At 39.7% G+C, this 144,179-nt stretch overlaps 6 protein-coding genes across 10 annotated transcripts in view; 2 read left to right on the forward strand and 4 right to left on the reverse strand.

The window, feature by feature from the left end:
* Window positions 1-4,836: 4,836 nt before the first annotated feature.
* On the reverse strand, window positions 4,837-13,741 carry ATPAF1 (ATP synthase mitochondrial F1 complex assembly factor 1). Its single transcript, XM_063297894.1, has 9 exons — window positions 13,474-13,741; window positions 12,855-12,963; window positions 11,828-11,872; window positions 10,474-10,536; window positions 9,331-9,381; window positions 9,012-9,059; window positions 8,451-8,546; window positions 7,027-7,134; window positions 4,837-6,335 (listed from the first exon to the last, which is right to left on the reverse strand). The coding sequence occupies exons 1-9, from the start codon at window positions 13,692-13,694 to the stop codon at window positions 6,135-6,137; spliced, it is 942 nt and encodes a 313-aa protein (XP_063153964.1). The 5' UTR covers window positions 13,695-13,741; the 3' UTR covers window positions 4,837-6,134.
* Window positions 13,742-17,412: 3,671 nt separating this feature from the next.
* TEX38 (testis expressed 38) lies at window positions 17,413-19,634 on the forward strand. Its single transcript, XM_063297180.1, has 2 exons — window positions 17,413-17,428; window positions 19,066-19,634. The coding sequence occupies exons 1-2, from the start codon at window positions 17,413-17,415 to the stop codon at window positions 19,560-19,562; spliced, it is 513 nt and encodes a 170-aa protein (XP_063153250.1). The 3' UTR covers window positions 19,563-19,634.
* Window positions 19,635-23,346: 3,712 nt separating this feature from the next.
* On the reverse strand, window positions 23,347-50,929 carry EFCAB14 (EF-hand calcium binding domain 14). Of its 2 annotated transcripts, none has more exons than XM_063297890.1 (11): window positions 50,404-50,929; window positions 47,920-48,068; window positions 45,838-45,983; window positions 44,290-44,388; window positions 43,003-43,113; window positions 42,298-42,399; window positions 41,382-41,573; window positions 38,479-38,559; window positions 36,432-36,537; window positions 35,480-35,611; window positions 23,347-25,012 (listed from the first exon to the last, which is right to left on the reverse strand). In XM_063297890.1, the coding sequence occupies exons 1-11, from the start codon at window positions 50,634-50,636 to the stop codon at window positions 24,837-24,839; spliced, it is 1,527 nt and encodes a 508-aa protein (XP_063153960.1). In that variant the 5' UTR covers window positions 50,637-50,929; the 3' UTR covers window positions 23,347-24,836. The 2 variants fall into 2 exon arrangements, with proteins under 2 accessions (XP_063153960.1, XP_063153961.1); XM_063297891.1 differs by having other exon boundaries at window positions 24,269-25,012; window positions 35,480-35,608.
* Window positions 50,930-55,329: 4,400 nt separating this feature from the next.
* LOC134493393 (cytochrome P450 4B1-like) lies at window positions 55,330-99,820 on the forward strand. 2 transcript variants are annotated; one of them, XM_063297892.1, is made up of 13 exons: window positions 55,330-55,746; window positions 62,779-62,923; window positions 64,625-64,669; window positions 66,562-66,689; window positions 67,495-67,619; window positions 69,165-69,316; window positions 74,003-74,109; window positions 78,247-78,437; window positions 80,929-81,062; window positions 83,006-83,070; window positions 83,684-83,766; window positions 84,466-84,633; window positions 99,392-99,820. In XM_063297892.1, the coding sequence occupies exons 1-13, from the start codon at window positions 55,588-55,590 to the stop codon at window positions 99,405-99,407; spliced, it is 1,518 nt and encodes a 505-aa protein (XP_063153962.1). In that variant the 5' UTR covers window positions 55,330-55,587; the 3' UTR covers window positions 99,408-99,820. The 2 variants fall into 2 exon arrangements, with proteins under 2 accessions (XP_063153962.1, XP_063153963.1); XM_063297893.1 differs by lacking the exon at window positions 99,392-99,820 and having other exon boundaries at window positions 55,331-55,746; window positions 84,466-84,790.
* A 434-nt stretch (window positions 99,821-100,254) lies between these two features.
* On the reverse strand, window positions 100,255-113,780 carry LOC134493390 (cytochrome P450 4A4-like). 2 transcript variants are annotated; one of them, XM_063297888.1, is made up of 12 exons: window positions 113,568-113,780; window positions 112,944-113,088; window positions 111,875-111,919; window positions 110,972-111,099; window positions 109,810-109,940; window positions 109,545-109,699; window positions 108,651-108,757; window positions 106,385-106,575; window positions 104,514-104,647; window positions 101,857-101,921; window positions 101,500-101,582; window positions 100,255-100,814 (listed from the first exon to the last, which is right to left on the reverse strand). In XM_063297888.1, the coding sequence occupies exons 1-12, from the start codon at window positions 113,748-113,750 to the stop codon at window positions 100,646-100,648; spliced, it is 1,536 nt and encodes a 511-aa protein (XP_063153958.1). In that variant the 5' UTR covers window positions 113,751-113,780; the 3' UTR covers window positions 100,255-100,645. The 2 variants fall into 2 exon arrangements, with proteins under 2 accessions (XP_063153958.1, XP_063153959.1); XM_063297889.1 differs by lacking the exons at window positions 111,875-111,919; window positions 112,944-113,088; window positions 113,568-113,780 and adding an exon at window positions 111,399-111,494 and having other exon boundaries at window positions 100,259-100,814.
* Window positions 113,781-135,436: 21,656 nt separating this feature from the next.
* PDZK1IP1 (PDZK1 interacting protein 1) overlaps window positions 135,437-144,179 on the reverse strand; it is a 12,994-nt gene continuing 4,251 nt past the window's right edge. For both annotated transcript variants that reach the window (XM_063300121.1, XM_063300120.1), the window contains 3 exons: window positions 139,664-139,772; window positions 137,782-137,892; window positions 135,437-136,382 (listed from right to left, as the gene is read on the reverse strand). In XM_063300121.1, coding sequence (XP_063156191.1) covers window positions 136,274-136,382; window positions 137,782-137,892; window positions 139,664-139,772 — 329 coding nt within the window. In that variant the 3' untranslated portion in view covers window positions 135,437-136,273. The remainder of the gene's footprint in view (window positions 136,383-137,781; window positions 137,893-139,663; window positions 139,773-144,179) is intronic.

The raw sequence follows: 144,179 nt of genomic DNA on the forward strand, positions 1-144,179 counted from the left end.
TTAAACCGCTGAGCTGCCGATCGGAAGGTCAGCGGTTCGAAACCGCGCGGCGGGGTGAGCTCCCGTGGCTCGTCCCAGCTCCTGCACACCAAGCAGTTCGAAAACATGCAAATGTGAGTAGATTAATTGGTACCGCTTCGGCGGGAAGGTAACGGCGTTCCGTGAGTCATGCCGGCCACATGACCACGGATGGGTCCTTAGGGACGCCGGCTCCAAGGCTTAGAAACGGAGATGAGCACCGCCCCCTAGAGTCGGACACGACTGGACTTTACGTCAAGGGAAACCTTTACCTTTTACCTTACTGCCTGCTTAGGGCAGGCCCGCAACTAGGGTCTCTGTCACCCGGGGCGAACATGGATTCCATGCCCATTTTGGCACCTCCCCAGTGCGGCGCCCAAGGCACATACCCCGCTTCCCCCCCCCCCCCCGTTGCGGCCCTGGCTTAGGGTTGAATTTTGAAGAGAATTGTGGTCTCATTATGAGAACAAAAGACAGAGGAGACCACAATTCTCTTCAAAATCCATCCCTAAGCAGGAGGTGCAGATACAAGACTTACTCTACAAAGGATGGCTGGAGGATGCCTTGCCAATTTATAACAACTATGGCCACAAGAGGCCTGGAACCTCAGGAACTGCATCGCTGCTGTAGGAGAACCAAATGCAACATTGGGATGATTTCCTTGAAATAGCAGGTCCAGAGGAGAGATTTTTCTCCCCTCCTCCCCCATCAAAATCACAAGATTATTCAGACTTCTCTATATTCTGTTTATTGCATAATTCCTGATACAATTCTGACTACAAAATAATGCAATTAAAAGTGATTTCAACCAAGTGTAACAATGTTCCATATGTAGCATATTTTCCCTCAATCTCTCCCAATATTTGTTAAAAGGTTTAGAAATTTGAGCAAGACAATTCGCTCATCTCTATCCCATCCCTTTTTTATTTATCTTTCAAAAGTCAATATTCAAAGCAACCTGAAGCTCATAAGTCACTTTCATGCCTCTTAGGGGATTTGTGTAAAGACCGTACAAATTATTACACATGTGTACCGATACAATCTTTCAAGAATGCTATAGATCTGCTGCTTTCATAACAAAAATTACTATTAGAGGGAATAATGATTAACACAAGATGTAAGTTTGAAGCAGCACAATATATTTGGATGCAGCAAAGAAAAAAAAATAAATGAACGAACCAGTGAAGCAAAGAGTTTTGCATCACTTTAAAGATGTTATTTTAAGTTTTCATGGACAAATAACACATGCACCATGTTTGTGCCTGAAATTAAACCAATATTGAAAAGCAGCCTTGTAAATTGCTATAAACAGGTTCCTAATCATGAGTTCCAATCTCACCTTGGTCACGAAGCCAGCTGGGTGACCTTGGGCCAGTCACTTTCTCTCAGCCCTAGGAAAGATGTAATGGCAAACCACTTCTGAAAAAACCTTGACAAGAAAACTGCAGGGACTTGTCCAGGCAGTCTCTGAGAATCAGACATGATTGAATGGATTAAAAAAAAAAGACTGAATCCCAAAATGTAACATTTGAGCAGGTAGCAACACTGAATACAATCAACAAGGTATAGCAAGCTGGCAAAAATTGTGAGAAAAGTAGTCCAGGTTTTCAAGGGTAAAATAGCAGGAACAAAATGTATTAAAAAAAAAAAAAGCAAATGCTATCTAGAAGTGTTTCTTAATCTGGGAGACAATAGATGAAATGGAACATCAAGTCTGAGGACATGACTGTAGCTTTATGTTCTTTCCTCTTCTGCACATTGATTCCTTCCCCAAAACCTGTTCGGGATAGTCACTCCCATTGTCTGGAGAACATTCTGAAAATGTGCAGGGGGGTGATATGTGAAATCCACCAAAGACATTTCATCATTGAGAAAAAAACACCTCCTCACTGGATTTCCCCCCAATTAGTAGGTTGATTTTGCTTGTTTTAGTAAAGTATAATCGTAATGGGCAGCTAATTATACTTCATATAAGTATATCCTGTCCAAAGTAGCCTGTAGGATCAATTAGCACAATTTAATGATTATCCATTTACTAAATACAACAGAAAAGGCAGCTAAAAGGCTTAGGAGAAAATGGCAGAGTGTGAGCTCATGCCAAATGAATGAGAACAATTTTGAGACTTTTTTTTTTCTGAAAAGGAAAATGGAGCAGAATTTCTGAAGCTGGATTTACTACTGTATTTAGCGCAGTATCACAATGAAAACTATTACTATTATTCAGCTGGGTAGAGTAAATGTGTCTTTATGTGATGCTTTGTTCTTTCTCCCAAAGGATTAAATGGGTGAGTCTGCATTTATCTTCTCTATTTGGAGTCTTTGTGACTCCTGCTCTTCCTGTGGCTGATCAAACCCCATTCGGTCTTTCTTCCTTTCCTGTAATTGTCATGTCCCAAAGAAGAAAAAAAGCTAATCTCCTTCCCAACTTGGGCAACTGAAGACCAATTTTACAGAGATAGGTGCAAGGATGTAACTGCACCATTTTTTTTTAAAAAGGGAGAAAATATTCATGCTATAGATGATACTGTATAAACCAATCACATTGTGCATCACCCCCACACTTTTAAGTCTGTTCCCCTGCCCTGTGTGTTTTTCACATGGTTGTTTAGTAGGCACATCTCAGAAGACAGCAACGATATCCTTTTGTAGAAAGGCATTAATTGCTCCACAGTGTTTCTTGTGACGGCAGGTAGCAGGTAGAGGCTGTATCTTTTGAGGGTCTTGCAAAGAAAGGACCTACATGCTGTGTCCTTCATTGTGTGTCCTGGTCTCTTTTCATTAGCGGTGACACTTGTACATTTCCAGAGTAAAACCAACAGCAATAGAGGAAAATAAGGGATGGCGTCTGCACTTAGACACATGAGTAATAGGCAATGGGCAAGACTGTCCTCTAGTGGCTGTTTCCATGCTATGCCTTTATTCTGCTTGCAGAGTCAAGTAGAAGTGCTTGAGAAGTCCTTATTCTTTAATGAACAACTCTATTGTGAAAAACTGTTGCCATCAGACTTTAAACAAGTCTTGAGCGCAGTTAAATCATTATGCAAGCAGAAATGGAGGATCCTGTCCCTTATTTTTCTATAATGTTGTCCCTCAAGAATATATTTTGAAGCTGATCAGGATATAGTGTTAAACAAGCACAAATCAGAGCTTTAAACGATTTAAAATCTTAAATAGAGTACAAGCTACATAACCTTAGCCACTTACTTTTTGCAGATTTTGTAAGTAGAATAACTAGCTAGCATGGTCCAAGGACAAAGGTTATTTTTATTTCTCATTTTAGTAGTTTGCTTCCTCAATGTAACACTCAAAATAATTTAAAGTATTTATAATATAAGCTAACAACTCAAACTGCTAAGACGAAGTGAGTACAAAAAAGTTCATATAGCATTTTTCTAAAAAAAAAAAAGTAAATATTTTGGAAAATAGAGGGTTTCAACTGGCACAGAAAAGGTGTTGGACTTGGGATGAAGTGCTTGAGAATTATAAAACCAAACAGGTTTTTTTCTTGATCATCGCTCATCTCACCTTTGAAGGTAGTTAAGTATCAGAGAATACTAGTAGAAGGTATCAACATAATTGCCAGGCCCATCTGGAAGACCATTAACTCAGAAAACTATTCAGGAGCACAAATGCTGAAAAATACTATCATGTAGTGGCGAAGAAATGACCTTTTTCAAATCAGTCATGAACTCAATTTTTAGTTTGAGCTATATGCCTACGTAGGAATGAATCTAAAGTTTACTGAACCCTAATCAGCATACACAAGAACCTTTTTATATCCTGAATATGGTGATATTTAAAAGATGGAAATCAAAGTAGTATCATCATTGGTGAGTTTCTACCAAGCTATACAAAGGGCCCTTTTAAATTTAAGATTGTTTTTAAATGCTGCAAGAATGACCAAGACTCTTTGACCATCAAGTTTTAAGAGTTGCACTTCTCATGATCTACCCAACACAACTCTTTGTAACTAGCTGCTGACCCACAATCAACCACTAATGCCTGTCTCTAAAGCACTTCGATTCATTGCTCCTAAGATGACAAGTAAATCAACAAGACAGGGAAAGAGAAACAGGTGTCGAAAAGAAGTTCTAACACTTGTCCTCACAAGTCCCTGATCTGCTCGCTCCTCCAATACAATTAAAACCAGGAAAGAAATAGAAGCACATTCTGATCTGGGTCCACATAATTCTAAGCAACAACATCCTAATGACTGATCTAACAGAGCACACAGCACCATGAGATTTGAATTCTATGTCTACGTGTGTGGCAGAGATTTTGGCTCTTACAATGTCAGTACAGTACCCAAAAAGTGTATACTTATGGAGGCTTAGAAACAGGACGCCTTAGACTTTCCCTTGAGTCTTCACTTCCTCTGGTGCTAGTGGGAGGCTCCTGCTGACAAGAGGACTTACCGGGATATTTTTGTAATTTCCCTTTCTCACGACACCTTCTGGCACTCCAAAATCTGAGTCTCTCTCTGGAACCAAGCATGAGTGTAGGTGTGTCCCTGAGGCTGCAGGAGGAAGGGGACACTTTTGTCTTTCTGTTCCACAGCAGGCACAGGTAAAACGGAGTCTCTTGCATTCATGCAATACGTCACAAGGGCCTCTTGGAATCCAACACTCGTCTCTAGAACTATAATGCTTCCTCATTTAGTTTAATTCTTTTCAATATATGAAAAGATCTGCAGTTTAAATAAAAAGGTTATATCTAAATATTTGTTTTGATTTGCCACTGAGAAAAAGTGTCTCCTCCTCTCCGCTTAGAAGGGAATGCCTCAAAGTTGTGCCTGCTATGACCTGAAGATTCACCAGCTGAACACAAAGTACGTTTTTTCTGCAGAAGTAGTGTTTTTATTCAGAAGCAAATATATAGAGATTTCATAAATTAATCACCACACATGACCAGCCAATTTCTCTAATTCAGGAAGCAACCTACATGCCTCCCCTACTTTCTTGCTCACTCTCCACCCTAATTTTCATTTAAGTCTTTGCAATACTTTGGTTTTCAGAGAATGAAAATCCCGTATCATGTTTTGAATAATTTGCCTGAGCAATCAATTTATGATTTTGATAGCATGTATTGCTCAGCAGGTGAACACAAATCGGACAAGGAGTGCATAATTAAAACTCACAAGGAAATCTTTAGGAAATATTCTCATAATCTCCAAGTTCCCTGATTTTCCTATTTAACTAAAATAGATGGCAATGCCCCTTTACCGATATTTATTTTTGAAGCAAGCCCAAGAAAAGAAGTCAATCTGGCTCTTACTCTTTTCCTGCTTGCGTTATCAGTGAAGTGACTCATTACAAAGCAGGAAAGGACAGAGAAAGTAAGGTAATAGAAAGTACACTTTAGCTTCATGAATGAGGAGCAAAGGTCAATTTAGATCCAGTTTAGATATTTGCAGGGTTTGTTTCTAAGATGGAAAAAATGGATATTTCCACTTTATGCGATTAAAGGCCTCAGTATTTTCTCCCACAACTTCATTATTCCAATATCATCTCTTTACTAAGAATTACCCAGAGATTGCCAGAAACACTTCAGTAAATACTCAACCCTCTTTCATGGAAGACTGTACTCCATTACATTTTTTAAAAAAATCACCACACATTTTTGGTTTGATACATTTTTGGACATGCTTAAGAGTGACTGTAGCACAGGCGTTAGTCCTGCTCTGAATTTCTTTACCTGTTCTGCTCCGTGAGGTGGGAACTTTTTCTCATTCAGGCTATAAATGATAGCATGTCACTGATAGTAAATACTTTTTACCATGTCCCGGAATTTATCATACCCATTAACCGAAGCCCCTCTTGGCCCTTCTTTCTTTTCCAGTCTCATTTTTTGCAGAAAAAGAGATATACGGGAAGTTCATAAATGCTAAAACCCATTTGTGCAACTGGGAAGAGGAAATTTCAAATACTTCATAGTGATCATAAATGCTTATCCATTCTTCTAGCATTCAGAGATAAATGGGGCTGCACAAGTGCCTCTACATTCTCACAGTATGGACATCCTTTTTAATGACACTGTTTCTGGAAGGAACAGCAACACTGTCCCATGGTGGTATCTCTTGCCATGTCAGTTGTCTTTGGTTAAAGCCGCTATACCTCTTAAGCGGTTGGTGATGGCAGGTCCTCCTGAGGCCTCAGTTCTTGCCCAATTCTGTTCTGTTCAAGCTCACTTATTACAGACATATATTTAAATTCATTTGGCTGATGGTTAAATGCTTCCACCAACCAATAGGTCTCTTGACGGTCTGTGGCATAGAAAAGCTGAACCTGGCTGGCCAGGCACTGGGCTTCCTGCACATTCTGTGAAAAGTAACACACAACATATACTTTTAGAAGAATTACAGGGCTTCATCAGTTGAAAGACAAAGAGCATTAAGCCCTGCACTTTGTACCAAAAATTCAATTTCATTTTATCCCTGTGCTCTAAAGCCAGGACAGTTATAAATGCCAATGGCAGCTGCATGAACCAGTAACAGCCACAGCAGTAACAAGAAAACTTGCTATGAAAGTGGAACTGATCGACAGTATTTTAATATTTGGGGTGCTGTTCTTAAATAATTGAGAGCTGATTGGGGAAGAAATGTCTTTCACACTGCAAACATTATGATGCACAATGCTAGTCAGATTAAATAAAAAACAGAGCCAACTGGAATGTAAAAATCTAAAGTGTGGGCCAATTCCTATTACAGTTTTCTTAATCTATAACATTACTAAAGAATGCAAGCTATTACTGAAAACTCACAAGTTTACATATTGTTTTGTAAACTATTTGCTGGCCACCTGAAAGTCTCTTCTATTGGTATCAACATAAGAGTGAAATATATACGAAAATATTTGCATAGTGTACTTAGAAATGTTCATCCATTCTGTGCTTTCAGTAAGCAAGTCTAACAAAATTATACGAAAATAATTTCATCGGTACTATTTGTTTTAAAAACCAAGGAACTGTCTTTCTGTCACAAGAACTTGAGCATTGCTAAGGTTCTCTTACCAAAAATTTTGAATCCATTTCTGCAGTCATCAGTACAATTCCTTTTTCCTCCTGAAGCTCAGGATAATGATACAAAATCAATTGGCTGGGAGAAATATCACCTTGAGTCTGCAGAAAATATTTGTCATTATATAAAGATAGGAGTATTCAACAAACACTTGAATTAATGAATCAAGATTTCAATCAGGACAGAGTTACAGAGGCACCTGCAAATGCAAGAAGAAAGTGCACTATTGAGCACTTTCTGTTCAGAATCCTTTCCTTTTTCCAATGTTTCATGTATGGTATATACAAAAATGTGTGCATATGTATATACACCTAAAACCTTCTGATATTCTAGTATTAGGAAGTCAGCTCAAATGGAGGAATATTTTCAGGGAAAACCTTGTACATTTTGATTTTTGACTAGATCAAGATGTCATTCCAAGCACAAAGTTCAATTACAACTCTCCTAGTTCCCATCTAGCATGTTCACTGACTATAGTAAGCAATGGGTTGAGAAGGACTGATCTAGGGGAACAGGCCTGCTCTGGTCAACCTTACAATTTCTCATTTTGATACCTAGGCCAAGGCATATGTTATCATGGGACACTGTATGAGCACAGTGAAAATACTAATTATTCAGCTCAAGCCCTGAGCTACCTCCATACTGGAAGAGTCCAGGCAAACACGTATTATCTTAACAAGCTGAGTTATGAAGGGACCTGCTGGCCATTCAAGCAGCCACTTTGCTTTTGCTTTGAGGCAAGAGCAATCAAGCTTCTAAGCTATGCAGATTCCATGTCACCTAACCAAGGACTCTCAAAACAAGCAGAATCATTAGCCAGCTTCAAACCACAATTTAATATCCTGGACTCTTCCAAAGCTGGAATCATAGTTTCCAGATGTTACAGTCAAAACAGGAAGATATAGTAAAGTTAAGAATTCTTTTATTTGCTACTACGATGGGTCTAACAAAAAAGTCTGCTCATATCACAGCTTACTAATTGTCCAGACATAATCACCACCTAATCAGCCAGTTTTGACTTGCGTAGGTTCAGTGTCTGGGATGATTAACACAGCAGCTTCCACTAAATAATTTTACTATGAAGAAAACGGTCAAGGCTTAATTGATTTGGAGCACAATGTCCTTCCTAATCAAGCACTGGAGGACCGTCTGTTTTATGCATCTCACAGTAAGGCCAAATAAATGACCCAAGTCTTGAATAAAATTCATCTTCTGTGATTTAGCATTCCTGAATTAGAGATATGTAGCAAAAAGCTTGAAAACAACCTAATTTCTCTTAAAGGCCCAGACATTACTCTCAGTGCCCACATGAAATAATGCTAGTTTTAAGGAATGGTTTTAAAAGGCAGTTACATACACAGAATTTGGGGAAAAAATCCTACACCCTTCAAAATAAATTTTAGAAAAGCTCACCTACCTGAATGTTTATCAGAGAAGTGAAGTGGAGTTCTGTTCCTGACCAATGTCCAACAAAAAATTCATACCCTTCCTTCCTTGGCAGTGCATAAAGAAACTGGATTGAAGATGAGGTGGGAATTAAAACTGGTTTATTGAGATCCAGGTCAATAACATAAGACTCAGGAAGACAAATGAGCAGTCATTCCAGACTATTTCTGGAAAGTTACACTTCCTAGATGTTCATTTCCACACAGTCTTGAGCCTATGAGAAACTTTATCTGCTTCTGATGATCTTCTCTCAGATTGCTCTTTGCAACAATTCAGTATGCAGAACACTGCACAACTTTTCTCTGGAGTTGTTCATTTTTTGGACTAAAATACTTTTACAAGAACTGACTAGTAAATATGGCAGCTATGTATTATTCTATCAGAGCTATAATCTATTATGAGCAGTTGATCCAAACCCATCACAATTTGAACACTAAAGTATCAGTAATAAAGTTTTACATTGAGAACAGTGAAAGAATGTAGACAGACTTTGGCCACAAGAAACCTTTCCAAACACACACATCATACTTACAGATGGACAATCCTGAATTCGCTTCCACATCACATCAAAAGTCTTTCCCTTTGGAAAGAAATGGGGAAACATGGTTAGGTAGTTCTCACCATTGAGAAAGAAAAGACAAAGAACGAGATCTGTTTTTTCTTTTCTTACATCCCACCATCCCATCACTTGTGGTGGTTTCTAAAAATAGCACATTAAAATGGTCAAACTCCTGAATGTTTCAGCCATTTCAGCCGAGCTAGTAATAAACATCTAATTTTAATTTCTGAAGGCCCCACCAAATTAAACAGAACAGATGTTGGGGTGGGGGAGAAATTACTGTTGTACTTACAGGAATAACAGCATAAACTGTGTCTTCTCCAGAAAAGTATTGCTTCCATATCTGGATAAAAGAGATGATGACAGTCACTCCAAAGACAATGAATGGAAATCAAAAGAATCTCAATTCAATACAATAACCATAGTTACACAATATTACCAATATGATCAGTCAATAGGGATACTCGATCCCAGTCTTTATGGTGCTGTTTCCAGTCCAATGGCCAAACTGGAAAGCCGTCCAGTTTTTTTTACCCGTTTTTATTTAGGGTCCAGAGAAGTGTTTCCCAACCTTGGCAACTTTAAGATATGTGGATTTCAACTCCCAGAATTGCTGGCTGGAGAATTCTGGGAGTTGAAGTCCACATATCCTAAAGTTGCCATGGTTGAGAAACACTGGTCCAGATAGTCAAAAATAGAAATAAAAATAAAAACAAAACTAAATGAAACACATAACAAAACGAACTAAAGAGCTCTGTAGAAGGATAACCTGCCAAAGCAGAATTCCAGCTGCCTTCCCCGGGATTTTCATTCGTCTAAAAAGAGTTTTACTCAGTCCAAGAAAGGCATCAGGATGAGCTCTAAGGAACCAGCTTAGGCAAAAACCTCCGCAGCCTGGGTGCCACTTCTAAAAAGTTCTTCATCATCTAACTCATTTCACCATGCACAGGAACCCAAATATTCTTTAAAGAGGAACTCAATACCCAGGAAAAAATATTTGGGAGTCAATTTCTGCCCATTATCCTGCATGGAAATAAGTTCTGGGCTTAAAAACCACAAACATTTATTTATTTAATTTATTCATTGTTCGCGTTTCTATCCCGTTGCAATCAAAAGGCTTAATTATGGGATAAAAGAGGGACTGTGTGTGTGTCTTTTTAAGATTCTGTAAGTTAGGGGAAGTGCGGGACAGCAGCCTGATCGACAGATTTAAAAAAAAAAAAAAGGCAATTCACACACAAGAGAAATTGTGGTATTGTTGTTATTCAAAGCAAGCATCTCTGTGCAAAAAACAGTAACTATGTGCAACAGCCATGAATATAGGTTTTGAATGTTATAAATTTTTGGCTTTCTAAAGTTATCAGTGAACAACAGGTTCCATTAACTTAAAATTGTATAAAAGTTATACAAAATTAAGAATTCTCATTTTTGTCACCTGCTTTATTTCTTCAGGCTTCTTCCTCTTCATCATCTCAACATTAAGTATAGAATCAAGAGTCTGAAACAAATTATAAACAATAAAATTTGCATGCTAAATCATCAATGTAAGAAGAAAAGAAGTTAAGCAAAACATTCACTTCTTGCAGGCCGACACACATACAAAGTAACTGGGAAGAAATTTATCAACTGCTAATAGTTATCTATTTTAATTTATAGCTAGCATGCATGCATGCATGCATGCATATATATATATAATTTATTTACGTACTTACGTACTTACTTACAGTATTTTATATCCTGCCTTTATTATTTGTATAAATAACTCAAGGGGGCGAACATACCTAATACTCCTCCCTCCTCCTATTTTCCCCACAATAACAACCCTGTGAGGTGGGTTGGGCTGAGGGAGAGCGACTGGCCCAAGGTCACCCAGCCGGCTTTTGTGCCAAAGGTAGGACTAGAACTCTCAGTCTCCTGGTTTCTAGCCTGTTGCCTTAACTACTAGTCCAAAGCTTTCATCTGGGAATTCAATGTGGCATGCTTTGGGGTGTAAATTTATCCCACAACAACAACAATCTGGAGTAAAGATGGGCTGAAAGAAAATGTCTAGCTCAAAATCAACCACTGAGATCAGTGGTTGAAAAGGGGCCTTGTATTGGGTCATACCAGTCTAAATCAAACATCTTTTTAAAATTTTGTGTAACATTCTTAAAATACACAATTAACAAAACAATCTTTAAATTTAAATAAAAAATTAATAGAAAACCAAAACAAAAAAATAGAAATGACAACCCCAAACTAAAAATACAAACTAAGAAAGAAAATAGAGAAAGAAAAAATGTACTTTATATTTTATAGATACCAATAGTTCTCGTAATAGTAAATATAGGAGTATATTTAATAATCAGTACATATTGCAAAATACCACAAAATCTCTACCATAGTAATATATATTGCTGCATCCTTTGATTAGCAGAAAATACTGCCTTTTCCAAAACAGATAGTTCACACACTTCCGACAACCATTTCTTAACATCTGGAATATCACATTTCCAGTTTTCCAATATGAGAAATCCAACACTTTGATCAATCTACTATGCTGGCTTAATGGCAAATACCTTTATAACATATCCATCAAATCCAAGGGCCTGGTCCGAGGATGGAAGAAAGCAAATCAGTGATAGCTTATCAGAAGCAGCTAAACTATGCCAATGACAGAACTTTCTATAATAAATCTTACGAAAAATCCATCAGACAGATCTAGTCCAATGCTCAACTAATCCAGTATACCATTAGCAAAATAGGATAAATAAGAGCAGAAAACAGGTTTAATGAAAATATAATCTTACCTTGTTTTTTGTGAATCCTGGGGCTTTTTGTTTTGCTTTTGCAGTCTAAAATGAAATTTAGAGTCACCACAATGAAAGTTGTTATAAAAGTTGTTAACAGTTAAGAAAAACAATTTGTCTTAGGTCTCAGAGAGAACAAATCAAGGAGACACACATAACTGGTTGAACTGCAGAGCCAACAACTGTTTTTAAATTAGAAGTTAGTTTTGTATCAGTAAAAGGTGCGACTTAATTTTGAGATGAAACCTATTAGCTGACATAGTTACTTTTGGAGGATATGTCTGAACTCTAATGTAATACAGGGTGTCCCAAAATCTCAGCACAGTTTTAAGCACTGAGAGTTTTGAAATAACCTGTATAATGCATTCCAATCAATCAGAAAGCATGGGGGAGAGGTTATGCTGCTGGTTATTAATGTATCTTCTACAACTCTGTGCTTCCTTCCTGTATATATGATTACAGTAAACATGAAAACACAAAAAGTATACCATTTTTGTCCAAAAAAGGATTTTTATTTTATGCATTGTACAGGGATATAAGTTTAATGCACACTGGTACACAAGGCAGCAAGAAGCAACCAATCAGAATAAATAACATTTTTGTGTGTGTTTCTATGTACGTATCAAATATGCATACCAAAAGGTAAAGGATAAGATAGATTTGAATATCTTTGTTATTCCTGAATGTCCAAACAAATTTCAGTTTAATTATTGGTCCTCTTTGCAAAAGAAAGCCTCCTTTCTGGAACCACTCTTTTAAAAAGAATGGGACAAAGGATCTAGCTGTGACCATAAAGGCTTCTATTCAATGCAAAGGAATATTTAGTACAAACAGAAAAAAGAGATTACTCTATCTTTGTAAAGTTGAAACACATGCATAATCATAAATACACAGGCACACATGAGTGGAAACAACAGTCAGGATTTTTTTTTCATATATCAAAAGTATTTTCTAATCCTTTTCTGATAGTTAATAAAATATTTATTGGATTAGATACGAAACATGAAATATTTGATATTAGCCTTGCCTGTTCCTCCATGCATCTGACAAACTCTGCCTGTTTTGAGAATCCCACTGGCTGCTTTTTCAAATCATTCTTTTGCTCCATGCGAGATTCAAAAAGATCTGGATTGGATCTGAATCAAAGTTAGAACAGTTTACAACTACTACACACATATCATAATTTATGCCCCACCTTATACCGAAAGTGCATTACCTCCTTATCATTCTTTAACGTGGTAACTCATTAAAGTGGGGCAGGACAAGAGCAATCTGGACATATTTACCCTAAATATCCATGAGTAAACAGCTCCAATAGGAGAAGGCTTGTGGAAGCAAAACTACTTTGTATTTTTAGCAGCTCCCAAACAAGTAGAGCTTGCGTGCATGCAAATAAGGCTTGAGCTGAACCCTCACACGAAGCTGCGGCAAAAGCGGATGTGGGACAGCATGATCCTAGGCCTGTTTACTCGAATACGAGCTCCCCAAATACTTCCTTGGAGGCGTGCACGGACAGGCGGGCAGAGAGCGTCTGGCTAAGGGCGTTCCTAGGGTTGCCACTCCAAGGTTATTCTCAGTTCCCCACTTCTTCCCAAAAAGGATTAAGCGAGAGAAAAGGCGACCCGCTCCTTGGCGCGGCCTCCTACCTGCGAAGTTCCTGGATCTTAGTTCGGTATTTCTCGAAGAAGGGGTTCGCTCCCAGGCCACCCTCGTCTGCAAGCCCGCGGATCCCGATCACTAGCGGCCGAGGTCGCGGTGGGACCAAAAGGCCAAGAGGCCGAAGAGCAGCGAAACGACTCATCAGCACTCCACGGGACAGGCTGAGCCCCGCCGTCCCCCAGAACTGCTGCAGGTGCCCCGCTGCCATGCCGCTCCTGCCCCTCTGCGTCGGCCGCGAGCAACGCGTAACACCCTCCGCCCGTTTATGTAACCCAACGCAAAGGTTCCTCCCAGGGAAAGAAGGGGGGGGAAAGACTCTTAATTTTAAACGTGCAAAGTGCGGACTGAATGCGTTAAAGAGAGCGTCCCTAACGGCTGTAGCTCTACACCCGTTCAGACTATATTTGGGATTTAGGACTAAATCCGATTGAACACGGGTTGATCTGTTTTATTTATTGTGCCTTCGAGTCAGTTTTTGACTCCTGGTAAAGTCCCTCCACTTTTCTTGGCAAGGTTTTTTTAGAAGTGATTTGCCATTGCCTGCTTCCTAGGGCTGAGAAAGTGTGACTGGCCCAAGGTCACCCAGCTGGCTTTGGGCCTACCGCAGAACTAGAACTCCGTCTCTAGCCTGGTACCTTAATCACTACACCAAACCAGCTCTTTTGATTTCTGTTTAGGTGGATATTAATAGCCTCAGACTATTCATTTTGAAACAGTTTGAGGTGGCTAGATTTCCTTGAGTAAAAACGGGGACAAATTAACTTGTGTAAACTTATGTATTTATGAGTATTAATCGGTAGTTCAATTTCCCCAGAGTTCTGGGCAAAAATTACAAAACAACTACAACCTGAGCTACAGTACTGTAGTGATATTTTACTTTCATCTGAGTATAGAGTCACTCCCCCAAAACTTTACAAAATAGTTGAGAACCACTCTAGACTAGTCAGCTGACAAGTACTTTCCTGTAGAAAGATATTTTTGAAGAATATTCTATTGTTTTAAAGAGCATATTGTAGAATTTAGCTTATCAGTTGACCTTGATAAGCTATGTTTTAGAGTTGCCAATTCCATTCAGCTTCTGTCATCTGTCCAGGCATCATGTGAAAACAGCTGCATTTGCACTGTAGGTGCATGGCAATCTGCACTAGAAGGAAAATGTTTCGAAATTAATGATCCTATTTCCAAATTTCTATCCATTCAGCTGCTGAGGATTTTCCCCCTTTTTGCATTCTGCTATCCTGTGCTATGCAGAATATTTCATTACACGTATCAGTTCATAAAATAACTGTTTCATTGAGTTTGCAATTTGCTACTTCTTGTCTACCAAGCTTGATATAATATGTGCAGTTTATTGAAATGTGTCTTCCATTTTCCTGGTAAGCAATACAATTATCATAGAAAGAATGAATATATTTCTGAAACTGAGTTGGTTGTTTCCTTCGTGTCTCTGAGTTTCATAAGAAGTCTTTCACATTGATGTTTTGGTTTTCTATCATTTTTATGGTGTAGTTGTACAGAAAGCATTGTGCAGAAACAGAGCCAGATTTCTTCAAAGGGGTAATCAAAGAATACAATTGCTATTGGGGCCAAGTCTTGTGAGTGGTAAAAATTTGAGAGCTGGAAAAAGCTTCAGCACCCTGTCCGCTACTGGAATCTGAGAAAGCCCTTGAATATTGCTTGTGATGAATTTTGTGGTGAGAAAGTGCTGATATTTCTGATAACAAAATTCACAAAATGATTTAAATTGCATGGCTCTGATAGCAAAAATATTGAAGTATTTGTAAGCTTGGGTAGTAAAGGAGTTGTCTGGGGTTGTCTGTTAGCAACAAGTTGCACTACAGATTGGACACTGTGGGTTGCACACCTCACTCCAGTTAAAAAATTTTGGGGGATTTCTTACCCATCTGCAAAAAAATACTGGGTTTTTTTTCCTGCTTTTAGTTTACCAGTATTTAGCACAAGATCCATTCACTTCTTGTTGTAATATGGGGCCTTCCATATTTCCATGTCTTTCATGATAAGAGGTTGCAACTACATTAGTAACCAGAGCATCTGTCTTTGTTATGTGCACAGTACTTTTGATATACAGGGTTTTAGTTAAAACAGTCTGTTAATTGAAAGCTGTGGTGGTGCGTTACAGCATGGTAAACAAATGTACCATCAGTCGCTGCTCTTCTAAATTCAGTTCCTTGAGCTGCTTTCACAAACATATTTGCCACGCTGCTGAATGCCCATCTTCTTCAGCAGTTGCTTTGATGAACAGCACTGCAGAGATTTTTAACTACTGATTGTTCTGCCTCAAGTACTTGCATATGAATGGTGGGCACAGCAGTTATTTTCTGTGACTATGTGTATGCGTGTGTGCCTCTGCAGGTATGCTTATGCAGGCCTGTATGCAAGCACATGACAAATGCAAGAAATGTAACAGCACCTCCAGAGGGCATCCCTTAAAGGTAAAGGTAAAGGTTTCGCTTGACATTAAGTCCAGTCGTGTCCGACTCTAGGGGGCGGTGCTCATCTCCGTTTCAAAGCCGAAGAGCCGGCATTTGTCTGTAGACACTTCCGTGGTCATGTGGCTGGCATGACTAAACGGAACGCCATTACCTGCCCGCTGGAGCGGTACCTGTTAGTCTACTCACATTTGCATGTTTTCGAACTGCTAGGTTGGCAGGAAGGGCATCCCTTAGGCACACATAACTGTAACAGGTAGTCTGATTTTTGCATAGTACTGCTGTTTGTTAGATCCCCTGTCCCTCTTCTCAAATAAACTGTCCTTCCTAGAAGGTCATGGATTTCTATCAGGCAGGGAGGGAGGGGGATTGTAATATTAACTTACAATTATTTTTGTTCTAATTTACAAATCTAAATATACCATAGGGTCCTCAGCACATCATCTAGAAACTCTCTGCTCTGCCTGATATTGTTGAAAAATGAGTGAAGCTCATGTGCTGCAAAACAAACTCCTGGTTTTCAGCATCGACTTCTTTTCAAAAAAAAGTGCCCCAGGCACCACATGGACCTCATATACTTTCTTAGAGATATAGAGGTGCTTTGTTCAGAAATATGCCCATTTACAAAAAGAACAAAGGTGGACATCCTATGAGGGGGCCTAGGTAGCAGTCACTTTGTAAATAGTTGGGTCCCAATGGCTAGCTTCTCCCGAATGGTAAATCCTCCCCAGCAGGTTAATTGCAAAAGTGCGTCAAACCTGTTCTCTAAATTCCAGATGTGACCTCAGCCCCAGAAGGTTGTGAACCCCTGATCTAAAACAATCATCTGGGCTGTTTGGGAGGTCTTGTATGCAACCACCAGAATTTCCAGTTTATTTATTTTTATTTATTTATTCTTCAAACTTCTATTATTGCCCATCTCCCCCAAGAAAGGGGGACTCTGGGTGGTTTACAATAAAACCACTCTGGGCGGTTTACAATAAAAGTTAAAGGTCATAATATTTCTATAAACCACAGTCTGGAGAAAGGCACTACAAACAGCTCTTTCTCACAGAAAAAATAAAAGGTATACAGAGAGAAGTCACCTTGTAGCTTTTTTGATTGCATAAGAGAGAAGTATGGGCAGTCAAGCCTTTCCTTATCTTGAAAAGGAAGGCAAAGGTTCCTAGAAAACCTCCTTTCCTGTGCAGTATTGTTTTGTTGGCTTAAAAATCCTTTCACCTAGGTATGTTCCTGAAGAGTGGAGATTTCAACTGGGTGTTGAGAGCACTGGATGAGTAGAATGTCTGTTCTTGGGCTCTCAGTATGATGTCCTGGTGCCATTGTCTCATAAGCTCTGGAATGTTACACTCTCTGCCATTCTTTTCCAATGGAATTAATTTCAACTACTCATTTGGTTTTCTCCTGGAGCTGGCAAGAGAGTGGCTTAATCTTCTAAGGATAAAGGCATGATAAAATCCAAACTTAGAGTAAACAATGATTATCCCTAGTGGTAAGTAGCCCAGTGTCTTTTCTGAATTGATAGCAAGTTTATTTTTTATTAATAGAAAGGTAGGTGAATGAGCCAGTAGCAGGCAATAAGAATAGGGTGCACGTACAATGCTGTGCCTGGTTTGTTTTAACTCTGGTCTCTTAACTAAAGTACAGTGGTTCAAACAGACTAAAATACAAGTTACAAACCACAAGTATACACTCCAGTGGTTGGGTCTGTAGGACATACTCAGCCAAAATCAAATAAATCATATATTATGTGACTCAAAGAAATAGTTGGTCAAGGGATAAGCCAATACTGGACTGGGGGGTAGGGGTGGAGCAGGGTTTCTCAACCAGGGTTCCATGGAACCCTGGAGTTCCACAAGAGGGGAGATCACAATTTATTTAAAAAAATATTTCAGATTTGGGCAACTTCACATTAAAGAGGTACATTTCATTCTTTATTCTTAGGTTAAGAACACTGTTAATGCATATACTGTATACAGGCCTACCCATGAAACGAATATCACAATTTTCTAACCTTGGACTATATTTGAGCCTGAATGTGCAGGGGTTCCCTGTGGCCTGAAAAGTATTTCAAGGGCTCCTCCAGAGTCAAAAGGTTGAGAAAGGCTGCCTTAGAGAGTCAGGTGGCTATTTTGGCCTAGAGCTCATTCTGCCGCTTTGGCTGGTGCAAGAACCCTCACCCTTCCTGATATAAAGGCAGCTCAGCCAAGAACCCATAGCTTAATTGCCTTTTGTTCAGATTACTGCAGTGCATATTACATGAAGCTTCTCTAATGTGTGTTTGGATGTACAGTTAATACAAAATAGGACAACTGGAATTCTTCCAAGTGTGCATCGTGACCACTCTCTTGCACAAGCCCTCTAACAATGATTTATTTCTGGGACATCCAGGGCAGTAGTTCTTACTTGTAAAACCCTCAACCATTTAGGAACAGTGTATCCGTAAAAATGCCTTTGTAGACGGCCTTGCTGATAGCTTGATAAAAAGGAAATATAAGACAAGGCCTTTTCCATGGCCCTAATCTAGCTGTGGTTTCGTTTTCTGGCTTAGGCTATTAAGACTTTTGCTCTTTATAGATTTTTAATGATTTTGGTAGAATTCCTTCCACTATTTCAAAGTCTTCATGTCTAAAATTGTTAGAACAATTTATTTTTAAAACATTGTATTATAAATTGCTTTTAGATTCTTTGGGTCAGAAGGCAACTTTTTATTAAATATTACAAAGTTCTTACCATTGTATCTGAACTGGAAGATTTGGGACATAGCACCTACATACTACAAAACTCTAAAAGCTGTAAGCAGGCATCTTTAAGCTATTCTTCCAAATCACAAAGCTTGAATCATTTATTTTCCAGCAATCTAGTCTCCATATCAAATTCTTACCTTGATGAAAATGCTTTACAGAAGAGACAGAGGGAGCCCTGATTCTTTTAACATGGTAACATATTCCAAGTTAAAATGTGGGTGAATCCTTTCACCAAAGCAGAACTCCATAAATATTTTGGGGATTTTTTTTTCAAAGCTTGAATTTAGTTTCACAACTTCCTCCTCATGCAATAGTAGTTAAAGCTCAAATGAATTATGTAACCAAATTCTCTTCTGAAGTTTACTTTATGGCCTAATTACAGGTTTGCTGCCCGTGTATTTTGGAAGTCTAGCTTTTTGCTACATCTTGGTATTCAGTTGTATGTTGTTCCTTCAGTGGCGAAAACGAGTCCTTCAGAAGCGCCGTGCAAAAGTCTGGGTGAAACACTTGAAAGCAGAGTCTTACTTTCAACATGCGTTGGCTCACAGGGCTGATGAGGAAGCCCAGCCTAGGACAAAGGTAGCCATCTGCAACCCTGATAGCATCCCAGAGCCACAAAGCACTTTCTTATCCAGTGAGAATATGGTGGAGGGCAATGGCAATTCTGTCCCTCCGCTTCCAGATTCAGCTCCATACAAACCGGTGTTTCAGGAAGTTGTATGTGCTTGCGCACTCTCTCACTTGCCGCCGCTGCTTGCGCATTCAGCTTCTTACCCTTGCTCTACCATCCCAACTGGAAGTTCACTATTCAGCTCACCTCTAAAACCAACCATATTGAAAAATGATCCATACAGTATTGGTAGCAGGATTTCTGCTTAGCAATAAATGTCATGGATGGGAATATTCTTAAGTGGTTTTAATTATGCCTTAATTAAAGACCAGTTTCAAACTATTTCTGTTTTCATTCAAGCACTGTTTTAATACTGGGAAGATATTGTGCCTTCTACAGCTAGTGTAGCCATCTTTACAAAGCAATGTGTGTTCACAAATTCTACTTTCATGTATCATGTAACTGAAGCATGTTTTCTCCAAGATTTCTAAATCTGCATTTCATCCTAATTGACCAAAGATCTGAATATTACATGGCCATACTTCTATTTTTAACCTTAGTAACAAATTAATTTTGATATATATTAGTATCCAGACTGCATCAAGAAACAAACTGTATGGAAGTGTTTATAATTAAAATCAGCAGGCATTGTGTAGTCCCGAGTGTCTCACTTTTCATCATATACCCTGTCTCATTGTTTGCTTTATAATAGCCTAAGACTTACCAATAATGTCCAGATTTTAAAAGAAACATTGAAGAAAATGTATATACTAATTCTCTAATTCTAGGATGCAGTGGAGACATTTAAACTTCTGTAATGGACATCCATCAGCTAAAACCAATGGAAACAAGTCAGGTGCATCTAGGCAGCTACATTTTGCCCATAGAGGGCAGGATAGGCCATTTATTACCTAAATCTGGTCTATAATCCTTCCCCCATCAACATGAAAACAGCAGTGAAAAAGTTAGATGAATGACTAGGGTTGCAATGTATATCTACAAAATGAATAGGGCTGCAATGAACATCCCCATTTACATTATTTGCGGGTGGAGTTGTTGAAAATAACTTTTAATATGAAAAATTAGCAGGTAATAATCTTCTCTACAGTGACCACTCCTCTTTACTGCTTTCTGTTGAACTAGACTGAATTACTATTGATTTGGACACCTGCCTCATTTTGAAATTAGCCATGGCTAAAAAATGGTGTTCATAGTGCAGCCTTTTAAAAATGAAAGTAAAATATAGTATCCCATCTCTTATTAGTGAATATTTTGGACCAACTCGCTTCTTCTACTGTAAGAGGAAATTCGGGAATAGCAGCTGTTGTTGCAAATCAGTTTATCATATACTATACTACTCCTGTGGACACAATAGGATTTTTTTAAGTGAACTGCAGTTTGAGCAACAGTAAGAGAAAGCTGGGCACTTCAGTTTATCCTGCAATATATTTTTCTAGCTGAAAAAAAATGTGCCTTGAAATAAAATAGCCATTACACCCAAAACAAACTGTTTTATTTAGATTTGACATTCACAATGAATAATAGGTGCAAAATGCAACAGCTAAATCCAGCTTTAATTCACTCCATAATAGCTTTTGCACATTTGCAAGGCCCAATTTTATAAAGCATTTCAATTATTTTAAGTGGAAGGAAAATGCAAATCAATTACTTTTATACAATGTAAAATCAGTGAACTTTCAGTGCAGTGGATTCCAACACAAATCCTGAAGAATACGTTCCATAGGTGAACACTACAATTCATAGCAGAAAATTCTGTTTTAACGTTTTAAGGATCTAACTGGTTATTCATATTCAAGGGACATAATTTTCACTCTGGAGATATAGAATCAGAGTCACTTCACTTTTCTAACAGGATTTTTTTTTTTTACATTTCTATAGCACAAAAAGCAGTACCACTCTAGGTACAGCCAACACTCCCATTCAAGAAAAACAGGTTTAGATCTTTCAAATCCCTTAAGAATTTTTTCCCTTACAATTTTACGGTTCTCCATACAAAGAAATAAACTACCCTTTTCTATACATTTAAATTTTATTAACTCTTTTCCTGTGATTATCCTAACGAAAAAATCTGCAATCAAGTAATTTTTGCTTTTTAAGTGCCACTAGATTTTCTTGTGCAATCACAAAAGATGCAATACATTCCACTATTGCATGTTACCCTGTCCCAATTCTATCTATTCTGAATGTCCCTAATCTTATCAGGGAATTCTATTGTGAAATACCTGAATAACCCTATTTTTTAGAATATATTCACTGGAAGCATTGCAATAAATCCAACATTCATTTGAAGCCTTCTATTACTATAGTGCTAAAGAGACTACTACATTTCATGGGCACCTGTGGAGATGAATGCTGAAAAAAAAGAGAGCTGTAGCTTAATGTCCATGTGAGCATTCCCAAATCCGATGCTCCTCTGAAGTATAACGTTACAGCTTCCAGCAATCCTACGCAGCATGGCTGCTAGACAAGACATAACTTGTGGCATCAGTTCAGAACAGTAGTCTTCATGTTTTTTGATGGCAGAATGAAATATAATGTTGATGAAGCTAAAATGTGGAAAATGTTAGGATTTCGACCAGTGGTTTAGCCAGTTCCCCTGTTGCTCTTCCATAACCTTCCCTAAAATGGCAGGCTCCAGCTTTGGGAAGAGTGCTGTATATTCAAATCAGTTCTCACTGTATGGCTATTGCACACACTGTTAATTAACCCTTAAATAATTTCTAAGAATGTGCTATTCAGGCCAGTTTATATATCCATAGCAGTCTGATTGCCGCATTTATTTTGCTTTCCTGATAATATACGCAAGTTCACTTCTAAATGCGCAAATACATGTGCAAATTAGAAGAAACACCTCGTAAGAGCAGCAATGTATTTTGAAAGCTGTAATTACATTCAAAAACATTAAGACAGCACAACCTCAAGATTTTACATGGGGTTACCTTTCTGAAAAGCCTGCAAATGGGAAAAGTACACCACTTCAGAGTTAAGACATTTGATCAGTTTGTGTTCCTAAATTTGCCAAATATCAATGTCTTCTTTCTCAAGGATGACACACACACTTGAGGAATTGGGAAATGCTGGTATGGTAAGGCAGCCCAGGTGATACCTTACACCTTCCTGCTCTATAACATACAGTATGAATTAATCTTAGATAAATTTTCTCCAATGGAAGCATTCCTTTAATTTAGGATAGTTTTCAAACAAGTATTTCCCTTATTGAGACATTGAGACTATGACTTCAGCATCTAAATTAGATCAGAAATTTTGGAATGAGATTTTCTGTTATGACAAAAATGTTCTGAAAACAATCCCTAAAAGTGCTCATGGTCATCAGCTTTATACTGAGATTAGAAGTCATTCCTTTCATACTGATCATAACAAGTCACCTTTAAAAATACCTTCAATATTTTGCTATACAATCATATTACATACAAACAAATACTGCTATATTTCATTGTTATTGCTTTATTTGGTCAATGGTTTTTATACAGAAAGCATATAAAACTAATTAACTTTATCCAAAAGAATACTGGTTTTCAGTTATCTTGCAATATGAATTTTGAACTTTTAGTGGGCATAGCTAACATACAAAATTAAGGAAACAAGTTAAATTCTAGATAATCTAGATAAGGGAATCTGGGTTTTCAAAAGCTGATCATTAAATTTTTGGAAGGAGTCTGTTTACATCATATTCTAGTACACTAGTGCTCCGTACTCTGATAGAAACCACTGCTATTATCCTCCCCAAGAAACCTGAATTTTGTTGTGGGCAATGAAGGTTCCTGAGAACTTAAATTTACTAAACTAAAAGCTGTAAAAAAAAAAAAAAAAAAGCGAACAATTCTGATGTTCTAAATAACATGTCATTTTAAAATTAGATTTACAATCATAATGGCACATTAGAAGACCTTGCTGTGTTTTGTTCAGTAGTCTGTACACAGAGAATGTTTATTTGCTGTTATTTACTAAATGAAATCCTACCATTTGTCTGCCTGCCAACACCTGATATTCTTTAATAACAGGAACAACAGCAACAAAAAACACAGCAGCTTAAAATACTTAGAATTTCCAAAGTTACAGCTCAAGCCACATGACCCAAAGTGACTTCACATTCACAAAGATGTCTTTTTTTAATAAGGCAAAAGCTTACTAATCTTGATAGACCACAGTACGTAGGAAGAAGTTGTGCTCCCAGTGAAAATCTTTCTCAAATGCTATCTGCCTTAAGATGCAAACTGCAACTTAAAAGGCAGGAGATTTACCTATAGTATGGAGAAAACTGCAACACCCCATCCACCCCATGTTCACGCCACAATTCTAATCCATCTGAACCTCACACTGGAATTAATGTCAAAACAGCAAACTATTGAGTGAAAATGCAAATATGTACCTAATACAACATGTAATTTGGTCCTGTTCATCTCATTCTGTCGAGAGTATCAGAATTACTGATATTCACTACAATAACCATTAACACCACTTTTAATCTCCACTTTTTATTGGAGATTAATTAAATAAAATATCAACCAATATAATGGGAAAATGCTAAAGTAAATATTTAGTCTACATTGCAGGAAGAATCCCTCTTCCTAAAATGGTTGTAATTGAAAATAACAACTGAATCTGTGGTCAATTTAAAAGCAGAAGAAATCATTATTCTTACAACCTGTTTCTCAGAAGGTCTTTTATCTCAATTTAAAGAACTGAAGTCTTCTTTAGAGTCTGGCGTGACTGTTAGTCCTTGAATAGCAGAAAACTCTCCAGTGATTCACAGGCAACTATAGGAAAGGAGTGGCATACAAGTGTAATTCCTAGGAGGAAGAAATGTTTTCTGTTGCCAACTTCTACTTAATACAAACTGGAATATTGATTACTTTCAATGCCAAGTTGACCCAAATGTGTATAGGTTATTCTACTTTAAATATTTACAAATGGAAAAATTCCATCCTGCAAATCAGATTTTTATGTTTTATTCTAAAGTGCAACTAATTTAAGGCAAATCTGAAATATAAAAGTCATGTTTGTCAATATATACACACATTTCAACTTGAAGACGATCTTCCCTTATAAGGGAAATAAAAACTCTGAGCTAAAATTCTTAGTCATAAGGTGCAAGTACCATTTTCATTACAACTATTCAATACAATGCAATGGAATCCTTGAGCCATGATCCAGGAAAAATAAAATGGGAATTGAAACCAATGCAATAATGTATTTGCTATTAATAGGCCCCATTTGCATAAACAGACTTAGGCATGGCTATTTACCCCTGGATCAGGGCCTCAGAGCTGTGAAAACTTTCAGGGGTCAATATCTCTTATGTTACAACAGATAAAAATATAAAAGCTTTTCACTATTTTTCCAAAGAACAGAAAATTTAAAAAGTGTCAATTGATACACTAAATTAATTTCAAGGATTAGCATATCATTTGGAAAAGTGCTAGAAGTAGCTTTTACTTATCCAATTGGTGTTTTTTTTAATTGCTACTGTAGTTTTTCAATATTGTGTTTATAAGTAGATACTATAGACCCAGTGCCACTTTCAGTTCTGATATAGAGTATTTTTCATCTCCATCTTCATCAAATTCCTTAAAACTCTGTGGAACATGCACTGTAGATCCAACCAAATTTTCCAGGTCCTCATATGATAGCTTGCCATTAGTGCCTTGGCTAGAAGTCCTGAATAAATTCTGAAGATCTGCAAGAACAAAAAAATAATTATAAAAAAAGCATGCATGCTCTCTCCTGAATTCAAACACCCAAAATATTTGTGATCTGCACAACTCAGTTGCAATGTGTTTAGTTTAAGGAATTACTTTATTGTGCCAATAATAGTGTCATATCCCCCCAACTCAGCCTCTTTACTGTCAGCACTGATACTTCTACCATGGATTATTTAACTAGAGTATCTCATTCATCTGCAATTCAGAAAATGTGGTTTAGTACTGTCTTACTAAACAAAAGCTACTTTCATAGTATGTCTAGGAAGTATAAAACTATAGTTTCCCAGTTCAGTTAATCATGGTTGATTAACAAGAAACACCAATGTTGCTTTGTAATGGAAAAAGAAATGGTGTGAGATCAGAATGCAACCTCATTTTCAGTTTGTTTATTTATTTATTTAATTTATTCATTCATTCATTCAAATTTACTTACCGCCCATCTCCCCCAAAAGAGGGACTCTGGGAGGTTTACAATAAAATCAGGCTCCAAATATAAACATTAAAATCTCATAAAAACAACATCAGAATTATTATAAAATACAATAAATAAATATGAAATCCAAGAAGGTATAAAATCCAAGCTGGTGGGAGGGAATCTAGGATGCGAGCAACCCCCAAGAATGGTTATTCACTTTCCCGCCCCAGGCGAGACGGCAGAACCAAGTCTTCAGGGCCTTCCGGAAGGTCAGGAGTGAGGGGGCCTGCCTCACCTCCGGGGGCAAGATGTTCCAGAGGGCGGGGGCCACTGCAGAGAAGGCCCGTTTCTTGGACCCCGCCAGATGAAATTCTCTTACAGACGGGGTCCGCAACATGCCCTCTCTGGATGATCGGGTGGGGCGGGCCGATGTAATGGGGATGAGACGGTCCCTCAGGTAACCTGGTCCCATGCCATGTAGGGTTTTAAAGGTGATAACCAACACCTTGAATTGGACCCAGAAGCAAACTGGCACCCAGTGTAGCTCGCACACCAACGATGTTATATGTGCTGAACCAGGGGCACCAAAAATGGCCCACGCAGCAGCATTCTGGACCAGCTGAAGCTTCCGGATACTCTTCAAGGGTAGCCCCATGTAGAGTGCATTGCAGTAGTCTATATGGGAGATGACCAGGGCGTGAGTGACTGTTCGGAGGGCTTCTCGTTCCAGGAATGGGCGTAACTGGTGCACAACCCAAAGTTGTGCAAAGGCCTTCCTGGCCACGACTGCCGCCTGCTCTTTGAGCAGGAGTTGTGAGTCCAGGAGAACCCCCTGATTATGCACTGAGTCTGTCTGGGGCAGTGCAACCCCATCCAGAACTAAGGATGACAATTTCCCGGAAGATGAAGCGCCATCAATCCACAGCCACTCCGTCTTACCAGAGTTCAGTTGAAGCCTGTTGTTCCCCATCCAGACCCCCACAGCCCCCAGGCACTGAGAAAGGGCAGTCACTGCATAACTTACCTCACCCGGGAGGGAGATGTATAATTGGGTATCATCGGCATACTGATGATACCTCATCCCATGGTGACGGATGATCTCACCCAGTGGTTTCATGTAGATGTTAAATAAGAAAGGAGAGAGAACCCCACAATGGAGGGGTCGAGGGTCGGATCTCTCCTCTCCTATCACCACCGACTGGGACTGGCCCTGGAGGAAGGAGGTGAACCAGTGCAGAACTACGCCACCCACCCCCAACTAACTGAGCCTTCCCAAAAGGATACCATGGTCGATGGTATCAAAAGCCGCAGAGAGGTCAAGGAGAGCAAGGATGGATTCACTGCCTCCATCCCGCTCTCGCCAGAGATCATCCATAAGTGCAACCAATGCAGTTTCTGTCCCATATCCTGGCCTGAAACCTGACTGAAAGGGGTCCAGATAATCCGTTTTATCCAGGACCCTCTGGAGTTGCAACACCACCTTCTCAACCACCTTCCCCAAAAAGGGGAGGTGGGAGACTGGACGAAAATTGTCCAACACAGTTGGGTCCAGCGATGGCTTCTTGAGGAGGGGGTGCACCAGTGCCTCTTTAAAGGCAACCGGGAACACCCCCTCACTCAAGGATGTATTTACCATCGCTTGGACCCAACCACACATCACCTCCCGAGCTGCCTTCACCAGCCAGGAGGGGCATGGGTCTAAATGACAGGTGGTGGCATTCACAATCTGGAGGATCCTGTCCAGTTCCTCGGGTCCAACAGGATCAAACTGCTCCCAGATAACAAGGCTAAAACGTTCCCTCGGCATCTCCTCCAACCCTGCTTCACGCATGGAGTCCAACTTGGACTGGATCTGAGTGATTTTATCCTGCAGGTGCTCAGAAAACTCTTCCGCACAGCCCTGTAGGTAGGTCACTGGGCCCACCTTCCCCAAGTCGCCAGGGGGGGACCAACCGAATGGGTCCTGCCTCCCTGCGGAGGGGGGCGGCATAGGAGAATCTTGTTAAGGTTTCCCTACTAACAGATTAAGCTACTATTATACCTAATCATTTGGCCGGGTGAAAGGTTGCAAGTGATTGTCTCCTCTCACGTGCTTCATGCAAATAGCCTGGGGGAGGGGAGAATCCTGCCCGGACTTGTCTTCTCGCTTCTTCTTTTTCTCTCTGCTGGAAATGTAGCTCAGCAAGGCTTGCTCCAAAAAGGGAGCTAGGTCCTTTAAATGTTTTGCTTTTGTTTTTGTTTTCTGTAAATAAATTATTTTTATAGAAATGCTTGGTGTGTGACTTTTTTGACCTCTCCTGGGCTAAAGGCTTTCCAAGCATTCTGCAACAGGTTATGGGCCCAGTAAACAGCCCAGTAAAACCCAGAGAGAAAAGAGAGATCAACTCCACACCTCATGCACAATTTAAAGGCAGGTAGCAAAGACCTGTGAAGATTTTCTTTGGAGCCACCTGGAGATTTTCCAGCAACTGCCGGTCTGCAGGACTTAGAAGCTAGCTGAGGTGACTTGCAAAAGAAGGAAGAAGCCATGGCTACCTCCCAGTCCTCAGCGATGCCTCTGGAGCGCCTATCAGAGACCAACTATTTGAATTGGGCCCTGAAGATGGAGATGTATCTTCGCAGAGAGAATCTTTGGCTGCCAATTGGTGAGCAAACCCCCCAAAATCCCAATGCTGAATGGCTGAGACAGGATGAGCGGGCTAGAGCCACCATTATCCTGGGAGTTGAGGACAATCAGCTAGTCCACGTGCGAGGCATGCAGTCTGCAAAGCAACTTTGGGACGCTTTGAGAGACTTATATGTAAAGGCAACAGCAGGGAGTAAAGTTACTCTGACGAAAAAGCTGTACAGAGCCTACCTTGCAGAAGGAGAAAGCCTTCCTGAGCACCTGCATTTTATTCAGCAGCTGTTTGTTGAGTTGCAGGAGAGAGGAATGGAATTTACACCTCTCACAAAATCCTACATCCTCCTGTCCTCACTAAATGCAACGTGGGACACGCTGATTTGTACCCTGGAGGCTATGCCTGAAGCAGACCTCACCCCATCGTATGTTACACAGCGCTTACTCGCTGAATGGGAGAAGAGAGAGGAAAGATCCCCCCCCATCTCTTCTGGAAAGCTGCAAGACCAGAAAATGAGGGAAAAGAAGGGAAAGGAAACTGAGGCCACAGCGCTAGCAAGCCAGCGATGCTTCACTTGTGGTTCAGCTGGACATTTGCAAAGAGACTGTGCCATGAGACCCAAGGGTAGAAAGACAGAGCAGAAGAACACAAGGGCAACACAGAAGAAGGCTCTTCAGACAACCCAAATTACACAGGTTGCTGAGAAGGGTAATTCTGATGTATGGGTGTTAGATTCTGGGGCCAGTTGTCATTTATGTAATTGTAAAAGCTCTTTTGTGTCACTGTCTAAAACTGAAAGACAAAGTGTATCTTTGGCTGATGGGTCTGTGACCAAAATTATGGGACAAGGTGACTTGTATTTATCCTGCTTAGGAGAAACTGTAAAAGGTGTGTTGTATGTGCCAAATTTACAATCAAACCTTTTATCTGTGGCACAATTGGCTGCAACAGGGTATATCATAACATTTAAGAAAAATGGTTGTGAGATACGTAAAAATGGGAAATTGTGTGCTACTGGTATGTTAAAAGACTCCTTGTACATTGTGCAAAATGCAAGGAAGCCAAGCTGCAAGGCTGCAGTTGGCAACACACCATATCATGACCAATGTGTACACCTGATGCACAGGAGATTTGGTCATGCTAATATCAAGTATATAGCACAAATGCCACAGCTGTGTGCTGACCTAAAGATAAAACCCTGTGATAAATACTTAGATTGTGTAGTTTGCAAAGAATGCAAAACACTAAAAGCTCCTGTGAGTAAGCACAGTGACAGAGTTACAACTAGACCTTTGGAAATTGTACACTCTGATATTATTGGTCCTTTTGCTCCAAGTCTTGGACAAGCAAGGTATGCAATGACCATCATTGATGATTTCTCAAGATACACATTTATCTACATCTTAAAACATAAAGATGAGGCATTTGAGAAATTTAAAAGTTTTGTGACATGGGCAAATGGAAAATTCCCTAGGCCTGTATCTGCACTCCAATGTGATAGAGGAGGAGAATACCTTTCTCACAAATTCAGAAGGTTCCTAGTGGAAAAAGGGATAGAACAAATTCTTTCTAACCCGTACACCCCTCAGCAAAATGGTGTTGCTGAAAGAAAGGGCAGAACCTTGCAAAATGCGATGGAATGCATGTTAAAAGATTCACGATTATGTTTTAAGTTCTGGGGAGAAGCTTTATCGACTGCTTGTTATGTTCAGAACAGGTTGTATAACTCTATGATTCAGGACACTCCATTCCATTTGTTTTATGGTGTGAAACCAAAGGTAAGCCATCTTAGAGTGTTTGGTAGCACTGCATGGGTTCACATTCCAAAACAGCAGAGAAGGAAAGGAGGCCCCACAACAAAGAAAGCCATCTTTGTTGGCTATGAACAAAGCCAGAGGAGCTACAGGTTCATAATGGGAGAGAAATTAATAATTAGCAAAAGCGCTTCTTTTGCTGAACAAAACTGGGGGAGATTAAATTCTAGCTCTCCAGTTGAACTGACCACCACAAGAGAACAGCAAGGACTTGCTGATGGTGATCTTTTGCCTGATGAGGACATTAAACCAGAAAAGCAAATTGAAGATCTGTCTGATGAGATAGATGCTTCTCAGGAAAGTGATAGGAGTCAAAATTTAAGCCCTGTATTACCTCGCAGATCTCAGAGGAGTAATAAAGGCGTTCCTCCATCACGTTTTCAGGCTGAAACAGTAAAGGCTTTTCACATATTCACAGAACCTGAGTCTTTAGAACAAGTGAATGCTTTACCACCTGAGATTGCACAAAATTGGCATTCTGCCATGCAACAGGAATTAGCATCCTTGAAAGAAAATAAAACATGGAAACTGGTAAATCTACCTCCCAATGAACGCTGTCTGGGTTGTAGGTGGGTTTTCAAACTGAAAAGGGATGCTGATGGCAAAATCCAAAAATATAAAGCAAGGTTGGTTGCAAAAGGGTTCACTCAAAGGAAAGATTTAGACTTTGACAAGACTTTTGCACCAGTTACTAAAGGTGAATCAATTAGATTACTGTTAAAAGTTGCTGCACTCAAAGGAATGTCAGTTAACCACTATGACATTCAAACTGCATTTCTCTATGGTGATTTAGACCACAGATTATACATGCAGCAACCCCCTGGCTATGAAAAAGGGGAGAATCTAGTCTGTGAACTGCAGAAGTCAATCTATGGGTTAAAACAAGCTGCTAGATCCTGGAACCAAAAAGTAGATGAAAAACTGCAGAATTTTGGTTTTGAAAAAGGAAAAGCAGATCCCTGTGTATATATGAAGAAGGACAAACAAGGCTATATGTATCTGTGCATTTATGTTGATGATTTGCTGCTATTCACATCAACAGAAAAACAAAGGCTTGATTTTGAAGCCTGCATGAAAAGCCATTTCATATTAAAAAAGCCTTGGAGTTGTGACCAATTACCTAGGTTTGGAAAAACACAGGAAGAAGAATGGTAGCTTTCTGTTAAACCAAAGGGGAGATAATGGTAATGTGAATGGAAAGACATATAAAGTCAGAGAAGATTGGTTTGCATCTTAATCTGTAGTGTAAAAAGGGGAGTGTTAAGGTTTCCCTACTAACAGATTAAGCTACTATTATACCTAATCATTTGGCCGGGTGAAAGGTTGCAAGTGATTGTCTCCTCTCACGTGCTTCATGCAAATAGCCTGGGGGAGGGGAGAATCCTGCCCGGACTTGTCTTCTCGCTTCTTCTTTTTCTCTCTGCTGGAAATGTAGCTCAGCAAGGCTTGCTCCAAAAAGGGAGCTAGGTCCTTTAAATGTTTTGCTTTTGTTTTTGTTTTCTGTAAATAAATTATTTTTATAGAAATGCTTGGTGTGTGACTTTTTTGACCTCTCCTGGGCTAAAGGCTTTCCAAGCATTCTGCAACAAATCTCAGGGCCACCGGGGCGTGATCTGACCATGACAATGGGGATAGATGCGGCTCTCCCCTCAGATTACGTTGCCACTGCTCCGACAAGAAAACCAAGTCCAGAGTGAGACCATTGTCTCGAGTCGGGTCCCGGATAATCTGGGACAGGCCCATGGCTGCCATGGTAGCCGTGAACACCCGAGCTGCCTCCGAGGCACGCCCCAGGGAAGGCAGATTGAAGTCCCCCAGAACCATAGGTCTGAGGAACTCCACCACCAGACCCGAGACGACCTCCAGCAGCTCAGGCAGGGAGGTTGCTACGCAGCAGGGAGCCTGGTACAGTAGCAGTACTCCCAACTGTTCTCGGGAACCCAACTTGAAGAACAGGGTCTCACACCCGGCCACTTGTGGGGAAGGGCCCCTGAAGGCCATCAGAGACTCTCAGATGACAACAGCCACCCCTCCTCCCCTACCCTGGTATCTCAGCTGGTGCCACACCTGAATCCCAGCTGGGCACATTTCCGAAAGGGCTACCCCACCTTCTGAGCCCAGCCAGGTCTTGGTGATACACGCCAGGTCTGCCCCCTCCTCTGCGATCAAATTGCATATGAGGGGGGCTTTGTTGTAGCAGTAGCAGCCGGAGACCAGGGCCCTCAAGGATCTGCTGTCCAGGGCCTGGGTCTGAACTCGGAGGGCCGGAGCACGCCACCAGTAGCAGACACCGGGGGCGGCTTCCCCGAAGATGGCCTGCCCTCCAGTTCCCGTCATAACATCCCCGACCCGTCACCACCTCAATGGTACACCCCACGCTAAGGCCCCCAGAATTTCCAGGCCTGGTTGCCTCCACTCCCAGACCTCCAGAAACCCTGGATGGGAATAAGGGTCTCCTCCTCCACTCACACATCCTCAAAACTCAATCAACAGCCGGGCAGTGGCCGGCCCCACAGCGCACCAGCTCACACTCTCGGCGCTGCGGGAGTCTAGCCAAAGCTCCTCACACCCTCCCTGTGCCCCCCTCAGCCTCTCTCACTGGTCAATGGGGAGCACCCACCCATTCCTAACCCCCCCGTCTCTCCCACAGGGGGTAAACACTCTCTCACACTCTCATACACAGGCACACAACTCTGGACCACCCCTTGCCAAATCTCTCACCCTCGGAGGGGAGTACCAAACACACACTGGAGGTACCCTCTTAGCTGCCTGCCGTCTCTGGGCAGGTTGGGGGATGACCTGCACCCACACTCTAGACTACTTCCCCATCTAAGGGATTTCCCATCTAAAGGACTTCAGTAAGGGGCCTGGGACTATAAGGCCCGCTGCCTCCCCACCAAAGTTTTCCACCAGGAGGCTCTGGCACGGAATCCACTGCTCTGAAATCTGCCGCTCTACCAAGGCCTGGCTGTCCCATCAAGGGCTCGTCGCTCTGCCAGCCTGCCACTCCACCAGCCACTGCCAGGGCCCAGCCTCGCTGCCCGGGACTAGGGCCCAGGAAAAGCACCAGGCCCACCGCTCCTCACCACAAGCCGCAAAGTCACTGTGACCCCAAGGCTCCTTCACTGTGCTGGCATCCACCAAGTCTCACCAAGCGCCGAGCACAGCCGCCGAGCCTCACCAGGAACCAGGGAGATGCCCAGGCCACACCTCCGCGCTGTCGGGGCTGTCGTGTCGCCCAGCCTGTCCAGCCCGTCGCACCGCCCGGTTCCAGCCCCCCAGGTCACAGAGTCTATCGCTGGACCTGCCGGACCTACTGGGACCTCCTGAGACACACCGCAGCTCACCGCTCAGTCCAAAACGGCGGTCCAAGGTATTAAAAGTCCAGGCTGGGAGACTGCAGATTTTATGCCCAGGCTACTCTCCTCAGCCTCAACCCATTCAATAACAGGGCGGGGGGTTGACAATCAGGCCAAAAGAGCCAAAAAAGCCCCAAAATTCCGCAAATCTGGGAGGTTAGGAGCGGCAGCAGTCAGCGTCTGCTCCCGACCGCCATCTTGGATTTCCATAGTTTACTAAACTATGGAAAATCATTATGTCTGAACTGACCCAAAAACAATAACCATATGCATGCATTAAACTAGGAAAAGCAGCATTAAACATATGGAAATAGTTATCAAATGTTAATTAAAGCATGTCATCTGATTCAATACCGCTGATTATTTGCTTCAAGTATTCAGGGTAGACTGTAGTATATTAGCCCATTTTATATTACTTTTAAACATTTTAGCCATGTTCAGAATATTTCTTTTGTTACTTCAACATTTTCAATTCAATGACCTGTGGCAATAACACAATACAAAATATTTAAGAAAACCAAGGGATAATGAGGACATGGGGATCCTGTTGTTTATTCGTTCAGTCTCTTCAGGCTCTTGTGACTTCATGGACCAGCCCATGCCAGAGCTTCCTGTCGGTCGTCAACACCCCCGGCTCCCCCGGTGACAAGTCTGTCACCTCTAATATATCATCTATCCATCTTGCCCTTGGTCAGCCCCTCTTCCTTTTGCCTTCCACTTTCCCCAGCATCAGCATCTTCTCCAGGGTGTCCTGTCTTCTCATTCTGTGGCCAAAGTATTTCAGTTTTGCCTTTAATATCATTCCCTCAAGTGAGCAGTCTGGCTTTATTTCCTGGAGTATGGACTGGTTTGATCTTCTTGCAGTCCAAGGCACTCTCAGAATTTTCCTCCAACACCACAGTTCCAAAGCATTGATCTTCCTTCTCTCAGCCTTCCTTATGGTCCAGCTCTCACAGCCATATGTTACTACGGGGAATACCATTGCTTTAACTATGCAGACCTTTGTTGTCAGTGTGATGTCTCTGCTCTTAACTATTTTATTGAGATTTGTCATTGCTCTTCTCCCAAGGATTAAACATCTTCTGATTTCCTGACTGGTCAGCATCTGCAGTAATCTTTGCACCTACAAATACAAAGTCTTTCACTGCCTCTACATTTTCTCCCTCTATTTGCCAGTTATCAATCAAACTGGTTGCCATAATCTTGGTTTTTTTCAGGTTTAGCTACAAGCCAGCTTTTGCACTTTCTTCTTTCACCTTCATCATAAGGCTCCTCAGTTCCTCTTCGCTTTCAGCCATCAGAGTGGTATCATCTGCATATCTGAGATTGTTAATGTTTCTTCCAGCGATTTTAACCCCAGCCTTGGATTCCTCAAGCCCAGCACGTCGCATGATGTGTTCTGCGTACAAGTTGAATAGGTAGGGTGAGAGTATACAGCCCTGCCATAGTCCTTTCCCAATCTTAAACCAGTCCGTTGTTCCATGGTCTGTTCTTACTGTTGCTACTTGGTCGTTATACAGATTCCTCAGGAGGCAGACAAGATGACTTGGTATCCCCGTACCGCTAAGAACTTGCCACAATTTGTTATGGTCCACACAGTCAAAGGCTTTAGAATAGTCAATAAAACAGACATAGATGTTTTTCTGAAACTCCCTGGCTTTTTCCATTATCCAGCGGATATTGGCAATTTGGTCCCTAGTTCCTCTGCCTTTTCTAAACCCAGCTTGCACACCTGGCAATTCTCGCTCCATGAATTGCTGAAGTCTACCTTGCAGGATCTTAAGCATTACCTTACTGGCATGTGAAATAAATGCCACTGTTCGATAGTTTGAACATTCTTTAGTGTAAAGCAGGAATTAAACCCTTTTTGCCAACATGATGATCTAAATTAAAGTCTTATTTTTTGAAGCTATTAAGACTACAAGTAACTTCAAAGGCATGTATCAACTATGAGATTAAGTATCTCTCTAACCCCAAGCCTGCTCAACCCACCTGAAACTAGCAGTTATTTGTCCTTTCTGATTTATACACAATCAAGTGAATAATGTTGACCATCATAGATCAATCCTTAAATGTTCATTCATTTTGTCATTTCTAAGTGTAGCCTCCCTACTTACATTTGTAAAGACAACCCTTTGACATCTATTTATCCAAGTACATTAGTTTCTAGGATCCTGTTGTTTGTTGCACACAAAACACTTTTTTTCCCCATGTCCAAAAACCTTAACTTTACCTTCTATGTTGGATATCCCAGGTAAGGACAAGCTCCTTGGGTGTCGACTTCCCTCAAAATTATTGCCAAGTGATCTTGAAGAAATTCTTGGAAGTTTTGTAGGCTCTGATGCGATGCTCTGTGAATTTTCTACTGTCAAGTAATTTTACAGTAGTTATACTTTTTCTTATTTGATAATAGTAAATATTATGCCTCAAGATAGGGGAGAGGGACTATATTTAGATGGTATACAGCAATCACAAACAAGAAATCTTAGCAGATTTCCAGTATATTCCACTTTAGCTAATACAAAAGTAAATAATAAACATGTAGACTGACTGCCTTCTGAAGAAAGTAAGAATCAGATTTTAATCAGATCATCAGAGTAAAAGAGATATAAATGCTTCTGTGCATGTATAAAGCAGTTTTATTTATTTCAAATGATTTTATACTACTTCAATCATGCAGCAGTAACCAGTGTACATCATCATCAGACAATATAGATACTACAGTAAAAATCAATAGATACCATAAATAAGTTCCCTTCTGTTTTATCTCATGACAAATGGGGACTCTGAGCAGGCCCATCTTAGGTGACCCAGACTCCATCTTGCAGATAACCAAGCTCCAAACCATATAGGATTTTAAAGGTGATAACCAGCACCTTGAATTGCATGCAAGTTGCCACATTCTCCAGCTTCTAGATGATTTTCAAGAGTGGTCCCAAGTGGGAACTGACAAATACATAAATTCTGAAAATATGTTCAATTCTATGAAATATGACAACCGCAAGATTTAGTTTGGAAGCTTGAATACAAATGCTAGCCAGTAAACAGATCCTCATGCTTCCAGGTATGGGTTTGGAAACATGTAACAATTCGTTAAAGTATGTTAGTAGTTAAAGCATAATAAAATGAAATTAGTTTGATATTCTAATACAATATGCAATATGACATTTATATAAGACTTTTACCTTTAAGTGCTTCAGATCGGTCACTATCTGACTTGCTTGACAGAGCATTAATCAACTGCAGCTTCTCTCTTAGTTTGGATACCTGAGATTCTCCATTTTCTATTTTCTGTAGATTGCCAATAGGAAAAAAAAACTCTAAAGAAACCCTGTTTGTTCTACTCTGATCTGTAGTTAATACAAATTACACTACGCAGTTTAGATGTTTCTAGCAGATAGTCCCTCTGGTGGGAGGAGACGGGCGGCGACCAATTTGATTGATTGATAGATAAATAAATAAATAAATAAATATTCATGTAATTCTTTTCCTATGAGAATATTGTGACCGCAAACACTTTAATGTATTATGATGGTTTCAGAACTATCTACATTGAAAAAGGAACTGGCAATGTCAAAACCCACCACAACTTAATTTTCTCTTAACTCCTAAGAAACACAACTACTTTTAGGCATCATCATACCAAGTTGTAGTTTTATCTAGGAGTTGAATAGACCGAATTAAAATGATTCTCTGTAGTACTTCTTTTACACATGATTCTATACAGAATTTATCAAACCATGATTGATATGAATACATAGTAATGCCTGATTTGCTGACAAAGGAATTGGCATTCTTTTTTCAAATCTCAAAACTAAAATGTTATTCACTGGTTCTAGCAATCAGCTGTAATATTACTCTACAAATAATTTCTCATAATCTTCAAAACAATTGTGACTAAATTCTAGTTTCATTAATTACTTTAAGTAGTAATTAGCTACAGCATAAAATAACCTGAGTAGTTTTACAGCATGAGAATTATCTTCTTTAGGAACAGAAAGCTGATTTATTGAGAAAGTTTTTGAGAATATTTTGTCTTGTGAATGTATCTTCTTTAAAGGCATGTTTTCCTTTGAAACAAGAGATTGTATCTAAGGCCTCTGAACTAAGATGAAAGTTGAAATGATGTTCTAATGCCCCATAGATTAATGTTTTATTATATTTTAATGTATTTTAGAAAAAAAAGAGTTACAAACTTTCAGCTTTAAATGGTAACAGCCAAACTCAGTTCAATCAATTGCTGAACATATAATTAAAGTTTTGAAATGTTTGAAAAAATGCTTTATTTTCCCAAATAAAAGAGAAGACACAAAAACCTGTTCTCAAGAGTCCTTTACACTTTTAAGTGGGTTAAACAGAACTCAACATGGGTGAATAAATGAAACTGCATACTGTGTTTTGTCACCACTGGGCCAGGTATGCATTTAGTATCAACTACTGTAAAAGCGCCAAGACATAATTTCACTTTCTTCCATTTTATTTCTAATGCAGCAATGGAATTTCTTCTTTGTGGGTAGATTTATAAAGAAGAAACAAAAATTCACCGCAATATAGTTTATCCTTAAGAGCTTTTAATCTGTTAATTTTAATGAGAAGATGATCTGGTGAGAACTAAAGGAATAGAAATATTTTGATATCCTAATAGTTAGTCTTTGATAAGACCTAGTTTTCTGTAATTCCTAATAACCAAATTAAAATACCCTTAGCCAGTTCAAATGCCTGCAGCAACATAAACATGGTCAAACAGCTTAGTTGTTCAATGCAGTGTATCATGTCTTAACGGAAATTTGTGAAAAACAAGATTCTACTTGAATGCAAAAAGTTGGAATAAAAAGTATTTTGTGGATTTTTTAAAAATGTCACTCCCTTTTATCAAGAATCTGTATGCCTTCTACCCTCACAGTATCTTTAACAGATCATTTTCATTAACGATGGCTTTCTCAAATGAAAGTATTATTTTCAAGACCAAACCAATGTAGTCTTCTCAGCATTTCAGTCATATAGGATTTTTGTTTTTACAAAATGCAGATGGAGGAAAATTTATACATTAGGGATAGGAAGCTCAACTGTTCTCTCTTTTCAGCTGAGTTTGTTACCTTGCTCCTCTTATCCTCAAAGTCAGGAAGACTATGTAAAAAATTATGACAGAACCTTCAATGCAGTAATTAAAATGCAGCATATTTCAAGGTAGCTTTAAAAAAATCACCTTCACTATGGTTCTCCAAGACTTACCTCCATATTTTGTACTTTTTCAGCAGTAGTTTCATTTCTTGATTCACTTTCCATATTTACCGAGGTAGTTAGGTTACCCACCTGCAAGAGACAATTTCCTTGTGACTTCTAAAATATAATTTAGTATGTCAAAGGTGGCATAAACCCTATTACAACTGCAGGCTGATCATCCAAAATCTTAAAATGTGGTTGCTCACTCACATACACACACCATCCTGTATACTCTAGGTGTGCTATTCAACCAAATTGCTCTCTAATTTTTCACCAAAGGATCATCAACTTTTCAACTACTAGATGGCAGCATAGCCTTAGAGGTTCCTTTCTCTTTTGCCTGCCACTTAGTGGTCATGCGGCTATCTGCAACCCAGATGCAGTTTGAGAAAGGGATTTTGGTCTGTGTGAATCAGGTGTTAAATGGCAGAGGGCTCTTGGCTATATAAGCAGTGGCCATAGCTTAATATTCCCTTTAAAATACTATTGAATAAAGTGGTTGCCAAAGCCAGGGTTCCAGATCTCCCTCGCAACCAAAACATCACAGAACAGGCAGACCCACAGCAGATCATTGACCATAAATACTGTACATCTTCAAAGGATTCTCCTCCACATACTCCATGCCTGAACACCTCAGACCAACTGCCTCAACAGTGGGTATTAAGATAGAGGCAACGTCATGAAGACATGTCCTTTACAAACGGTTACTGGGGTGGCTTCATATTGCAGCAAGCAGGATTTAGGAGCCCTAAATCACTTGTTGCGTATTACTGCTAAAACAGAAAAGCAGTATCTTAATTAGGACCACTAGGTGATTCCCAGTTCCATATTTGCAGCTGAAAAAGGCAGAATTGCTGATGAATTAATAAGTTACATAGTAGATGCTCAGACTCTATATAGCCACATTTAATTTTTTAAAATATAGCTAATTACCTTGCTACATAGGAACTTGTTCAATTATAGCACATCTCAAAATGCTTACTGATTTATATTTTCTCTAATCCAGCTTTCAACAGCTTGATATCTTCCAGATGTCTTGGGAAACTCACATTGTCTTCAAGAAGTACAGTTATGGTCAGAGCTACAGTACTCATGACAGCTACAATATTTAGGCTGCAAAAATCCAGACAACCACCAGATGGCAGAAACAAAATACAGAAAACTCTACCTCTCCAACATATGGTCACCTGGATTTTTGCAGCCCTGATTTGTCAGACCTAGTCATGTGGCTTGCAATGATGAGAGCATTGCAGGTAGTCCTCACTTAACTACCACAATTGGGACTGGCAACTCTGTTGCTAAGCAACGAGACATCATGTGGCTGCCCCACTTAGCAACAGCAGTTCTGGCAGTCCCTGTTGCCATCGCTAAGCGAAAATGGTTGTTAGGCAAGGACCCACCCCAGTGTAAGCTATTCTCAGCTTGGTCCCTCCCAGCCCTGAGCCACAGTTCTTCCAAGGTAAGAGACTGCCTCCTCTTCAACTCCCCCCCCCCTCACTGCCTATCACCCCCCAATCTCTGCCCTTTCATCCGGCCTGCACAGTGGTACTCCTTGGCGGTGGTGGCAGCGCTGAGGCTGAAGTAGAGGCCTGAGGCCTTCAGCAGTCTTAGCCTGCCCCCACTGCCCTGGATCACTACTTCAGCCCTGGTGCTGCTTGTACCACCGCCGCCACCAAGCACTGCTCAAGCCCTGTGACACGGCCAGCTGCCCCAGCCATAGCCACCCCAGCGCCGCAAAGCCCCAGTTGCAGCTGCCCTAGCATCACAGCATGAAGCCTCAGCCGCCCCAGATGCAGCTGTCTCAGCACTGCAGTGCGAAGCCCCAGCCATCCCAGCTGCAGCCCCTGCCTCCATGACATGCAGTCCCAGCCCTGTGGCGTGAAGCTCCAGCCACTCTAGCACAGCAAGAACAGGATGATCACACCAAGGAAGAAGGCAGAAAGAAAGGTCAGCTGGGGGTGGCGATGGCAGGGTGGCATCATAAACATGGGTGGGCCCGAATTTTTATCATGTGACTACAGGGGCATTGCAACAGTTGTAAGTTCAAGGACTGGACGCAAGTCCATTTTTTACAGTGACGTTGTTGCTTTGAATGGTCACTTAATAAATGGACATTAAGCAAGGACTACCTGTAGTGAAATATATCTTGAGGACATCACGTTGCAATACTTTACTGTAGGCCTTCCTCTCCAGTATTTCAGTTTTAAAACAGGGATAAATTCATTACTCTTCTCTCTGCTGACCAGCCAAATTGTTATATAGGCAAAAATAATGCTTCCCAAATCCCATGCCCAAATATTGCAGAAATTATCAGGAAGGTCATGTCCAGATAATAAAAGGTGACCTTCCTGATAATTTCTGCAATATTTGGGCATGGGATTTGGGAAGCATTATTTTAATAATAAAAGATGGAAGATGTTTGGAGCCAAACTTGTGGAAGTCCCAGCCCCCATTTTAGTTGTTTAATATTTTACTACAGTACAGGATTTTAACTGACAGTCATTACAAGAGATCATTCAAAATTCTTCAGCAAACACTGATTCAAGGAAGAGCTTTCTTTGCAAGAGATGTTACTGTTACCATATAATCTTGCAATTTAATTATTAAAACTGAAGCATAATTTTTATGGATGGTAAAAACATGATGGTCTTTATTGTTATCACAGGCCACAGTAGCTATGCAAGCAAATAGTAGTAATGTCAAGAATGAAGTAGAACATTTCAGTCAAGAAACTCTTCTAAGGGTTAAAATCTATATACCATGAAATATTAATTACACTCAAGCAACAATATATTTAGCACTAGTTTTACCTAATACAGACATTCACTGCTCTTCCTTATGTCAGTTCACTTACTGTATTGCACAATTGACATATTGCAAGTGTTTAATTCTCAAAATTGCTAGACACTTACCATACCAAAGGTAAGGTTCTTTCGATTTTCCAGTTTATTCACAACGAACATATGATTTTCTAATGAAGTAACTCTACGGCTTAAATTGGTGACTGTGGAATCCAGATTGAAAAATTTTAAATCATTCAATTTCTGATGTAACATTATGGTAGAGTTTATCTCCTCTATAGAAATATGTAGATATTGGTTATCCTGTTTGACACAAAAACAATTCTATTACTTGAATGTAAAAGCAGTGCAACATAATCACTGAAAATAAGCAGAACATAATCTTAATTAATCTAGTGCATTGTAAACTGTTCCACATAGCCCTTTCAAGTTCAACAGAACAAACTCCTATCAAAGGAGTGCAGTCTGCCTAAAAAAATATCTTGAGATGTGGAAGTAGAATGATAGTTAGAGGTATATTCCATGTACCCCTTTTCTGACACAGGCCATCTTCAGTGACGGCTATGGATTTTGCACAATCATTAAACATTTAGAATGCCACTGTAATTTTATGAACATATTTTTTCTTGATATTTAAATTAATTATTACTCAATCTAGAAGACAGAAAGACTAATTCAGTAACTGTCAGGTACTTGGGGTGTTTCAACGTTCAGTAATTATTTATAGAAACTGCATCTTTTTTCTATTTAAATTGTGGATGCGATGCCTTGTGGATGTGATGTTCTTGTTGCAACTACTCTTGAAGATTATAGGACAAATGCATGAGAAGCAACAACAGCAGCTTCTTAACTTCTCATTCTATATGCAGTAGATGCACATTCTAGATGCACTATCAACATCAGCGCTTATGCTCCAAAAGTAATACTGACTAAGGAGTATAACAATGCAAAGCTTCCCTGGCTTTATTTTTACATAATAGTTTTGAAATACTGATTTCCAAAGCCTTTAAAAGCGAAAAAGCAGCACCTGTTTACAACTGTCTGTCATATTCTTTTCATTTATCTGAGGGACAGAAGAGGAGGAAAAGGAAGGTAAATGTTTTTGTCCAACATCTTCTGTGTGTTCATTCTGAAATATATTAAAAGACATGTTCAAACCAGTTATCACTATTTGAATATTCATAAGCCATCAGCATAACACTTCTCCATAACAAGCTATTTAAATTCTGCAAATAATTAAAGGAGAAGAAAGCAGTAAGAAGACATAAGTGTTTTAAAAGCAGCCATAAAATACTGGCATTTGCTTTACTTGATGTTAAGTTTGCATATACTTTAATGTATATTATATGAATGAGGATATGTTGCAGAGGTACAGCCAGAAACTTGAAGCATCTGGATAACCAACTGCCTAAAAATGTGATGTTAACATTAAAATGTCTCCCTCTGCAATAAACAGCCAATATCTACAAATCTGATTATAGAGTTTACAAATTTAAAATGGTTTTAAGACCTGATAAAGTTTAACAAACATAAAAGAATATGAAACCCTGTCCATTTAAAATAATAAACTATAAAATCAGTTTTCTTAATAAAACCATTTAGGGTTTTTTTTTTAAATAAGAAAATAGAAAAAAGCTTAGGCCACTTTTATTTTCAAATTGCATACCAAATGTGCAATTTTTACAGGATTTGCTCTACAATGTACTCTTGTGAAATCTGTATACATCCTTACTATTTCTTTCTGGAGAGTTTCTAGAGTTCTCTTGTGCTCTTCAATTGCTGCTTGCATGGTCTCAACATCATGATGAACACTAGTTACCGTGCTACCTATAGTAGCAACACTCTAGAAAAAAAATCAACAGTAAATTTTAGCGTCAGACATCCATTGATAGACTAATTGAAATTCAAATTTGTTTATTCCAATGAAGGATTATTTTAATTTGTTACAGTAAACACAAAGAATGTATGCTAACAAATCTCATGTACTGCCGTATGAATAACAATTTATTTTCTTGGATATAAGTAACTGGGAATTTATACCACATTTGAAGAATATGGAATCAGGTCTGTAGATGCAATAAACTATTTTGTATTGCTCCACCAAAATCACTTCCACATTAAAACATGCATACAATGTATGTGGTAGTATATACGTGCAACCAGAAAACATCATTTGTATTGCCATACACAATGAGAAAGACTGACAATTGCATCATCATTCAACATGCATGGATATGCAAGAAAAGATACATCCTAGGATAAACAGGTTTCCTATTTGGAGAAAAACATACAAACAGATATTTGAAGAAGTGTTTAGAAATCCAACCCCATAGTATTATCAGTTCTACTGGAAACATATGTAAACACTTTGCAGATTAGTTTATAAGTCATCTTTAGAATTTGCATCATTTTCTTCAAAACTAATTAGATGTGTACTCCCCCCAGAAAAGCATGCAACAGGGTATAAACATTTATAGCAATTTTGCCCAATGAAAATATCACCACATACGCTGAAAACTACCTTTCTGAATTATAGGGAAAACGTAAAAAGTGCTGGAAATATAACCTGTCGGTAGTAATGCACTTAGCTTGCATATGGAGAAAGGAGCTTACTTCCGTACAAGCCAGCATAATGTTGGTTGTAATCTTATAGGGACAAACTATTCTGAAGACATTAGTTATGTCCAGTTTTACTACTGGGCCTCAATACTGCAATGACACTTAAATCACCATTACTAACTGCCACCTATATTCTCCCTACAAGTGATTTATATCATTGGTGAAAGATACCATTTTTCATGGTCTAATCACATTAACTGGAAAGCAGGATTTCAATAGATTTACAAATAAGTTTTTATGGGCTTCTTAATACATTTTCAAATAAAGAGAGGGATAAAAACACAGTAAAATAAATACAGTTTACTACTAGGAAGGATTAAATGAAAATACAACTCTATTTGTCAAGCACACATAGCACAAAGAATTCTAAGCATATAAAAGTATTCAATGTAATACATACTTTCTGAAGCTCTTCTACTGTACCAGGAAGATTAATCAAATCAGAAGCAGATTTAATATTTGTTTTGAGATGATTTACTGCCAACATCAACAAAGATATCTGCAACCACAAATGAAAGAATGACTTTATAGTACAAGTTTTCATCCTTTCTCTTGTAAAGATTACAGATAAATCTAAACATAAAGAAGAAAGGAATTCAGATAATGTAAGAATGTGTTATTGTTGAATTCAGACAAAAAGTTCACACATTTTGCTAAGGGATAATGTGGTTTGACTGGTTTTCGCTTTAGTATGTTGTGTGAACAACAAACCAATTGTGATTTATTCAATAAACCAAACAAACCCAGTCTTAGGTGGAAACATGGACCCAGTCACTAAATACCATGCAGTTTCAAATGTTTATATAAGCACAAAGAAAAAGACATGATGGAGAATTACTCCATTTCTTATACATTTACACAGAAGTAGTCCACGACAACAAAACGAACACTATTCCTGAGAAAGTTACCCATTTGTGTGGCAATAAAAATAATGAAAGGGCTCTGTGTACAGACCAGTTTCATCCTGAATTGTCCTTCAAAAAGCCCAGTTCTGTGATGGAAGTACTGAGAAGCAACTTACCAAATATTCTGGTGGATCAAGAACACACTGAAATCTAATACATATGAGATAATCTGAGTTTTTCAGTGTACTGTTGATAATATTATACCTTAAAAATCCAAATAATAAAGCAAGCTAAGAAACTTCATACTCCATACTGTACAGATAAGCCTGCTTTGTTGCTTCTCAAGCAGATTTTATTTAACTGGTGTTTCTCAAACCCTTAATTCCAGTAACTTATATAATTTATCACACACTTGATTCTACAGAAGTGAAATAAATAGGGATTTTCCCAATAACTTTGCTATAGAACAGGGAAACCACAGTTAGGTTGTCCTTAACTCAAGATTTTGTACAATCCTTCCTTCTTCTTTCCCCAACCCTAATGAGAAATCATTTGTCTGCTTCACTGATAATGTTCCCTTCCTTTGTTCATCTTCTCCTCAATACTGCCCTGACCCCTCCTTTCCAGCTATACTTGCTAAAAAATCAAGGTCAGCAGGTGAACTTGCCAATAAGTCATGCTGATGGCTTGTCAGGTTACCTGAGCATGCCCAATTTGGTTGGATGAGAGACAATTTACTGTAGTGGTTAATGCACCAAACTAGAAACTGGAAGACTGCGAGTTCTAGTCCCATTTTAGGGAGAATGACTTTGGATTGGTCACTCTCTCTTGGCCCTAGGAAGAAGGCAATGGCAAACCACTTCCAAAACTCTTGCCAAGACGACTGCAGGGACTAGCCAAGGCAGTTGCCAGGAGTCAAGACTGACTCAAACAAACAAACAAACAAAAAGCAATGGTTGGACATTCTATTGCACAATACAGAACATTTTCAGTAGCATTTATATATGAATTTAATATTCACTGACTAAACTGAGTGATTAATAGTGTGTATTTAAAACTATTTTTGGTACAACCTTCCTTGAACAAATGCTGGCTCACTTTACCTGTTTGCTTATTTCAGTGATGTTTACCCATATTTTGTTTATCCCCAAATCTCCATTCTTAATCTTTTCCAATTCCTTTTCTTTGTTAAGGAGGTCTTCAGTCATTCTAGGAATTTCTTGGAATGAGGTTTTTTGATTAGATTCCACTAAAATAGAAAATTAAATTTAATACTTAACAAATCTGAAAATATTTGAATAGTTTCTTTAAAGCTCTAAATGGCTCTGAATATCTAAGAGGCCATGCCTCCCATTATGTATCTGCAAAAATCCATTTGAAGATATTCCCCGTCTCAAAAGCCTGTTCTCCTGCATTGCTCCCACGCTATGGGAGTTGCATTTGGCCTCCACTGTCTTGCATTTAGAAATTTGTAAAGAACCATCTCTAATTAATTGTGGTATTAATTTAATCTTTAATATTTTAGATTCTGGAAGTTTTGTTTTTCTTTGCCTTATACACTAGCTAGAGTAGAAAAACAGGGTATAATTCAGATAAATAACAAAATCTTCTTCTAGGTTTCAAATACACTTCCCAGTGCATTTATTGTATTGATTCATCATAAAATAGTAAAACATAGCTATGCCGGTATGCTTGTGCTCTCCTATCCTGTAACTGACTTGTAACTTGGAGCTTGCTAGTAATAATGGAAGTTGAAGCACAGCACATTGATAATAGAAGCAGGCTGTTGTAAAAATAAATGAATAACGAACTGATAAATATTTATAAGGAATTTAGACTTTATTATATATTGCCGTCAAATAGTCCTAAGTACACCTTACAAGTGATGACCAAGAAATACTTGGTTATATTTAGTAAACGTGAGTTGTTTTTCTATTTGCTTACAACTCTATTTTCTGGTTAGTTTTGCAAAGAGCCAGTTTGGTCTAGTGGTTAAGGTGCTGGGCTAGAAACCAGGAGACTGAAAGTTCTAGTCCCACCTTAGGCATGAAAGCTGGCTGGGTGACCTTGGGCCAGTCACTCTCTCTCAGCCCAACTCACCTCACAGGGTTGTTGTTGTGGGGAAAATAGGAGGAGGAAGGAGTATGAGGTACATTCGCCACCTTCAGTTATTTATAAAAATAATAAAGGTGGGAGAGAAATAAATAAAAAGTATCTTTTGTTTTACCTTTAGAAGATGCACTTAATAATAAGGAACCCACAAATGGAAAGTCTGTTAACCATGCCATTGACCAGGAAGCACTAGCACTAACGAATAAAAACATTTATGTTCACGCTATTAAGTTCTTATGATTAAGTATGATATAATCCACCAACCCCTGAACAGAGGAAATTTTTATTTCTCAACTACAAATGACATTACTGAGATTCCAATAGCAGTTCAACAATTGAACAAACTGTTTTAGGAGGTAGATGATTCTCATCTGCTGGAGGTGCTTAAACAGAGGCCAGATGGCCATTTATCAGGGATGCTATAATACTACATTCCTTCACTGGGCAGGGAGGTGGATTACCTAATGTCCAAGGTCCTTTCCATTCTCTGATTCTTAATTTCAAAATCCACATCAGAAAATATCTTAATTGCAAAAGTCAAAAAAAGCACAAGCTTTCAGTATCTTTATTAGGCAAGATGTTAAAAATATGGAGGCGAAAGGTGAAGAAGGAAAAAGGTTGACAATATTGAAGATATAAAATCTGCGTAGTCCACATCAAAGATAGAATGTAGGAGAGGACAGCAATCTTTCAAATTAGGCTCTCCCTGGTGCAGTGATTGTCTCAGATTATAATCAAGACACCTGCAGGTATTTCTGAGGTGATCAATGCTGATCCCAATTTTGAAAATATAAAATGTAGCTGCTCTCTGAAATCTGCATCCATTCACTTTTTACTTGCTTTATGTAGCATTCTGTCTGATGAAAGGGTAAGTTTGCATAAATGTACTACCTTCTATGCATTTGAAATTTCTTTTTGAGGTCATGTTTGTTTTTGCTTTTGGTGAAATATTCTTAAGAAAGTGAGAACATATGATTTTGCACCATAACTCAAGTTAGCTAAAGGCAAGCTATAAGCTAATTTCCTCCCATTAAGCATTACAGAGGTGACAAATATTTGAGGTTAGAACTTACTGGTTCGAAATCTTTCTTTTAATCCATCCAGGTCTTCTTTGAGAGCAACTTGCATCCACACCAATCCAACACATGCCACCACACAAGCAGCCAGGATGACAAAAGCACATAACGGGTAGCAGAGTTTGCAGCATCGTAGGTAGTCACTCCTACATCAAAAATGTTTTAAATGGTTATTTATGTATAGAGCTAAATATCACACTAAACTGACACCCAACTAAATTCAATATTGGAAGCACTGGGTTTTTTTTAAAAACTCTAATGTGTACTTGTACTGTACTTTCATAGTGTAGCAAATATGAAAAAGGCAAATTCCATGCTATGAAAAATTAGGAAGGGGATTAAAAATAAAACTGCCAATACTGGATTGTCCCTGTATAAATATATGGTATATCTGCATCTGGAATACCAAGTATCGTTCTGGTCAATGTACTTGAAAAATATAGCACAGCTGGAAAAAGAGCAGAACAGGGCAACCAAAATGATCAGGAAGATCAAACATCTATATTAAAAAAAAGGCTAGAGTATTTGGGATTCTTTAGCTTAAAAAAGGGTGATGAGAATACATGAGTGAAGCATATAAAATTATGCACAGCATTGAGAGAGGGAACAAGCTTCCTCAATTCATTAAAATATATGTCATTCTACATCAGGCCTGAGATAGAATTACAAGCTTGAATTCTTTTTTCAGGACCACTGTGAGCTGGGTAGATATATTTCTCTTTGGGACTACAGGGCTGATGATTTTGGGTGGTAGGTTACATCCGACCTGCAGGGCGTAGATTGTCAACCCCTGCTTTAAAGTATCACAAGACTCAGGCTGCCTTCAGAGTTCTTAAGCCAGTTTTTGAAAAAGCAAATGAGTACTGTATGTTCTGCATAAGAATTCAAACTCTCTTATTTTAACCAAATGGAAAATGTCAGGAGAATTCTTGAAAGGTATTTCTGCATTAAAGCCAGTTTTAGGATTCAACTCAAATAAGTAAAAGTAAGAAAATTACATCAAATCTTCTGATGTTCATGTTTTCACACATTCTTTTCACTGCCCTTTTCCCTTAGTCCATGTATAATAAAATAATTGTACAAGGATATAATATTTAAATCAGTAGTATTTGTAATAGTTACATTTTTATATAATGTATTAAAGGATTACCTTTCCGCCTAAGCGGTACCTATTTATCTACTGGCATTTGCATGCTTTCGAATTGCTAACATTTACCTTTACTTTAATAAGGGTTAACACTGAAACACTTAATAAGGGTTAACAATGAAACTACTTCATTTTTATATCTTTGATTTAAACTTAATCCAATCAGTATTGTTCCTTAACCCACAGCTCATATATTTATCTAAATAAACCATCTCCAAGTAAATTCCACTGGGTTCATACAACATTGTGACTTAATATGTAGCATGAACCATGCCCAAGACTGCATTTTTCAACATGACGTGCTCATGCTGTGCTATCAAAATTTTATTTTTATGTCCATCAGAAAATGCTTACTGAAAAATCCTTACAGTAATCCCTTGTATTTAATATTGGTTTATAACAATTCACTACAAAGAAGCCATAAATAATATGTATATAAACTAATTGCATTTATGCTACTTCAAGTAACTATATCTGAAATTTTAGAAAACAAATGCTTTTATTAAGCACTACAGAACATGTTAAACGAAAGTAGAAGAGAGAAGTACCTTATCCCACAAGGCCATTAAGCAGAAATATTACAAAGAAGCAAACAAATGTATAACAAATGCCAATAAAACCAGATTACGCTTTGATGCATGTTTATGTGCCACCGCAAACAAAATCATATTCAGGAATCAACTCAATAGTACAATTCCTGAAAACTGAAAATACTCAAGCAGAAAGAATGGCAGCAGCATCCTTCCCCATACCTGCATTGTTAGGCCTAATACATGATCACACCAGGACATGTTAAACAATTAACACACCCAGTTACTAGTCAGGGAAGGCAAATTCCCCAAACTATCTTGCTGTGACTCTAGTCATTCCCCAGCAGCAATTCGTTTTCAGTTCCAGCTGTGCTTAGCAATTTGATGCCCTCGAAATGTGTTAAGACTATAATTACCATCAATCCACAGCAGCTATTGGGTGAAGTGATGGAATTATAGTCCAACACAAATCCAGAGCAGCAGATCTAAGGCTATAAATATATTGCTATTCCAGCCACTACATTTTCTGAATTATACCCATTCCAAATCCAACCTTACCCCCCAACACCTGTTCGCTCAGCCTCTTCAAAATTCTGAGTGGTATATAAACTGAAACCCTTCCGGTGTTCCTTCCCTTGCCCTAAAGCCCGTTCCATTTCTAAACGTCACATTCCCGCTTCTCAGCCAACCTAAACCCACGGCCTGCAGCTCCTCCTGACCCCACGGACAGTCCTCGGCTCCCGTTCCTTGCGTCCCCCGCTTCCCAGCCACACCCCTCCCTTCTCTGGATTATCCGGGTCTTACTTAGAAAAGCGGGCGCGGGCGCCTGGTAGCCCGAATCCGTCTCCGTAATCCGGATCTGAGGAGCTGCTGGTGCTACTCTCGGCAGACTCGGTGCGGAGCAGCCGATGACCCGAGGCAGAGCCTTTCCTGGGGTGCTTCTTTTTGCGCCGGCCGCCTCCGCCGCTTCCGCTTCCCCGGTCGCCGTTTCCACCGCCAAGGCCTATGAGCGCGTTCAACTCCTTGCGTTTCTTCATCCTCTTCTGCTGAGTCGGGGCAAGGCTCTGGGGAGCCGCGCTCCGCAGCCCAGGAGGGGGTCCTAACTCGGGGCCCTGGCTCGCCAGCTTCAGCGTTTCGGAAGTTCACTGCCCACACGGGAGTCTCAAGAGGGCCGGCGCGGATCTCTCAGGCGTCGGTGATGCCTTTGTGGCCGATTCTCCTTCCCACCGGCTGTAGCTGCCGCCGCAAAAAGCTGAGCCATGGCAGCGGGAAGACCATCGCTTCCTCCTGCTCCTCACCGACCAACACGAGTCAAAACCATTACTTGTTACCACCGAAGACACCGATTGGAGGGCTTTGCTCGTATACAACGACCTACCAGTATCACCCACTCCTATTGGATAAAAGAGCTGTTTTTCTTCTTTCTTTCTTCTTCCCGATTCGGCTACATTACCCTTTTCTCATTGGCTAGTGACTTCTACATCCGGGGAACCAGTTAATACCCCGTCCACAGCGAGGACTAGAAATAAATTAACCAATTAAGGGACCAGGACCAATGGAGAGATAAATGGAATAAGTTAGAATGACACATAGTCTGCAATGACTATTGAACAGATCTTATTGATGAAGAAGTGTTGTTGGGTCTTCATTTGTCATTAATTACTTAGGATGGAAAAAGAAACATATTGGCTATAGAAAAAGAAAAGTCAGACCCCATTGAGACAATATCTTAAATAGGGCAAAAAAGGGCTTACAATATAGTTGCAAGCTTTTAAATTCCCCAAAACTTCCCACTCAAGATAGAAATCCATGGGGGGGTAGTGAATGAGGATAATGTGGCTGATCAAATTACTACATCTAAGCATGTAAAGTGGTAGGAATGTAGTTCAAACATCAGCTACATTTTGCCCCTTCCTTTCCACACTCCCCTTTCTAACAGCTTGTCAGATGAGGTTTTGTATCTGAAAAATTTGTATTGCCTTAATAATGCTGTTAAAAAGGGACACAGCGGTGCTGTGGGTTAAACCGCTGAGCTGCTGAGCTTGCCGATTGGAAGGTTGGCGGTTCGAATCCGCATGACGGGATGAGCTCCCGTTGCTAGTCCCAGCCCCTGCCAACCTAGCAGTTCGAAAACATGCAAATGTGAGTAGATTAATAGGTACCACTTCAGCAGGCAGGTAACGGTGTTCCGTTTAGTCATGCCGGCCACATGACCATGGAAGTGTCTACGGACAAACGCTGGCTCTTCGGCTTTGAAACAGAGATGAGCAACGCCCCTAGAGTCGGCCACGACTGGACTTAATGTCAAGGGAAACCTTACTAATAATGCTGTTGCTTCTATGTTGATCTCAAAAATCTAAGTGGACCTGATTAGTACTCAGGTAGGAGACTACAAGGTTATCCCTGGATCATAGGCTAGACAAGGAACTTGAAAAAACATCCAAGATGAAAAGATTGGCAAACTGCTTCTACCTTGTTGCTAAGAAGTACATGGATGTGTTGTTAATAAGACCAGAAACAAGTTTGACTTCATTAAAAAACCGTATCTAACACTGCCATCAGAGATACTGACTCACATGATTCTTCTTTGAATGTCCTCAAGTTTCTTTAACTTTGTAAAATAAATTTACTCCCTCATGTAACTGAAATAAAGACTGATTTAAGACTGCAGATTTTCCATGCAGTAACTGGTCCTGATTGGCTGAGGATACTGTCAGAAATACGATAGATCCTTGTCCTAGCTTTAAAAAAACCCTCTTAAGTTATATTTTTTAAAAGTTTACGGTTTAGACATGCTTACCAATATTTTATGCCCATCCAGCAGCATGGGAGGGGGATGTAGAAAAAATTAAGATGGTGAATACGACTGTGCAGTTGAAGCCTTGCCCCTTTGTAAGTGTGTGTGATGTGGCACATAAAAAAGGGGCAAGGCTTTGATTGTGTGTTCACAACCACCATCTTAATCTTTGTGACTGCCACTACCTGGAGAAGCCCTATGCCCAACACACAGATGTGCTTTTACATTAGCCAGACTTCTGGAAGGGAGATTTAATGGCACAACTACATAGATCATTCATGTCCATGTCTTTTGAAGGATTTTAACTACCAGGCTCAACATAATGTATCTTACTCTTCTATTCTTAGCAGACACTTTAGAGATAACCTCCAAGAGAGCAGATAAATTCTGTTCTCTTGTTAATGTTATTCACATCACAGTTTTTGTTCCTTGCTTGCCCACTAGTGTTAAAATCTCATGTCCAAAATGGTGTTTCCACCATGGATATAATCAGGTGGTGCACTATCTTTGTTGTGATTACAATATAGGTACATACATTTGCAAAATACATCCCAAAGAAAGAGAAAACCAAGAAGGCAAAATGGCTGTCTGCTGAGACACTAGAAGTAGCCCAAGAAAGAAGGAAAGCAAAAGGCAACAGTGATAGGGGGAGATATGCCCAATTAAATGCAAAATTCCAGAGGTTAGCCAGAAGAGATAAGGAATTATTTTTAAACAAGCAATGCGCGGAAGTGGAAGAAGACAATAGAATAGGAAGGACAAGAGACCTCTTCCAGAAAATTAGAAACATTGGAGGTAAATTCCAGGCAAAAATGGGTATGATCAAAAACAAAGATGGCAAGGACCTAACAGAAGAAGAAGGGATCAAGAAAAGGTGGCAAGAATATACAGAAGACCTGTATAGGAAGGATAACAATATCGGGGATAGCTTTGACGGTGTGGTCAGTGAGCTAGAGCCAGACATCCTGAAGAGTGAGGTTGAGTGGGCCTTAAGAAGCATTGCTAATAACAAGGCAGCAGGAGACGACGGCATCCCAGCTGAACTGTTCAAAATCTTGCAAGATGATGCTGTCAAGGTAATGCATGCTATATGCCAGCAAATTTGGAAAACACAAGAATGGCCATCAGACTGGAAAAAATCAACTTCTATCCCCATACCAAAAAAGGGAAACACTAAAGAATGTTCAAACTATCGAACAGTGGCACTCATTTCACATGCCAGTAAGGTAATGCTCAAGATCCTGCAAGGTAGACTTCAGCAATTCATGGAGCGAGAATTGCCAGATGTACAAGCTGGGTTTAGAAAAGGCAGAGGAACTAGAGACCAAGTTGCCAATATCCGCTGGATAATGGAAAAAGCCAGGGAGTTTCAGAAAAACATCTATTTCTGTTTTATTGACTATTCTAAAGCCTTTGACTGTGTGGACCATAACAACAAGTTCTTAGCGGTATGGGGATACCAAGTCATCTTGTATGCCTCCTGAAAAATCTGTATAACGACCAAGTAGCAACAGTAAGAACAGACCACGGAACAACTGACTGGTTTAGGATTGGGAAAGGAGTACGGCAGGACTGTATACTCTCACCCTACCTATTCAACTTGTATGCAGAACACATCATGCGACATGCTGGGCTTGAGGAATCCAAGGCTGGAGTTAAAATCTCTGGAAGAAACATTAACAATCTCAGATATGCAGATGATACCACTTTGATGGCTGAAAGCGAAGAGGAACTGAGGAGCCTTATGATGAAGGTGAAAGAAGAAAGTGCAAAAGCTGGTTTGCAGCTAAACCTCAAAAAAACCAAGATTATGGCAACCAGCTTGATTGATAACTGGCAAATAGAGGGAGAAAATGTAGAAGCAGTGAAAGACTTTGTATTTCTAGGTGCAAAGATTACTGCAGATGCTGACTGCAGTCAGGAATTCAGAAGACGCTTAATCCTTGGGAGAAGAGCAATGACAAATCTCGATAAAATAGTTAAGAGCAGAGACATCACACTGACAACAAAGGCCCGCATAGTTAAAGCAATGGTGTTCCCCGTAGTAACATATGGCTGCGAGAGCTGGACCATAAGGAAGGCTGAGCGAAGGAAGATCGATGCTTTTGAACTGTGGTGTTGGAGGAAAATTCTGAGAGTGCCTTGGACTGCAAGAAGATCAAACCAGTCCATCCTCCAGGAAATAAAGCCAGACTGCTCACTTGAGGGAATGATATTAAAGGCAAAACTGAAATACTTTGGCCACATAATGAGAAGACAGGACACCCTGGAGAAGATGCTGATGCTAGGGAGAGTGGAAGGCAAAAGGAAGAGGGGCCGACCAAGGGCAAGATGGATGGATGATATTCTAGAGGTGACGGAGTCGTCCCTGGGGGAGCTGGGGGTGTTGACGACCGACAGGAAGCTCTGGCGTGGGCTGGACCATGAAGTCACGAAGAGTCGGAAGCGACTAAACGAATAAACAACAAACATACATTTGCAGAGGTAATTATCAATTAGCATTTGATACCCCATCTGAGGTCGGGGTGGGGGGCGAAGCATGAAACAGCGAAATAAGTGGAAAATAATTGGTGAAATGAAACTCACTGGCAGGCAAAAACTTTTGGTTGAACAAAAAAGGAGCAAGAGCCGTTGTGTCATTATGATTAATTCGTATAAACAAAACTTAAGAGTATTGTACTACGGAGCAGCTCTGAATTACGGACTTTGGTTTTTGCATCATAGCCCTATAGGCCTCCCCTCTCCCCAGAGCCGCAACTAGGGTCTGTGTCACCCGGGGCAAACATGGATTCCACACCCATTTTGGCGCCCCCCCAGCGCTCATTTTGGCGCCCCGCCCCGGCGCGGCGCCCGGGGCACATGCCCCGTTTGCCCAGCCCCCTAGTTGCGGCCCTGCTTCTTCAATCAGTTGCTATTGCAAAGACAAGGAAGACGCGCCCATAATCTTTCGTGAGCGTTTCGCCGCCGGCATCTCCGCACATTCCCCCTCCACGGAGGCCAGGAGAAGCAGCCTCAGCCGTGTCGGATCAGTTTTCCCAGTCCTTTCCCGTGCTTTCCTTTGCCAGCTGTTCACAGAAGCCGTCGTCTACAACGCGCACCGCTCCCCGTAGCTTTCTCTCCCCGAAAAAGCCATTTTGTCCCCCAGACGGGCAGCCCTCCCTTCCGAGCCTGCGTTGCCCCTTTGCTTTGCGATGGATCTTTCGCGGGTTTGGCACCTGGCTGCCGTGTTTTGCTTGACCTACATCCTGATCAAAGTCATCCAACTGCATCGCGGAAGACAAATGCTGCTGAAAGCTTTGAACAGTTTTCCCGGTCCTGCTCCCCACTGGCTTTACGGTAATTTACGTGAGGTAAGAGTTGAGCGGAAGGCCGGGAAGGGTTTGTTTCCTTTTAAATTAGACAAAGTAACACAAAGGTAAGAAACTTGAGCATCTCAGTAGCAGCTGACAGCAATGAAAATGTGTAGTACTTCTTGTCTTATGCCCCAGTATTTCCTCTAGCCTCTGTTGGAGCAGGTCAGAGTCTTTTGGCCAATTCCAGGGGAGACCCCTGGTCTTTCGGGGGCTGTTTAGATATTTTGAGACTTTACTTCAGATCTTCTAATAAGAAAATGGTTTATTAAACTTCTATGCTGCTCTCTCCTAGTGTTAGGAGGGTATGTGTTTTACAGTACTTTAACGTGAAGGGCAATTAGAAAAGAAAGGGTAGTAATGCTTATAGCTAGCACGAAAGTTATTTCATGAGAGGCAAAGCTAAAACAAACACACACTACAATTAACACAGGGCAACAAACTTGGTAGGCCAGTGTCAGAACAAACAAGTGGGTAGAAATTATCCTGGAAGATAGGCCCACGCTATGCAAACCCAGTTTCCAGTCTATCTCAAAGTCCAGGCTCAAACAGGTCATGGAGGGCAGCGCCCCAAAATCAGACAGGGAGGCGAGCATTCCCACAGCGCACCTGATGGGCCAGTTGGAGCTGAGCAGATAACTGTTCCTGAGCAGGCATCCCAACCTTGTCCCCAAGGTGCCCTAGATTGTCCCTGTGAGAAATTATATGCAGGGAGAAGAAGGAAAACCCCACTTGCAAACCAGAATAACAAAAGACATTTGTAGGCAGCCTCAGCAGTGGGTTGGGGTGAGATAGAGGCAATGTCATTAGGTCATGTCCTTGGAAAAAAGTTAGCCATCCTCATGCCATGGCAGGCAGGACATGAGTCCTTTCTCATTAGATAGGCTTGTGGCCATACTAATCTGAAGAATTATAGAGAATGGAGGTCTAGTAAAAAGAAACAGCTCTGCATTTTTATTGCTGCTGCTGTTTTTCTTCCTGCTCTTCCACAATCCATTTATTATCATTTATGGTTCAACTTCCTTGTGCACTTTCACAATCTGTAGCATAGGGTTACAGTGCACAGTGATGTTGCCTTGTTGACAGATCCTTGAGGTGGTGTTATATAGGTCAGCCATCCATGGTACAAATCAATTCTGAATCATAACACTCCATAACATCTTTTCTGCACTTACTTTGCAGTCAAGAAATGGAGAAAATCCATTTATGTCATCACAAAGAATCAACACCAACTTGACGGCATATAATCAGTTGTAGTCAGGAATGCAGAGAGGGACAGATGATGCTGAGTTTTGAAGTACATACACACACACAAATGTTTTGTTATTTAAACAATAGTGGCTGGGTTCAAACATTGTGCTAAGCTCTAAACCATAGTTCATAAGCAAAATTTTCATTCAATGCACAAAGCCAAAGTCAAACAAACCTCATTAGGCCAAATGTGTCACGTTGGGCAGAACCAAGGAAGCAAGAACAAGGAGTATTAGGTATGTTTGCCACCTTGAGTTATTTATAAAAATAATAAAGGCAGGATAGAAAATAAATAAACACAGATTTCACTAGGATATTTTTTTAAAATAAAGCTTTATTAAGTTTTTCAACAAATACATAAAACTACAAGAAATGAAATATAGTATACTACAAGAAAAAAAGCATGAAAATACAAAAAAGGCTATTATATAATACATCCATACTAACTTCTGACTTTCTACAACGAAGGTATGAATAAGTCAATATCAGTCTCTTACACTAGTTCAAAGCATTACTTCTATAAAACATTTCCATTCTCAATATAACATTTCCTCTAAAACAATATTTTTTCCTTTAAAATGGACATATATATAAAAAAAACATTTTTATAACATAAAAAAATCCCCCCCTTAATAGACAGATAAACAAATATTCTCCTTCTTCATTACAATTTTACTCCTAACCAAAGCATTTATATAGTTAAACATTATATCTCCACCATTACATATTTAAACAATAACCTTATTAATATCTTTTTACCCAAAAGCAAAAACATCTGTCTAAACCTTTCAAAGAGTGTCCTAATAAACACAAACAGTTAACCCACTTCAAAGTAAACTAAGGCATTTATATATCTCACTGTTACACACAAGGCTTTCTCCTTGCAATCCTCAACTTGCCTTGTAAAGTCCAACTCATCTTCAAGGACCCTTCATCCCTTGAGGGTTAAATCTTGGCTTTGATCTCAATATTCCAAAAATGCAGCGATTTCCTGCTCCTTTTACACCCAAAGCTTTTCCTTCTTCTGAATTAACATTCCAGGTGAATCTTCTTCCCTTCACTTTTTGGCTTTGGGATGTAACTCCTCGTTTTTTTCTTTGAGATTGGGACCTTATTTTCTAAATAACTTTCTAAGAGCTGGTCCAAAGCATAAGTAACCTTAAGGTACAGCTCCTTAAAAATATCTTTAAATCTTCCATATCCCTCCATGGAATGTTATGGCACCCTCTAGTGCCTCAGGATATTAGACAAAAGGCTGTCTTTTAAGAAAGTGTTAATCATCAGGGGAGGGAGTGGAAAAGTAAAGGAAAACAAAGCCCTTTCTCATGGGAAAGCAGATAGATCAAAGCTCAGCTCCGCAAATTAAACAGAGTGGGTAATTCTTTTGTAATCCTTCAGACTTTGAAAAAAGCAACAATAAACAGGCGAAAACCTTTAAATCCAACAATAGAGTTTAAAAAGAAAAAAGAGAATATATATATATATATATTTCTTCAGCAAAGGATCGTTACCTTGTTGTGGTGCTGGAGCTTGAGCACCTCAATGATGCCATGAGCTAAACCATGAAGGGCCACCCAAGACGGGAAGGTCATGACAGAGAGGTCAGACTAGATGCGATCCCTGGGGAAGGTAATGGCAACCCACCCCAGTATTCTTGCCGTGAAAACTAAATGGATCAGTACAACCAGAGATATGTTGGTATACCATCGGAAGATGAGACCCCCAGGTCGGAAGATGGTCAAAATGCTACTGGGGAGGAACAGAGGATGAGTTCAACTAGCCCCAGACGTGATGATGCAGCTAGCTCAAAGCCGAAAGGACGGCTAGCGGCCGACGGTGCTGGTGGTGAACGGCGAATCCGATGTTCTAAGGATCAACACGCCATTGGAACCTGGAATGTAAGATCTATGAGCCAGGGCAAATTGGATGTGGTTATTGGTGAGATGTCAAAATTAAAGATAGATATTTTGGGCGTCAGTGAACTGAAATGGACTGGAATGGGCCACTTCACATCAAATGACCACCAGATCTACTACTGTGGACAAGAGGACCACAGAAGAAATGGAGTAGCCTTCATAATTAATAGTCAAGTGGCTAAAGCAGTGCTTGGATACAATCCAAAAAAATGATAGAATGATCTCAATTCGAATTCAGGGGAAGCCATCTAGCATCACAGTGATCCAAATATACGCCCCAACCACAGATGCTGAAGAAGCTGAAGTAGAGCAGTTCTGTGAGGATCTGCAACACCTACTGGACAACACGCCTAAAAGAGATGTTATTTTCATCACAGGAGACTGGAATACTAAAGTGGGCAGTCAAATGACACCTGGAATTACAGGTAAGCATGGCCTGGGAGAACAAAATGAAGCAGGACACAGGCTGATAGAATTTTGCCAAGACAACTCACTCTGCATAATGAACACTCTCTTCCAACAACCTAAGAGATGGCTTTATACATGGACTTCACCAGATGGACAACACCGAAATCAGATTGACTACATCCTTTGCAGCCAAAGGTGGCGGACATCTATACAGTCAGTAAAAACAAGACCTGGAGCTGACTGTAGTTCAGATCACGAACTTCTTCTTGCACAATTTAGGATCAGACTAAAGAGATTAGGGAAGATGCACAGATCAGCTAGATATGAGCTCACTAATATTCCTAAGGAATATGCAGTGGAGGTGAAGAATCGATTTAAGGGACTGGACTTAGTAGATAGGGTCCCGGAAGAACTATGGACCGAAGTTCGCAACGTTGTTCAGGAGGCGGCAACAAAATACATCCCAAAGAAAGAGAAAACCAAGAAGGCAAAATGGCTGTCTGCTGAGACACTAGAAGTAGCCCAAGAAAGAAGGAAAGCAAAAGGCAACAGTGATAGGGGGAGATATGCCCAATTAAATGCAAAATAACAGAGGTTAGCCAGAAGAGATAAGGAATTATTTTTAAACAAGCAATGCACGGAAGTGGAAGAAGACAATAGAATAGGAAGGACAAGAGACCTCTTCCAGAAAATTAGAAACATTGGAGGTAAATTCCAGGCAAAAATGGGTATGATCAAAAACAAAGATGGCAAGGACCTAACAGAAGAAGAAGAGATCAAGAAAAGGTGGCAAGAATATACAGAAGACCTGTATAGGAAGGATAACAATATTGGGGATAGCTTTGACGGTGTGTTCAGTGAGCTAGAGCCAGACATCCTGAAGAGTGAGGTTGAGTGGGCCTTAAGAAGCATTGCTAATAACAAGGCAGCAGGAGACGACGGCATCCCAGCTGAACTGTTCAAAATCTTGCAAGATGATGCTGTCAAGGTAATGCATGCTATATGCCAGCAAATTTGGAAAACACAAGAATGGCCATCAGACTGGAAAAAATCAACTTCTATCCGCATACCAAAAAAGGGAAACACTAAAGAATGTTCAAACTATCAAACAGTGGCACTCATTTCACATGCCAGTAAGGTAATGCTCAAGATCCTGCAAGGTAGACTTCAGCAGTTCATGGAGCGAGAATTGCCAGATGTACAAGCTGGGTTTAGAAAAGGCAGAGGAACTAGGGACCAAATTGCCAATATCCGCTGGATAATGGAAAAAGCCAGGGAGTTTCAGAAAAACATCTATTTCTGTTTTATTGACTATTCTAAAGCCTTTGACTGCGTGGACCACAACAAATTGTGGCAAGTTCTTAGTGGTATGGGGATACCAAGTCATTTTGTATGCCTCCTGAAGAATCTGTATAACGACCAAATAGCAACAGTAAGAACAGACCATGGAACAACAGACTGGTTTAAGATTGGGAAAGGACTATGGCAGGGTTGTATACTCTCACCCTACCTATTCAACTTGTATGCAGAACACGTCATGCGACATGCTGGGCTTGAGGAATCCAAGGCTGGAGTTAAAATTGCTGGAGGAAACATTAACAATCTCAGATATGCAGATGATACCACTTTGATGGCTGAAAGCGAAGAGGAACTGAGGAGCCTTATGATGAAGGTGAAAGAAGAAAGTGCAGATGCTGGCTTGCAGCTAAACCTCAAAAATACCAAGATTATGGCAACCAGCTTGATTGATAACTGGCAAATAGAGGGAGAAAACGTAGAGGCAGTGAAAGACTTTGTATTTCTAGGTGTGAAGATTACTGCAGATGCTGACTGCAGTCAGGAAATCAGAAGACGCTTAATCCTTGGGAGAAGAGCAATGACAAAGCTTAATAAAATAGTTAAAAGCAGAGACATCACACTGACAACAAAGGTCTGCATAGTTAAAGCAATGGTGTTCCCTGTAGTAACATATGGCTGCGAGAGCTGGACCATAAGGAAGGCTGAGAGAAGGAAGATCGATGCTTTGGAACTGTGGTGTTGGAGGAAAATTCTGAGAGTGCCTTGGACTGCAAGAAGATCAAACCAGTCCATCCTCCAGGAAATAAAGCCAGACTGCTCACTTGAGGGAATGATATTAAAGGCAAAACTGAAGTAGTTTGGCCACATAATGAGAAGACAGGACACCCTGGAGAAGATGCTGATGCTGATGCTGGGGAGAGTGGAAGGCAAAAGGAAGAGGGGCCGACCAAGGGCAAGATGGATGGATGATATTTTAGAGGTGACGGACTCGTCCCTGGGGGAGCTGGGGGTGTTGACGACCGACAGGAAGCTCTGGCGTGGGCTGGTCCATGAAGTCACAAAGAGTCGGAAGCGACTAAACGAATAAACAAGAACATATATATATTTAGAAAAAAAATCCAAATTAACAAATTAATAACTTCCAAAAGTAATGAAAACCACCAAGAGATTCTGCATTTCTTTGTTGCAAAGAGCCTCTCCTTAATAATAATTAAAAAAGAAAATTGTGTTTTAAAAATGGGGTAGGCAGCTTTTGAGTTGATTAATTTCCCAGCCTCCCCACAGTCTCTCACAGACAGTAATGAGCACAGGTTTCCCATCACAAGGTGAATGACAGTAAAACACTAGTTTTTCTCCTAGTATTCTGGCCGCCTGGTTTTCAAAGAAAAAAATTAAGATGGGTTATCCATGTCTCCCTGCATTCCATTTGTGGCCAGCCTCAAGTACAGGCAAGATAAATTGTAATTGCTGTCACTATATCTGTAATCTGGAACTTTCTCCATACTATGATCAGCAGCAAAAGGCTGGGGTGCCTCCTCTCTGGCTGCACTCACACATTGCACTATGCCTTACTGTTATTTACTTCGATTTTGGGTTAGTCTGATATACAGACCCAATTTGTTTGTTTGTTCAGCCTGATAGCTGCCAATTGCACAGAGTGCCAGGTATTTTCAGAGTGCAGCAAGATTTTTCAAATGTCAGCTTTGTTTCAGATCCTGCATTATGCTGGATTGACATATAGTAACATCTGACATTATCAGCCAAAAAGGGGCCTGTAAGAGCAGAAGCTAAGTTTCCAAGATGCACGAGACCCTAAAAGGCTCAGCTGAGGTCCCAGAGCTCTTCCAGAAGTTGCAACTAAATTCTAATGTTTAATGTGATATAAAGGGAAATTATGTCACACAGAGTAACATAATAATATTAACTGTATTTCATTAATTTCATGTTATGTTAATGAAATGTAAATCAAATTTTGTTCTACTCTGGCCTCACTCGGTTTTTGTTCCACCTGCTTTTGGGAGGTGGGCTCCTGATACGCCACTTAAAAGCAAGGGAGGCCTTTGGCCTGAAAAAAAATTAGAAACATCGAATAGTTCATTAAAATATTTTACCAAATGTTACCTTTCCTTGTTTTCTTCTTTATCTTGCATCAATGCAGCTTTCACCTATTTCCGCAATTTACAGAAAGGTGGAGAGATGGAGTTGTCTGTATCCATTTGCCTATCCTTTATGGTTTGGCAGGTTCACTGCATGTTTGATTATCACACATCCTGATTATGCAAAGCCAGTACTTGCTGGAATGGGTAAGAGACAAAACAATCTTAAGTCATTAGTTGTTGTAATTGATACTTCAGTGCAGATGTAGATTAACTGATCAGTAGCAAGGGAAGTATGTTCCAAAACACGTTTGTGACTCCAGAGTTCCCCAACCTTTAATAATTCTGGTACAGCTGCAAATTACATATACAAAAGGTAATTTCCAATTATCTACCTGTAAGGAAAAGAAAAACCACAAATTGGTATTATACACTGAGTTCCATAAAATCTCATAAGTACATAAATAACTTATTCTCTTATTTGATGAGTGGATTTATATTGTATTAGTTTTGAGGTATATATACCAATGCCTGGCCAACTGGCAAGGGGATATTAAATAGGAGGTTGCAACCTGGCTGTTACAGGGAAAGAAGGGTATACTAGGGGATGGCCTTCCTTTCTTTCAGGCTACTGATTAAGCAAAGAAGTCAAAGTGATGGCAATGGTGGTTCCTCCAATCTGTACATTTTTCTGGATGAAAAGACTGAACAGGCATGTACTAGATAGAACTAGCTGACAAAAGAGAGGGAGTCTCCTTCCAATTTCATCTGCTGGGTTACTGCGTAGTGCAGCAGCTAAGAGAGTGGGAAGGTAGAGTGATTGTGATCTATACAATTCCATCTCAGTAAATACTGTTGTTTTGGTGTGGCTGTAACAGTGGTCTTGGACCTGGCACTTGGTTTACCCTCACATTGTCAGGCTCTTCCTGTAGCTGGCATGAATGTGACTGAAGAACACTTGAAGGAAGACTTGGTGTGGTCTAGCTGTTTCTGAAAAAATGTTCTGGGTGATGGTAACTCATACCTTGATCACCACTGGCTTGAACCATTGTAACATATTCTGTATTGGACAGTTATTGGAGGTGTGTCAGAAGCTGCAGCTGGTACAAAATAGTCAAGGCTATTGACAGGCCACTCTGGATCTGGATCAATCATAAGGTTGATGCATTGGCTATTGATAAGCTTCTGGCATTTGAAATTCTGGTTATCATGTATAAAGCCCAATAAGGCATAGCATTGAGCTATATAAGGCACTACCTTCCCAAGATTGAATCTGTGAGCCAGATCCAAACATCTAGAGAGGGCCTGCTGGGAGTCTCCACTAGAAGTACATGAGTGATTCCTATACTCGGGAATATGGGAATATGGGCTCATGTTGCCTGTGTGATAAATTTCTGAAGTTTTATCAGCCACCTGGAATGTATATTTATAAAAAGTAGGGGAAATACTGTTGAATAACTCTTAATTTATGTGGCAGAAAACAGAGCTGAAGGTTCTCCCAAAGAAAGAGGTAGTTTGTAGTTGATTCAGTTGTTTTTTAGATCACAAGAGAGCACAAGCCCCATCTGGAATTCTCTAGAAAAGGATGGAGTATGTTTTGAGAAGTGACTGTTTTAATCTGGGGAGCATCCTGAAAATTATGGGGGAGGGGGGGAAAGGGGAATCTTTCAGTTATGTGTCAGCATTAGAAACGCAAAGTAAGGGTATCTGTATATATGCCCGTATTTTAAGTTATAATATTCTTTATGACCCCTTTAGCCATAAACATACAGTAGCTATGAATTATCTAGTTATAATTTCCTTATGTTAGTAGATACTTGTGTCACATCTTTATGTATTTTTTTCTAATCGCAGCCTAGTGTAAACAATTAATCTAGAGGATTTTCCTCCATTTTTCTCTTCTTTTAGAACCAAAGGATAGTTATGGTTATCGGAATATAATTCCATGGATTGGTATGTATTTTCCAGGTCTCTGTGATGAAGAATAATTGGTCAGTTAGCACAGATAAAATTGTAGAGGTCTACATCATAAAACTTTTGGCATAACTACTTCATAACTAAAGAAGGACAATCTTTACTTGTATTATGTTTGTTTATTTTAATTTCCATTTGCTTCAACTTCTCTGGGAATTTGTATTGATACATATTTTAGAATATAAACTATCAAACAGACATGCTATTTGATTTTTGAAAAATATACATGAAATCTGTCAGGTGTTCTCCAGTAATAAAATTCCAAATAGGTTGTATAAGCATATATTTCAGTATTACATTAGAAATTGAGATTATGCATAGAGGCCTTGATTTTAGCAAGACTTGCATTTGTGGGGAAAAAGAAACCTGGTTTGGTAGGTTATGTTCAGTTGATTTGTATGGACAATGTATTAACTTGCAGTGGCATCTAAAGAAGTCAGAATCAGCAAGTTGGTGGACAGAGAATTGCTTATACACTCAGAGGGGGCAATGCTTGCATTGTAATACTGCAGTCCACCCGTTGTGCCAGTTCTGACACACACACCCTTGCGGGTGCCACTGATTGGCTGAGTGAGACTAGACCTTCAGGTTTATTTATCCTGATAGTTTGTGTGTATGCATTCCTCTATTGACTACTGAAGTCCTGGAATGAAAATTGATAATACACTAACTGCTCATTGTCAGTCTCCTTATCCTACCTTGAAGATGCTCTAGTCATAGGCACCCACTAGTGAAACAGGCTGAAGCTAGTCCAAAGCGTTCCATCCTAAAAGTACTGTTTTCTCTGGGCAAACAGAAAATGCATCCCATGCAAGTGTTCAAGGAAGAGGAATCTTTGGAAGTCAGTGACTTGCTAAGCTTCAATTTTCCACTGCTGTGCCATCCCTTGCCATCTGTCACTGGGCTCTGGGCCTCCTAGCATAAAGACATATTGATCATGGGAGAAACGTCCAGTGGTTTGGTTCTTAATCCCTGCCTGCCTTGCCTCTTCTCCTTCCTGCCAATCAGTGTATTTAATGCTCACCAATGGGCCTCCATGATTCTGATGATGATGATTTAAGTACTGGTTTTTGCAAAAGAATGTTATCCAAAAATCTTTCCCCTCCATAACCCTCAGCCTCTCTTGAGGAGTCACTCTGCAAAAACAGCACCAGCAAATTTGCTGCCCATTCTCTGAGGGCAGCTTTCCTCTTCTCAAGGATGGAAGGAAAGCACATCAACACGGCTGTGTGGATAAGCCATTAGAACACAATTCTGTATTTCAAATTTTAACTATTATGAAGTACAATATTTGCTATGACAGTTGATAAGCATGTGTAACAATCATAGAATGTATGCCTTAGGAGGCATCTTATAGGCCATCCAGTCCAACTCTCTGCTTAGTGTAGGAACCCATTAAACCATCCCTGACACATGTCTACCCGTCCCTTGTTTGAAAACCTCCCATAAAGAAACAGGCAAAGGAGAAAATATTTGTAAGGCAAGGAGTAAGTCTGAAGAAAATGCCTATTAAGAATGCTCAGATTAGCCAGTCAGCTACCAAATAAACTAGAACTGCAAACATGAGTCACAGAAAGGTACAGAGAATAAGAACTTCTGATCCCCTCATTACACAATGTATCTCAGTTTATGGTTACGGTAGATGTTCTGCTATAGCCTCAGTTGTAATGCAGGTTTGAAATCTCAGTTCTCTCTCATTTCTTTGTACATACATCAGGTGCTTAAAGCACCACTTAACCTGGTTCTGAAAACAATGAAATAGTTATGGAAATGACATTCATTGCTGCTGAAAACTATAGGAGATGATTTTATCTAAATGTAACAAGATTTTGTACAGAGCTGTTTGATGTGAAATGTCTGTGTTCCTTCAGGGAAAGGTTTACTGGTCCTGCATGGACCAAAATGGGCACAGCATCGAAAGCTGCTAACTCCAGGTTTCCACTTCAGTGTGTTAAAGTCATATGTGCCCCTGATTGTAGACTCTGTAAAAGTGATGTTGGTAAGTGTTAATAACTGATTTATTAGAAGTTTTTCAGTGAATGTTTACCAGCAGCTGAAGTGGGGTGTATGTGTGTGTAAGTTCTTATCTTACACTAGAACAGTATTTCTCAACCTTAGCAAGTTCAAGGTACGTGGACTTCAACTTCCAGAATTTCCCAGCCAGCATGCTAGCTGGAGAATTCAGGGAGTTGAAGTCCGCACACCTTAAAAGTTGCCAAGGTCGAGACACATTGCACTAGAAAATCAGCAGAAATGAAAAGTAATGGATTTCCCAGAGAGATAGTTACTTGAGAAAATTACTGAGCGGTCATTCTCCGATAGACAAGAGTAGAAAGATTTCTAGAATCTACCACATAATAGTTCTTGCCAGCCATCTTACAAAGCAGGGAGGTATATCCTTCAAAGATCCAAAATAGATGACAGTGAATATATCCCAAGTACTTGGAGGATCTTGCTTCTGGGCAGGTGCTGTGGTAGAGTTCTGAATAAAACCTTTGAGGAAAATTTCATATTGGGTATATTCTGGGTTATGTAAATAAATGAAAGGAAATAGATCTAAGTGGCCATAGTTGTGTATCTATTTCGTAAAAAAACACCCAGCAATTTCTTAAGTACTTTGAATGTTAGGCTCTGTAGTCAGTTGCCTTAGGTGCCTAAGAACTCTCCAGGTCACCCTCTTACAGGACTGGTTTATGCAGGATGTGTTCTTCATTTGTCACAAATAGGCAGAATTAGTTTTGCATTCTTTGCGGTCTTCCAACACAACATAACAGCAATGTCTCATTTTCCTTCTGTTGATTTAGAATAAATGGGAAGAGCTAATCATGCAGGAGAAATCAGTGGAACTCTCTGAACATGTGAGCTTGATGACACTTGATAGCATCATGAAATGTGCCTTCAGTCATAACAGCAACTGTCAAATTTACAAGTTGGTATTGCTTTTCTTTTAAATATGGGTAAAATCTCCTTTTACTGACTGGCAACATATTGAGTAATGACTTCATGGGATCCAAGTGGTCCCTTCCACATAAATGCTCCCTGTTATAAAATATACCATCTTTGTGTTCTGTATTCTGTCCCACGTGTGCAGGATCACAATGGTGCCATTTACACATTTCATGACTGTCCTTTTTATCTAATATGGCATCAGTTACTTTTCTTTTGGAGTGAAATAAAAATTTCAGTAAGTCCCCCAAAGAACCAATATTTGCTTCATTGTTCTTATACATTATACCTCATGTCATTGTAGTCTAGCATTGAGTAATCAAGCTATAGAGAGTCAGACTGGTGCAGTAGTTACGGCATCAGGCTACAAACCAGGAGATTATGAATTCTACTCCCACCTTAGGCACAAAGCTAGCTGGGTGACCTTCGGCTAGTCACACACACTCGGCCCTAGGAAGAAAGCAATGGCAAACCACTTCTGAAAAACCTTACCAAAACTGCAGAGACTTGTCCAAGCAGTTGCCAGGAGTCAACACTGACTTGAAGGCACATACACACACAATCAAGTGTTGCAGCCAGGGACTGTTCTTGTTCCTCTATTATTTTTGGCTGATGGGGCTGAAAGGGGGCAGGACAATAATGCCATGCTGGTGGTCAAAACTATTTTTTCCAATACTTGTCTTTGGGGGGATTTCCAAAAAGGACAGTGAGGTGGCTGTGTATGATGCCCTAAGTACACCAAGAGGCTTAATAAACCTTATTTCTTTTCTATCCCGCCCCCACCTGCCAGAAATCAATGGAAAATTATGCCTCCAAGGTTCAGTGATTTGCTGTCAGATTTTGGTAATAGACTTCAGGTCTTCCCAAACCAGGATTTGACATCTACTTGCAGCCTGTGGTGCAGACTGCCCACCCCTGATTTAGGATGGCCAGATGGCAAGGAAATGCCCTGGGAGGTTATACTGTATTAGTTAATGAACAGTCAGAATTCATTTTAAATAACGTTCCTGAAATATTAATAGATTAACCTTATATTGTCTATAATATATTATAGCGTTATTATCAGTTGTGTGCTGGAGCCAGCTTGTACCCGCTCATGAGAGCCACTTGTTAAATTTTCCGGAATTTTGTGAAGTGGTTGAGAGCAGAGCTGGCGCCACAACACCTAGTGTGCTGATCAGCTGTTCAGTGGCTAGTGACAAGGTGGCAGCAATGGAGATGACAGAGCTGGTTGTTAAACATTTATCAGTACACCACTGAGTATTGTCCAGAAAGCTGAAATGACATAAAGTAAATTTAATGGTTTATGATGTAAATAAATAAATAAGTATGTATGTATGAATGTGTTTATGTATATGTATATGTATATATATAAAATCAGAAGAATGCTTCATTGAGTTCAGCAGAGCTTTTTCCAGGTAAGAACGAATAGGTTGTTTCAATACTATTGTTTGGAGACTATAGAGTAGGAACAATGTTCATATTTAAAGTCCTGAATCTATCCTTTGATTTTCCTATTTTCTTTTAGAGAAAATTCTTATGTCCAAGCTGTCTTTGAGCTTTGCTTCTTGTTATATGCCAGGATGTTCTACATTGTAGGTCAGAGTGATTTTCTATATTGGTTTAGTCCCCATGGATTTCGGTTTCGGAAAGCCTGCCAAGTTGCTCACCTTCATACAGGTATTTTTCCAATTCTTTGGCTTTTGATTGTGGAAGTTCAGTTTGGGCTATGTTAGCCTGCTGTCAGACCCAGAGGAAGGTGATAATAATAAAAAAGTCTAAAGCAAATTTTAAACAATGTGTAGAGAAGAATTTATACAGAGTAGGAATTTTGTTCAGTTCACCATTTTAAGTGTTTCTGTGTAATTTACATTTCATTTATAGTTTAGCATGTTGCTGTCTCAGTCTGTGCATTTCTTCAAATTTTGCAATGTGCTTCAGTAAAAAAATGTACTAAAATTGTATGGAAAAATGAACACAACAGTTGTACTTTGAGGGGAAAACAAAATCCATTTCAGTATGAACTTTTATGTATTTTTTTAAAAAGCAGAAAATGGAGGGGAACAGACTTACAAATGTGTAAGAATCTGTTCATCTATTTAATAATTTGTCATTAAACGCATGGATATGTGCGTATTTCTTGCTATTTGATTTTAAACAATGACTAACTGGCAGCTGGGCTTGGCTGGTGCTCAGTCAGGACTATGGCCACTGCAGGACCTAATTAGTTATTCCTCTGGTTCTTGCCCTTCCCATCCATATAGGGAAGGCGATGCTTAGAAGTCCCAAGAAAATGTTAAGAAGTAAAGGCAAGATTCTCTCCTCATTTTTAGCAAAAAAAAAAAAAAAATCAGTCATCCCCTGGGGTAGAAGTTGTTCCTGTAAAGTTTAAGTTGGACACTAGGGGTGAAGCAATGCTCTTCCAGTTCATTATTTGAATAAATTAACAGCCTTTGTAATTTGTAATTGTTATTTCATTCCAATGCTAAGTCGATTGCCTGCCAGTTTTAGAACTCTGTGGTAGTATTCATTCTAAGAGCCGTTCTGCACTGCAGCCTAGGCTGTTTGTTTCTTAAGCCAACTTCAGAAATTCTAGTTCAGATTGCAGTGCTCTACTCACTCGCAACATCAAGGTTTAGCCTCTCTGATTTACTGATGTTACCAAATAAAATTTAATTTATACCAATTCTAGATGTCAGTTTTGCTCCATTCATATTTTTAATATAATACACTCAATCAATTCCACAAAATCCTTTAACTGCGCATTTGTCTTCTCAGTCGTCTTATCCAAACAAAGTTACTTGAGTTAAAATAAGTCCCATAAAAATAAGTCTCCCAAAATAGGGAAAAACTAAAAAAATATATACTAAAAATCTTTTAATCTATTAATGTAATTAGACTGGCAGGAGCTGCAAAAAACGTGTGCTGTCAGGCTGATGGCTCTAGCTTCTCCCCCAATATAATAAACTCACACAAAATACTCACACCTAACTACAGCAGAACAGCTTGTGGCCTTCCTTCAGATGAACATATAATGCATTATATCGTTGTTGTAAACCCAATTTTAGATCATAGATGAAATCACACAATTGGTATAATACTATAAAACAAAAAAAGTGACTCTAATTAAAAAGGTTAACACAGGGTTTCTCAACCATGGTTCCCTGGGAGATCACTATTGATTTAAAAAATTACTTCAAATTCAGGCAATTTCACATTGAAGAGGTAAGTTTCATTCTTTATTCTTAGGTTAAGAACACTGTTAATGCATATACTGTATACAGGCCTACACATGAAACAAATATAATAATGTTGTAACGTCTGACCTGTATTTGAGCCTGAATGTGCAGGGGTTCCCCAAGGCCTGAAAAATATTTCAAGGGCTCCTCCAGGGTCAAAAAGTTGAGAAACGCTGGGTTAACATGATGTACAATTATTGCATTTTCTGACTCTGTAAGTAGTTACCATAAGCAAGCTTAAACATATGAGTTGGTTTGCTTTTTCCACTTCTGGCATATAGTTTTCATTGTTCTCTGTATAAATTTACACAGTTGGGCTTTCAAGGCATCTTTCAGTTTAATGTTCAGAATATCCTTAAAGATCTTTGGAATTAAAAGTGTAGCATAGTGGCTGAAAGATAGCATAGTAGCTGAAGGAAGTAAAAATAGCAAGAAATTTCCGTTACATAGAAAGTTATGTAGGATTTTATGAATAATTAATTTTGATTTTATGAGTAATTAAAGCTGAGTTTGGTCCGTATCTTGAATTTCATTGGTAGAAGGAAGTGTTAATATGTTTTCTACTACAGATTAAGGTTACTATGGTAACTAATCATTTTGGCTGGGAGAAGAGGTTGAATTTAATTGTCCCCTTTTCACGTGTTAATGGTTGCATTGCCTAAGAGAAGAACTTGCCTGGACTTGTTTTAGTTTCAATTTCCCTTCTGTGTAGGCTTGCAGAGAATATGCAGCTGAGAGAAATCTCTCCTCTCAGCAAACAGCCTTTAAATATGTTTGCTTTCTGTAAATAAAATTATTTTTATAGAAATGCCTGGTGTGTGACTTTTCTGATCTCTCCTGGGCCAAAGGCTTTCTAGCACTCTGCCAACAGGAAGTAATAGAAAAGGGATGGAAGTTCTTAAAAAAGTAAATAGTAAAAACACAGTTGCAAAACATTCCAATGAATTTAAAAAATTGAGGGAAGCCGAAGGAACCAATTAACCTTTATAAAACATTGAATGAATTTTTTAGCACAACAAAGGTTCCATAAAAGGGTTGCAAAGAGGGATAGCTCACCAAAGAAAAGTATGCACAGGTAACATAGACTGTCCAGATGGTGTTAGGAAAACTGAAATCAGAAAAGGCTGAGATTGTGCAGGATATATTCTCAAAATGAGAAAAAAGAATCAGTATATCAGCTGCTCAATAAAGATGAAAAAATGGTAGCAAGTAACAAAAGGCAGAGCTACTCAGATCCTATTTTAGCTGAGTTCTTCTCCATCAAGAGGTGAAGCTTGTGAAGAGCAGAATGAAAAAAGAGGATAGGAGCTTGTGATTGCTTGAAATATGGGCACAAATTACCTATTAATTTTGAATGAGGTGAAATCCATGCCACCCAGGTTCCCCTTTTCAGGAGAGATGGGCGGTGATAGAAATTCAATAAATAAATAAATAAAACCAGGTTAGGTGCATTGTGTGCTAGGGTTCTGAAAGAACTTGCTAATGATCTTTCAGAAATCCTGGAGAATCAAAGATGTGACAGGTTGCTGGAGGAGGGCAAATGTGGCTATCTTAAAAAAAGGGGAGGGGGAAGGAGGATCCAGAAAATTGCAGAATCAGTCTGACATTGGTATCTGGAAAGGTTATAGAGCAGTTCATAAAGAGGTTAGTCTGAAAAGACCTTGGAAACAAGATTGTCATTATTAGAAGTCAGCATGGATTTATGGAGAAAAATCTTGCCAGATTAATTTTTTTCATATTTTTGAACAAGTAATTTCTTTAATAGATTGTAGGAATGCTACAGTATATCAGGACCCACAACATTCTGACTGGCAAGTGTGGACTGGGTGACATGACAATTAAATGGCTACATGTCTGGCTTGAAAATCTTCCAGAAAGAGTATTCTATCAAATGTTCCTTATCAAACAGATGTGACATGTTGAATGGGCTGCCACAAAATTCAGCGCTGAGCTGTATATACAAGTCATTTATATTAATGACTTGAATGCAGAGGTAGAAGGAATGCCTATCAAATTTGTACATGACCTGTTTCACCTTACATGGTAGAAACTAACAACATCCAGTAACAGCTGGAAGGCATGTAAAATCTATTATACTTCACTAGCTATTACAACAGAGGCTAAATTAGGTGATCATTTGTGGATGATGAGTCTTTTAAATCCCTGTTCAGCCTTATTGGCTTCCCTTCTGTTGTTACCTACCCAAACACTGTAGACAGTAGTGCATGAAATATCAATAAACTTGAAGAATACTATTTGCTTGGGCTTAAAATGGTATAACAATGAAATCGTTATAACCTCCCAGAGTCCCCTTTTCGGGAGAGATGGGCGGTGATAGAAATCTGAAAACTAAATAAATAAATAAATAAATAAATAAATTGCATGTAACAGGCTGAAATAGTGAATGCTGAAATGGTAGAACCAACTCTGCACTACAATTATCTCCCTAGCAGAGCAAAGAGGGATCTGGAAGTTGGCATTTATTGTCTATATAAAGAAAGGAAAGGAAGGGGAGATATATCCTAAATAAAAGTGACTCAACATTCATGATACCAATGTTTTTTTTAAAAACCCACCTTTATCTTATATCAGCGAATTTATTTATTTTATTTATTTATTTGTCATATTTCTCTACCACTCATATCGTATGCAATGACTCTGGGCAGCTGTAAATGACTTAAAGGAAGGGGAGCATAGGAAAGAAGGAACTTAGAGATGACGCAGTGCTGGTGTCCTGCTGTAGTGCTCTGATTAGCAGATACTTTTCATACTGGTTGGTAACGTGCACAAGAGAGGACAACAGAGCCAGAGGGAGGATTCAGCCAATTGCTTTACCTACCAAGGTCTACTTATGCATAATCAGTACAGTTGTGTTCAGCAGTGGGTCAGAACAAAGGCCACAGAGGCAGGAAGGAGTCAACAGTGGTAGCGGCAAATTTCATGCCAGTACAATTCTCCACCAATCCAAGGATGGGTGAAGAGCACTTTACCTCAGCAGCGCTTATGATACACATGTAGTCAACATTCAGTCATGTACATAAGTACAGTATCCAGGGATCTTCTTTAAAACTAGTGTGTATACATTTCCAATCCACGAGCTATTAACATTAGATACTTTCCAACACAGAGAAGATAATAAAGGAAAGAAAGAAAGCTTTGAAGGTTGAGGATGAACTTCAAAAGATCGAGAAGAAGAGGTACTTGGATTTTCTTGACATTCTTCTCTGTTCCAAAGTAAGTATTACAATGAGGAAAACATTGGTCAGTTTATTATACTAGCTGTGACTGTGATTTCCAAATGATTTTAGTACCAGTAGACTAAAATCTTATATAATCAAATAAGAACTTTCATTCATGTCATTGTTCCTTGGAGACTAATATATTGTAATATAGCTTACAATATGTTTGAAGTTTACAAACTCTCAAAGATAACTCAATATAGATGATAGATATAGAAATATAGTTATCTTTGAAAGTTTGGAAATTTCAGTTGATGCAAGAAACAAGGGTTGTTGCCCTCTTAACTTTTTAGAAAGGGAGATAATAATGTTACCAGAAAAGACTGCACCCACTCCTTAGATCTATTGGTCTCCTTTGAACTATAAGGGACATATTTATTTATCTGTCTGTCTCCATCCTACTGTCTGTCATCAAAGATGCTTTTTGTTCAGGTTGCTAGTTCTACATTCTTTGCCAGGAGAACTTGCTTTCTGAGAGCATGCAAATCATGGAGTGTTGGATATATAGTATTTGCTGCACTAGGATTACATGCAGCAACAAAGAGACAGATAGACTTTATTCACACACTATGCTTAAGCCATGGATTGTTCAACTATAGTAAATGCAATTAGCTGGGCTCATAAAATCCTTTCTCTCTCTCACTGTCTCTCTCTCTCTCTCTATATATATATATATATATGATTTTATTAAAAGTTTAAAAAAAAAAGATAAAAACTAATACAAACTAATAAACTAATTCTATAATCTATCCTGTCTAATCATCAAAATCATAAATCATAAGTTCATTTGTTTCTGTTTTCCACAAAAAGTCCACAAGGGGTTTCCAGTCAGCAATAAATGTAGATATTGTCTTTTCTCTGATCAAAGAAGTCAATTTGGCCATCTCAGCAAGTTCCATCAACTTCACCAACCATTCCTCCATTGTAGGTATTGCTGAGTCTTTCCATCTTTGTGCATACAATAATCTCGCTGCAGTTATCATGTACAAAAACAAAGTTCCACGACTTTTTTCCAACTGTTTGTCCATCAGAGAAAGACCTCTGGTCTCAATTGTATATTAATCTTTAAAACCCTCTGAATCAGTGTATGTGAATCTAAAATTTTCTGGCTTTTTTACATGTCCACCAAACATGATAAAATGTCCCTTCTTGTTCACATTTCCAACATAAATTTGAAGTCCCTTTGTATATTCTAGACAATTTCTGTGGTGACATATACGACAGTACATCATTTTGTAAAAATTCGCTTTACAATTATAACATAGTGTAAATTTCAATCCTCTCAACCACATATTTCCCATTATTCCATCTGTACATTATAACCAAAAATTTTAGCCCACTTTATCATAGTCTTTCACTTGTTCTTCTTCTGTTTCAAATTTCAATAGAAGTGTCTACATTTTAGCAATTGCATATTCATTATCTGTACATAATTCCATTTCAAACTCAGTCTTAGAATGTTCAAAACCATAAACTCTTTTGTCTACTTTAAATCTTTCTAATAACTGTAAATAAGAAAAACATTGGCAACTATATCTCTCTGCCATCAGTTCTTCTCTTGATTTTATTTTATATTCCCCTTGATAAAATTCTAGTATCTTACAATAAGTTAGCCATTTGTATTTGCCTATTATTTCTTGTCTATAAAATGCTTCTTGTGATGAGAGCCACAAAGATGTTTTCAGGCACAACCTGGTTTTGTATATATTCCACATTCTCTATAGGGCATGTTTAACATAATGATTTTTAAAATCCACATTAACCTTGACTTTGTCATACAACAAATACCCATGCCACCCAAATCTCAAGTCATGTCCTTCTAATTCCAAAAGCTTTCTATATCTAAATAGCACCCACTCTTTTATCCAAACCAGACAGCAAGCTGCAAAATACATTTTTGAATCAGTAAACCCAATCCTCCTCTTTCCTTTGCATCCTGTAACACCTTTTATTTAACTCATGTGTTTTTCCCCTGCCACACAAATTTAGATATATCCTCTTGCACTGTTTAGATACATCCTCACTCTCCAGTATCACTGGTCAAAACAGGTATTGTCTGGAACAAAAACATCATTCTACGCAGGACATTCATTTTTATCACAGAAATTCTCCCCAGCAGTGACAGTTGTAGCTTCTCCCATCTTAACATATATTTTTTAACTTCATTCCATGTCTTAACATACTTATTTTGAAATAACATACAGTTCATATTTGTCATAGTGATACCCTGATATTTTACTTTCTTCTCAATCTTAAAACTCATTTTATTTATCAATGCTGTTTGATCTTCCATGTTCATGTTTTTTGTTAACATCTTCATCTTCTGTTTGTTGATCTTAAAACCTGCTAATACACCAAATCTTTTAGTTTCCCCATTAATGTTTCAATTCCCTTTAAAGGATCTTCCAAAACTGACACCAAGTCATCTGTAAAAGCCCTTAACTTATGAGTTTCTTTTTTAATCTTTACTCCCACAATCCTCTCATCTTGTCTTAGTATATCAGTATTCAGTATTTCAAGAACCAAAATAAACAAGAGAGGAAATAGTGGGCATCCCTATCTTGTTCCTTTTTGTATCTCACAAACAACAATCACATCTGTATTATCAATCTTCAGTCTTGTTTTAAAATGCTGCTGCAAAACTTGATCTCTTGTCTTCTTCCTGACAGAGTGCACTTGGAACATCTATTATTCTTGCAAATCTTGTATTTATTCTATATACCTTATCAGTTTCTGCCTCTGTATCTTCCTCATCCCAATCCAAACAATTTGCTAAAACTTTAATAACCTTTTTCTCTAATATCCTCACCAGAATCCTCTGGAATTGCTCTAAATCTCGAACAAAATTCCTTCTCTCTCAGTTCTAGTAGTACCAAATTATCTAATTCTCTTTCCAGCTCTTTGTCCATAACGTCTGTCTCACTCTCCAGAATTTCCACTTTGTCATTAATTTGTTTTACATCTCCAGACACGTGTTTTACAGAGTTTTCCATCTTCTTGACTTTTTTCTTTCATCTCCTATTTCATCTTTACAAGTCTTTGATCCATTCTTTTTCCAAAAGCTGTCAATTTAGTATCAAGTGATTCAGCTAACATATTGCCCAGTTCCTCAAACATTTTCTGAAGTAAATCTGGTGCAATACCTCTCTCTGCAGGTTGCTCTAGTGATCCTCTCCTCCCCTCTGCTATTTTGGCTGCTTTTCTGGTGATTGCTATTGTAGTACTGTAATCCAAAAGTGAAAATGTCTCAATTACAAGGAAAGAGAAAAAGGCAAGCTTTCCCCTTTTTTCTGTTTTTTCTTCCTATGCCCTTAATACTTTCATCTCAAATGGCACTCCAGCATCACAGTCTGGTTCATATTACCTTTATCTTTTGTTTTGAAAAATCCACAAATTGTCTGCACTTTTTAATAGTAAATAAAAAATATTCCCATGAAGGTCTGGTTTTGTTTGTCTATTTTAATTCCAATTTATTCAAAAGCACTTTCACCAAAAAAAAAACTTTCAAAAACACTATCCCCTTTATCCATTTTAAACTTTCTTACATCTACTCCTTGTTAAGCTTTTTGCTAAAAGTTTTTAAATCTTTAATATCTGTTTTTTTTCCTTTTTAGTCCAGAAAGAATGTTGAGTCACCAAGTGGAATTCTCTTATCCTCCTGCTCAGATATTCTCTCTTTAGCTGTAAATTAGTTACATCCAAAAGTTTAACAAAGTGAGGCTTGTGCACACCTTGTGTCCATATAGGCTGCATCATGGCTGTGAGCTTGATTGAAACCCCTTGACTCCCAATTGCTCACCTTACAAGTTGACCACAGAAACCTCAGTTCCTGCAGTCTGCACTCGAGGAGCAGCCGTCTGGAGTGCAAGGAGGTGATCATATGATCTCTCCTTTATCTGGAAACGCAGCGCTGACCAGAATTCACTGTCTGGCTGCTGATCGTTGCAATGCTGTCCCTGCTCCTTCAGGGATGTCTAGTCCACCATAGATCCTCACCCGGAAGCCCGGGTCACAAAATACTAACGAGCCAAAATGAAACAAGGTATATTTACTGCTTAGAGTTTTGTATGAACCTAGTCAAAAAATGAATCCCTGGATAAAATGTTACTACTAGAAGTTTCTCAATCTTTAGGATGAAAATGGCATTGGATTATCAGATGAAGAGGTACGTGCTGAAGTAGACACTTTCATGTTTGAAGGTCATGATACCACAGCCAGTGGAATCTCTTGGCTGCTGTATTGCCTTGCACAGAATCCAGAGCATCAGCAGAGATGTAGAGAGGAAATAAAGACCATTCTGGGGGATCGTGACACCATTGAGTGGTGAGTTTCCATATATTATTGGATAGTTTTCCTATAGGTGTTAAGATTGAAATCCCACCCCTTTGTACTTGCATGTGACATTGACACATGTTCAAAAGGGATGAGCTTTGCAATGTTACAACTGCCATTTTGCTTGTTACTCCCTTGCAAACACCACAGCCTATAGAAATGAGCATTTAGAGTTTAGAAGACAAGCTGAAATGTTGAGATGTTAACTCTCACTGTGTTTCATATGTTACATTCATTTCCTTAGTGAAAGGTTGAAGACCCCAAAATCTTCATGAGGGAAACATAAAGGAAACTGTTGTTCAGTTGCAATGTGGATGTTGCAGTATGTGTCCCATAGACGAGTTTTATCTTCAAATGTTTCCTGGGCAGGACAGAGTCACTATGCTAGCATATTGTTAACATTGATGGTCAATTACTGCAAAGAAAATGAAAAGTGTTAAGTGGAAGAATATTAAAGAGCAGAGGTTTTGTGTTTTGGCAGCCACTGGTGTAAGTAATTTGAGATAATCTGCAGCTTCAGCTATTTCATTGCTTACCCATATCTCTAAACTGTTTATAAAAATATACCAATCATGACACCATTCAGCTGATCCAGAATGCAGCGGCCCACATACTTACAGGAAAGTCTTAGTACTGCTGTATTACAGTGTTGCTGTGGGAGTTGCGTTGGTTACTGATGTGTTTCCAAATGCAGTTCAAGATGCTGGTAAAGTCCTATATTGCCAAGGCTTCTTAGCTTAGAGATTCCCTTTCCCAGGTAGCTCCCTTTCCCAGGACAGCCAGAGAGTGCCTGCTGAAGGACCCTTCCTATCAAGAGGTGCAATGGGAGGGGGCTCGATGGTAGATGTTCTCCCTGGCAGGGCTCTCTTTCTTTTGAACAACTTGCCTCCACCACCACCTCAAGGCAAGGATAGCTACTACTCATGTGGCCTTCAAGGGCTAGTAAAAACCTGGCTCTTTCAGAAGGCCTCTGGAGGTTGAGATTGTATAGTCACTAACACCAGAATGGTTGGTTTTATTGTTTACGGTATGTATTATTAGAGTTAGTGTGATGTAGTAATTAAAGTGTTGGATGACAAGTGGGAAAACCCAGGTTCTAATCCTTCCTCAGCCACAAAAGCTCACTGTTGAGTTTGGGCTAGTCCCACTCTCTCAGCCTAACCAACCTCATAGGATTTTTGCTGTGGAGAGAAATAGGAGGGAGCACCATGTATGCTGCCTTGAATGCCTATACAAAAGGTGGGATATAAACCTAATAAATAATTATTAATTATATTTTGTACACTGCCTAGAGTCCCTTAGGATTGAGATAGTCAATACATCTTACAAATTGAAAAAAACACTTCCTTTTTGGAATTCCTGCTTCCTTCTCTCCATTCCTAGATAATTTCCTTAATAGACTGTGGGAATGCTGTAGATATAATACACTTTGATTTCAGCAAGGCTTGAATACAGGGCTCATGACATTCTGGTAAATAAGCTAATAAGTGTGAGTTGGATTACATGACAATTAAATGGGTACAATCCTGACTTGAAAATTATACTCAGAGTATTAATCAATTGTTCTTCATCAGACTGAATGGAAGTATTAAATGGACTCTTTAACCATTTTATTAATAATTAAAAGACAGAGGGAATACTTATGAAATTTACAGATGATCCAAAATTGGATCACATAGCTAAGTCCTTAGATAGATTTTAAGGACTATAAATTTATTCTCTTTTTTTGCTTTCTCCATGTTATCTAGTTAAATTTATAAAACCAGTATTTTTATTTCAGGATATTTACAGGACTTTGACATAAGCTTTTATAAACCCAGATATACTGTATGTTCATATCTACATGGTTGTTTGAACCCCTGCCCAGTGGTGAATACTGTATAGTTTGCTAGGGCAGCACTCAGAAATGCTTTGGAAACAGTACTTTGAATTCTTCAGGAATGCAAACTCAGCACCTGTCTGCAACCCTTTAAAGTAGTAAAATCTTTTCCTGGAACTACAGTATATGGTTGCCCTCTGCAGTACTACAGGAAAGGATGCAGCTGCTTCAAAGAGGTATTGTGTTCATGTCCCTGTGTACTCTGAAGTACCTTTTTCTAATTATTTCCAGAATGGTGCACAGCCCTATAATTTACCTGGCATTTTATTTGTGTGAGACTCTCTTTTTAAAAATGTTTTTTGTTTCTTTTATAACTACATGTTGATCAATGTCCTTCATCCAGTGGGTATGTTTGGGATATCAGTGAGTGATATTGCGAGTATTGGGTGGTTATAGATATTATAAGGGTGGCCACTGATTGCATTCTGTTAGCTCTTGGTTCTGCTGCTGTGATTGTGTTCTTGCTACAGAGAGGGCATAGAATCTCAATGAAGTTGTCAGTATGCAGACACTGCCAGCACAGAAGGTCCATAGGATTGGCTTTAAATGACTTATCTGGCTCGTAACTGATCTGTTGACTTCCTTTGTTTCAACATATTCCAGGGATGATCTTAACAAGATGACTTACTGCACCTTATGTATTAAAGAGACTCTCCGCCTTTACCCTGCAGTACCTGGAGTGTCCCGAGAACTAAGCAAGCCTGTTACATTTTTTGATGGGAAAACTTTATCTGAAGGTTCAATTCATTTTATTCCTCTCTCATATCCATGGATTCTTTTTAGCTGTATCATTTCAATACATGTCATCTTTGTTACAATTTGCCTCTGCCTAAGAGAGAAACTGTCTTGTTTTTACATTGGTTGTTTAATTTATTAATTTAGCTAGGAGGTTCTATTTCAGTTCTATAATACTCAGGCTAGTTCGCTAACAAAACGTAAAAGGAATTAAAACAACATATAAACAGTTGAGCCTGCTACTCCCTTGCCTTCCACTGCCTGAAGGCCCGGTAACGTATCTTAGTATGTAGCAAGAATGGAATAAGAATTGGACACACTTTATGAGTGAGTGAAGTGTCTTTTTCTGCTGGGAATTGAATTAGGACTAACAATCCCAGAGGACCTGGCAAAAAATGCATGTTATTTTTGTTGAAGAAAAGCCTTACCTAGAAAGATAGTATGGCTGAGGGCACTGAAAGCTACTGAGATATCCAAGTCAATTAATAGAATCAAATTTTCCCCGCGCTTCTGCTGGTGTAGGCCATCCAAATGGGATCCCATAGCATAAATGCTAATAGGATGACCAGTAGTTCCGCTTATACTTTTTTTCTGGAATCAGTCCTTTATGGAACCATTCTCAAGATGCCCAGTTCAAACAATACATTCAGAAGGATTTTAGGCGGGTATTGAAAACCACCAAGAAGTAAGAAGAATGCTTAAAACTTTAAATTAAAAACAACAACAATATTTTCATATAGGGCTAGTGCAGAAGCTACACTGGGAGTTCTTCCATATTTGAGGCATTGCCAGTATTTTTATTACTTAGGGAACAGAAAATGGTGCATCCATGGCTAAAGTTTCATTATATTGAAGACAAGATTAAAAGTGCCACTGAAAAGAGTGAAGTTCATTTACAAGTGAAGAGGTACAGGATAATGCACCAAGATCTTCATGTCATTTTTGGATAATGTTAATGTGGTATAGAAAGCAGGAGAAAACTTTTGTTATCAATTAAACATTTTTAAAAAGCTATCAATGTTGCATGTTAGCACTACAGGAGTATTAGCTCTGGTTACAGGATAAAGTTGTGAACAAATTATACTCTTCCACTGCTTTGTAATTTTATTGTGGGTGTATATCAGGGCTGAACAAAACAGAACGATATGTTCCAGTCTTTGGAGAACAACCTAGCCATGCCTTTTGAACATTTGGGGAAGGAATTCCTAAACTTGAGAGCAAGCCTCTTGTGAGGGGGATGAAGATATTCCAGGTGGAAGGTTGTGAGGATATGATTTTTTTTTTTAGAAAAAATAATATTAAAAAAACAGTAGTTTTCAAACAAAGATCTAATAGACTGGGAAGATGGATGTAGATGGGTGGATTGATAGGATGGAAGAAGTTGCAAGATTGGTGGGTTTGTGGTTGGAAGACTGGGCAACTGATGGAAGGAGAGAGGAAGGGTGTTATGAAGATTGGGCAGATCAGGAGAGGATTAGTGGCAAATTGCTTGGAAAATAAGGGGTGAAAACAGACTTTTGGGCTTATGCAAAATGGTTTCGATTTAACAGATGTTCTAGTGAGGAGGTATGTGGGTTTCTAAACAATCAAAACAGTGCACTGATGCCAAAAATATTGGCAATCCCTGTCTCAAGGAAAGGTGGGCTATACATAACAAATAAGCAGAGGTGGAATCATGTCTCTCTCAAGATGCTGTTAAACTATAACTCCTACAGCTCTCCTTTCATCTTTGATTACACTAGCTGGAACTACTGTTTTAGTTCAGCAACATCAAGGATTCTCAAGTCCCTACCACTTGTATATAGGATTGCAGCCATAGGCACTGTCTCAATTTCCATCAACAAATGGACACAAAACCTCCAGCAATGAGTCCATCAGAACTGTTATTGTCATCTCATTACATGCAATCCAACTTGACTCCTTTTCTGTATTAATTGCTTCACAGGCTCTTGGGCTGTGATAAGCATTCATCTTATCCACAAGAACCCCAGTATATGGGATAATCCAGAGGTACGGTACTTGGTGACATTGTAACTATTTCCCCAAAAGGACAGCAGTGTCCTTTCAGTTGACCAGAGGAAAATCCGGAGGAGTCACAGTTCTCTTCTCCGTCCAACTAGATGGCACTTAAGATTAACACAAACATGATCTATAAAAATAATGCAAAAGATTGATTTTGCAAAACATTTAGCATTAACAAAGCAACTCAGCCCTGGATTACTGCCTGCAAAAATATTTTTAAGATTTGTCCCAGGATGACTACTTAATGGTAGAATTCATGCTTGCATGCAAAAGGTCCCAGATTCAGTCCGCAGCATTTCGAGATATGGATTGGAAAGTCTCCTGCTTGAAGGTCTAAAGAGTAATTGACCCTCATTGTACAGTAGACAGTACTGAACAAGTTGGACTGTTGGTCTGACTCAATTTAAGACAGCTTTGTATGTGTTCATATGTCCCAAAGACCAACTTAAGTGATCCTAATTTTCTCTTTTTATGGCACTTGATAGAGATTGATGTTCTCTAATAACCTGGTCAGTTAAAAAGACTGTATATTTCTTTTGTAATCAGCTTTTGAAATAAGAAGTTTCTTTAAATCAATGAAACAGAACCTTTTTGTTTTTAGGTGTTTGACCCATTGAGATTTTCTCCTGAGAACATGTCCAATAGACATTCTCATGCTTTCCTTCCTTTCTCTGCTGGGCCAAGGTGAGTTTATATTGGATAGATATAAGCATACTGAATTGATCGAGAATGTCTTTGTCCATGTCTTGCCAAAACTGAGCTAAACAAAATGAAGCCTACTTGCTGATGCTTATGAATAGATTTCTTTGGTACTGTAGGTGAACAAAATGAGTTAGTGCTGAGATGAAAATTCTTTCGATAGGACTTTTAGTTCCAAAGATCTGCATTTTATATTTGTTATTCAAAGTGGAAAAAGAAAAGTGGGTACAAAATTTAGAGGCCTTTCTTTTCCTTGGCAGTAGCAGTAAATGTCTTCTTCTTAAAATTATTGATTCTTTTCACTGCCTTTGGTGGCAGAAGACATGGTGGTAGAAAAGATAATATTCTTTGCACGGGACTCCATTCTCCTTTTTTTTACTTGCAGAATTTCTCAGTATATCAATCCTAAGTGGTTTCTGGGTCTTTAAAAAAAGGAAAAAGTAGCCCATAGTAGAAGACCACATCTTCCCAGAAGCATGCTTAGAATGTTGCCATCAGTAGCATTTTTCAAAGAACTCTCTGGGCAAGATAAATTAGCTGTCTGAGAATTTTGGGAGTTGCGAGTCCTAGGACAACTGTAAGATACCAGTTTACAGAACTGTGGTCTAAGGAGAAGGTTAGGAATTTGGAAATGAATTTCCAAGCAGAGGTACCTTTGATAACCGACTTTCCTTGTTCTTTCAGGAACTGCATTGGACAACAGTTTGCCATGAATGAGATGAAAGTGGCCCTTGCTATGACCTTGCTCCGGTTTGAATTGTCACTTGATTTGTCGAAGCCTCAGCCTGTTCCAATCCCTCAGATTGTCTTGCGTTCTCACACTGGAATTCATCTTTGCTTGAAGAAACTGGAGTGAACCTATAATAACAGCGGAAATCATTTATTTAGGGATCAGGGAAAGACTGGTATAGAACTATCTCATCTAGCCAGATGACCTGTAAATGTTTTGAGATTATAATTCCAGAATATATTTGTTGCTCTCCAAAAATATTGGGACTTCAATCAAGTTGGCTGAGAATTAAAATCCCAGTACTTCTGGGGAGTGCTAATTTGTTGAAAGTGAGAAAGAGCACGTGGAAATTATGGAATGCTGTTTGCAAATAATTAGTACCAGAAGCCATATTTTCTCCTGACAAAAGGTTGAATGACCAAGATATTCGGCTTCATCTACTGTCAATTCATTCTTAGATTAACTAGAATACTGACAAAAGTTTCACCCAGTAATCAAATCCACTATTTTTTCCTGTATTTGCTTGTAGTTGTGAACATCAATCCCTCTTGCCTCTCTTGGTAGATCCATAAATAGGAGTGATATTGTCATGTTCACTGTTCCGGTGTTGTTGCAACGTAACGGTTCACTTGCCATGGTGCTGATACGTGTACTGGCTGGGAGGGTGCTGCTGGGAACCTTGTGTGGGAAACGGGCTGGTTGATGTCAGGGTGGAATGTGTTGTGGCTATCTCTTCACTGTCAAGGTCTTTTCGCCCGTTGAGCAGCAGAGCTCGTTAGGAGCACCTGGGAATGTGGGGCTGTACTGTATGCGAGGGAGGGGGTGGCCTGATGTTTGAAACAATGATATTTAGTTGGAGTTTAGGCGCGCTTTTCTCATTCTCAGCTTTTTACCTGTTTGCACTCTTTTCTAAATAAACCAAGAGCCTGAATCAAGATTCTGAGTCTGAGAGTTTTATTTAGAATAAGGCAATCATCACATAAAGCTGAGAATCATTGTATCAATCGACCTCGCTACCCTTTACCGGAAGATTTTCTTACGAAAGGGGATTTAGCGATGGCTGAAGGTGGAAAAGATCCTGGGGAGTTTGAGGAGGAGACTGAACAACTCCCGGAATCAACTTTCCCGAGCCGGGATCCAAGCCCGTCCCTGCCCAAACTACACCTCCGTCAGGCGGTTCTTCGTTGACTGTGGGCTCTAAGAAGCGGGTTCTCCCTCCTCCAGACGATTTAATGGGGCAGGAGCAATTCCTATGGGATGCCCTGGCGGATCCCCAGAGCGGCACGTCCCGTACCACGTGGAAGCTCCGCTGGCCAGACACCCTGTCGGATCTGCACCCCGGGGTGTTGAAAAGCCCGCAGCCGAAGGGGGCGGCGCTCGAGGATTCCGCTACCCCGGACAGAATCAGGGTCCTGGAGTCCAAGATTGAGTCCATGGAACACGTCCTTCGTTCCATGTCAGCCGCCTTAGCGGACGTTGTAAAGATTGTCCGTGATCCCACAGCTCCTAAACCACCTAGCCTCCTGCCCTCCCCGGCACAAGGAGTTGACGGTCGCACTCCCACACGGGACTTTCCATCGGGTCCCCGAGGATCCACTCCCATCGGTGTAGCGCCGAGCCGGCCATCTCTTGGAGTTCCTCTGGCTGGGGGTCCTCCTCGGGATTTCCCAGTGAAGTTTGATGGAGACCCTGCTAACCTTTGCTTCTTTCTCACCAATGCCGCCAGTTTCATGAAACGTCATGGGCACCTTTTCCCTTCGGAGGAAGAGAAAATAGCTGCAGTGGCAACGAAACTGAAGGGCAGAGCGGCTGACTGGTATGTGCAACTCTCGGAGATTGGGGCGCCGGCGCTGGCCACTTTCGATGTGTTTTTGGCTGTGCTTAAATGCTACTTTGAGGACCCCTTGGCCAAGGAAAGGGCTAAGGACGCTTTAAAATCACTAGTGCAAGGGCAACAGACTGTCGCTGATTATGCCCTTGAGTTTAAAGTTTTGGCAGGTAAAGTGCCTGAATGGTCGGAGGCCACCTTAGTTGATCGTTTTAAGGATGGCCTCAATCGCGAAGTCTACCGCTGGGCATTAGGTCGTGATGATCCCGCCTCTTTGCATGACTAGATTTGCCTGGCTGGTAAGGCAGAACATGCCCAGCGCACCTTCATGATGTCCACCAAGGACGACCGACCCGTCTCCGCTGCCCGTGCTCCGCTGCCGCAGCCATCTATGCGATGGGATGCAGAGCGGCACCGTCGTTTTGCTCAGGGGCAATGCATCACTTCTGGGAAAACTGGTCACCGTGCCATCGACTGCCCGAAGAACAAGCCTCTGGACCGCTCCAGCAAGGCTCCACAGAAACCACCAAGGAAACCTACTAACCCCCCGAAGAGGCTGACGGGTGCGCTGGCGACAGCTGAGGATGAAGACGTCTACACTCCGGGTGATGTCTTAGGAGACTTCCAGCAGCCAGCGGGAAACGACTTCCACCTGCCCTAAGCGGCGCCACAGGGCAGGTGGTAGAATCCGGGCGCGTCTCTAATATGGTGAGTGCTGAATGCCCTATCCTCGCTGTCAAAATCAACTTGGGATTTCAATCCAAATGCATTGAAGTCTGGGCTTTGCTGGACTCTGGTTGTTCCAGATGCTTAATCCATCCTGACTTAGTCAAAGAGTTGGATTTACCATGCTTTCCCCTCCCTAAGCCACTAGTTTTTCAACAGCTTGATGGTTCTACTGCGGGAGGGGGGGCAGCTACCCACTTTACTGGTGAAGTGGCTTTGCGCATGGGTTCCCATTATGAACTCCTCCCGTCCATCGTGTCCCCAGTGGGCAACCCTTTGGTGGTTTTGGGGATTCCCTGGTTTGCTGCACATAATCCCTACATCAATTGGCAGTCTCGCTCCATTACTTTTGAGGATGGCTTCTATCAAGCGCCTCTGCTGGGTCGGGCGCTGCCTCCCACTGCCGGGAGGGCTGAGCTGGTTTTCGACCTGGTTTCCTCATCCCCTTTGGAGGGTCTTCGGGATGTGTATGCTGAGTTTGCTGATGTTTTTGGGGAGGAGGAGGCTGACCAGTTACCCCCTCATCGTAAAACAGACTGCTCCATTGAACTCTTGCCAGACGTTCCCTTACCCAAGCCAAAGATTTACCCCATGACTAAAAAAGAATTGTCGGTGTTACGGGACTTCATTGACAAAAACTTGGCTCGTGGTTTCATTGAACCGGCAAATTCACCTGTTGGGGCTCCCGTATTGTTTCGGGAGAAAAAAGATGGGACCCTGAGACTTTGTACGGACTACCGTGGCTTGAATTCCGCGTCCCTGTCCAACAAATACCCTCTACCCCTTGTCAAAGACATGCTTGCACATCTGTCCACGGGCAGAGTGTTTTCCAAGTTGGATCTTCACGAAGCCTATTACCGCATTCGCATCCAGGAGGGGGATGAATGGAAAACGGCTTTTAATTGCTCTTTGGGTTCTTTTCAATATAAGGTTCTGCCTTTTGGTCTAGTGGGGACTCCAGGTGTTTTCATGCAACTCATTAATGATGTTTTACATGAGCATTTGTTTAAAGGGGTGTTGGTCTATTTGGATGATGTTCTCATTTATACTGAGTCTCTGGAACAACATGAACATCTTCTTAAACAGGTTCTCACCAAACTTCGCAACGCTAAACTTTATGCGAAGCTCTCTAAGTGTGAATTTCACAAATCATCTTTGGATTATCTTGGCTACAGGATCTCAGCTAATGGCATTGAGATGGATCCTGTGAAGGTTCAGGTGGTGCGTAATTGGGAGCGCCCCAGAACCAGACGCCAACTTCAAAGTTTCCTTGGGCTCGCCAATTTTTACCACTCTTTTGTCAGGGGATTCGTGGAAATTGCCCTCCCCCTCACTGATTTGTTATGAACTAAGGGTGTAGGGGAGACCCGTAAGGTTAAAAACCTGGGGGCTGTGCTCAACTGGACTCCTGAATGTCAGACTGCTTTTGATAGGCTCAAGACTCTTTTTACTGAGGAACCGGTCCTCGCTCACCCTGACCCGGACCTTCCGTTCGTGGTGCAGGTGGATGCTTCGGATTTTTCTATTGGCGCTATTTTGTTGCAAAAGAATCCCTCAGGGGTTTTGAAGCCTTGTGCCTATCTATCTCGCAAATTCTCCGAGTCTGAGAGGCGTTGGCACGCGTGGGAAAAAGAGGCTTTTGCTGTTAAGGCAGCTTTGGAGGCATGGAGGCATTTATTGGAGGGAGCTTCTTCCCCTTTTGAAGTTTGGACTGACCATCGCAACTTGGAGGCACTCCGTACTCCCAGGCGCCTCAGTCCAAAGCAAATTCGCTGGGCTCAATTTTTCAGCCGTTTCAATTTCCAGTTGAAATTTATCCCTGGGAAGAAGAATTTTTTGGCTGATGCCCTTTCCAGATTGCCACAGGACGAGGGTCCAGTCCCAGATGTGGTTGGCACCGTGTTGTCAGGACCTCAATTGGGATTAGTGGCTGTCACGCGTAGTCGCGCTCGAAGCCACCAATCGCCTCCCTCCCCTCCGGTTCGCAAACAACCTCCGCTGTCAACAGCGCTCTGCTCTGCTTTTGTGGATGCGTTGAAATCCGATCCCTGGCTTCTGGCTAATGCTGATAAGGTATCCCTTGAGCACGGTCTTGCTTGGGTTAAGGGGCATCTTTATGTTCCTGACTCTCAACGTTCTGCTATCCTTGCTCATTCCCATGACAGCAAACAAGCAGGTCATTTTGGGTTTTTGAAGTCTCTCCATTTGGTTAGGCGGCAATTCTGGTGGCCTACCTTGCGTAAGGATGTCAAAGCCTATGTGGCTTCCTGTCCTGTTTGTGCCATGTCTAAGCGGGCGGTGGGCAAGCCACAGGGGTTGCTGCAACCGGTGGCTGACCCTGCTCACCCCTGTTTCCATGGACTTCATTGTGGACCTCCCGCCCAGTCAAAAGAAGACTGTCATTTGGGTGGTCAAGGATTATTTTTCTAAACAGGATCATTTTGTGCCCTGTGCCTCTATTCCCTCCACACAGCAGCTTGCCAAAATTTTCTTGGTACATGTGTACAGACCCCACGGATGCCCCTCCCGTTTGGTAACTGATAGGGGCACACAATTTACCTCGAAGTTTTGGCGCGCTTTTTTGAAGCTCATTGGTACTGAGCAGGCGCTCTCTACTGCTTGGCATCCCCAGGTTCTTCGTTCCTACATAAATTATCATCAAGATGACTGGGTTGACTTGCTTCCTTTTGCTGAGGTGGCTTACAATAATGCCGTTCATCAGAGCACTGGCCAGACCCCGTTTCGAATTGTTTCTGGTAGGGATTTTGTACCCATTCCGGAGTTTCCTCAACCGCCCACGCCAGCTGTGGCCACTTTTGATTGGGGCTCTGCTTCTTGGCCTGTCATTCGAACCGCTCTTCGGGATGCTCAGGCTGCCTATAAGAAGCATGCTGACCGTCACAGGCGGCAGCACCTGGCTTTTCAGGTGGGGGATTTAGTTTATCTCTCCACGACATTTCTGAAGTCACCTCAGCCTTCCAAAAAGTTGGCTCCCAAGTTTATTGGGCCCTTTCCTGTTACTGCTATTATTAACCCTGTCACTGTTTGCTTGGAATTGCCTCATAATTTGAAGCGATTACACCCTGTTTTTCACTGCAGCTTGCTAAAGCCTGCTCAGGATTCCTCCCGCTGGCATCCATGCTCTCCGCCCCCTCCGCCGATCATGATTGATGGACAACAGCATTTCGAGGTTAAAGAAGTGCTTGACTCTTGATGGCTCCGGGGGTCTCTCCAGTACCTCGTTAGGTGGAAGCATTTTTCGCATCCTGAATGGGTTGCTGCACGAGATGTGTTGGCTCCTGATTTACTTTGATCTTTTCATGCTGCTTATCCTGCTAAGCCCTCTCCTTGACTGTGGGTTTTTTTTCGTGGGGGGGGGCGGTATGTCATGTTCACCATTCCGGTGTTGTTGCAACGTAACAGTTCGCTTGCCATGGTGCTGATACGTGTACTGGCTGGGAGGGTGCTGCTGGGAACCTTGTGTGGGAAACGGGCTGGTTGATGTCAGGGTGGAATGTGTTGTGGCTATCTCTTCACTGTCAAGGTCTTTTCGCCCATTGAGCAGCAGAGCTCGTTAGGAGCACCTGGGAATGTGGGGCTGTACTGTATGCGAGGGAGGGGGTGGCCTGATGTTTGAAACAATGATATTTAGTTGGGGTTTAGGCGCGCTTTTCTCATTCTCAGCTTTTTACCTGTTTGCACTCTTTTCTAAATAAACCAAGAGCCTGAATCAAGATTCTGAGTCTGAGAGTTTTATTTAGAATAAGGTAATCATCACAGATATGGCAGTAGACTTGAAAGTGGTAGCTCCCATTTTTTTTCCTAATATAATTCTTCTAAACTTTTCTTTCAATAGAAGAGAATATCTGTAGCTCAGGGGTGAACTGTGGAGTCCTTGGTGCTCTCTGAGCTTGGTTGTTTGCTTGCAGACGTTTCATTACCCAACTAGGCAACATCATCAGTGCTAGTTGAGTGTGGGGTTTGCTTCCTGTTTATATACAGTACCTTGCCCTGCCAGTGTTGGTGGAGGTGTGGTTTTCTCCTTGGTAGTGCCTTGATTAGGGTATTGTTTTCTGCTTGATTGTTAGTCTGGTGTTCATCCCTGCTTATCTGGGTGTATGCTGCAGGACAGGATGTGTTCTGGTCTTTTTGTTTCCTTCCTAGCTTTTTATTGTCTCTTTTGAATGGTGTATAAATGAGGTTTATATCTATGTGTCTATTGATGGCTGATTTGTCCAAATGCCAAGCTTCCAGGAATTCCCTAGCATTTTTGGATTTAGCTTGATCTAGGATGCTCACTGTGTCTCAGTTGAAACTATGATTGAGTTTGTCCATGTGTGGTGAGATTAAGAAGTCTTCATTGTGTCTTCTGACTGCTAGTTAGTGTTCATGGATCTGCTCTGCTAGTCTTCTGCCTGTCTGTCCTACATAGTGCAACACACTGCAGCAACCCAGAACACCAGAAAAAGGAAACAGGCCACCTATACAACATCTTTCAACAAAATGGATACCCATGCAACTTTATCAAAAGGTGTCTCACCACTCAACCCACTACAGCACAACCAACACAATCTGTGAAAAGGATAACACTATCATACATCAAAAACATCTCAGAAACAACCAACAGACTATTACAACTACACGGCATCACCATAGCACACAAACCAACTAAACGCCTCCAAAACATCTTAAGTAAATCAAAAGACCCAGTAGCCCAAGAGGAAAAAACAGGAGTCATCTACAACATACAATGTAAGGGCTATAACAGCCACTACGTAAGACACATCCTCTGTTGGCAGGTTGCTAGGAAAGCCTTTGGCCCAGGAGAGATCAGAAAAGTCACACACCAGGCATTTCTATAAAAATAATTTTATTTACAGAAAGCAAAACATATTTAAAAGCTTCTGCATTCTTACAGGCCCTCAGTGGGAGCTGCTTAACTCTCTGCATGCCTACACAGAAGGGAAACAGAAACTAAAACAAGTCCAGGCAAGTTCTTCCCCCCAGGTGCAAAAATTAACATCCGAAAAGGGGACAATTAAATTCAACCTCTTCACCAGGCCAAAATGATTAGTTACCATAGTAACCTTAATCTGTAGTAGAAAACATTAACATCCTCTCCAGCAGCATACACCCAGATAAGCAGGGATTAACATCAGACAGACAGAGAACAACACCCTAATCAAGGTAGTACCAAGGAGAAAACCACACCCACAATTCATTTTGTAGCTAAGATAGCATGTTTCATCACACTGGATGCTATTTAGCTAACTGTATTCAAACTGTAATTTTTCAAACTACTTGTGAATGAAATATGAAGTGCATGACATAGTAGATAAGGAAAACTTAATTCAGTGGTAAGTAAAGTGTTTCCATTGATTTCAGGACACAGTTGTAGCTTCTCATTTCCTAGGTCTTTTCAAAATATAAGTCCATGTGTTACATACAACTTCATAGAAATTTATTTCCTAAAGGGAAATGCTTAAGCTTCACATACTCTTGAGTTCTGGATCATCAGATGACCAGAAAAATGCGTGGGCAACAAGACAGGAGAACTGTGATAGTACAGCTCCATTGCTTTCTGTGAGATGCTGAACCTTTTGCAACCAGGTTGAGAGATGAGATAGCAGCTTGGTTTATTTTGTTACATTTCACTCCCATATCCCTTCGTTTTACTTTCCATCCTACTAATGTCTGTGAAGGAGAATAACTAAACAGAGTTAATGGTCAGCAGAGTTTCTGGGTTGCTTTGGAGAAGGAGCTTCTTTATCAGTAGAACAAGGAGACTTAAGAACAGAGCTTATAGATCCTTGATTGTCCTGATGTGCCTCCAACAGCCATAAAGCCATGGCTTTTCTACTGTTGTAACAGGTGTCTGGTGTTGGACTTCCTCCACTTGTGCAAAAAGAGGTTCATAGACAAGAAGATGGTTACTCCTATGGCCACTGGATTGCCTTCTTGTTCGAAGGACCACTGGACTAGAGCATCTAATGTTCTACTGAGTTATATGAAAAATCTGGTAGCTCCCACAGAAGTTCAAAAATCTCAAGGTTTAGAGTTGAGGTTTTCAATAAACTTGTCCATAGTCACCTTTCTTTGTGTCTTCCAGGTTCCCTCTTCTATCTGACATTTGAAAATAATTATAGGCAAATAGTTATGGCATGCTACAAAATAAAATATCAGCTTTCCACACCATCTTTATTTCCAAGAACACCCTTTTGTCCAAAAGTTATTTATTTTGTTAGATTTAGGCCCTGCTTGACTCCAAAGTGATTCTGGGAGGCTCACAATTTAAAACAATATCCAAAATATTATACACAACATGAAACATACAAAAGATCTGTCTGGAGAGCACACTCTAAGTGCAAACACTCTAAATGCAAAAACCCCTCTAACAAGGAAGCCATATCCACCCTACCCCAAGGCCTAGGCAAACAGCCAGGTTTTCAAGGCCTTCTGGAATGCCAACAGGATGGGAGCCACATGGACCTCTCTAGGATCTTACATAGGATAACTCAAGCACACCCGTCTATTATTCTGAGGACATCCATTTGGGAAGTCTCCCAGATGTTCCATAAGCATTCCTGTGTTTCTTGTATGTGCAAAGGGAAACGGTACTCCACACTACTCCTCACCAATCTTCTGCTTTGTCAATACGCTTGTATCCTGGACTTCTTGTGAATACCATTTTGCATGATGTATAAGGCTTATGCTCAAAAAGGGATTGCAACCAAGCCATAAAGATGATCTTGCTGACTAAAATAGATAGTTCTCTATGGGTAATCCTACACAGCAGCCTTATGCTGCTTGTCTCCCAGGCTGAAACAAGCCGGAAATGAATCCTGTTTAAGAAATCTTCAAAGGAAAACTCCTCCAAGGACGAATCAGTGCTGCTCTCCAGGTCTGATAATGCTTCTGGGCCAGGTGGTTGCTGCTGGAAAACATTTAGATAATTAGAAAAGTCATCCCTCCTCCCCCCTGGGAAATGTAAGACCGAGGTGGAGGGCTGCGGTTCCCCCACCTCCTCTGTAACTGGAGTCAAGGCTTCAGGCGGGGGGGGGGGGAGGTGCACACTCACGAATTCTTCTGCTTGGGTTTCTTCGGCCTGCTCAGCCGAAAGAGGAATCTCGGGTAGAGTGTGAGGCTTGGGTTTGTGAGGAAAAAGCTGATGAAAACGATGAACCAGTGCTGGAGCATGTACATCCCTGGCATTCTCCCATGTGTGCTCTTCCTCAGGGTACCCTTTCCAGTGTATGAAATATTGGATGCCCCTTCCCCTCCTCCTAGAGTCCAGAATGTCCTCAACTTCGTATTCCTCCTCCCCCTCCACAATTACTGGAGGGGGGGGGTAGTTGCGATCGCAAGGCACTTGGGGGAGGGTCTTTGGCTAGCAAGGCTCTGTGAAACACTGGATGGACTTTCATGGATGCTGGGAGCTGTAAACGATAAGCCACTGGATTTATCTGCTGTGCCACAGTGAAAGGGCCCACAAACTTAGAGTCCAATTTCTTGGAGGGTCTGGTAGAGTTCAAAAACTTGGTAGAGAGCCACACTTTGTCTCCTACCGCAATCGCTGGCCCTTCCTGTCTGTGAGCATCTGCCGCCCTCTTGTAAACACTCTTTGCCCTGTTCAGCTGCTCCTTTAACAACTCCTGTGCGGCTTGTTGCTCTTTAAGAAAATCAGCCGCGGCTGGAACAGTTCCCTGCTGGGAGAAGGTGGGCAACACCCGAGGGTTAACCCTGTAGAGTGCCTGGAAAGGGGACATCTTGGTAGAGGACTGTACAGAATTATTATATGTAAATTCTGCCATGGGTAGCAGGGTTGGCCAATTGTCTTGCTGATAAGTGGTGTAACACCTGAGATACTGCTGTAACCACTGGTTAATTTTCTCGGCTTGCCCATTACTGGCAGGATGATGCGCTGATGACAGGTGGATCTGGACCCCTAATGACTGGAAAAGGGCCCTCCAGAACCTGGAAGTGAATTGTGGGCCTCTGTCACTCACCAAGTGATTCACCATGCCTCTATACCTAAAAACGTGGTTCATGAACAACTGCGCTGTGGCTGGTGCAGATGGGAGGCCCTTGAAAGGAATAAAATGCGCCATCTTTGTGAAAAGGTCCACTACCACCAGTATGGAAGTCAGCCCCTGGACCGGGGGTAAATCAGTGATGAAATCCATGGAGACAGTATCCCAAGGCTGACTGGGGGTGGGTAGGGGTTGCAATAGTCCTGTGGGCTTCCCTGGGAGAGGCTTGACTCGTCTGCAGGTGTGACAAGAAGCAACGTAACCCTTTATGTCTGCAACCATCTTAGGCCACCAGTAGTCTCTCAGAGCTCTATGGAGAGTTTTGAAAACGCCTCCGTGGCCTGCCGTTTGGTGGTCATGGCAAAGTCTCAGTACTTCTTCCCTCAATGAAGGGGGAATATACAATCACCCACTATGCCAGAGGATTCCTGCCTCCACATTGAAAGGTGAGGCAGTATCTTGCGGGGCCCTCTGGAGGTCATCCATCCTGGCCCTGGCATACGTGTCCTGTTGCTGCTGAGCTCTGACTCTTGTAAATAGGTCCTCTGCTTGTCTGCCTGCTGCTAAAATCTCTGTCTGGCTCCCCCTCATAGACTGATCAAAGTTGTGAGGTTGTAACATGGTAGCCTGTACCTCCTGGTGAGTGATGGGGGTTGCCTGAAGGGATCGAGACAGGGCGTCTGCCAAGCAGTTTTGCGCCCCAGGCACATAAGAAATAACAAAATTGAAACGGGATAAAAATTGGCTCCATCTGATCTGGCGTGGGGTGAGGGATCTGGTGTTTTGCAGAAGCTGTAAATTCTTGTGATCGGTGCAAACTTTCACAGGAAAGGTCGCCCCTTCTAGCCAGTGCCTCCACTCTTGGAATGCTGCTTTAATTGCCAGCAACTCCTTGTTAAAAACATCATAGTTTCTCTCTGCTGGTGAGAGCAGGCGTGAAAAAAAGGCACAAGGAAGCAATGTATTCTCAGTTTTGTTTGTATATTGCAATAACACCGCCCCAATGGCAATATCTGAAGCATCTGAATGCATTATGAATTGCTTCATGGGATCAGGGTGTCTTAACAGTGGCTGGGATGCAAAGAGCTGCTTAAATTCTTGGAAGGCTGCTTGCTGTCTCTCCCCCCAAATGAATTTTGCTCCTTTCTTCAAAAGCTGTGTGAGGGGTCTAGCGATCTCACTATAGTTCTTTTGGAAACGCCTATAGAAATTACAAAATCCTAGGAGCCTTTGTACCTCTTTAACATTTCGAGGAGGTGGCCAAGATAGAATTGCCTGGACCTTAGAAGGATCCATGGATATGCCTTCTGTTGAGACTTTATAGCCCAGGAAATGTAATTCAGTTAAATCGAAGGCACACTTCTCTAGCTTGGCGAACAGCCTGTTCTCTCTCAGTCTTTGCAAGACATTACGTACATGGGTTACATGAGTTGTAGCATCCTCAGAGAAAATTAATATGTCATCTAGATAAATGACCAGATACTTATCTAGTAAATCAGAGAAAACTTGAATCATAAATCTGGAAAATATGGCTCCTGCATTAGACAAGCCAAAGGGCATAACAAGGTACTCAAATTTTCCAAACCTGGTGTCGAAAGCAGTCAGATATTCGTGCCCCTCTTTCACCCGGATCAGATTGTACGCACTCCTGAGATCCAACCTGGTAAAAATGCGTGACTTCTGTAAACAATCTAGCAGATCCGAGATTAAGGGCAGAGGATAGGATTCTCTTTTTGTTTGTTTATTTAAAAAACTGAAGTCATGGACCACTCTCATGGGTGTCTCCTGGGTTGCAGGTGCCAACGGGTCAGGCTTCTTTGGTACGAAGAAGGTAGGAGCAGACGCTGGGGAAGTAGATGGTCGGATGAATCCCTTTTGGAGATTGGAGTCCAAGTAACCCTTTAAGGTGGCTAGTTCCTTGGGAGACATGGGATATTGTTTCCTTGCTGGAACCCTGGCTCCTGGTATCAACTCAATGGTGCAGTCACAGTCCCTATTGGGGGGTAGTGCTGTGGCCTCTTGTTCACTGAAAACGTCTGCAAAATCTGCATACTTGGCTGGCAACTGGACTCCCCCTGCTACTGTGACTGCGTTGGTTGCTGGAGAGCATGGAGCGGCTTGAACCTTGTGGTGCTGGCATTCCTTAGCTGGGAAGGAGATTGCTCCTGTAGTCCAGTTCAGCAACGGGTTGTGGATCCTCAGCCAAGGCGTGCCTAGGATTACCGGCACATTTAGTGATGCAGTAACATAAAGCTGGATCCACTCAGTGTGGTTTCCCGTTGTCAGTTGCACCGGTTCTGTGAGTCTTCTAATCGGCCCTGACTTGAGGGGCTGACCATCAATGGTCTCCACTTCTATGGGGCATGGCAATTCTCTGGTCGGGATGTTGAAGTCTTGTACGGTCTGCACATCAATAAAATTGGTTGAAGCTCCGGAATCCATGATGGCCTCTAGCTTGACCTGGTGCTCTGGGCTGACGTGCATGATTACGGGTAAGTAGTAAAAGGCTTGCCTGGAATCCTCGGAATGAGCCCTCCTTAATTGATTGATGGTCTCCCTGCTGAGCTCTGTGGAGGGAGACCGATGGAGTTTCCCTGGTTGGAAGCAGAGGCGGAGATGGTTCCTGTTTCAGCTGCTTGCCTTGGGGGTCTTACTGAAGTTGCTTGGCCTCTCGCTGGGCAAGCTCTCACCATGTGCCCCTGGGGTCCACAGTAGAAACAAAGGGCTCTCTCTCTCCTTCTCTGCCTCTCAGCCTCGGAAATCAGTCTCCTGCTTGCCCCAATCTGCATTGGCTCCTCTTGTGCTGAGTGAGTGGATGCTACGGAGAGAGCTGGAAATCCTGGAAATGGTCTGAGGGTCCTATTTCTCCCTGGTTGCATCTGCCTGAGCTCTTCTAGTCTGGCATCTATGACCACCGATAACTGATATAAGGCTTCTAGGGTAGCTGGTGTTCCCTGGCGCACTAATTCATTCTTAATTTCCTCATCCAGCCCCTGTTTGAATTGGTCTTTTAATACACTCTCATTCCAGTCCAGATCTCCTGCTAACAACTTGAAATCAGCAATGTAGATTCCCACTCTCTTGTTACCTTGCTTGAGCTTCCGAATCTCCCGGCTGGCCGTGGCCTCTCTGATCGGGTCGTCAAAGTGTGCTCGGAACCCTGCCAAAAAGTTCTGGTAGTCGTTGAGAATCAGGTCGTTGTTCTCCACCATGGGAATAGCCCATTTGGCCGCTGGTCCCTTCAGCAGGCCTAGGATGAAGGTGACTCTGGTTCTGTCTGTGGGGAACTCTGCCGGTCTGCTGTCGAAAAACATAGTGCACTGTGTGAGAAATGTTCTCAACTGTCCTGCTTCTCCTCCAAACTTCTCTGGTAGACTGCCCTGGGATCTCAAGACTACTGGCGGAGCTGCTGCTGCTGGCGCCGGTTGTGGGTTAATCGGAACTGGTTGTTGTAACTGCTGTAGCATGGCAGCTTGTAATGTGTTGATCTGGAGATCTACTTGTTGTTGGTGTTGTTGCTGGGCTGCTGCCAATTGTTGGATGGCGAGCCATATTTCTTGGTTTTCTGAAGACATTTCCAAACGTCTCTCCTTAATTTCTTGTTCCTCCCTCTTTCGATGGGAGTAGGAGTTTGTTAGGATTGATGTCCTAACAGCCAGGAAACACGCTGAGACAAGGAACTGGTCTCTAATGTTTATTGCTAGTACATAACAGGAATCCTAACAAACTGAAGAAGCGTGGGAAAAACCCAGACATATAAACCCCAAAGGTTAAGGCGGTCCCGATCTGTGTCTCTTTGAATGGCTGACCAATTCCTCAGTGCTACGCATGTGCTTAACATTCTGGATGTGAGCCCCCTGCTCGCCATCCTTACTCATGACACCACACATCTTAAAATGGCTGAGGTTGACAGACACTGCTCTACAGCATGGAAGGCATGGAGCAGCATGACAAAGCCTACAGGGTGGAAGGATGTTGACTTCAACATTCATTCCTAGAAGCCCTCTGGGTCTTCACATCCTGGCCCTAGCTTCTGTCCAGTTTTCATTGCCACCACCCATCTTCTGAGGAGCGCCTTGCCTGACTTCCTCTCCCCTAACTTCATTATGTAGGAGAGGAGAGAGAACAGGGTGAAATCAAGGAAGCAAGAATCACACAGATTTCAATAAGGAGTTTTAATACAAGGATTAGAGGAAAAGTGCATCTTGGAAACAGTGATAGGAACTTCCAGCCCTCTGTTATTAGTGAGTTCCTTAAAACGAAGTCTCTATAAACATTTGAATCTCTTCTTCCCAGGTTTTCTGCGGCCTAGACTGAGCTGCCATTGTCTAGATAAGCCACTAATACATTCTCCCATCTGTTGATTGTTTATGTCTAGAGATCCTCTGGTTTCTTTCTCAGCCTCTTTGCAATCTCTCCCATTCCAGTCCTGTACCTCGTATAGGACATTATTCTGTCATAACTCAAGCTGGGAGAGGGAGAGGGAGATTGGAGTTGCAAGGAAGTTGGGTCCAGAAGCAGCATCTTCCTTTCCTTTTACTGGTAACAAATGCCAGCCTCCAATTCCTCCATGCATGGAGCAGGGTGGGTGGTACTCCCATCATTTCAGGGTCACACCACTTCTGTTATGCGGTTTCAAGCTGTTGTAAGCAGTTGTTATTACAATACTACCTCTAGCTCTTTAGGGAGCAATAGCAGACAAGACACTGGGGAAGTGGAGGGAGGGAGGGAGGTTTACAACTGTCTACAAGTCACAAGAGCCTCTCTTATCCCTCATGTACTGGTTACCTAGCTTTGCATTTAGTTTAATGGACAGTGAAGCATAAGAGATTTTATACAACTGGTAGCTGCTCTTGGATGCTGTCAGCCTTATTATTATTAAATTTGTTTTGGCCTGTTGCTGTATTGCTGTAGATGGTTATGTTCATTGTTGTATGTTACTCTCGTGTTCAACAACTATACTTTGTGCAGAGACAAAATTGTAGAAATACAATGGATGAAACAAAAAATATTGCAAGGCACAATGGTGCTCTTTAAAATGGTTCTCACCTTCTCATTTGGTCAGTCATTTGAACTTGGTACAGCAATGGAACAGAAGTGCAGTCATCTGAACACATGGAGAAATCAGAGGTGTGGAACAATCAGAGATTAAATCAGATTTAATCAGAGATTAAAGGCTTGTGTCCTTCAGTTAAGATGCTATTGGACAATTAGGGTATGAAAATATTAAGGTGTGACTTATTAGTGGAATTTTCCAGGCAACATTTTATATTCTGAGATAGAGAAATCCATGACTCCTTGACCGTTAGGTTATGATGCATTCCTCTGACAAATAATGAAGGATATGTTTTTTTTCAGAATTTACAAGTAATTAAGGTAAAAAACAAAATAGAGAAAGGTTTTCTAGTGTCCACAGAGTAGAAGGGATTTCACATGACAGAAAAGCTACAGTATGAATTAGACACCTCTTTATGTTTTTGTGTGGTCTCTAATGCCCCATCTTCATCTTACAGTCTTCTTGGTACCAAATCCTGTAAGAGTTTTTCAGAATCAGCTGAGCTTCTTTAAAATGAGGTGTATTCCATTTTCAGATTTAAGGACAACCTGAGGGACTACAATAGGAGGTTTTTCTGCATCCAGCATTATTTCAAAGCGAAGGAGTGTCAGAGCAAGTGCTATTTTTAGTTCATTCATAGCAAATTGCTGTCCAATGCAATTCCTAATGAGAAAAGGAAGAGCAAAAAAAAACTTGTTTTACTCATTATAGAAGAAGGCTGGTTGACATTCAGAATAAGATAGAGGGGTTTTTGCTACTCAGTTACCTACCAATTAGTAAGCGATGCAAATTAAGAATAGCATGTAATGAGAAGTGCAATCATTTATAGGTACCTTGAAAACTGAGCAGGTGAGGACAATGAATTAAGTCAATAAAATCAAGATGTGAGTGCATGAAATATTTCTCTTCTTCAGTGGAAGCATTTAGTCTACAGGGGTTTCATTTAACTGAAGTAACTAAGTGGGAAAGTGCCATGAGAAATAATGATCAGGGACTGAGTATCATATTTGAATTATGCCCAGTTATCAACCCTTTGCTGGGGTCTTCCATCCTGTACAGACTTGTAAATACAGTTTTGGATGCTATAATGCACAGCCATAGGTACAGGATCTGTCCTTTTAACTAGGAAAACATTTCCTCATTTAATTAAAAAAACAAAATAAAACAGCTGTGTCAATTGCACCACTTTTGAGGATCATAAACTTGTATATTTAACATGTCTGCCTGTCATTCTTAGCTGTAACAACATTTCATAAGACTCTGAAAAGACAGCAAATAACAATGCTTGGGATAGGACACAGACATTCTTTTTTTAAAATAATGCTCTAAAAATGGATTGTAGACTCACCTTGACCCAGCTGCAAAAGGAATAAATGCATGAGAATGCCTTTTGGAGGAGTTCTCTGCTGAAAACCTCATAGGATCAAATTCCTGGAGTGAGAGAAGAACAATATAGAGCAATAATATATATTTGCTTTTTCTAATTACTTGCACGATTATAAAGCTATTGGAGCATCTCAGGATAACATTACCCCTTGCTCTGGAAATATAGTGGGTCAAAACAATGCCCTGAAGATGATAAATGGGGATTACCTCCATTGTAGAGAATCTGTGCACATATAAAAGTCTTGATAAAGAGTAGCAAATTTTTATAACAGTTAGTCCCCTCAATCACCGTCATTATTTGATGAAAAAAAATACTTACAAAAGGATCTTGCCATACTCTGGGGTTTTTATGAAGAGAGTAAATGTCAACTGTAACTACAATACCTGAAAATAAAGAACCAGAGAAGACAGTGATTAAAACATTGTCAGAGGCTGAAACAAGATCAAAGGACAGGATAAGAATTTTGCAGCCAGTTCTAGGCAGTTTGCATTTATATTTATCAAGGAAAGTGCTCATGGGGACTACTAAACTAACTACAGTATTCAGATTTTTATTAATTTATGGATCTGTTCACAGAACCTGCAGCAATGGACTTCCCTTGGGTTATTTTTTTAATTTTTATCGCTTTTAAAATAATAACAGAAAAAGAAAAAAAACCATTAAGATAATTATAATGTGAATACATACATTTTCAAAAAAGAAAAAAACCCTACACATAGAAAGTGCTTTAAAAGGTGAAAAAAACACAACAGAAAAAAAATAAAATAATATATATCATCATAAGAATTAACAGTTAAAACTCTCTCTATATTTATCTATTGTAAATAATTTTCAAGTACATATATATTAATTTCTAATACATTTATATAACCTTAACTTTCATTCTTTTAGCTTTTGTGACCCAGTCATATTTATATAATCCACTACTTTCTCCCAAAACTTAGTAACTATAGGACATATTAAAAACATGTATTTTAAAGAAGCATTATCCTTATTACATATCCAACAAAATTCTGTTTTTGACAGTCCTTTTTTATACAAACATAGTTGTATAAAATAAATTCCAAAGTCCAATAAATTCTAAATATTATTTTTTGTTGTATAAGTTGTGATTTGACGTCCATTGACACTCTTGATATAGAAGTTAAGACACTCTCCCATTGTCTAGGCAATATAGGAACCTCTAATTCTTTATTCCACTCATTTCTTAGTATCTGCATATCTGACTGATTTAGTGATAACAAATATCTATAAAAATTAGTAGTAGGTTTCTCAATTTTGAAGGATTTAACAAGTTGTTCTAGTATCTGTCAGCCCTTCCAGGTAAACCAGACAGGAAACATGATGAGATGAGCTAATTCTACTTTATTGTAAGGCTACATTAACAGAATCTTACAAGTCTGAAAGTACAAATCTCCCACCCTCCCTATTTACTCCTGCCCTGAGTAGTTAGGGTGGGTCCTTCCTAAGTTTCTTTCTCTGGCCGTTGCTCTGTTGTGGGCTCCTTTCTCTTTTATCTGATCATATATTTCCTAGGCGGCATTCCCATCTTCCAAGGTCACACTTACATTCCATCACAGTACCTCAGGTATCTCAGAAGCTGAAAATGCTGCTGGTCCAAACAATGTTAACAAATGGTGTAGCTGTTAACTATTGCCATTGGGTTACATCTATAGATGATATTTATCTCTTAACATAGTGTATACTAAAAATTCATCTTCAGTTGGTTCAAAATCAATATCCCCGCTTCCATCCAATTTTTCCATATGACCGTCTTTTCCCCAATTTTTAAAGTTAGGTTTCCCCATAAAGTCAATTTAGCATGGGGAAAAGGGTCAAATCTTTTTTTTTATTAGATATACTTCCCTTGTGTTATAATGAATAAGTAATCCTGAGTATAAAAGTGTAAACACCTATATATTCAATAAATGGTTTGAACATGAAAGAGAATCCCATATTTGACAACAGGAAGAGGGTGCTACTGACCCCAGTTTAGTATCTGAATCATTCTTAAATGTGTCCAATTTCATTCCAGCTGCAACTGGGCAATAGCTTATCTAGACCCTAGGTATAACTATGGTGATACCATTAAGCAGAGTCTAAGTATCACATAGAAAAGAAACCCACACAATGTTTTATGATCAGGACCATAACTTTTGATAATGGTAAAGGGTCAAAGTCAATTCCTAGGACATCCATAGGGTTTTCTTGGCAACAGTACAGAAGTGGTTTGCCACTGCTTTGTTCCAGGATGTTTTTTGTCAAGCTTCCAGGTTAAACTACAGCCCTGGAATTTCCTGATGATCTCTCATCCAAGAACTAACTAGATCTGACTTTGTCTATTTTTCCTAGAAATTAGCCCAGGTGGCTATGACTTGCCATCTTGCCCTGCAAACTCCCAATTAATCATTATCTATTTCCCAAAAATCAACTTAAGTTCTTGGAGCAGAAGGTATCAGAGAACTTCAATTAATTCAGATGGCTGAAGTTGTGTATTCTTAATAGTTCTGTTATAATGGCCAATTGCTTATTCTAACTGGAGTAACTCTTTAGTTTGATGTGCTCTCAGTACAGTTTTGTAGACATAATGCAATGTTTAATTCATCTAATTTCAGAACACTTGATGTAATTCTGAACTGTTTTGGCGGGGTTTAAACAGACAAAGAATATCTTCAAGTGAATTCTAAATATTGACTTTTGTGGGCTGCTTTGCACTTTACCATATAGTATGAATGAATTAAAATTTCATTATCTGTATTTCCTAGAAGGGGAAGGGGAAGATTGGAAGGGAAGATTTCTCCATAGGATCTGATGTCACCCAAACAAGAATGTGTCAAACATTTGAACATTATTACTATGATTTTACCATTTTCAACTGTATCATTTATATTCAGAGCTTAGATGTCATCCAACACTGAGCAGCACAAAATGGAATGAAAGTAAGAATTTTGTTTTAAATTAAAAAAACTGCAAACCTTCAGGCAAAGTGCGTCCATCAAAAAAAGTAATAGGTTTGCTGAGCTTTCGGGACACCGATGGAACTGGAGAGTATATACGGAAACTTTCTTTTATGCACATTGTGGTATAAGTCATCTTACCAAGATCATCCCTGAAAGTTATAGAGAAAAACAATTAATTCTTCTGCCAGTTAACTGCTCCTGTAGATGCCAAAGCAGTGTATCACCTGGAATTAAATCAAGCAACCATTCAGTATTACTACTCATTGCGCTTAACACTCACCCCAATATGCCCTGGCAACACCTTTTTCCTTCCACCTGTGACATTGCCTTCATCTCAACTGCAGGGCACGAATGAGACAAGCTTAACTTATCCTTAACTGCAACGGTGTAAAGTAGTGTCCCCCACCCCACCCTAATTCTGACACCATCCAAGGGCAGCTTCAAGGTGCGTAAAAGGTATTAGGTTTTTTCACCCATTACTTTGGTGGGAAGGTAACTGCAAGAACTGGAAGCAGCTAGGGATTAGGGTAGGATTCACATGATTACAAAAATGTAATTAAAATTAATAGATTTATGACCAGCCTGAAGAGGGGGTAAATTGCACACAATAAACTAGCACATAGAGAGAAATAAGAGCATGGGAAAAGAGATTTGAGTTAGCATCTGGAAGGAAACAAACCTGAGATACAGTAGATGTTCTGTCTGCCTCAATTACCTGAGCTGTCTTGAAAATTCCCAAACTCACAAGCTGTGAAGAATAACATTAGTCTGCTTGCTCTGTGCTGCTCAGCCTCAGGTCCCAGCTTCTGACTTTGCTTTTAAAAGAACCAATTTTTTTTCTGTCTCAAGCAATGGGAGAGAATAGGGGAAGTGTCCTTCCGTGTATTTAACAGAGTACACCTCTCCTCCTGTGAATATGTCTGGCAATCAGCCTTCAGTATTGTGAATGCCTGGCAAAGAGTCTGTTCTAAGAGGGGGCTAGTTGTTTAGTTTATAATTAAAAAGGACATTTGAAAGTAAAAATTTCTAATGCTTGGACAATAAATTCAGCTTCTAGTTCCAAATTGCCAATTATTAATATGGTTGCCTGAAAGTACATCCTGCTGAATCATAACCACATGGTTATGACTGTGTCATGCTTTGTGCCCAAGCATCATATTGTATCTAATTATTCTCATCTTTCCTGTAAGACTTTCTTATAACATCAGAAATGAATGATTTAGAGGATACAATCAGTATGAGAATCAAGCAGTTGCATAATAAATTAATTATAATTAAGACAGAAATATGTGAAGCAGGCCTTTTATTCTCTTTCAAGGGTAATAGTCTTCTGGTTAGCCTTTTTTCTGTCTTCTTTCATTGAAAAATAGAACTGGAAGCTTTAATCGGGGGTGGACAAGTGGATGGACAATTTTTCTCCCTACAACCCCCACCTCCAGCTGTTCTTCCACCTGTAGGTTTAAAGAAATAGGACAGGAAGAAGTTCTGCAGTACACATACAGCAAGAAGTTGCTGTGGTGACCAGTATCCTCCCTAATCCCGCAATGGAATAGAGATAATAGTGCCTCTTAACACATTGCCATAGATAATGATACCGCTGACCAACAGTGATGCCATAGGAAGTCCTATGAAGCTAAACATAACAATGACAGCTATAGTGATGGTTGTCCTACCCTTTGCTCCCTCTTGATTCAAAAAGCCAGAACATGGGTGATACCAAGTGAAAGGATTAAACATCCCCTCTCACCAGTTTGTCCTTCTGACAGCCTCTAGGCGTTCCCATTTTTGTTTGCTTTAAAAATACTTTTTTAATGGGTATTATGTCATGTTATACTTAAATCGAGTCACTGATGTAAGAAATCAAAAGGAAGCAATATTGTATTCACCAGTGAATGTCTTCACGATCCCCCAGGATTTCCTTGATTTCTTCTCTGCATTTCTGCTGGTGTTCTGGATGCTTAGCCATGGCATATAATGTCCAAGAGATACCAGTGGCTGTTGTATCATGGCCAGCAAACATGAAAGTGTCCACTTCAGCACGGAGATCTTCATCAGATAATCCAGTTCCATCTTCATACTGATAAATGGAGAAGAAGAATCAGCAAGGACCACTCTCAGTGTCATGTTCCCGTTCCGATGTTACACTCAGTGAGCATTCATTTAAAGAAAAATAAAAAGATGAAGTCAACATAAAATTAGACCAAAGATGAAAGTGTCAAAAAACTGAGTTTCTACATTTATGATGTTATTGGATTCAGATGCATGGGTACTATTGGGATTTATTCTACCATGGTTTGAACAAGTAAGACACACTTAAGGGCTCTTCCTTTTGAAGGTGGTCATGTTCATTGCTCCAGTCTTTGAGTTGGCAAAAAGCATGCTGACATAAACTGCTATGTCTTTTTGCCAAATTTTATTCTGCCTTAGTGATTAGACAAGTGACTGGTTCTGCCAATACAGACTGAATGCAGGACAAGTAAAGGAAAGCAACTGGGGATTCCTCTGGTTTCGTTTTCTCTTCCACCAAGCATCATCAGCTGCTAGGAAAAACATTCAATAATGACTTTCCTTAACATAGAATCAGGATAAGGATGAGGAAAAAGCAGATTTTGACAGATGTCTGGGCTATCAAGTTTAACCATCTGGGAAAACTTGCCCTGGTTCTGCATAAGTGTTTTGCATGAGTGAATTCAAAGGTAGCTGATATGCACTTATGGTCAGACTCCTTTTTGAATGTGAGTTTAGTGCTGTTCTGAAATAGTGCTTTCAACCAGCTTTAAAAGTATCTAAAAGAGGTAATTGATGCAAGGGGTGGTTGCAAGGTAAAGTGGAATTTTCTGCTGCATCAAGAGACCATGATACTTGGTTATCTTTACTTGCAAACTAGGCTTTGGGCTTACCAAAGAAAGTGGAGTGAGTGCTGAGAAACATAAATACAAACAGAGAGGAAGAAAGAAGGACTGCTCTAAAATTAATTGACTTTGAGTCTTCGTTTTGCCTTCTTTCCCCCTCCCCTCTCCAATTAAAAATACAATACATCTGATTCATTTAATTCTATTTTTGCAAGGAATTGTGGGATTTCACCACCTTCTTCCTATCTTCTACCCTCCCTTCTGCAGTTGTAAACAATGTAGTTTTTTTAAATTGTGTTTAAAAAAATAATTAATTGATCCCTTCTTCAAAGACTCTATTATCCCCAACTTGGCCAATGAAGTGCCATAGATCACATCCTCAGCAAAAATGTTGGAAGAAGGAAAACATTGCTTTAAAACCACAAACTGCCTCTTTAAAATTTTAAACTGCCTCTGCAATGGGCTGGGGATGAGACCTAGGCAACTGTCACATGGGCATGTCCTTTAAAAATAGTTAGCATCTTCATGACAAGATGAGCAGGACATGAGAATGAGTCCATAACCATTTGCCTTTACCGTTTAGCAACTTTTCAGTGTTACTTTATTATTGGGAATGAGAATTATTATTTCTGTTTCCCATTGCATCTGCACGTCGTATGGCTTGAAAGGAAGTTATAAAAGGAAAACCAGGGGAAACTTTCCCCTTCACAGCCTTTTTTCCAATTACATTTTGTCCAATAATAGAAGGACCAGAATTACGATATGGACTTTGCTCTCATAAGTGGTGTGGTAACAGATCTGGTGAAGTTTTCCCTTCTGTGCAACTCTGAAAAAGAACATCAAATCCCTGACCTGGCAGCCCCATTAAAACATAAAATTTATCTTATTTGTTACACAATTTATTTGTACAAACGCTTTGAGTCAGCAACTGTTTGACAACAGAAACTCTTTGATATGAGAAAGCTCTTATCTGCAATACTGTTACAAAAATTGCAAGCTATGTTGAATATGGGTTGCTTTAACTTTATTTTTCTGCCCTACTGTTGACTTTCTCATCTTATTTTTCTTTTACAGACATATTGCAAATAAGCCACTGACAAAGATTCAAATTAATTTCCCCCAGTTTATCATAATATCTATTCAGATCTATCTAGTTTGTTAGTGTATCAAATTTATGTCCATGTTATGTGGAAATATAGACTTTTTACTGTTGTAAAAACACTATTTCATTTTGTATTGTAATTTCTATCATAACAGTGTGAGACAAGAGGCTGTTAAAAAGCTTCCTATGGTTTCTTACTTTGGCACAAAGAAGAATGTCTAAAAAATCCAAATGTCGCTTCTTTTGGATCTTTTCAAGCTCTCTTTCATTCTGTAGTGAATTCTTTCTCTCCTCAATTACTTTTTCTATGAAGTAATACAAGATGAGTTAATACCAGGAATAAGAAGTTCAATATATTTGTCTTATTTTATCCCTTGACTTCAGAGAAAAGGCTGTTATGTTGTCCTGAGAGATTAATTTGGTTCCTTTTATTAGAAATAAAATTTGCGATATGCAAGCTAAGAGCTATTCAGAATAAAATCAGTATACATTGAAACCCCTTTTTAGGCTCCAAGAAAATTCAACAGGGTCTTTCTGATGCTAGTCAATTTATACTAGTGATGGATAGAAGATATTGTATGTTGGTAGGTCAAGTATTTCATTGACATACTCAAGGCCTACCAAGGCTCGTCCCCATTACAAGCAGAATCAGAAAACATTATTTATATAGTAATAAGCCTCACTGAACTCACTGGGACTTGCTTCTAAGAAGACATGCAGAGGACAACATGGTGAAATAAGTGAAAGAATAAAATATGCTGTTTTAAACATCATAATCTTAGTCATTAGCTTTCGCGTGAAGATTGAACAACTTTCCTGCCAAATGAAACGGTGCTTTGAAAACCTTCCTACTTGTCATGTAAATAGCTCTTATGTAATAGCATTAGAGGAAAGAGTTTCAGTATAAATGGTTTCAGCATGTTTGGCTTCCATTACTGAAACTGTCCCCAAAATTTGACTCCCGGCTATAACCATTCCTCCTCCATATCTTCATTAACTGGCTACCCTGGCAAGCCAAGACACTCCCATTGTGATTTTGTCTTAATCTTGCCAAAGGACAAGAGAAAAAAGAAATGCCACTTTGTGAGCTACCTGTATGTTGATGTGCCAATCTACAGGCCTGTTTAAATTGCCGTCCTGATGGGGTACATGAATATAGGAAATCACTCCGAAGTATAGTAGAGATTACTCTCCGAAACAATAGAAGAGTTAAGTCAGACACAGCTTGGACATAATAATCCAGATCTCTGATAGAGGAAAAAATGATTTTTTTTACAAAAAAATATGTACTATACGAATATGATCAGTATCGCCCAACACTTGTGTTATTAGAATGTATTGTTACAGCAGTTCTGACCTGTCAATTTGGCAGTTGCTCCGGTAACTGAATGCACATTTCATGATGCTGTCAAGAGTCATTAAACTAACATGCTCAAACATCTCCAAAGACTTCATGGGCTCCTTTGCAATCAGCTTCTCCCATTTATCCTGGTGTGGCAAATAGAGATGGAACAGTGTGAGTTCTAGTCCTGCCTTAGGCATGAAAGCCGGCTGGGTGACCTTGGGCCAGTTGCTCTCTCTTAGCCCAACTCACCTCACAGGGTGGTTGTTGTGGGGAAAATAGGAGGAGGAAGGAGTATTAGGTATGTTCACTGCCTTGAGTTATTTATAAAAATAATAAAGGTGGGACAGAAAATAATTTTTTTAAAAATCATGTTTTCAGGCATTGCATTACCACCATCATTCTTTCTCCCTTACCACTAACACGCTGCACTGAGCTTGAGACAACTTTTAAAAATTCAAATGTAAATAGTTTGTCCCAGGTTGGAGCTTATTTTTTCACTGACTGAGAAGCAAACATTTCACGATGAAGACCAAGAGTTGGGCTACACTCCATCATGGCAAAGGTTAGCAAAAAACAGAACAGAAATAGCCACGGTCACTTCCATTTGCATTTACCAGACTCCATATTTTCTCTAATATGGTCTAGTGGTTAAGGCAATGGGCTAGAAGCCAGGAGACTGAGTTCTAGTTCCGCCTTAGGTATGAAAGCCGGCTGGGTGACCTTGGGCCAGTCTCTCTCTCTCAGCCCAACTCCCCTCACAGGGTGGTTGTTGTGGGGAAAATAGGAAGAGGAAGGAGTATTGGGTATGTTCACTGCCTTGAGTTATTTATAAAAATAATAAAGGCGGGATAGAACGAAAATAAATAAATTTGTAGGGTTCCTATGCCATATACTGTATTGGTGAACTGCTGTACAATATACCACTGAGTTGAGCTCAGCTTCAGGTGACTACATAGATACTGTATGTCCATATTATTTACTTAGCAACAACAGGGAAGAGATTTCCCATTCCTATTTTTTTTATTTGTTTTCTAATTTCCTAGTTTACTCTACAACCCTGGAAATTCTGGTGGTCTCCCATCCAAGAGCTAGTTAGGAATGGTCCTGCTCAGTTTACAATGACTTCCAGGTCATTGTGCATCTGCTTGTATAATCTGAAAAAATCTTTCCTTACCAGCATAACTTTGGTTGAATCTGCAATTAACGCCACATAGGGTTTCAAAATATTATAGTGAAAAGCAGGTGTTAACAACCGTCTGTGCTGACGCCATTTTGAGCCACTTGAGACAAGCAGTCCTTTTCCTACAGGTACAAAGAAAAAAGATTAATTACCTTTTAACTAGGTGGTGGTGGTGGTGGAGATTTCACTGCTATCATATCTGCTCTGGCAGAGCTAAGAGCTTGTTTGTGCTTAGAATAGATAGGCAGTTTATCTCAAGCTTGAGACATTTGAAGGTGCTAAGACAGAGCCAATGTACCTGCAGTGCCAGGCTCCTCTTTCAAAATCCCATAAAAGAAATATCTTTCTTTTATGAAAAGAAATATCTTTCTTCATTCAAAGGAATGACAGCAAAAATTTTTTAAAAAGGGCACGTGCAGACCAGAGTTGCTTCTTTTGATATTCTTTTGATGATGATGATCATATTTCAACCACAGAGTTCAAGGACTGTTGCATATCATTTCAGGTTGTTTTAGAATTCTGTGTGGGAATATGACTCCTCCATTAGGCACAGAAGCCAACTGAGTGATCTGGGACAAATCACTTCCCTTCTATGCCCTTTAGTTCCTTAAAACGTAGATGTGATAATCAGTCTTTTAAGACCAAATTAAAATTCTTGTAAATTCAACTGGGCTTCCCCAACTAGGTACCTTTCAGGTGTGTTCTGAACATTCTTCTAGATTTTTGTCCCAGCATATACAAAGAACACCAGCCGACAGAAGACTGGAGAACATCAAGTTAACACTGAAGAGCTACACCTCAACAAACAGCATAATGGAATTGTCAATATAACTATGACTGTAAAAAAAGGGAAAATAGAGAAAAATGCTTATAACTGATTTTAATTTTTATACATACCAATCCAAGGAATCAAAGGTGCATAGATGAATTCAGGCTTTGGATCTAGAAAATCCAAACAAAGTTACAACTCAATGCTACACATATACTGAAACAATTAACATATTTAGCGTGGATGAGATCTACATTGGAAGCTTACTGCATCTTTCTTTCATTGAACAAATCAGGCCCACAACTAGGGTCTCTTTCACCTGGGCAAACATGGATTCTGCGCTCATTTTAGTGCCCCTCCCCAGCGCTCATTTTGGCGCCTCCCCAGCATGGCGCCCAGGGCACATGCCCCGCTTGCCCCCCCCCCCCAGTTGCGGCCCTGGAACAAATACGAGAGTATCAATAAACTGAGCCACAGAAATATGTGTATCTTATGTATGACAAGCAAAGCAATTTACATGAAAACATATGGCTATCAAAGTTCATGGCAAAAATAATGGACTGTACTTTTTCGGTGTTGCTACAAAAATCCTAAATCCATCATTCTGTGTTTTGTGAAGTATTTCCACAGCATACAGTAGTAGCACCAACTTCTGTTCAGCTCTAAAATTAAATTCATTCAATTCTGGGAATTGACATCCACACATATTAAAGTTGCCAAGGTTGAGAAACACTGCCTCAAACACTGGATCATAACAAAAGAAAAATTCTTCAAATGTGCAGTACATGTTTACAAGAAAGGTTTAGCAGAGTTTAGTGGAGATCATTAAATCTTGCTGAGAATATTTTTACTCTTTCTGAAGTTGTGTCTCTGAATTGCAGTAGAGAAGAGGCATACTTTAATGAGCATAGATTTAAAAGAGTTCTTGATTTAATTAGGTATATAAAGTGAATGCCAAGGATATACAAGTGAGACAACTCACTTTTTGTTGTGTGTAGCGTTATCACATATTACTATTAATATAAACTTCACAGGAGAAGCTGAAAGGTAACTGAGGCTCTCACAGAAATATTTATTTATTAAAGAGATGTATGGCTGTTAATATAGAGAACATACGGGGAATGTTCTCTAGTGAAAATCTCTATATATGTATAACTGCATGGTTACTAGTCATTGTCCTAACTGAGATGTACTTACCTCCTCTGGCAAACAAAGTTTTGGCATACTCTGGGTGACTGGTAACTATAGAAGAAACAAATGCCCCAAACCATCTGGGGAAAGCATAAGGATATATTTCAGCCCACTCCGACATCAACTTCAGTTCTTCTCTTTCGCTGGGTATCTGCAAAGATGAGAAAATCATGTTTAGTTGCAGGGCTTTGTCTTTAAACCCTGGCACTCATCAGACTCAGAATATTTGTCCATTTATATCATCCTGTGTAATGCAAACGAAGACAAGAATGTGTAAAAGGCACACATAATGTAAGGCACAATTAATTAAGAAAAGATAGTATATTTCCTGTATTAGATTCACCTTACGTGAGATGAGCAGCCATATAAATTTGATGAATAAATAGATAAATGAATAAATAAAATTAGCTGCTTCTTAGATTTCTTCCTGGAACATAGACATTAGAACAAAGTTATTTATTTGATAGAAACAGAGCCACAATCAATGGTTAAAAAATATTCAATATTGTAAAATGCTGATTATAATCTTTAAACAGTTTCAAGAGAAATTAAACTGTGTGTCCTGTTATGTCTGAAATTCACTGTTGTCTTCTGCCCCATCATCTCCCCATATATTTTGCTGTTTCTTACCTGATGGATGTTGCCATACAGCCAGTGAGCAGGAGGGCCTGGGAAATTTTTATAAGCTTTAAGCTGCTTTTGTCTGCCGTAATACAGTTGGATGATTTTAACCAGGGCATAAACAAGACAGAACCCAGAACAAATAAGTGTGAGCTGGTAGAAACCTGATGTTTTCTCCATCATAAATACCATGATGCTGAAGCCTCTGGAATAGTGTTACTTCCCTGGCTGGGTTTTTAAGCTTAACAAGGGATAAATGTTGCCACCAATAAGCTGCAAAATGGGTGTTCCTCAGGTGAGCCTTTTGTCGCAACTTGTTTTCCCCTTTCACCCAAATTTTCTCAACAATTAATCATTGGCTTGAGAGTAAACTCTAGATAAAGGTTTCAATCAGCTTATCATCTCATCTAAACTTTACAAGTCATTATGAGTAAGATAGCAGGTGTCTGCATGTTTCTCTCTCTTTCATCAGTTAAATAAAATTATATTTCATAAAATGAATCACACTCTGGATGATCTTAAGTGTGGTTTTACCTAACCATAAGGAAGATATTTGCTGGATATCCACTTTCTGTAATTGCTTGGAACTGTTTTATTTCAACTGTTTTTTTCTGAGATCCAAATGCAGGCTTGGTATCAAGCAGGGAGATGTTGTTTGTGGAAGCAACTGAATTTGTCCCAAGCAGTGGATCTCTTGACTATTAATCCATGCTAATCAAAACCTGATGTCCAATAAACAAACAAAAAGGGGGCCCTTTGCTACTCATACCCTTTCCAACCATTCAAGGAAGTTAAAGCCTCCAGAGTTTGAGCACTTCTTCCCAGCCCCTTTGCATAGGTGAGCCCAGGAACAGCAGCTCTTCACCATGAAAGTAACTCAGTGCACTCACAGGGAAAGTCTGCTCCTCTAATTCTCCACTCCTTCGAGTTCTTTGCTAGCTGTAATCAATAAATGCAAGCCATTTTGGCAAATTATAGTGTGCTCATCAAAACAATGACACTACGGAGCAGGTAAAGAAAGAGGGGGCTGATCTTTTGTGGAGGTGAAGGCAATAGGACACCCTAAGTTCCATGGGCATCTCCAGATTTTGTTACCAAATTGAAATTTTAATGCGATGGAAAGGGAAAAACATTAAATAATTGAATATAAAGGTAAAATTAAATTTTAATCCAATATTAAAATTATTAATGAGATAAAATCAAAACTAGTTTGTATACTCGCTCCTTCTGGTAGACTGTCCCCAACATGCTGTTGAAAAATCAAGTATGGCCATTAGGCCTTCAAAGCAAGGGTGGCTGTATAACTCCATTTTGTGACTGGATACAATGCTGAGTAAAGTCTAAAAAGGACTAAAGAGGATTATTCTTTCTAAAGATAACTCTATAGCACCCTTTCCATTAGCCATTTTTACTTTCTCTGCTTCCCCAAACTTTATGATGCTGCTAAGTCTCTGGAGGAAATTCAAAGATGGTGCTCCTTTACAAGTTCCAAACTGTAATCTTCAAGAAACTGTATATTTAATTGAGATTAAATAGTAGGATCTGGTTTTTTTAAAAAAACAATTCTCCATATCAGTGTGGGTATGTACTGTCACTGAACAACAGAATGACTACTGTAATTATATATTCTCCTGAGCAAACACTATTCTACTTGATGGCAGTTGAAAAAGAAAAAGTGTTTTCTTTTTTCAAAATTTACCTTTCTCAAGTATTAAGCCAAGAGAGGAAGAGCCTTTCTAAAAGATCTCAGAAGCACTGCAATCCTTCCAGTTGGGGGTGGGGGATACTATTCTGAATCAAAACTCAGAAGAGAATCTGCAGTGACGTGGTTGGTGACAGCATATCTTTCCACATTATCCCCCTATTTGCCCCACCATCATTTCTGTCACTGTTACCTGAAATTCACATGTCCAAGCAAATGTCTTTTCAATTTTAGTGATGTCCTCATCTAAGCAGACAAACAAACTGAAGTATTATGATGTATACTCCTGCTGATGGGCAGATATGCTATTTTTTATTTTTCTTTAAAAATGTATAATCCATCTTTTAGGGTTAACTTGCTCAAATTTAAAAGAGATAACCACAACGCGACTTCCAAACCAGAACATATTAAGAAAAACAGTATGAAAAAGAATAGTTTCAAATTACTAATTAAAACCATGCATCACAAACAAAGAAGTTGTATGTTGGCCTACTCTTAAAAGGAGTCCAAAGGATGCAGTTGGTACAAATCGCAACAGCTCATCTGCTGACCTAGCCAATACAAAATCCAGGGTTTGTATGATGCCTGTACTGAAAGAGTGATACTTGTTCACAATTGCTTCTTTATCAGGCATAATTTAAAGTCCTAAAGAGTTTATAGTTTGATTGTTTAAGGGACCACCTCACTCTTTAAAAAGAATCTTCAGAGAGGAACTTATAGCTTGGGAGGAGAGCTATTGAAAAAAGTCATCTTTTTTCCCTCACGTGCATATTAGCAAAGGTGAACATATATGAAACTAGCAACATCTGTGTGTATTTATGTGTGCAAGAGAAACTGCTTTCAGCTTATATATTAAATATAGCTCCAAGGATGGAACTTGTACTGTCTTGTTAACTTATGTAATATTTAACTTGTGCAACTTTAATGCCACAGTAATTAAAACTGTAAGTATTGGGGAAACAACTCTTAAAGAAGTCAGATACTTCCAGAAGAGCCTACTTGACCCCTTCAAGGAGAAATTGTGTTACTGATCTTTGATCTTTTACTAAGTTCTTAAATGTGATATCTATCAATGTTTGTTTAGAGGTTATTTAGAGAAGTATTGCTTATAGGCTAAATAACCCCAAATCATGTAACACATCTAAACATTTGCATGGATGGCAAAGTATTTAGGGTTGTATCTTGGATTAGAACTGGATCTGTTTTTCAGCAGAAAAAATACAACAGAACCTTGTCCTGCACCAACACTCATTCTTGATACAGCAAAATTAATAATAAAAGGAATTGAATGAAACCTGAATTTAAAGACCACCAGTTAGCAGACTTCAGATGCAGTGCACCAAATTTCTGTTTGGCATCCCCCCCCACAAAGTATGGGGAAGGTCCACTACATCTGAAGTAATCCAGAGAAGGCAGTTCAAGGTGTAGTAATTAGTAATGATTTACATCATTGGATGCAAATTATGTCAGTTGTCATTTGCATAATGATGTTGTTACACAAATGATGCAAGATGCACAAATGAGCTCATTTGTCATTTAACGAACATCTAGTTATAATGGACATTGCCTCTTCACCCAGCTGGTCAGTTTAATCAAGATTTCATTATCTGGTTCAGTGAAGAGCCTGAAAATCAGATGAGAACTGCCATCAGCCCGACTCAGCAAAGAATGTGCTGTAACAATAGAGAAGTCTATACCCATTTCACTTTTTAACAGTATCTTCCTTAATACCCAATCCTTTTGCCACAGGATTTCATTTTCTATTTTAAAAAATATTTTTCCATTACTCTGTGTCAGTGCTGACACACAGTGCTGACACACAGTAATGGAAAAATATTTTTTTAAAATAGAAAATGAAATCCTGTGGCAAAAGGATTGGGTATTAAGGAAGATACTGTTAAAAAGTGAAATGGGTATAGACTTCTCTATTGTTACAGCACAAGGGCTAATACTGCACATAGTGTTCTAATTAGGGGGATGTGAATGACAGCAGGTTGGCTTATGAGGTTGTTTATAGATCAGAGATCCTAACCTGCATAAAATAGCATGAGCATTACATTGGCTGTGGTTGTGCTTGTGACATACCAGCCAAAATGTGCTAGAAGTGATTGTTACTGTTTTTACTGTTAGCAGAGTGTGTTTGCCATGGGTACAATTAAGGTTGGTCACTAGTTTACACACTCTCTCACTGAAAAGCATGTGAAAGCCTTGATTGATTAAAGCCACGCAGCAGGAGTCAATATCTGTAGGACTTTCTCGTGACAGCCACGGCAATGAAAGATTGCAACTTAGAATGTAAGAGGAGTAATGATAAAGAACTTAAATTAATGAATAAAATGAAATTAAGAAAAATGTGATAAAAGAGGCATATAACAGAAATAAAGCATGAGTGAGTATAAATGAAACGCTTAGCTAATGGTTAAACATTAAGCAGGGAGTAAGATAAGGATTTGTGAAATTCCCTTGCTAGTTTAATGGATTTATGAATAAATCTATGTAGAATGTGGTAATTATTTGCAGTGAATGTTAGTTTATATGAGGTTTATGTATCTGAAAAATAATGTACTGAAGACCAAAGTAGTTATATTTAACAGGGAAAATGAAATGAATAGTTATACATAACTGTTGAAAAAGTAAAGCAAATAGATAATTTTGTGTATCTTATTGGAATGTTTACTAATGATAGGAAAAAGGATGGAGAAATTTTAAGTTGTGCAAATGCTGATAAAAGAAGTAGTAGATAATATGTGGTCCGTTGTGAGGCGTACATGTTCATCGAATCGCCAAAAAATGGCTGTGTAAGCCATATAAAAGTGCAAGTTGGTATGTACTATACTCCTGAATGCAGGAATGCAGTAGGAACAGGGTACTTAAGTACTGTATATAGTAAAATAAGCAGAAGCAGCAGGGTAAAAAATGAATGGATGCTGAATGAATATGGATTTAATTCAAAAGTAGTATCCAGTACGAAAGAAGTATATTGTGGTGGTTCAGCATATAGACAGCATGAACAAGTATCAAACTGTGAAGCAAGTGTATGAAGGAATACCAAATGCCTCAAAAGGAAAGGGAAAAGTGAGAAAGCTGTAATTGGATGGAGCCAATGAAATCCTCAAAAAGAGAGAGCTGAGAAGTTTAAAGAATAAAAGGTAGTGCATGGATGTGGTGGATATACTGGTTATATGCCAGTGTTTATGTTTTGTAAGTGATCAGTGTCCTTCAGCAACTAGGTAAAAGGTTCACAGAGTTGTTTTGAAAGATAAATGCTCATAAAAAATACAGTTAATAAATGAGTAATGCCTAATAAACGAGTAATGCTTTTGAAGTAATGCTTCAAAAAAAACCCTCACATGCAAGAAATGGGGGCATCTAGAAAATCATGAGAGATCTGTCGATACATGCTTACAGCAGCTTTCCTATTGTGTTGTTTCTGGACTGGGTATGTTGGTATAGAAGGATTTTAATACATCATGGTGGCTAAGTAGGACAATGGCTTGTTACGAAGACTATATCAGGATTATTATCGTCACTGTTGTTTGGGTATGATGATGGAATCTTGAAAGCCTGTCAAAACTCTTTTCTACTTCAACATATACCTAACAAAATCAAGGCAGATTTATCTGAGCTTCTTTCTCACTCCTTCTTCTTTCTCAGGACTTAATAATATTTTCTGTAACTCTTCCCTTAAAAGCTCAGCATTCCTTTCCCTATTCTCAGAATCAGACTAATATCCCCTCTCAGTATCTTTGCCTGAGGCTGCCATTAAAGACCATGGCACTGGGCCAACCAAAGGGGCAGCCTGAGCTACTGGGGGTCTGAGAGAGGAAGGCACCTCTCGTTCCGAGTGAACTCCTTTCCTAAAGCCAAGGATGCTCAGCCATCTCATTCTCCCAAACTGGGAGGGGAAAGCCATAGTGCATGCAGTTCCTTCCAGCAAGTGCTTCTCTGCAGGATGCATAGAGCTTTCACTAGGTGGACCAAAGAAGTCCAGAGGAATTCCAGGGGATGGCTATTCTCTCCACTGCAACCATCGTGGTGAACTTAGAAGTTAGCTTCCTGGCCTGATACAGAATTATAGTTGCTACAATGAGAGCTGTCAAACCCTGTTTGCTGGTTGGAGGAGGGCAGGCCAGCTAGCAAGATGGGCAAAGAGCAGTGTGATGTGGGTGCTGCTTCTGTTTCAAAGCAGTGGTGGGAAAGTCCCCCACTCTGCCCAGAGACCTTCCATGCATGCCCCTAGGTGTTGAGCCAAAGGGACTGTAGCAGGAAGTCCCAAGCCAGGCAGATCACAGCAGGGAGCCTCCGCTAGACCCATACCCAGTGCTCAGATCTCAAATGGAAGAAGTCATCAGTAGTGGCTCCCTTTGAGCTTGAACAACCCCCAAATGCATCGATTGGCACTTCAGAAGCAACAACCAGGATTCTGTGCAATAGCCTTGATGGCCAAGATGACTCAACTTTCCCTAGCCTAAGGCTACTAGATAGGTTTGACAATGGCCTCCATTATCTTCAGTCAGCATGGCAGTAATTTCCACAACAATGGCCTCTTTTTGATTCTATTAATATTATTGTTGGATTATTGTTGCCTAATTTAGATAACACCAGATACTGTATATCAGAACTTCCAGTAATGATATGTCACTGAATACCAATTTCTGGGGGTTTGATAGCAAGCGTATACTATGTCTACTATATTAAGAAACAATACTGTATTTGCTCCCTTCTGAATTTTCTGAATTGTGACATATCTTCACCAATGAAAGTTATCAGAACTTCATGTTTGTCCTATTGATAAATAAAGGGAGTCTGAACAAACAGATAACACCAATGTTTTGTGTTTGTTCCATTTATTTCAGAATAGTTCAGTCAACTCATGATGTGCCAGAGGGTAAAAAATTAATCATCCCTTTAGATAGGGGAACAGGTTGCATCACCTTTAACTGTAAATACTGCAATCCAATTGGTCTATAATTAGATCAGTCTCTCATGTTGCTGTGTAGGAATTATGGCTCATTTCACCATGCTTCTCCATAAATGCTTCAATTCAATAACATTTGATGGTTTTCTAGCCTGAACTACTCATTTCAAGTCCTGCCACAATATTTCTATGGGGTCTGGACTTTGACTTGGCCAGTCCAAAACAATACATTTGTTCTTTTTAATCTGTTTGCTTTAATAATTGCTTGTATGTTTTGGATCTTTGCTGAATGACACACTTGAACTTCCACTTCAGATAACAGACAGATGGCCTGATAGTCTATTGGAGAATTCTTTGATAGAAGCAGAAATCATACTTCCTTTTCTGAGGGCAAGAAATCCAGGTTCTGAGGCAGTAAAGTATCCCCATGATACATCCTCAAACCATGCTTGACAATTGGTACAAAGTCCTTATTGTGGAATGCAGTTTCTTTTGTTCTCATGAGAAGTATATTTGAATCCCACTTAATGGTCAGTATAATTTGTAGCATTCCAAGTTTTCTTAAATTCCAGAGTAAGTTTATTGTTTCCTAATAAGGACAAGCTAAAGGAACTGATTCACATACAGTAGAAATGAAAATGAAGACTTTTTTGGTTCAAAAGAGATGACAGCTGCTGAAAATGATGAGAAATGATGAAATGGTATATACATGGTAAGGGACTACGGGGGCTCCCTTTGGATGAAATTGCAACCAGGTTTGTCCAAGCTTCAGAGGATTTTAGGATTTAAGTGTCCATGAATTGAATGTTTACAGTCATTATCACAAATAGGGCAATCAAGGGAAGATTAAAAGACCTGTAATAAAAAATTATTTGGCAGGAACCCCAGATGATTGGGAATTCCCTGGGAATTCTGGGAGTTGAAGTCCACACGTCTTAAAGTTGCCAAGTTTGAAAAACACTGGTCTAGTGTGAGATGAGAGCTTCACTGGGATGAAGTTATAAGATGTATATAGAGCAGGGCTTGCCCAAATCAATCTGATTGCTTTATGATGCAGTCACATAACTGGCCCTATATACCCCTTTATTGGTAATTTTATATTATAATATATTATTTATATTATTTTTTATTTCTAGAAAATACATTTATTTTACATATTTTATAATCTTTGAACCTATTTAAGAAAAGGCAATGATTATTTAAACTAATTTAAATACTAAAACCAGGAAAGGAATACCTCTGACCATATCAGGCGTAAAAGGGCCAAGGAAAGCATCAAGGGCAATTGTGCCCATATTAAGCAAATATTGTACTGTTCACTTAGAACATGAGTTTGGTTCTACTTCTCAGATAAAAAAGATGCAAATGGGTTTTGTGTTCTTCTGCTTTAATCATTTCCCCCCAAATCCAGATACTATGTTAAAAGTGAGCAAGACAAGGAGTAAACAATTTAACTAAATTGCCATCCAAAATACACCTAGCTAGATACATGCACTACTAAACACAGAGGAACTTACTTCTGAAAGCTACCTAATGTCTATGCTTATGGAATGCACTGAGCCAACAAACAGCCAAGCAAAGTATTGCCTAAGAACTTGCGAGACCTCCATGAGATTAGTTTTGGGGTCAAGTTATTATGCAAAACCGGAAAACAAGATTAATTGAATTCACCATGACTGAGTCAATCATGGGCAAGCATATTGTACAAACACAAATTTGGAGAGGGCAGCTGATCCTCTCTTTGTGTGAAAATTTTATTCTCTCAGTCCTGGTTTTCTTATAAGCAGGTAGACTAACATGTGCTTAAGAGATAATGGCAGATTGAGACATGCACAGACACCTAGTCTGACCTTGACTGCTAAGTCATAGTGATAGAAAGTATAAGCTACCATATCTGGGCAAAACTCCAGTTGGCCACTAGATGGCATGGAAAGGGACACCAGAAATGTTGCAGAATGCTGGGAAAGCCTTTAGCCCAGGAGAGATCAGAAAAGTCACACACCAGGCATTTCTATAAAAATAATTTATTTACAAAAAGCAAAACAAAAGCAAAACATATTTAAAGGACTTAGCTCTCATTCAGAGCTACCTAGCTTGGCTACATATCGGCAGAGAGAAAAAAGAGGAAGTAAGAAACAAGTCTGGGCAGGATCCTCCCCCCAGGCGATTTGCATGAAGCACGTGAAAGGAGACAATCAAATACAACCTCTTCACTCGGCCAAAATGATTAGGTACAATAGCAGTCTTAATCGTTAGTAGGAAAACCTCAACAAGAAACTCTAGTCTTCACTGATGTCTAGTGGCCATCCCTATTTGGCATCTCAGACATGGTAGTTCTTGTCCCAAGGCTCTAATTCTTCAGCTGATTTTACCAATTGCAGTTTACTGCTGTGCATCAGAGAGCAATTAATATTTCAGATAGTTTTGGTGAGCTTAGTAGGATAAGTAAGCATACAGAATTCTTGGCAATGACAAAAAGGAAAAATGGGTGTGTCAAGCTGTAGGAGACCAACCTGCCTCTGGCAGCATAAAGTAGCAGAAAGAAGGACTGTCAATTACAGATGCCTTGATACGTGGTTAGTTTTTTTGTCCTACTTCCTTTCTGTGGCAAACATGATCTCTACTCAGATCACTCAGAAAACAATGTCTTGGTTGCAGCCTCAGACTCATTCATTTTATTTCATGAAGTGTTTCCCACTGAGGATTCTGGCAATCCTTAGTGGGAGGGGTGAGTGAAAGGAAAATGTGGGAGAGGACTAATGTTATGTTGAATCAAACCACTGGATGGCAGCAAAAGGATTTAGAAAGCACAGACACTTGTCCTTGGTTTATTATACCACAGCTGGACATGGAGTAAAGTACTCCATATATTGGCTTGAAATCTCAAATCAGCTGAAGTGTGAGTCCCTTTCTCACTTCTTACTTCTAGAAGATTTCCCACATTGAGTCTCTGGCGCCTAAGTAGGCAACCTATTACACTCCAAATGATGTTAAATTATAATGCCCATCATTTCTAGCAATATAGGGATGCTGGGAGTTGTAGTTCATCTGCAGCACTTCAGGTTTTACACCCCTGCCTACATGTCCAGTTCAAAATTGATGTGCGGAACTGAACTTGGGGAATCTTCAGTACACAAGGAATGTATTCTACCATTCAGCTAAGGGACCTGTTATTCTTGGACCTGTATCTTGGTCTTCCTAGCAATTTTACAGCTGAGGTGAGGTTTGTACCATTTTTTTCCCCCTTTCTTACCTTACTTTAATAATCACACTATATAACAGTATGTGGCAGGAAGCTATGTGACTGCCCAGAGGTTTTTCCCTTCTGGATTTATTTTGCACAATCTGTAACTGCAAAAGAAAAATAAACATACTTTATCTATTTTATAAATGTTTATATTTACTTGTATATTTATATAAAATAAATGTAACATATATTTTATGTACTTTATTTATTTATTTACTGTTCAAATTTCTATCACCGCCCATCTCTCCTGAAAAGGGGACTCTGGGTGGTTTACAATAAAATTGTACTTCAAACATAATTAAAGGAAAGACATCTGGCAGCTAAAGGTGATGATTCAAACTACTTAAAATAGTAAAATCAGTAAATGGACTTGATAGTTAGATGTAAAATTCAAAATGAAGCCGCTTTCTTTGTTTATTATTATCTTTTTAATAAAGAAGCTGTTAGATACTATATACATTGTTCTTTCTCAAGGCTCTCTTCCACTTTTCCAGTACAAATGTTGGCCATAACTGACATTTCATCCTCTTATCACTGCTTAAGATGTCTATAGCTCCTGGATTGTGCAAAGTGTGAAGAATTTTTCCACTCAGCTCTGAATTTATTCTCTCCTTTGTATCCAGTGCTTTGAGAAACTCTTCTCTTTGACCTCCCCCTCCCATAGGGGGGAAGTGTGAACACCTCAACATATTAAGCTCATAGATAAAATGCTAATAAAATGGTGACTGAGTGATCAATTCTAATCTGGGCTCCTATCCTTGATCTGTTTTTGGTGCCCGACTCCCATAGTAGAGCAGAATACAGTTGATAAGATTCGATAAGTTTTTCAAAGACTCAGTCATCAGAGCATGGGGAACTGCTTCTGTGAATGAATGCTGTTACTTTTTTTTTTTCCAGCTGCTTTGAATATATATGGATGCAACACATGCCATTCTGTTTAGGAATGCATCTGAAAATGTTCCATGAATTCTTTATGTGCACACAAAAAGATTTCTTCTACTTTCTGCACATGGTATATTATAATTTGGGTTGCTCCATATCAGAGATGGGAGTCTGTGTCCTTCCAGATGTTGCTGAATTCCCAGCTGTCACTGATGCGTTGGATTTTGTAGAAGCTGTGTTATTTTGAAATATATGCCAAAGATTGGGAAATTAGTGGAAGACAACAGAAATGATATTGTCCACTTTCATGACTGCAAAATAATTGATTGAAATTACTTATTCTCTGATTGAAAGGATTCTCATTCTCCATCAATTGTACCAAAGTTCACCACTTTTTTGATATCTGAACAAGCATTTTACTTCCAGGAGTACCAACTGGGAGACTATTTAGAACTTTGGTGGCCTGCAAGTAATAATCTGCTGTATATTTTTAATGTTCCACCCTTTTGACCTCCCATTATTTAAAGTGTCTTAAATGTTAGTAATTTAATTGTATAAGATGCGTGAATATATATATATATATATGTATAAATAAAATATAGCTTCAATTAGTATGGGAAGGATATTTTTAGTTATTAGTATATTGTGTGTGGGCAGGCAGAATTAATAGGAGACAGGCTGTCCCACAAACGACCCAGCCCAGGGTTTTATAGTGGACAACCAGTATGTTGAATTGCACTTGGAAGCCTACTGCAAACCAGTGCAGTTTGCAGAGTAGTGGTGTAACATGACCATGTTGCGGCATGCTGTATTCTGGACCAGTTGTAGCTTCCAAGTGATCTTCAAGGACAGCCCATGTACAGCACATTACATGGAGGAATCCAGGAGGATTTATTTATTATTATTATTAAATTTATATCACCACCCATCTCCCCCAATGGGGGAGGATTCTTAAAATATGCATCACTTTTGCCTGGAAGAATGCCACTCCATCCAGAGCTAAGGATGGAAGGTCCCCACAGCCACTCAGACTTACTAGGGTTAGATCTAAGCCTGTTCTTTCCAATCCAGACTCCAAAAGCCTCCACACACTGAGAAAGAACCTTGGCAGAATCACTTGATTGACCGGGGTGGATATGTACGGTTGAGTATCATTAGCATGATACTGATTATGCTTTACTCCATGCCAACAGATGACCTCACCCAGCAGTTTCATGTAGTTGTTAAATAGGAGTTGGGAGAAAGCAGAGCCCTGAGGAACCCACAAAGCAGTGGTCTAGGGATTGACCTCCCCCCAGTACAGACTGGAACTAGCTTTGGAGGAAGGAGAACATCACAACACCATGCCCTCCACTCCTATCTCTCTAAGTCAGTCCAGAAGGTATTGAAAGCTGCTGAGAGATCAAGGAGGGCCAGGTTAGGTCCATCACCACCCACCAAAGGTCATTCACAAGTGTGATCAAATGTCACTTCAGTAATATACATAGGCCTGAATCCTGATTGAAAATGGTCTAGATAATCCATTTCCTCCAGAATTCTCTGAAGCTGCAGCCCAACAACCTTCTCCACATCTTTCCCAGAAAGGGAGGTTGGAAACTGGATGAAAATTATGGTTTCTTGAGCAGGGGGAAGACCACCACCCCCTTAGGTGCAGACTGGGATCCAGACACATGTCACCTCCCAGACAGTCTTAACTAGCCCAGGAGAGACATATATCTAATGTACAGGTGACTAAACTTCCAGTTCAAAACCAACAGTCTCAAACTCCTCTCTGAGAACACAGCCAAACCATGCCTCAGTCTATAGGATCTGCACAGCCAGAGTCCAACTCACAGAAAGTCTGAGAATTTATCCATCATATGCCTTGGATACTCCTCACAATGGCCCTGCAGAGGGTTCTGTAGGCCCTCCCTCCCCAAGAAGGTCTGGACCATCCTGAGCAGGACAAACAGATGGCTATTTGCAGACCCCATAAGACTGGAGAAATGGTGATTGTTTTCTGCTCTTATTGCCACAGGGTAATCCTCAATAATGGCTCTTACCCATGTTCATTTAGATTTGCTCTTTGTTTTTTTCAGTAGTGCTCTAGATACCACTTCTGATGTTTCATCTCCTGTAGCTCTTCTAAAAAGCAGAGAGGGGTTGCAGAGGTAAAATCTGCAGACCACCATTGTCCTCTCATTCCCAGCAGTGACCCAGACCCCAGTTGAACTGTTCAACAGAGCCTCATGAACAGCCTCAAGCTCCCTCTAAAACCATAGAGGGTTCATCAGGTGCCTGGGGCAGACCAATCAAAGAGGTCCTATCTCCCTGTGGTAGGAGCAACATCTGGGTAGGCCACAGATTTCATGTAATATCTCTACTAACAATATGTGGTTTTGCCCAGTGAGCATCCAATAATATACAACAGAAGCATTAAGGGTTTATTTGCTTCATATGTAGAGAAATTCAGATCTATAGTAGAATCAGACATTAATAGCCAGTAGTCTCTTAAGTCAAATAAATAGATAAATGGTAATAGTCTGGCCAAGACAGCTGACAATACTGAAACTCAGATTTCAAGCAGTATACTGATGTAGCCTTTTACATGTATAATTAAAATTATTCCTGGCATGTACCAAAATGTCTGATTTTTCTTCCTACAGTAACATTTATCTATATGCTAGCAATTTTTGCATTATCTTTTTCTTGTGTGTGAGGCTGCATGATTCTTCTTCTCCAGTGCTGGGATACATGTCATGTTTTTTTAAAAAAATCACAAACTGATTTCCAAATGCCATGTCTTCCTCTGTGTGGCAAAGGAGTGATTTCATCAAATTATTCAGACTGAATATCCAAACTTAATATTTCCACAGTCCAATAGAGCACCCCATTTTTGGACATCTTTTACACTGTAAAAAAATGTTTACAAGCAGTGGTCCTTAAACTGTTTGACCTAGTTACCCCTTTTCCTGGTCATTACCCCCACAAAAATTACAGACTCTGTTGTTCTATGCAAGTGTTTCAGGAGTGGCAGTCCAAAATTGGATTCTTGACCCACAAACTAGCAACTACAAATTGCTCCATTACCCTCAGAATATGATTAAATTACTCCCTTAGGGGTAATTGCATCCAGTTTAAGAACTACTATTGTATAGTAATTCTTCTATGGTGTATATAAGGCATTATAATCAGTTTCCAAATTTCTTTGAAAGCAAGCTGATGGCTAGCTTTCAGAAAACCATAGTGTTCGATAGCTGACATAATAAATGTATTCATCTTTAATGTAACTTGTGAATCTGTTGTTTCTGTGGCAATATATTATCCCTGGACAATATGTTTCCTAATCGATTGAGAAGAACCAGACTAAATAGTCATCATTAGACATATGATTGTCCTTAATAGTACCTCATTCACCTTGCTAGTTGAGTAAATTTACTACCTTGGAGAGGAGTGACTATTGGATGAACATGGTTATCACAGATCAGCATTCAGAATATATCTCCTATGTACTTCCAAGAAGAAAAAGTTCATACGAAGTTGGTGAAGGTTTTGAGATGAAATCCAGAAGATGAGCTTTCAGTCAGAACACCGCCGCCACAAAAAATCTGTATCAAAGAAAGTGGTCAAACTCAACAATATAAGATTTGTGATACCTCCGTAATGTACTGACAGCACTCTAGTGGTGAGATCGGAGGATCCAACCCAATAATATGAACAGTTCATTTAATCCTAAATGCACTAAATCCTGTTGGATCAAAAAGGACTCATGTTTAAGAAGATATGATTAAGATTACCCTATGAGACGTTCTCCAATGATATGGAGGTTGTCAGATTTTAAGAATATTGTGTTTTCCATAAAAATCCTGATGATAGAAATAGGTACTCTGTAGATTACCCTTTTTTTCCCCATTTCAATCCCATTTCATGGGAAGCCTGAAGTTCAGGTTGTTGGTAATGAGTCCTGGCAAAATAACATAATCTTCAGGAAAGAGATAATTATTAGGGGAATGGGTCCTGGAAAACTGTCAGTAGTACATTTCCCCTTGACTTATGGCTGACACAACTACTGGCACACTATCAACAACACTGGCTGCGTTCTGTCAGGCCTAGCCCAAGAACGACATGGAATCAATCCAGCCAAGTTCAGTTCTTTATTTGCTTATACCATATAGACAGAATCTTGCCAGACTAAACCTGTACTACTCCAACCTAATGGAGACTCTAGGGTGTGGCTAATCTGAATCTTTTCTTCTTCCCATGGTCCAACTCTGGGCTGTGCTGTCTCTTGTCTCTCCCCTCTCCTTGGAATGTGCTCCCTCCTTCCTGAGGGCCAGCTACATTACTGTAGTCCATCACATGTTTATATAATAAGCATGACACACTAAACCATATATCAACCACAGGGGCTAGTTTCACATCTATGGCTGAAATGTGGCTGGTTGGTTAGTAGTTCAGTGTATATACAAACACATCACTGTTTCTGACATGAGTTAGGGCAAGAGAAACACCCATACTGCATTGTTGACTTCTCTCTTGAAGGAACCATTGAATCTGCTCATTATGGAATCGGATATTGTGGGAGATTGAGGTAGCTGGTTCTGGTGATAGATATCTAACCACTTGAGTGTTCAGCCCAAAGGGCTGCTCTTATCACCATGCTATTTCTTTACTTTTTTAGCCATCTCTCTCCCTCAAGTCACCATGGTAACGATGGCTGCACCTCAAACAGCCATGTATTAAAGAGGTCTGATAGGATGGGCCATAAATCCAATTAAACAGCTCGGTAGGTTCCAGTTGCACTTGTAACAAGGTTACATCACAGGGCTGAAGAAGACAGATGTGTGTGTGTGTGCATAGATGCTAAGGGCCCAGGACCCTCGCTCTCTCTCTCTCTCTTTTTAGAAGTGCTAAAAAGGTCATGTATCAGGGAGATAATCATAAATGACGTGTCATTATTACATACTGTGCATTTATTATCTCCTGCTACAGCCATGTCAGAGGCGGCTACCGAGGGCTAGATAATTGGGTTCCTTCATGCAGATGGTTTATTATCAGTGTCTTCCAGAAGGAGGTTTAAGACAGTTAGTGATGCTGTTTGCCAGTTAAAGATTAGAGACCCCAGAGAATAATTAACAATCCCCTGACCCACTCTTTCTGCAAGATTCTTCTACCTTCCCTCCCTCCATTGCCTTTTAATCTATTCATTCTAGCAGGTGTAATAGAGTGATAAGGAAAGGCTCAGGGGATGTTTGTTTGAGTGCTTCTGGGTGTACAGACCACAAAGGATGGCATTTTTATTTCTTTCATTTGTCTGAACAAAGACTAGGCAAACTTTCATGCTATCTTGTATTGCCCACACACATGTGAGGTTGTATGTTCATTTGCACACTGTTGCTGCTGCCCAGATTTTTGCCCACATGGAGAGATTTCCAGCAGTAAAAAATAACATTTCATACGGCTACCACACTGAGGCTTCTAGACAAAATGAAAATCACACATGCTGTCAAGGCTGTTTTGCTTTGCTTTTCTGAAGATAAAACTCTTACAGTGATTTGTCCCATTGATTCCAGACCCCCAAAGATCATTGTGAATATCATACTTATTCTAAGAGACCATCTGAATTGCTCCTTCATTCCCTCCAGATATATTCAGAGAATTGAATTTTAGCTCTAGTACTTGCCAAACCAACAACACTAAATATGGTCTATCACTTCCTAAGACCCTTCTGCCAAGGACAGCAGGAATTAGTGAAGACATGCCGAATCTGGGTGTATTAAAGCTTATCTATACACATTTATGTAAATTTGAAATGAATTTGGATTTAAGTTCATAGGCCTTGAATTTGGAAATTTCTTAATTTCTGTCTTGGTACTCTACAATTAAAATTATGAAGTGGTAAATATGGACTGCAAGAAGATGAAACCAGTCCATCCTCCAGGAAATAAAGCCAGACTGCTCACTTGAGGGAATGATATTAAAGGCAAAACTGAAATACTTTGGCCACATCATGAGAAGACAGGACACCCTGGAGAAGATGCTGATGCTAGGGAGAGTGGAGGGCAAAAGGAAGAGGGGCCGACCAAGGGCAAGATGGATGGATGATATTCTAGAGGTGACGGACTCGTCCCTGGGGGAGCTGGGGGTGTTGACGACCGACAGGAAGCTCTGGCGTGGGCTGGTCCATGAAGTCACGAAGAGTCGGAAGCGACTAAACGAATAAACAACAAGTGGTAAATATATGAACCTATAATTTTAGGTTGCAAAACTTGAAAATTGAAGGACAAATCACATTTTGTACTTTTACATTTTAGTTAAAAATTGAGTAAGGAAAAATATTTTTAACGTACGGGAAATCAATTCATGGGCCATTTGTTATACACTAAAAGAATAAACTATAGTGGCTTTATTGCTTCTTGGTTTGAACGATGTTCTATGCCACAGTCTTCCTAGGAATTATGCTTCAGGTTTGTTTGTTTTATCAACATTACCTCCAGAAATAGCTTTATAAATAGTTTTAAAGGCATCTTACGAACTGAAGGAACTGAGTTGATAATCCATGCCACCTATTAAAAAGCAATCTTTCTGGTGATATAAAATCTAAATTCTTTCCTCCTTTTATAACCAGATCAAATTAAAAAAAACACACATCAAAAGGCATTTTGCAAAAGCAAAACAAAGTTACACCCCGTTTATATTAGCAATGAACACAAATCTTACATCAAGATTTGGAGACAATGATTACCTGTGATGTCTCTTCCTGATTGTGTCCTGCTTTTCACATTGACTGCATATATAACATTGTTATCTGCCCCTTAGTTTGTTTTTTACAATGCATTGGACAGCATACTATTAAACACTGAAAATCCTTGAACAATATTTGGGTTGACGTCCTTTGTTTCCAGCTATTACATTTGTCACTGCATGGAAATGTATTCCTCCTTCCTATAAATGGTTTTTTTCATAACTCTTCTCACCAGTTTATAGGGCTATTTTCTTCCTGCGCTGGAGAAAAGCTGTTTAGAATAAGATAGATCAGATCTGAGGCAGCCATAACTTTTTCAGTCATTAAACAAGTGGAAAGGCTTTTTTCTAGATAGTAACAATTAGATAAGCAGCAATATTTTTTTTTTGCAAGAGAAAGAATTCTACTGCCCCCCATCCAGACACAGACTGCACACAGCTTCTTGCAGTGAAGGAAGATATATCCCAACTCCAAATTTTGATCGATCCTGAGGAATTAGTTTAAGGGCCTAAATCCATACTATACACTTATAATATGCAAAATATCCTTTCCAACATTAGAGAAGAGGAACAGTTTCATTGACAGAAATACTCATACAGGCAAATTAAGTTGTGGAAGCATGCATCTGATATAAAAAACATAGCCTCATATTTGAAAAATAAATTTGCTTCGTACTGACTTCTTTGCCTATGAACAGTGAGTAATTGATATGGTCTGTATTTCAAACTAATACTTTTTCAAACTATGTCTTATTCAAGCTATTGTTATTTTATGCACATTGCTGACCTCTAGAGGGAAGTACATCCACTCTTTTAAGCATGCTGAATGCTAGATGACTGCAATGATAGCCTTATGTTCCTTATACAAGTAGTCCTTGCTTACCAACTGCCTTGTTTAACAACCATTTAAAGTTACGATGGTGTAAAAAAAAGCTTTGCAACCAATCCTCACATTTATGACCATCACAGCGTCCTGCAGTCACATGATCACCATTCACAACAAGCAGAGTTAATGGAGAAGATGGAAGTAAAACTTAAGTTGCAATCATGTGATGTTTCGCTTAATGACTGAATGAAAAGTGATGTTGTAAGCCCATAATGGTCATGTGATTTTCCAGTTAGCTATTGTAGTACTTAGTGACAGAGTTGCCAGTCCCAGTTGTGGTTGCTAAGCTGTATTTTAATTTATGGAATTTGGACCTCCTTCCATTCTATTCAGTTGAGTTACCAGAAGCCCACAGAAACATGATAAAAATTTCATTTTCATTGCCTGGCAACAGGTACCCACTGTAAAAAATAGAGACAGAGATGATACTTCTCCTCCTCCCTAAAGTTCCTTGTGTTGCTTCTTATGATTTCTCAAGGAGGGATTGTCAGGCTCTTCATAGCAGCTTTTTACTAGAAACTGCGAGGGGAAGGAAGAATGACAAAGATTGCTCCTATGTCTTCTTCATCCAACAGGATTAGAATTCTGTTACATTTAAACACTTCTCTGGAGTCACCTCAACAACTATAATGTTCTTGTGACCTCAGCTCTTGGATGGACTATAGATCACTGAGAAGTGTGTGTGTGTGTGTGTGTGTAATCTTAGTCCAGCTTGACTCAAGAGAGGTATTATCTTTACCTTAGGAGAAGACAGTTTCTTAAATTGGGTACTGGACTTTCTTGCCAGACTTGTATCAAAGTGGTTAAAAATAATGACATAATAAAATCAATTTCAAACATTTCGTAAAGCAAAATTAATATAGGAAATAGGAAGAGGATAACAGTTCTAACTGATGGAGTTTTTAAAGGTTAATAAAAGAACTCCAAGCAGAATAGAAGCGTGAACCAAAAAAGAACTTGCACATTAAGCTTTATTATGTTCAGAAATAAATTCAGTCTTCACACTGTAGTTAGATGAAGAAAATAGAGATAGCTTACTTTTATTCAGTAGATCTGGATACAGGTAGGTTCACAGTAGAACGCATTTAATCATCACTGGTTCTGGGTAACAGGGGATGGTTGGGGGAGGGCTGCATTCCTGCAGCACCTCCTGCTTGCATGTCTGCCCACAAGGTAATGGAGACTGTTAATCCCCAAGCCCAAGAAGAAGGAGGAAGTGGAAATCAGGTGACCCCACGTGACATCCCACAAGCACAATAGAGATGCGATTTGCTAGAGCAACCCCTTTATGCTTATGAGACAATGCTGAGTTGATCCCTGATAATTCCAACACTAACACCAAAGGCAACCGAAAAAGAAACATGCAGTTCTACAGTATCTTTTCTGAGGTATGATAACCAGAAGTATATACAATATACTATTATTAAAGCTGCATTACAGATTTATGTAAAAGTATTAATGATAGTTTTAGTTTCCATTCCTTTCTTAATGATCTGCATCATGGAAGCTATTTTTTCACTATGGCTGCATCCTTGGCCTACGTTTTCATGAAACTCTTTGCCGTAATGTCAAAATCCCTTTTTAATTTGTTGTTCGGTTTTCAGTTACCTCCAACTCTTTCCCACTTGTTCGATGGAAATCATTTTGCCAGGGTTGTCTGATAGTAACTACTTCTTTGAGTTTCTGTAAGCTCACACTTTGTTTTCAGTGATAGTATCCAGTCACCTTCTCTTCTGTTGCCGTCTTTTTTAATTACCTTCAGTTTTTCCAAGCATCACATCATGGTCTTCTCCTGTGACTTTTGCCTTCCCATTATGTGTCTCTAGTACTTAAACTTGAGCTCCACTACTAGTGCTTCCATGAGCAATCTGGTTTTACTGCATTATATATTGAGTGATTTATTCTTCTTGCAGTCTGTCCAAGGTATTCACATTTTTTTGTAGTATCACAATTCAAAGGTATCAATTTTTCTTTATTTGGCCTTTCAGATGGTCCAGGTTTCACAGCCATATGTTATAAGTAGGAAAATCATGGCCTTGACAATACATGCCATTGTTGTCCATGAGATGTCCTTGCACCTTAATGTTTTCTCTAGATCTTTCCAAATTAAAGCCAATCAAATTAGGCTTCATATAACACTTGCTTATAGGGTGTGACAAGACCACTGAACACCCAATTCCATATCATATATAAATAAGCTACATATTTCAACACAGTTCTTGGGGAAACCACACCATTTATATAATTATGAGAAGAGTTTGTTTATATTCTTTAATAGCCTAATGATGCCGATCCGCAAAGGGATTTTCCTCTTATCTCATAAATTCTAAGTTTACTAAGACAAGAGTCTTCAGGGGGACTTTATCAAAGGCCTTTTGAAGATCCAACTATAGAATAGTCAGGGATTTGTAACCTGATACCCTCCAGGAATTGTTGGGCTCCAAATTCCATTAATCCATATGACCAGTGGCAAGGGACTGTGCGAGTGGTAGTCAAAAACATGGAGGTATCTCATTGTCCGTCTTTGGTCTACTCGATAATCTTACCCACACATTTGTTGACATTCTCAAAGAATTCTAAAAAGTTAATTTTGTAGAAGAGCCATGTTAGTCTATGGTGGTAAAACCTCAGGAGTCTGGTAGCACCTTGTCTGATTAACACATTTTATTAAAAGGTATAAGCTTTCATGACCTGCAGCTCAGTTCATCAAATGCTTAAAGTGGCTGGACTGGTTTAAATTGGGATGAGGTGGGGGGAAGGTGGTGGGGAGAAAGGGAGTGGAAGATAGGTTGGTTATGCAGTGGCAAGTCTCATGTGAGAGATTACAAGTGCCTTATCAATTAACAGTGTATGAAAAACCCATTGTGTTTGTTGAGAACTTCTGATTGCCTGAAACCTTTTTACGTATTGATGTTTGATGTATTGATGTTAAATAATTTCTTGTTTGATGGTGCTGTTAAAATCCCACTTTTCCAAAACTGGCTTTTTGAGGTCTGCTATGGAGAGTCCTGGGAAGTTTGATAATATTTTGTCCTTGTTTTGAGTCCTGATGTCAAACACGTGTCCATGAATTCTTTTGCACAAAGTTTGTCCCATTTGTCCTATGTAGAACACAGAGGTATTGCTGGCAGATGATGGTATAAGACAGAATTTAACTTTGCACAAGCCTTGTTGATTATCTATTAGCAAAATTTGTTTTTCTCTGAGTTTGATAATTTTATATTTAAGTGTACTTTATACAGTTTATATAGTTCTGTTTTCCCCAGTTTTGCTCTGTGAAAATAGAGTAAACTATCCCTGGAGTGACCAGATTTGGACCTGACCATTCTCAGAGCTGTGGATCATGCCCTCAAATCAAATAACTTGATTTCTGCACACCCTTAATGGGAATTCACTAGGTAAGAAGTGACAGAAAAAATCTGGTGATTTCTATATCACTTATGAATAAGAAGCTTATTATATCTGGGCATCCAACATCCAGAGATTGAAATAAATAAAAGGAACAACCATGTTATAAATAAGAATAAACGCTTTTATTCTGAATGTTTTAAAACTATACATAGTGATCCATTTTTATGTTGGCAAATTATACCTTCTGATCATTGTTCCTATATTAATTAGGGCTAGCAGTTTCTAAAAAGTATAAACATTTATTTAAAAAGTAACAAGCAACAAGGTATATAATGAGTCCTTTCGTTTGTTTTATGCAGATATGGAAAGGAAAACTGAAAATTCACGTGCAAAAATTTTATACAGAAATCATACCAGCCTCATCGAAAAAGGTATCCTTCTATGGTGACTCTGTAACAATAATGAAAAATAAAATGGAAGCAATTGGTAGAAGACTACTGCCCAGCCTTCACCTTTGCTAATAACACTATTCATGTACTTCTACAAGTTGTCTGAAGAAAATATGAAATCTTTTACCATGAAGAAGAATTTTCAGCCAAGAAATTCCCAGGTAACATCAGCTGGAACATCACAGTGAGCTATAGAAGAGCTGAAGGTGAGCTTGTAGACCATCTATAGCAATAAGCTTGGCAAAGGTTCTAAGGTGCAAAGACATGCAACAAAGGAAGTAAAATGGAATGAAGTCTGTTAGTGAGACTTTGGTGAAAAACATATGAGAGAATACTACATGCCAATTAAGTCTACCTGTCAGACACATGTGCAGCTCACCTCAGAACTTGTACGTAACAGAAAAATAAATCCAAAGCAAAAATGGATTAATACTGCCTCCCAAACATAGTTGGCCATTGGCCTTTGAATAGATTGATTAAATTGTATATTTATGATGTGGAATCTATATTATAGGGAGGTTTTAAAATGTAAGAATAAATAACACTCCAAAATAATGTTACATATTTGTGGTAAGAACTTCTACATGATTTTCAACGTGGCATTTAGTCATGGTGTCACACTCAAACTCCACTTTGTTTTCATAGACATGAGGGCCTTCTTCACACCTGAAATATTAGAAAAAGAATATGTTTTTTTATTAGTATTATTATTAAATTGGCTCTCATCCTATGATCAAGGATACCATGTGTAGGTCTCCCTCCAATCTCTTGTCTCAATTTCAGAGACAGTTACACTGATACTCATGGTAGGTCCTGTTCATATGATTCTTCCCTTCCCTGAAAGAGCAGTGATTGGGTAGAAGAAAAAGATGGGGAGATTGTCTCCTACAGAATTGTTATTCACCGTCTTGAAGTTGCCTCTTCTCCTGAATGGAGATGGGTGAAAAAGTATTTGGCCCTCTCATCCATTATGCTGGAAAAATCATACATCCTTTTTATTCACTGGTATAACCATTTACTGCTCCTGATGTAATGGTATGCGGGAATAACCTTGGGAGATAGGAGGGAGAGCCACAGACTGGACAACCAGCATATAAAAGGTATTTCAGCCCAGAGAAGGAGGGAAGGCATGGGAAACATTTCAGAAGGGATCCTCCCTAGCTTTCTGGAAGGAAAGTAGCTGTGATGGAATGTACAGGTGGCCTTCAAAGATGGGGGGAAGAAATGTTACCTAGGGAATGATCAGATAAAAGAGAAAGGAGCCTGCAACAGAGTAACAGCCAGAGAAAGAAACTTAGGAAGGACCCACCCTAACTACTCAGGCAGTAAATAGGGAGGGTGGGAGATGTGTACTTTCAGACTTGCAAGATTCTGTTAATGTAGCCTTAAAATAAAGTAGAATTAGCTCATCTGGTCGTGTTTCCTGTCTGGTTTACCTGGGAGGGCTGACAGGCGGGGAGAAATACTTTCAGTCTTGCAAGTTCTTTTAATGCAATGGTACGATAAAGACTGAGCTAGTACTCCTGGTTGTGCTTTTTGTCTGGACTACCTCGCAGGGCTAACACCTACACATAGTTAACCACAGTAAAAATGTTGCTGTAGAAAAAGAACCAACTCCATGTTCTCAACAATTCTTTAATATTCCCAAATGGTCACAGATGGTTGAAATATCCATAAATCAATTTGCTCTTTCCTATAGATTTCAGAAGTGAAGCATTTCAGGGTTGTTGATTAGATAATGCAGCCAAATTAACAGTTAAAAGAAAGAACTAAATAAAACACAAACATGTGAAACTTTTCGTTTATCAGTCGTTATTGATCACATTGTCAGGTCCTGTTACTGTTAATTGGGGGTAAAATGGACAGAGAGAAAATGGCAAATCAAGGACAGGTAATCACAAGCCAAACCAAAAATCCCCTTTCTGTCAGAAACAGGCTGACATCTGATGTACACTTACCTTAGAAGAAGCCGCATTGAACACTGCATGGGATTTACTTCTGTACAGGCATTTCTAGAAGCGTGCTGTTAGTTACATGTTTTAATAGTTCAGAAAACAACACTAACCTGAAGTCCGCTGCAGTTGCTGAGTATCTTCCTTCCATGCTATTAGAAATGATGGACTCTTCAGTCTCCCCCGCTTTGAAGGACACTTGTTTTACTTCTTCTTTGGAATTGCTGCAGAAGCAATTAGCAGGAGCCCAATGAGATCAAAAAGATGAATTTTATGAGCAATCCATACATGCAGTTTTTTTCAGTGGAAGATCAAATATATACTGTATTCCTTTATTTCTGAATGTTATAAGACAGAGCCCAAGAGTGGCAGCTTACACCATCAACATTAGTAGAATGAAAAAAAACAATGATAACTCTGTAGAAGACACAATGGTACCATCAGTAATAAAGGTGTACCCCAGCTAATTAAGACTAAAAGTCTGAGGAAAGGAGAAGGTTATGCCCAGTGACTAAATAACCTCTCTTGAAAAAGCATTCCATCACCTGACAATCACTCATGAAAAGCTCATTACTCAATTGCTATTACTTAATCACCAAGGATGGCAGCAACAAGGGAAACATCTCGAATACTGCTTTGGACAGACTCAGTCTGTGCTACTCTGTCCATTTCTGGGCATCATACTTTCAGAAGGATTCAGAAGACCTGAAACTAATGTAGAGAAGGGCAATGAGGAGGGTGGGGGGACTCCAAATAAAAATAGAAGGAACAGAGTATATTTAACCTTGGGAAGACTGACGAGAGACATGAGAACAAAGACCTGAAAGAATTCCACAGAGAGGAAGGTCAAGAACTATTCTTTGTCATTCCAAAGTGCAGGATATGGAATAATGGATTTAAGATTCAGGAAGGGAGATTCTGATTGAATGATTTTTAAAAAGGCAGCAGGTTGGAGTCAATGGCCTAAATGGCCTTTTAGTTCTGCAACAAGGATTCAGGGACTTCCTGGCAGGGAAAGTAATGTGCACAGTATTTCCTGAAAGCAGAAAGTTTGAAAATCACATAATATATGCTTTTCCATCTTACCAGCCTGGAAAAGCATTTCTTTCAGTAGGTGTACAATATCATAAACACATCGTTTCATGAATGCTTTAACTGTCTGGCTCAACAGAGAAATTGTCTGTCCTGTATGCTAAAGAGTTTGCTGTGTGTAGTCCACCATTCTATCTAATTAATGTGGGACATCCTGGGTTAAAGTTACAGAGCCAACATCTGCTAATGTAGCTCACACTTCAGATCCTCCTGGTTCATGAATGTATTAATCTGCGTGGAGAAGTATTATAGTTTATATGTTGAGTGATCATGTCTCCACAAGATTTGGTACGCAACTTGTATGTAACCAATAGCTAAAAGAAAGGGATCAGTTCCATAACCTAATGCTGTGAGGACAACTCTATAGCTACCATATCTGGGCTGCAAAACTCTGAACAACCATTCGAAATACATAAAATCTAAGTCTTTGCTACCGTGTGATAACAAATCCATTTGAATTTTTTGCAGCCAGATCTTATAGCCCTAGCTAAAGCAGATGTGACACTGGGAGGTCTCCTTCCCTATTAGGAGGGAACTATGAGAAAGGAGGAAGGAATCCAGTCAGGCCATGGAACCAGTTTTCCTACTCCTTAATAATTAGGAAATTAGTTTCCTAATTTCAATCACACAGAAGAAAATATTGAGATATCTGCATTTTTTTTCTCTCCAGCAGAGAAATATAAACACAAGGTTGGGGATGAATTGCTTTGAGAAAACTCTAAAAAGGATCTTTAATCCTTATTCCCTTAGAAATTCCATTCCAGTTTAATGGCCCCTGCAGCCACTTTACTTTAGGAAAATGGGGAGTTCATTGCCGATCTCCAGACCAAACAGACTTAATGTAGAATAAAACCAAGCAAAATGCCACATATCATGATAGAGGAAAGAAAAATCACCACTTACTCTTTATCCTGGCACCATAATCTGTTGATGATAAAGGCAATCACTGCCAAAACCAAAAACACTGTAACGGCAATGACACCTTGTAGCCATGGCTGAAGATTCCTGTTAACTGTGAAGAAAAGGAGTTCAAGCAAGATTACTGTAAAGGTAAAGGTAAAGGTTTCCCTTGACGTAAAGTCCAGTTGTGTCCGACTCTAGGGGGCGGTGCTCATCTCCATTTCTAAGCCTTAGAGCCGGCGTTGTCCGTAGATACTTCCGGGTCATGTGGCCAGCATGACGACACGGAACGCCGTTACCTTCCCGCTGAAGCGGTACCTATTGATCTACTCACATTTGCATGTTTTCGAACTGCTAGGTGAGCAGGAAGATTACTGTAGGTACTTATTTTATTAGACTAGAAAAATTACAGCATGATGCATTAATATTTATCTGCACACAAGCCTATTTTTATTAAGTGCTAAGATTACTGGTTGTTAAATTGAAGTAACAGTAGCTAAATAGTTATGTGCATCCAGTACAGTATATATACTGTATAATAGTAGCTAGATAGCTAGATATATCTAGATTACATCTAAATAAATCTTGAATATTGCACACATACACACTCACAAATAGACAAGAAGAAAGCCACAAAATAATGCCATAGCAACCAAAATGGCTATATTTCATATTGATTATTGTGATAAAGTGCTACCTGGGAATTAATTGTTGTGAATCAAGAACTTTTCTCCATCAATTTTACATCAGAATGTGAATCTGTCCAAGTTGTAAGATCAGCCATATCACAAATCAAGGGCTATTGCCCTCAGTATTTTTCTGGTTCAGAATATAAATTATATTAATTTGTTCATCTGTTTAATTGATTTATATAGCTGCTCACTCAGCAATTGACTCAGAGATTCTGCAAAACAGGGTCATCGTAACGTGGGAAGTACAGATGTGTTGAGAGATGAAGGGAGAAAACTCCTTTGAGTTTACACGGTAAGTACATGGACACAGCAATGTAGTTTTCTAGGGAAATCTATTCCAACCCTATACAAGCAACTATGCGTAAGCCTCTTTCAATACAAATTCAAAGACGCACTTTCTTTGATAGATTCAGAGAAAGTTGATTTATTAAATACTTGGGAATACATTTCTTCTCAATCCACTGAGACATTCCAATAGTTTATATCATATCTGAAGCTTGCCAGCACCAACTGGGGCTACCGTATATCCACTGCAAAAATCAAACAACCACTAGATGGCAGGAAAGAGATTCAGAAAAGTCTAACCTTTTGCTGCCATCTAGTGGTCATCCATATTTTTTCAGTTCAGATGTTATACCCTATCAACAATGTCAGAAACCTATAAAAAAGCCATTTTTCTAGTTGTCTTTGTGCAAAGCCATAGCTAAACCAATAAAGAAATGGGAGGCCGAAAAGCAATCTCTTCTCTTGACTTTCCTGTCAAAACAACTGTTTTATTGAGGATGGCATGTTGAAACCTACCCAGCAAATTTTGAGAAATCTTCTCTTTCTGAAAAAAAAATGGTTGGACTGTTTTGCAACATTATGACTAATTGTCCCAGCCCAGTTGCGTTTTGCTGCCCTCTTAACAATCTCTTTCTTGGAAAAATGCCCAATCTTTACCCCACCCTGAAAATAAACTAAATCTCTTCCCCAATACTGCAATCTCTCAAAATGGTTAGGCAGTTCCAAAAGAGCTTATGATATTTTGGAAAACAGACCTGTTTTGCCAAAAGTGACACCAGTGCTCTCTGTCTTTATTTTTGTCTTCTCTGAAACAAAAGTGTACACACCTTTTTCAAAAAAGCAATTTCAGTGGCTTGAGGTGCATCGGTAGCTTTTTCAATATTGCTGAACATGGGTGGGAAATTGGGTATACACATGCTTCCTGCTCCTTTTGAATTTAGAAGCCTCTATGACCAGGTTCCCATTTTGTGTAAAGCCCTAACTAAGGCTTCTAAAATCTAAACATTCTAGCAGTGGAGGGTTTTTTTAATAGCTTTTGAATATATTTACTTGATTAAGCACTCAGATTAAACTTTGGATACTGAGCAATTCACGCAGGCTCTCTTCAGAACTTCAGTTGAATCTTTCAGCATCTAAAGAAGTATCAGCTTCCCCAACATGTGGTTTTGAGAAAAGGTGAACTGTCAGAGGATGAAGAAGAAAAGTGCAAACTATCAACTCCTTTCTACTATCAGTAGTGTCTTTTTTGGTAATCCTCAGTAATCCTGAAACTTTGGTGGAATTCTAAAAGCAAATAAAAGCCCTAAGTTAATACAAGAGCAAATTGTTCTGTCTTAGTTAATGCTGGACTAGAACAACCAATGGAAAACAGTCCAAAGTTCTGTTCTGCCAATTTGTATCTTGTCTTTATTTTAAAAATTAGAGATACCTTTTTCTTTCTTTCTTTCTTTCTTTCTTTCTTTCTTTCTTTCTTTCTTTCTTTCTTTCTTTCTTTCTTTCTTTCTACATTGTTAAAATGAAAGGGGGGCGGGGTAGACCTTAGTTCAATTTGATGAGATCCAATTCAGAAAAGGCAAGAACTAGAAGTGAAAGCCCTGGAACAGCCAGGTACTAAAAAGGTCAGTACTTAATGTACCATCAGTAATTATGCAGATAAGTGGATTTTCAGCTGAAGGCTTTTTTTCTCCTTCATGCCTGTGGCTCTGAAAACTAGTGCACAACTAGAAAAGGAAAAGGAGCTTTGCGACCTTGAATCTAGTCATCATTTGTGGAATTATAAACTTAAAACAAATTGAAAAACCATCTACTTTATTCCCCATCACTCTTTCTGAACCCAAACTCAGACAGTTCTAACAGATTATTCATTAACATCCAGATAATGTACAACAAGCAAAGAACAAATACGGAAAAGGTGTACCATATTAGAGACGCTTGGAAAACAAAATATTTGTTTTAATAAAATGCACCTGAAAGGAAGCAGGAGATAGAGTTTGCCAACTCTTGATAAGGCTGCTCTTATGCCTTCAAGAGCTGCATAACAGGTACAAGAATGGAACTTTGCTCATCACAGTGATCCAATAATCAAGTTTCATCTACTGCATTTATTTACCTCCTGCAGTTGTTTGTAGCACTGAACCTTTGCCTTAATAATAATTGACAACTTCGAAATATATTGATGGATGTTGCAATGCACCAATGTCCATTGTTGAAAAAAATGGCATTCAATGGCCAAATCTGACATCATGATGAATGTGTTAAACACCACCATAATTTTTTTTCTTTTACAAGAAACAGCTACTGGAAGTGAGGAGGGGAAGAAATATAGCTGCAGAATGGAAGGACCCTTTCTTCCTGCAAGAGTCCTATCAACACCTCTTTCCTTTAACAATAGTTTATTAGGGCTACCATCTCTAGGATGCAAATATCTGGACAATGCAGCAAAGAGACAGAAACCTTTTAATAATTGACAACTCCAGGGAGCATCTGGGGATCTGCAGACCAGCCCTAGAATTTAAATCTGAGAGCTAAAATGGTCAGATACCCAGGAAAAAAAGTAAACATTATAAACAGGGATGAGGAAGGAGTAATTTGACTTAATGGATACTTGCTGAAATCCTCTCTTCTACCCAATTATTAAAGCTGCATAAACCTTGCCCTCTTTTTCTGAGGCCCTTTGGAGAGAATAGGGTACAATTTGGGGGCAGACTATGATGTAGAGTGAAAGATTAAGATAAACCTCATAACTTGCTGAGGTTCTGATCCCACTAATGCTGTTATTGCCACAGGAAATAACCCCAGACACATTAAACACATTAGATATGCCATCACTTGGATTTTATTATATGTTATATGTATATTTATTGACATTATTCTGATTTTACTGTATTTTATACTGTTTTATTGTGAACCGCCCAGGATCCCCTGAGTGGGGGAGATGGGCGGTAATAAAAATATGACAAATAAATAAATAAATAAATAAAATAAACCTGTTGCCATATTTCAATTTGTTCCCATATTTAATATTGTGTCCATTGAAAGCCCACAAGCAATCAGAGGGCTGATAAAATATTCCATAAATGTGCAATAGCTGAAACCAATGGCTAGATTCATACATTATACTTGGGGTTTGTTTATTTAAAGCAGGTTATGTGAACCTATCCATGATTTTGTGGAACCACAGTTTACCGGTCAGTATGACTTGTAATCAATTATGATTTATTTATAGTTAAATCAAGCTATACTTTAGCACAAGGAGTGACCCTAGTTAACTTCATTTAATTGTCCTGAAATTGAATCAGTGCTCCATTTAGTGGATAATACGCCATGAGTGAATAATCTGCTGGGCATCCAGTACATAGTGAATTTTCATTAGGGTTTTTCAGAATTAACTATCTTAAGTTAGAACAGCACAAGAAAAAGAGCAATAACAGTGTACAATAGGGCTGACTTTCCCCTTGCTACAACATATAATGATATCTGGACAATCCAGAAATATCATATCTGGGCTGCAAAACTCCAGAAGAACATTAGATGGGAGCAAA

This window comes from Candoia aspera, chromosome 3 (genome assembly GCF_035149785.1).
Source record: "Candoia aspera isolate rCanAsp1 chromosome 3, rCanAsp1.hap2, whole genome shotgun sequence".
Lineage (NCBI taxonomy): Eukaryota > Metazoa > Chordata > Lepidosauria > Squamata > Boidae > Candoia > Candoia aspera.

What these genes read in the sequence shown, in the direction of transcription:
- ATPAF1 (XM_063297894.1), bottom strand. Translation starts at nt 13,694, where the DNA reads ATGGCAGCGGGGCACCTGCAGCAGTTCTGGGGGACGGCGGGGCTCAGC. An exon ending in CAGGATTCACAAAAAACAAG is followed by an intron (nt 10,537 to 11,827) that starts GTAAGATTATAT and finishes AATTTGTTTCAG; the next exon opens with ACTCTTGATTCTATACTTAA. An exon ending in AAATGGATTCAAAATTTTTG is followed by an intron (nt 6,336 to 7,026) that starts GTAAGAGAACCT and finishes TACTTTTCACAG; the next exon opens with AATGTGCAGGAAGCCCAGTG.
- EFCAB14 (XM_063297890.1), bottom strand. Translation starts at nt 50,636, where the DNA reads ATGAAGAAACGCAAGGAGTTGAACGCGCTCATAGGCCTTGGCGGTGGA. An exon ending in AAAAGAAAGATTTCGAACCA is followed by an intron (nt 45,984 to 47,919) that starts GTAAGTTCTAAC and finishes TTTCTATTTTAG; the next exon opens with TGGAATCTAATCAAAAAACC. An exon ending in AAACTCTCCAGAAAGAAATA is followed by an intron (nt 42,400 to 43,002) that starts GTAAGGATGTAT and finishes AATATATTTCAG; the next exon opens with AATGAACACACAGAAGATGT.
- LOC134493393 (XM_063297892.1), top strand. Translation starts at nt 55,588, where the DNA reads ATGGATCTTTCGCGGGTTTGGCACCTGGCTGCCGTGTTTTGCTTGACC. An exon ending in TTTACGGTAATTTACGTGAG is followed by an intron (nt 55,747 to 62,778) that starts GTAAGAGTTGAG and finishes GCATCAATGCAG; the next exon opens with CTTTCACCTATTTCCGCAAT. An exon ending in TGGGAAAACTTTATCTGAAG is followed by an intron (nt 81,063 to 83,005) that starts GTTCAATTCATT and finishes ATTGCTTCACAG; the next exon opens with GCTCTTGGGCTGTGATAAGC.
- LOC134493390 (XM_063297888.1), bottom strand. Translation starts at nt 113,750, where the DNA reads ATGGTATTTATGATGGAGAAAACATCAGGTTTCTACCAGCTCACACTT. An exon ending in ATTGGCACATCAACATACAG is followed by an intron (nt 108,758 to 109,544) that starts GTAGCTCACAAA and finishes ATTACTTCATAG; the next exon opens with AAAAAGTAATTGAGGAGAGA. An exon ending in ACATTCTTCTTTGTGCCAAA is followed by an intron (nt 106,576 to 108,650) that starts GTAAGAAACCAT and finishes TCCATTTATCAG; the next exon opens with TATGAAGATGGAACTGGATT.